Source organism: Colius striatus, chromosome 1 (genome assembly GCF_028858725.1).
Source record: "Colius striatus isolate bColStr4 chromosome 1, bColStr4.1.hap1, whole genome shotgun sequence".
In the NCBI taxonomy this organism is placed as follows: domain Eukaryota; kingdom Metazoa; phylum Chordata; class Aves; order Coliiformes; family Coliidae; genus Colius; species Colius striatus.
Window position 1 is genome coordinate 143,009,956 of NC_084759.1, and position 143,040 is coordinate 143,152,995.

At 45.1% G+C, this 143,040-nt stretch overlaps 3 protein-coding genes across 7 annotated transcripts; 1 reads left to right on the forward strand and 2 right to left on the reverse strand.

Moving 5' to 3' along the window:
• The first annotated feature begins 48,034 nt into the window (after positions 1 to 48,034).
• On the forward strand, positions 48,035 to 93,939 carry WASHC1 (WASH complex subunit 1). Of its 3 annotated transcripts, XM_062010299.1 has the most exons (12): positions 48,035 to 48,134; positions 50,015 to 50,116; positions 60,333 to 60,486; positions 82,761 to 82,872; positions 83,576 to 83,722; positions 88,539 to 88,675; positions 89,579 to 89,714; positions 90,852 to 91,056; positions 91,529 to 91,693; positions 91,921 to 92,079; positions 92,671 to 92,739; positions 93,237 to 93,939. In XM_062010299.1, the coding sequence occupies exons 3-12, from the start codon at positions 60,338 to 60,340 to the stop codon at positions 93,386 to 93,388; spliced, it is 1,431 nt and encodes a 476-aa protein (XP_061866283.1). In that variant the 5' UTR covers positions 48,035 to 48,134; positions 50,015 to 50,116; positions 60,333 to 60,337; the 3' UTR covers positions 93,389 to 93,939. The 3 variants fall into 3 exon arrangements, with proteins under 3 accessions (XP_061866283.1, XP_061866278.1, XP_061866291.1); XM_062010294.1 differs by lacking the exon at positions 50,015 to 50,116; XM_062010307.1 differs by lacking the exons at positions 48,035 to 48,134; positions 50,015 to 50,116 and adding an exon at positions 56,172 to 56,246.
• Positions 93,940 to 94,789: 850 nt separating this feature from the next.
• On the reverse strand, positions 94,790 to 115,020 carry DDX11 (DEAD/H-box helicase 11). Of its 3 annotated transcripts, none has more exons than XM_062010274.1 (26): positions 114,873 to 115,020; positions 113,679 to 113,903; positions 113,240 to 113,326; positions 111,431 to 111,588; positions 110,290 to 110,335; positions 109,665 to 109,772; positions 109,063 to 109,150; positions 108,391 to 108,593; positions 107,037 to 107,189; positions 106,874 to 106,920; positions 106,042 to 106,121; positions 105,085 to 105,129; positions 104,891 to 104,958; positions 103,971 to 104,009; positions 103,369 to 103,492; positions 102,703 to 102,837; positions 102,147 to 102,259; positions 100,867 to 100,939; positions 100,419 to 100,522; positions 98,929 to 99,078; positions 96,954 to 97,022; positions 96,673 to 96,773; positions 96,199 to 96,283; positions 95,545 to 95,620; positions 95,215 to 95,369; positions 94,790 to 95,093 (listed from the first exon to the last, which is right to left on the reverse strand). In XM_062010274.1, exons 1-26 carry the CDS (start codon positions 115,008 to 115,010, stop codon positions 95,064 to 95,066), a joined length of 2,700 nt encoding a protein of 899 aa, XP_061866258.1. In that variant the 5' UTR covers positions 115,011 to 115,020; the 3' UTR covers positions 94,790 to 95,063. The 3 variants fall into 3 exon arrangements, with proteins under 3 accessions (XP_061866258.1, XP_061866249.1, XP_061866267.1); XM_062010265.1 differs by having other exon boundaries at positions 102,703 to 102,840; XM_062010283.1 differs by lacking the exon at positions 98,929 to 99,078 and having other exon boundaries at positions 102,703 to 102,840.
• A 1,374-nt stretch (positions 115,021 to 116,394) lies between these two features.
• LOC104559532 (zinc finger protein 502) lies at positions 116,395 to 117,589 on the reverse strand. The gene has a single exon (XM_010204559.2). The coding sequence runs from the start codon at positions 117,517 to 117,519 to the stop codon at positions 116,395 to 116,397; it is 1,125 nt and encodes a 374-aa protein (XP_010202861.2). The 5' UTR covers positions 117,520 to 117,589.
• Between the last annotated feature and the right edge of the window lie 25,451 nt (positions 117,590 to 143,040).

Sequence of the window (143,040 nt, forward strand, 5' to 3'; positions counted from 1 at the left end):
TGAATCATGGTGCTCTTCTACATAGCCTAAACTGTGGTCCCAGAAGAATACGTCTGTCTCGGAAGTGCTTCAGTGTGCATATCTGAATTATTATCCTCGGTCTTACAGCGATGTAGACACTATATAAGTTGGCAATGGAATAGTAAATGAGATCATGCAACTAAAACCAGGACTTGAACCTAAGCGGTATAAACCTAGCCCTTCTAGGCTGAGTAAACCAATTCATTCATTACAAGTAGCAAAGTCAACACACCATGACCAGGAATAAAATAGTTCATGTGCTTCTGAAACCACAGGAATAGGAATGAAGCTGACATGTACTGCTCAGTTGCTACTAATAGGCTTTACAGGTATTTTAATCAGTCTCTTCCTCTCCAGAAAAGAACATATAGACTCAATAATGCATTGAGAACCTCGAGTTATTTGTCAGCACACCAAATAAGCAACACCTTTCTAATGAAATAACTATTTAAGCTCATAAAAGTCTTGCAGTAGCGCAAATACGGGCACAGCAGCACCTGGTTGAACATCTGCTTGTATGTTGAGAGTAGAGAAATGAAGCCCTTAATGTCTTCTTATGGAGAAAGAACCCTCTCTTGCTTGAGCTAAAAGAGGATCTCTGTGAGAATGCGGAGGTGTCATTCGGATTATTTCCTCCAGTCTTCAGGCTTACTTAAACCAAACATTCTCCATCTCTCCTACTACACTGCAAAACGCAGATGGCACATATGCACAAATAAAATTAGAGAGAAAGGATTTGTCTAGAACTTGGATCTACTTCATGGAATCGTTAAAAATGTTAACTTTCCCTGAGGCACACATTAAAGATCTACTCAAGCCCTCACACCTTGCCTGTTTCCACTTATGCAGAAGGTATATCAGGAGGTGAGAAGTGCAGCATAAGCAATACACTTAATTTGGGATGATATAATAAAATAATCAGACTGAAAACTTGGAACATGCCTTAACAGGCAACAATAAATCTTCTTTACTAACAGATTGCCACTAATGATAAGGAAAAAATAAGATGGAGAGCTAGCAAAATGGAAGCCTCAGCCAGTCAACGGGAACAAATACCAACAAGATTTCCTATAAGCATTTGAGACATTCTCTCCTTATCAAACAACACAAAATGCAGCCCCCACATAATGTGGTTTATCCCCTTATGTGATTGATCCCAACGCATGTTCCTTTATGTGGATTTCATGTGGATTTTCCAGTATGAGGAAAGAACATGAAAACAACAGGCCACGTGACGCACAGAGGATGGAAAGCAGCCTTTCCCCCAATTCCACGTAGCATTGCACCTTTTCTTTGGTTTTGAAGTTTGAGAAGACTGTTTGCTTTTGCAGATTCCCACAGGTGTGAGTTCTGCCGAGCCCGACAGTAGGAAGGCCATCTTGCTACAGCTGTGCTTACCTGCATGGAATAGCTAGGCATTTTCATCACTCTGCAACTTACGTCGTCAGTCCTGAACACCAAACCACTGCTGTGCAGGCTCTATCCTCCTGCAGACTAATCTTGCTGTTTGGCGTCAATGGCAGAGTTGAGGAGTACTGGCACACTTGAAATTTCAGCTAATCCTTTTTCAAAAGGCATTGTTGCTATTCTTGGAATAATGAGTAGGAAGTTTCCTTGCTCTGTTAATGGGTACAATTAGAGGCAAAATTGTTGAGTCGTTTTCTCACAGCTTGCTCCAAAGATGCCGTGACCTATACCAGCTCTGGTTGAAGCAAAAAAAGTCAAAGAACTAACATTTTTGCGTGAATGACAATTCATTAAACAACTGATGAAAACTGCTCAAGTCCAAACATTCTTCTGACAGGAAGTCCTTTTTTGGCCCAGAAGGAACGTTTAAAGATTTTTCAATGTTGGTTATCTTTTTTTAATGATCTTCCAATGGAAAATCTAGCAACAAAAACCAGTTTGCTGATTCTTAAGCGTCACATTTTATTGAAAGATACAGGTTCTCATGAGACCTTGTCATACACTGAAAATATGTGGGTGGTTTCTTAGCTAGTTATAGTTATATAAATATTCTTGGTGCCAGAGAGAGATTACAAGAACCCTCTATGCTTGTGCTCAATGGAAAGGGCTTCTGAATTCTAATCTAATCTGTGTTACTTCTTTACACAGATGCTGTTATTCTGGTAGCACAGTTCCATCATCATGGACTAAGTGCAGTGTCTTCTCCTTCATTTGGTAGCATGATCCATCTTGGGTTTAGGGTGGCTCAAGTTCAGTGTTAGTACAGGTCAAAACTACCTGTGAAGAGACACTCTCTCCTCCACCCACCCTATCTACTGGGATTATGATGTCTGTTTTCACACTGTAGCTGTGAGAAAGACATTGCAATGCTATTCATTAATAGAATCACAGAATGGTAGGGGTTGGAAGGGACCTCTAGAGATCATCTAGTCCAACCATGCTGCTCAAGCAGGTCCACCTAGATCAGGTCACACAGGAAGATGTTCAGGCAGGTTTTGAAAACCTCCAGAGAAGAAGACTCCACAAACTCCCTGAGCAGCCCTGTGCCAGTGCTCTGTCACCCTCACAGTTTCATGCAGCAGTGGTGACCATGGATACATATATGACTGCATACATATCAGTGATGGGAAAATGTTAGAAACCTGATTGCTGGACAAGATGTGAAAGAGATAAAAATTAATGTCTAGATGCTAAACTTCAGTGTCTTGAGTCTCTAACCTGTCTGAGGGGCATAGCTGGGCAGAAAAGACAGTGAAGTTACCTTATCCTCTGTCGCACTACTAATGTATTTTGTAAAATTAAGGTAAAGCAGCTATTTGCAGTAAGAACAATAAGCAACTTTTAAAATACTTCCATTAATCCCCTCAGTGCTTTATAAGGGAGATAGGGGGAAATGAGAAACAGAGAGAGTGCCATTGATGTCTAGCCATCTCTTAGGTGGGATTTGGCAGTCAGCATGCTGCAGAACTATGTAAGAAGGAGCTTGGAGTCACAGGTATCTAAACAAACCCTTTCTCTTTCAAAATGTACTAGAAGAACATTTAAGGATTCAAGTCTGCCTAGGAGGATCTAACTGCTCCTTCTCCACAAGTGTTAAGGAAAACCAAGCACCTGAAATCTCTTGGTCACTTTGAAAGACAGTCTTTTTCTGTCATTCCGACCAGATGGGAACACTGCAGTTCAGATTTCAAATCTGATATTTGCTGCTGTGCCATGAGCTCCTGAGAAGCCAATTTCTTTGCCTTTGATCATGAACTCCTTTTGGGAACAAATGCTTAGATCACTAAGCCATTTTGGATAGCAACTACGAGCTGTCCCGCTTGACTATAAATTGTAGGCAAGCCGAAGATCTCACATATGACTGCAGCATGTCCTCAGAAACCAACATTCCTTGAAAGATGTCTGGTTTCTCAAAGCTTATTCTGCTACCCTAGAGCAAGTGTACAGGCTGGATTATGTGGGTTCTAACAATAGGCACAGAATCACAGAATCTTAAGGGTTGGAAGGGACCTCGAAAGATCATCTAGTCCAACTTCTCTGCCAGAGCAGGCCACCATTCTACTGCTTTTAGACCATCCATAACCTTCTATGGGATTCTTTATCACTTTGCATTAGTCTTTCTGCACTCCTGACTAATTTGTTACAGGTGACTGATTACAAAAAAGAAATTACAATTTTCGTTGTGTTTGATAGCTTAGCTTCCTCTCACCAGTAGAAACTGCAGCACAAGGAGCCTTTATATAAGAAAAAAATGTGAAATACTAAGAACAGGCACAAAGGTGGGCTCATCTAGTTCAAGACTGGCAGTTGCTAATCTTTTAGGAATAAAACTGGGCATTGCTTGTGTTCTGTTATTGCCATATTTAAGGGTATGTTCCTCTCCTTCAGAAAGAATTGGTGTGAGATCCTTGCATTCAGGATGACTAAATTCATCGTAAAGTCAGATTCAGGGTGACTCCAAAGCAGACATGGTGCTTAAAGGTTCAGTGTCCCCATCAAGATGTAATGCTGAAGTCACTTGAACTCCCAGTAAGGCTAAATGGATTTTTCTTTTGGTGGTTCTTCAATGTTTGCATGTCTAAACTTGGAAGTCTTCTGCCAAACTCTGTTTGGTTAACAGACATCACTGGGGCTATGGTCATATGCACCAGCTAATAGGCTGGTCTCAGGTGGTTAGCCTAGCACCTGCACAACAGATTTTGTGGAAGAAACACAGATTTTGTGGAAGAAAGGGCAATTCTGATCACAGGACTGCTGCCTTCTGTCTCAGAGGCAGCTGTGTCTCAGCAGCAGGTAATGGTCAGTTTGAGTGCTCAGAAAGAAGTGTTCTGTAAATGGAAATTAATGTCCTTCTGGCTTGGAAACAAAGTACAATGTCCCTCAGGGCAAGAAGGGAATTCCATTCTACAGTCATCATTTGATGTAACTGTTTCCAATTACATATCCTCTGAACTTCTTAATTGGCAGGGTCTTTTTTTGATAAGGGGAATAATGCTTCTGAAAAGCCTCGTTAAGGCTGTGAATGGAGGAAGAGAGTTTCTTAACTGCTTCAGCTAGTGCTCCAGTGCAGGGTATGAATGCCAAGAAACCCTCTGATAAAGTTCATGCAATTGTTGGAAAGCAATGGAAATTTAACTGCACTGCTGTATAAGAGCCCCTGTGAAGTGCACACCAACTACTGCCTCTAGCAGACCATAGAATTGGGATTGTAGAGCAGGAGAAATGGAAACCATTGCAATGGCCGTGGGTACTTTGAGAGCAAGCTTAGAATAGAGGGTACAGCATGGCTGTTTCAAAGAGATGTTCTGCAGATGACCTGTGGAGCTGGGCACTGCTGAGGGCCATGCGAGAAGGGATGTGGGAAGTGCACGCCAGAATTTCCTTATGAAAATTCTGAGACTAAGAGATGAGTTGAACTTTCACACATACGTACAGTTCCACATTACACTGATTCTGGAAATCTGACTGGAAATCTAATGGTGGCTAGCTGGAATGGAGATTAGCAGGATATTCCTCAATATTCTTCACTGAAGTTCAGTGTCACGGCCTTATTTCCTTCATGATCCTTAAAATGGAAAGACAATTATTTGGGTTCTTGCCTATCATACTCTTCTCCTCTGAAAATACGTCTATAACTAGACTGACTCCTCAACTTTTAGAAGCTCAAGACACAGTTGAGACTAGGAGGTGCCAATAAGATGCTAGCAAGCAGAGAAGAAGTGATAGTGTTTTGAATCTCTACAGGGCTGGAAGTTTTCTCATTATAATACCCAAAGTTTCATAGTCTCTGTGTAGACACGAAAGATGCAGACCTTCTTAGACCAACACAACAGGTTGGTCTTTTCATGTGTCAAGTGCTCTGAATAAAATTCTATGAGAGCTTAGATTTAAGCCTTCCTTAATTGGGGGCTGCTGAGGTGTTATGACTGGGGAGGGATGAGTTTGATTATGTGTATGTACATCTGTGCTATCCTTCCATTTTTTTTCTGGAAGATTCTAAACCCAAAGCATTTGTTGTATTCTTTCATGTTTCTCAGCCTATGCTTATATTCTGATTGTCCCTCTCTAGCAGGCAGCATGGTTTGCTGTCTAGAGTTGTTGAGTTTGACTTACTTTACTTCTACAGCAATTAAGACGTAATATTCTTTTTTTTGTTCTCTTCCTGTGACATTTTTCAGTCCTGGTTTTTGTTCTTTTGCTAGATGCTGTAAGTTTGTTAGAAAGTGTCCTGTTGCCTGCAGTACACATAGAATAAAAGTGCTGTGGATTTCTGTTACTAGATATCCACTGCATGGCTGCTTTTATCTGCAAGGAGCCAGAATCAGTGACTGTAACAGCTGATACTGAGAGCTCCAAGTGTCAGGATGAAATTAGGAGGTGCCTGCACTTCATTCCCTTCCTCAGTCTTTCTCTTTTTTGTAATGTCTCAGAAAGACTGGCAGCCTCAGCATCTTCAGAAGATCAAGGGGATGGCACTAACACTTATTGTTTGACCTCAGACAAAATAAAAATCCTCTACCTTTCTGGCTATGTGATGTTTTTCTTCAATGGGAGATTCATAGGAAGAAAAGTCTACGAGGCACAAGACAAATAAAGGAAAGAAACAGACCATGATGGAAGGACAAGAGGTGGATGTGGTGCGTTATCACGGGGTTTGGGCATCCTAATTCTGCCTTGGCAACTAATTCAGTTATGGCTTTTACATCAATCCAAGGAGTGCTCCAATGAAAGGTAGGATCAAGAATTAATTATGGCAGGGGATGGGAGATAGGGTCAGGAATAAAAAAAAAAAAAAAAAGGAATTGTATAGCCTTGTAGAACTGAAACTTAATCTGCAGGCTCCTCCACTGATGGGCTCTGTACGGAATACAATAAGCTGTGAGGTAATTATGAACCTCAGGGATCAAGCAATACTAGCACATTTGAGAATGGGAAATGTGCCACATCACCCTTAGCTCTGCACAAAGCAGCAATTCTGGCATCTGAGGATAGACTGCTCAACATGCAACAGCAATAAGGCCATCTGGCCCAGGAACAGAAACTTTTGATGACCGAACACGCTGAGGCTATGTGACTCCTGAATGGCATGTGTGTCAGAAACATGGCAGGTCTTATCAGCTGACAGTATTAGCTACTACCTCATCATCCTCTTCCATCTGTTTGTTGCTTTGCTTTGGTTTGCTGTAATTAACCCAGCCTTCTGATGGAGAGAGCTATGCAGCAGTCACTCTTGTGTTAAACTTCCTTCATAAAAACAACTGCTGTCAGGCAGTGTTGAGGTTGGAGTGATTACAAGATCCTTTACATAAATCACTCTCCTGAAACTCATTTGTCTTAACAAGTTCTTGTATCAATGTTCTCTTTATTATCTCTCCTTGGAAGGCTTTGCAGTCTGTCTCGAGACCCTCAGTCTGTTAAAGGAGACAGCAAAATGAAGGCAACTGAGTAAGTACATTAAAAACCACACACGTATTACAACAGACTGACTGTTGCACTCATGTGCCCTTGAAAATGCTTTCCGGGGAAATGCAAGGCAAAATAAAGTGTTTTGCTTTTTGCTTCTTTAGTGTTCATAAAGGCTGCCTTCATATGACATTGTATTTTTAATTTCATATCTTCTTTCCTCTCACAGTTTTCATTCAACCTTACCTCTTTTTTCCTTTGTCATGTGCATACTGAAAGGAACCTGAGACTTTTGGTCTTGACAGTGCACGTCAGAGAAGAAATAGGGGATGAGGAATAAAGGTAGGGTAATTTTTATTCCATTTTTGAGGGTTTTGATGATGATGATGACTTTATTTGATTTTTTTTTTGCACTTAAATACTGGAGTGAGGACAGAAAGAGGTACTGTCAGTGTTGGCTTCATGTGACATTCCTACTTGTGATTCTCCAATATCCTTGACTGAATTCAACAAATAAGAGGAAATAGGGGAACAAAGCCTTCATACTTTGAGTGTTTGGAGAACAAAAATCTGTTTGGGCTAAAAAAATGCAAATTAGAAGCAAAAACTGTTTCTCTCTGCATCTTTGTCTCACTCGTGATAGAACCAAGCTGGGGGCAAACCGAGATATGAAGCAGTGCACAGAACTGCTGCTGTGGCATCAGGACCCACGCCACCTCCATTACTACAGCCAATTGTTCTCTTACAGACAACAGCCACTGTTGACTACAGGGCTAACCTTCTTGTTTGCTTATTCAAGACATTTTTTTAGTTAGCAATGCAGCCTGTATTTCTACCAATGCTGAAACAGCCTTCCTTTTAACTGTTCAGATGAGCTAGTAAAAGTTTAATTAAATCTGCATCTGTTGCCCTGTGGGCCCATTAGAACTCCAAGGGCCTCTGCCCTCTTCTCACTTAAGCCTATTTGCTGCTGTGGGCTTCCACTGCATTGGTTTCATTGCCTTTGATGGTTACTCTCCATTTGTGCCAAGGTAAACTAAACAGGAATTGTACACTAAGCATCTAGAAGACACTGGGAAGAGGCAAAAATATGTGAGCAATTTTCTTGTTTAGATCTTTAGTTCATTCTGTAGAAACTCTGTTTTGGACACTGGCTTGAATGCTGTTTGGGAGACAGCTTGATCTATCTTTTCTTGAAAACCTATTCTTATGTAATTAATAATTAAAACAACAGCATCAAAAGCCTGATTCGGAAAATTGGTTTGGATTCTTCATAATCAAATCCCCAAACAGCAAATGAACACATACCCAGAAATCCTGTGCCATGGAAATTCAGCAAGCCTTTCTGCCCAGGAGATTTTCAGCTATCTACGGAATTGATATGTCCTCTCTACCATCGTAATTATGGTTTGGTGAGTGACATGGGGCATCACAAGTTCCCAGGGGTGCACAGACTATGTGCAACATGCAGCAACACAAATGGGTGCAAGCATTCCCACTCACATGTCAGCACTGTCATTAAAACAGCATTCCAGTCTTGCAAAGCAGGCCAGAAAAATCTTCAGTAGATGGATTTGCTATTATTAACTGCAATACCTATTAGCAAATGAGGTGACTTCTGGCTTGGTGCTCATGGAAATCACAAGACCGTAAGGGCAAAGAACAGTCTGAACACTGAAGAGGAGTTCCTTGAGAAAAAGAACTTTACAGAGGATGAGGGAAAGGAAGGGGGGAGTAGCAAATAACAAACCCATGCTTGCACTTATCATCATGATGGGTACTCATCAGCATGATTGAGATGTCACTTTTCCAGATTCATGTCAAGTTCTCTTTTATCTAAGTTCATAAATATAAAGCTAAAGAGCCTTTCCTGCTGCATTTGAGTAATGTTTTTTCTTCATAATTTATATGAATATCGGTGCTTGGGGAAGTGAAAGATTAATAGCAACTGCTTGTGCCAAGCAGAGCACAGGCAGGCTTCCTCCGTGCAGCTCTGAAGTTTCTTCTCACCTGCAGCACCTCCATTAGTCCTGAGCACCCGTGCACCTGACAGTATACCCAAACCCCGCTAGTCCAGAACTATTCATCCATATAGCTCTGCTGCTGATGCAGAAAGCTGCCTAAGTTAATCACTTGTTATTTCAACGTGGTTTGTCCATCCAGCTCTGCTGATGCATTAGAATCCTGTCTCATTGTTTCCCTTGCTATTCCAGTCTTGCTCCTCCACCTGTCTCACCGCATGCAGCACCTGACAGTCCTTTGCCCGACACACAGTTTGCATCTGAGCCCTGCAGCATTGCTTCCTCCAGTTCTCCAGCTCACTTGGGCTTATCTGAAAGCATACACATGGTAGTCTACTGGAATGACTGATAGCCACTATATGGACTGCTTGCCACCAGAGATCTCCCCACCTAGCAGAGGGCAGTGGTAGTGGACAAAATGTATTGCTTCAGTTTGTGTCAGAAACAAAATTGTTGTTGCTGCTGACCTTAAATCACCTGCCACACTGTCTGCTACAATGGCTTAGGAATAGAGGGGCAAGAAAGGTTGATACATCTCTTAGCTCCATGGACTGTGGTCTGATACTTGAGGAAGGCTATGCTTGGTTTTAGTAATATATGTAATTATGGCTCTTTTTTTTCAGTGTAGAGCAGAAACTGAGAAAAAGGTAGACAGTCACCATTTTGCTTGCCTCCTCTGGGTTGCTGGTGCACTGTTAGAAGTTTCCCAAGCTCAACTTCCTCTTGCTTAGAAATCTCTACTTAGTTCTCCCCCTTTTGTAGTATGACTTCTTTTTTTACTTACTCAGAGGTTCTTCTAAGCTATCTCTGGAGCCACTTTAGTCAGTTCAGCACGTGGTCACTTATTCTTTGAAGCACAAAACACAGGTCAAAAGAGCTAGGGGTTTGGGTTTTTTTTTCTATAGACATCACCACACCTCTAAACAAAACAATTAAATGCTCAAATATTTTTTAAAAAACATTGGGCAAATCTTCCCTTCTTTCTCAACTTATTGATGATTTTGTTAATTCAGAGGGTTACTGAAACCCATACAAGTCACCAGTTATAGAAAGGTGGACATAAAGCACATCTCACTTGGACTGTTCGCCCAGACAGTCATGAGTGAATATATATGCTTACATTTTGAACTTGTCATTCCTTCAGACTTCATTCCTTTGCACAGAGATGTATGTCTAGCGGGAAAGGAAGACAAACTCTCATACAGATACAGGAGTATCATTACATGTTCCACTTCACTCTACCCATTCACTGCTCAGTACATGCAGACATGCTGTGCTCCTCATCCTCCCAACAGCTATCTGTGAATCCAGCAGCAGAAATGGTTGTCACAGCCTTGGCTTCAGCAGCGCTGTATTTATATGCTGCCATTTTGGTGTAGGTGCTACCCACACTACTCTTGCAGCAGAGCTGAGGGAAAAGAGAGGGTATAACTGCAAGTGCAAAAGAGGAACAAGGGCGAGCTAAGTAAGGATAAAGAAAAGGTGCTGTCTGGAAGGACACACTGAAGTTTGGGGAGGGAGTCCAAGCTCTTTTCCTGAAGGCCAGTTTCATTTTGCTGATACCTTTGCAAATGCGCTATCAGGAGCCACTCAGGTCTTAGCTTTTCTTCGTGACTTCAATAAATTAGTAGTACATGAGAACATCATGAAATCAGTCATATTGTATCTATTTTTTTATGACATATCTCCCACTAGTGTCATACTGGATCCCAAGTGAACAGTTACTAATTATTCCTCTGGTTACTGTTCACCTCAGAGAATTCAAAACAAGAAGAAATAAAACCACAATGGAGAAATTAAAAATAGACGTGGAAAATAAAGGAGAGTGATGTCCTGATCTTCTGAGTTGCCAAGGCCTTTCAGATTAAGGAAATCAGTATACTCCTATAGCACAAGCTAAGAGGAAAAAGTAACCAATGTAAATAGCACCTTGCTGGTAAGAGAAAGAATTCCAGAAGCAATCAGGGCACATTTCATAGAATCATAGAATCAAAGAATCTTAGAATCATAGAATGGTAGGGGTTGGAATGGACCTTTAGAGATCATCTAGTCCAACCCCCCTGCAGAAGCTCCCTCACCTGAACAGTGAAATAGTTTTTCCTTGCGTTTAAATGGAACTTTTTGTGTTCCAGCTTCATCCCATTACCTCTTGTCCTGTTGCTAGATAAAATAGAAAAAAAAGTGATGCCCCAAACTCCTGACACCCACCATTTAGATATTTGTAAATGTTAATGCGATCCCCCCTCAGTCTCCTCTTCTCCAGACTAAACAGCCCGAGTTCCTGCAGCCTTTCCTCATAAGGAAGGTGCTCCAGTCCTGATCATCTTGGTGACTTACGTCCTGAAGGCATTCTTTCCCTTGTTCCAGATTTCCCTTGCCATCTCTGTCATTGCCAAATGCATCCTATGTCTACACTGATTGCACCCCTTGACTGTGGGAAACGTATGCAAGTTGTATAAGAATTCCTGGAGTGTGCACAACCCCCACTCCCACACCCTTCCCCTTAACAAGCATGAGAACATGTCAAAGAGCACTCTTTGGGTTTGGAAAACATGGGGGCCTGCTCCAATACTGAAAAAAAAGCCAGGCAGGATAGAGTGACGTCCCCTGGTAACAGCTAACCCGACTGAGTTCATGAAACATGGTCACCATCAAGCCCTATATCACAAACAGGAGGGATGGGGGAATTCAAATGCTCTTCTTATTACTGGAAATTAAAACCTGAGCCCAGAATCCATTAAGTCACACACAGTAGTCATGCAAGAGTTCTCCCTGGGTGAGGCAGGAAAAATCTGAGAGAGCAAGACTTTGAAACTGTCTGCATGTGTCATGATTTTGTGTGGAGCCATTTCTGGTAAGGGGAAGGGGCTGTAAAGATGGGTCCTGTAAGAAGCTGCTCAAAACTCTGCCCATCTCTGAGACAGACCCACTTCTGGGGCTTAGTCAATTTGGCGCCTCCACAGTCACTTTTTAAGAAGTCAGAAGAGGGTTCTTCCTGTTCCTTCTTATTCTGTTCTTCCTTCTTTTCCAGCTGGTGGTGCAAGGAGTTGGGAGAGAGAGAAGCGACCATACAGACTCCAAGGTCAGTGAGGGAAGAGAGGAGATGTGCTGGAGCAGAGACTCCTCTATATCCTGCTGAGAGGACTCATGAGCAGTGATTTGTTTGCACTTCATTAAAGACCCTGCATCAGGGCCAGTGACTCACTTCATTAAAGACCATGTGCAGTGACTATGGCCAGAGGAGGCTGTGTGAGTGATCCTGTACTGGCAGAAGCCGCAGCTGCTGGGAAGAACCCACACCAGAGATGTTTGTTAAAGACTGTGTCCCATGGGAAGGACCCTGTATCAGAGCAGGGGAAGAATGCCAGGAGTCATCCTCATCTGAGAAGAGAGAAGCGGCAGAGCCCATCTGTGAGAGACTGACCACATTCCGCATTCCCTACCCCTCCGAGCTGTTGAGGGGGAAGGAGGTAGAGATATCAGGAGCAGTGAGCTGGGCCCAGGAAGAAAGGAGGGATGAGGGAGGGACATCTTAAAGTGCTGGTTGTAATTTTCTCATCATCCTGCACTTTTTGCTTTTTGTTCTGTTCTGTTTCTTGTAGGTAGTACAATAAACTTTCCTCTCTAAATCAAGCAGGTGAGTCTGTTTTGCCAGGAACTGTAATTGGCAGTGAGCCTTCCCTGCCCTTGTCTCAATCCACAACATCCTTGGTTATCTTTTCCCTCCCATCTCATTGTGGCCTCTGCCGTCCTAACGAGGGTGGGGGTGGATGGGGGGCACCGAGCAAGAGACTGTCGCAGTGTTTCATTGCTGGCTGGGCAAAACCACGACAGCATGACTTGGTGATTCCATGTACTGCTGTGATTGTGCCAGCGAAAGGAGACGATGGAGGCGCAGTGGACCCCCGCATGGCTCTGTACTTCAATAGGGGGTGAAAATACAGCTGTGGGAGGAAAAAAACATCTTTCTAGGCAGTGGTTTTTGGAGAAGGTATGCTGTCAACCTACTCACATGCACAGATGTGATAATTACTTTCCGCTTCCCTAGCTCACATGCAGTGCCTGCCTCTGTGGGAGGCTTTTCCTTTTGCTCCCACGAGAGGAATATTTTTGGTGTCTTCCATGTGCTTGCTGAGCTTTCTCCCATCAAACCAGACTGAAACAGCAGAGACTATAGACTCTTAACCTACCTTCTCTCACTACCATTCATCACTCTGCAAGAAACAAAACATGTTCCAGCATGAGTTTGTGGTTTCTTGTACGTTTTTATTCCAACACATTTATACCACTATTTTAATCTGACAAATTTTCTTGAACTAACTGCTTTTGTGAACCTTGCTGGATTTGCATGCAATACACGTTCACAGACCTGCCATCCTGAAACTATGTGTCTCAATTCTTCCTCAAATTCAATATTCAATTTTATCTCCAGCTTCCACTGCTCATTCTTTCTAGTGTATATAACTGACACCAATCATGAATGGATATTAAGGATTTCTGGCCAAGTTACAAATCTTTAATTGGCCAAAACTCTTCCTGATACCAAGCTGACTGGGGAGTGAATCAGACTTCAGGCTTTAGAGTAATGCTATTTATGCCACAGAAGTGACCTCATAACATTTAACACTTTTTGTCCTGTTTGTCTCCTCCTTTCAAGCCACTGTACCCTGCTTGTCAGAACGGAGCCTTGAGACACAAGTTTTACTCTCAGCTTTGACTAGCTGGGTGAACTCAAGCAGAACATTTTTCATGCCTTCATCAACTTCTGTAAAATGAGGACTACCTTTGCAGGCACTGCACTGTCTACTAACAAAGAGTAATGCAGAAGAGATGGTATTACTATTATTACCTACCTTTGCATGATACTTCTACCACTTATCCTGCAGCAAGACCTTGATATGATTGAAGGTGTACCAGAGTAAAAGGTTACGTACCTGCTACTCACTGCACTTCCAGACATTGGTAGTGACATACACCAGCAGTACACCACCTGTGACTGAGTGCATTACTTCCCAAAGCAATTCAGAAAATCACAGAATCACAGAATCTCAAGGGCTGGAAGGGACCTCAAAAGATCCTCTAGTCCAACCCCCCTGCCAGAGCAGGGTCACCTAGAGTAGGTCACACAGGAACTACTGTGTATATGTGCTCATCTCTGAAACACGAGTGTTTCTGGTCTTGGATCTGAGAGTTGGTCACAGGAGCCTGCAATGAAGCCTTGTAAAAAACTGCAGCAGAAGAATGGCCCTGATTCCTTTTGCTTTATCAATTGTGCTTGAGGTAGTTGGATGTAAATTGCTCAGTGAGGATTTGCTTGTGTCTCAAACCCATGTCACACAAAAGAAAACAACTTCACAAGAGGATGACAATGAAGAATGGGGCCTCTTGTCAATTGAGCAAAACAGTGTGAGAAACCAGCAGCATGTGAACAGGGATAACACCTTTGCTCTCTGTGTGTGTCTATCCTGTAAAGGGACACAGGAAGTCAAGGTCCCCAACATCTAATCTGAAAAATAGAGCTGCTAATGCCAGGCAGGGATATTCTCAAGATGCTGCTATCTGCAGACACGCTCCACAGTCCTCTCCTAGCACTCTGGGCATTTCCCAGACACAGCCTGACCATGTTAAACAGCGTGGCTTCAAGAGATCTGGTAAACCTCCTGTCTGACATTGATGAGAACTAGTCACATATGCTCTATGCATACAGTAGTGAGCTCCTTCCTTAAACTCAGAAGTTGCCTATTGGGTAGGTGGCTTCAACCAGGCAGTGACTGTTAAAGATAACATTCAGTGTATGTTGTTTATTATTAATTACTCCTGAGTAAGAGGATTCATAAAAATAGAACATAAACCCCCGTCACTCCTTCCCTCCTCCCAGCTACGCCAAAGCGTCATTACAGTCACACACATAAACGAACCAGGCATTCAAAAAACTTCATGGCCTCTGCAGCACAAGGTTATGGGGCTCCTGGCCTTCTTGCATTCTATAGTTTCCACTGGGCCCTTTCCCCTTCCCCTTGCGATCCCTCCCCACTGTTGTCCACTCATCCACCAGCTTGTATCTCCCTGCCCAGACAACCTCTGCAGAACTCAGATGTATGGTATACCCTATCTTGTGACTACTGCAGAGGCTTTGGAGAGCAGGCAGATGGGCACACCGCTGGGACGTAGTCCTGAGGCAATGCTCCAAACATGCTTTCAGGCTTGGGATTTGGAGAATAGAATATAGACTTAAAACCAGCCTGAAGGTTGCCCTTAGCAGAGAGCAGAGACACACTGTAGCTGCCTCTCATCCTCTTTCTCCCCTCTTCCCCGTTAGCAGTATTTCCTTTCTTCTGCTTACCTGTAAAATAACTCGCTGAAAGCAAGTTTGGCAGAAGTCTGATCCCTCGCTGAAAAATGAGTAGATTCTTTCTTCCACCTTTGGGAGGCTAAATACCTTTAAATGTGTAAGACTGAAATTCTTTGCCAATGCCTTTTATCCATCAAGGATAAAACCTGGTATTGTCTATCTGCTTCACTGTGTAAGAGCCACGGTAAATGAGATGTTAAAGGTGGCATAATAGTTCCAGTTAGAGCATGTCTAGTGAAGTCAATATTTATGTATTCAGCTTGACAAAGATGAGAAACTCACTCCTTTCTTGGCAGAAACAAGGGACCAGCAGCGGATGTTGTTGCAGCTAACATGGAGATCAGTATTTTCCCAAATGAGTAATAAAAAATTCTTGGGGGAAACATTACAGCAGTTGGATGTGTCATCCCAAATGACTGTCATGGCAAGTATGCACAGAATCTAACAGGCTAGTAGCTAACTCAAACTAACCAGCTCCACTGGTGGGACAAAAGTTAGTTCAAGAAGCTCCCTAACGTCAGAAATTATGTATGAGTGTTCATGTCTCTTCAAATTTGAAGCCACTTGGTTAAATGTGTTCAATCGCTCTGATCTACAGCTAAGTGGTAACAAATTCTGGCTCTGAGACTTACCTAGATTGTAAAATACTGCAAATTATGGACTAGAGCTGTGCAGTCTATCCACGTCAGGAGTTTGGATAGAGATTTATTGGCACAAAGCATTATAGAAGAAAGCTGCTTGAAAAGAGGTCCTTGCCATGAGAACTAGGGAATGCTCAGAGAAAAAGGAGGAGATTCCTCAAATTTTTTGCTGGTTCACATGAAGGTTAGTGGTCCAGTGTGCATGGATAGCAGCATGGGCCCTCAGGACAAATCCAGATACTCAGTTACTATGGTGAAAGGGGCCATGTGAGTACCTAGGCAGACACAGGCAATTTACTGCTGTCCTACTGGGAATGGATTTGCAAATTAAAAATCAGCAAATGAAAGACAAGGACATTTATGAGAATTCTGAACTGACTGCAGAGCTGAAACTTTTCCTGGAACAGCTGAACAGAGGCAGAAACGGTATTCCTTAGAGAGGGGCAAAAGCAAGGATAGACACACCTGAGCTTGGTTCCATAACTGAAGTAAAAAGATAATAATCTCTATCAATCTGGAGAGGTACCCTCTCATTTGGAAAATGCTAATGTATAAAGGCTGTTAAGAACCTCTGAGCCAAAACCACACTGCTCCAAGGGGCAGATGTGAGGAAGTTCAATGGAAGCAGTGTCCATCCAGGCACAGCAACAAGAAGATGCTGGACGCTGAGGCTGAAAGAGGTAGTTTCAGAGCAACTCTCTCACAGGAGCAGGATAATGTGAACCACTTTGGAGGACTGCCTGGAAATCAGCATCACAGAGAAATAGATTGACAGCAAGATCCTGAATTTTAATTGAAAGGTCAGAATTTTAACAAACATCCAAAGTACAGCAAAACCTGAAGAAAGTCCCATGCCTCCTGAAGATCTGTAATAACATCAGTGTCAGTTGAGAATGACACAGATGCTTTAGTGTGTTTCAGCAAATAAATATAAATTAACCTCTCTAGTAGTGACTGTCAGCAACAGCCCATACCCACGCAAATGCTGGCAGGTGAATTAAGATGATCCATCACCTTCATATGCAAAGCCAGGAGGAGCAACAGACATCATTTGCCAATGGAAAACCTCCACCTAGGCACCCCTGAATTCCTTCAGTAATCTCCCAGTTCTTTATATCTCCAATATTTCAAGATTTTTAGGAGGCAATTACACATAGAACACCAGCTCCAAGAATGGGCCACAGATTTGGAGTGGACTGTTCAGACATTTTGATGTATTGGTGAGCTAATGAAAAAAAAATAGCTAGGCTTTGGTCTTTATTGCCTGGGTTCCTAAGCAAAATATGTTTTCTGTGACAATATCATATTTTCCTTTCTTCTTCAATGCATGCGTGTGTCTCTATTTCTCTGTGTGGGTATCTGTGTATATGTTGGTTCCTACTTTGTAACTGCAGATCCCACTATGAGTTTCAGCCAAATTCGAGTGAGTAAAAACATTCCGAGAGATACTCCTCTCAAAAGCTCCAGGAAAATAGCTGGTGGGGTGTAAGTGAGAGAACTTTGTAGGTTCTTCACTGGTTGCAGTGAATTGAAGCCATTACTCCACACAGAAGCCTCCATGTTGGACAGAGACATTTTAAAAGCCTGAACACCAGGAGAAGCTTAGAGCAGAACTCCCATCTTGTTAGGCATCAGAAAATGAAACCGTGACACAAATCTTTTGGAAGCCAAGCTTCATTAGCTCTGTGGCTCACAGACCCTCATGTTTTCAGCTAGAAGAAGGCAGGAACCATAAGGTTTGCCATTTTAGATTTTTTTACTCAAAATCACTTCCATTTCACCAAATTATTTCCTCTTGCATGTGAGTAATCATGGAAAATAGAGATCTCCTTCTGTCCTCCTCAGAAAGTGCAACTTCAAAGCATATGAAAATAATGGCTGATCAATGAACAGAATTTTAATAAAAGTAATACCTGTGTGAGGAGTAGACTTAGGGTGCATGCACAGAAAAAAACCCTAAACATTATCATACAGAACAAATATATCTTTATAACCCTGCAGCAATGAAACTCTTACCACCTTACATTAAAATACCATAAGAAGACATTACAAACCTATTACACAAAGAATCAGAATATTGCCTACTGGTTTTCTCATTGTTCAGTTATTTCTGTGATGAGTTGCTACCCATTGCAACTGCCACATTCATTTATACCAGCAAATGTACATGTACTCGTGTGTGAGGACACAAAATCTGGTACAGATCCTCAGGTGATGTAAACTCTCATGGCTGTATCAACGTCAGTAAAGATACACTGATTTCCCCCAGCAGACAATTTGCTTTTCTGTATGTAAAAAGCACAGAAACTAGGTGCCGTTTCAACTTTGCTGTTAGACACTTATTGTAGACTGATCATGCAAATACATTCTCTTTCCTATGTTCAAATATACATATTGCCTTGCAGTAGACATTCCAAGTAATGACTGCAGCTTTACGCTGCTTCATATGCTGAAATTTATAAAAAGAGTTGTTCCTAATCTATCTGTACACAATTATCTGTAACAATAGATCTCCAACTGCTTTTCTATAGATCTTAAAGTACACAGAAGTGCTTTGAAGGGACTGTCCAGCATCAGAAGTCCATTAAAATTTTAGGAGGAATTAAACTTTGATCTTAAGACTGTTTGTCCAATGCTCTAACTAAAGGATCTTATACAGAGCCATTGGGCAGAACAAATCCAATAGTCAAGACTCTCATTTCTCACCTAGAGCTCAGCTAAATGAAATGATAAATTCCAGAACAGATGAATACATGAACATTACTACTTTGTTTCAAGATACATCATTTTAAGGGGAAAAAAGTATATTTCACTTTTAAAAAATGTATTAAAAAGAAAAAAGAAAATGGTCACAGGCTCTGTCTTCATATATGACTCTTTTCTTTTTTCCTTATTTGCACTTACATATATCTCCATGGAATGTGGACCAAGTAGCAATCACAGGCTTCAGGTAATTTTATACTAAATGAAACATTTTCCATCTGTTAAACAGAGGAATATTTCCAGCTTTCTATAATGTTTTCCTAAGGGAGAAATAACAAAAGGTTTCGTAACCGAGAACAGAAAAAGAGAAATAAACCACTGCTGAACTAAGAAAGAAAGGAGAAAACAAGCAACCTAACAAGGCATTTATAGGGAAAATAACAGGAAAGCAGAAGGTGAACAAATCCGCTGTACTGAAAGATTAAGATACAGTAGCTGTTTTTTACTGTTTCGATTTGGATTCCAAGGCAGAAGGAAAAAAACCCATGAAACTGGGAGATTTCTACAATCTAATACAACTGTTTGTCTACGGGTATTTTTCTTGTACAACTGTACTTCATTCTGTTACGTGAACACTTGTTTTTTAATGAGTAAGTAAAAGTCATAATTAATAGAAGATCGGACTCCTAGCTGAGAGGCTCTGGTCTGCCACCATCTAAGGACTAGAAGAGCATCCCAAGGCTAGATTTCTCTAGCTTAGTGTGACTGAAAGTGCATATAATTTCAGGTACAATGTAGACGGGGACATGTAGTCTATGCCTTATACAAGTAGCCACTTGCTGCATGCATGAATTGTATGTGTAAAATGTATATTCCTGTCTGCACATCATTTTATGAAGGACATGGAAGTATCAGTTGCTTGTTGTAATCTCATAACAAAGGAAGTCCTTCCATACTGCTGCAAAGAACAGGACAACCAGCCCAATAGTCACCTGGCACCGAGTCCCTGGCAGGAATTCTCCCGAGCGTTGCTAACACCTATTCATTTGGGATATTTTTCCATTCATACCTCTTCCAAACAGTCATGTGTGAATCCTTTTGAATGCTAACAGTGCTGCTATGTAAGCCCAATGCTCCTTAAGTCCCCTCACAGAGCCTTACCTTGGATCTGCGTGGGAAGTGACACCAAATGGGCCAATACAAATTGTATGGAAGAAAGGTGCCCTTGCCACCAGAGAAGGGCAGCCTGGCTGCAACAGAATATATAGCTGAGTGACATAAAAAACATTGCCATCTTATCAGAAAAAACAAAATAAGGCATTTAAATCCCACCTCATTCAAGCATTTAAAAAAAAAAAAAAAGCTTTTTTGCTGTTGCTTTCAAACCTTGGCTTCTCCTGTTAAAAGACTGGCATGAGTCTGTTACTCCAGATACTGCTCTAACTGGGCTCAGGATGCAGATAGAGAGGTAGTCTCTGTCCAAAGCACCGCTAGGCAGTATTTCATACAGATTCATTCCTTGTTAATGCTTCTTTATAATACAATAGTATTTTCAGTCTTGATACTATCTTGCTCTGGCCAAGACTTTATATAACATCCTCTTGAAGTGCTATCCCTGTGGATGGAATTCCTCATGCCATCTTTACTCAGCAATTTTATACCTAGAACTTCATCCTGAACCCTTCTCCTTCTCTCACTTCATTTGTTATTTCTTATATATTGCTGTGAATTGTTTATTCCAATAGTCCTCTGCCTGGGATTTTACAGCCCCTGATGTAGACACGACACAGGCCATGTTCATGTCATAAAGCAGGTCTTAGGTTGATTACAATGTGAATGGAATCAGTATGAATATATCTTTAAATGAGACATAGTCACCAAAAAATCTACTTTCTTTTTTTCTCTCAATAGGCTATTTATTTCAAAGTCATCTAGACAGGGCTTTAGCATCTGTGTGGCCATGCCAATTCCAACCTCTGTCATTTAAAACCAGCTTAGAGCATTCGACTCCAAATAACTTTTGATGTTGTAATGGTGCATTGCTAGCAGGGATTTGCAGAACCCAGGGTAGCAGCACCAAAGCAACAATTTCTGATGTGTGAAAGCTCAAGGGAGTTAAACTCTGAAATAGGCTGGGAGAAATATTAAAGAATGAAAGCAGAGGGCAAGCGTAGCATTTGTTTTGTGTCCAAAGTGAAAGGAACAGGTATCTGGGGTACACAAGAGTTATTCTGGTCTTCTGGACTGGGTTGTTTTAGGGGTTTTTTTTAGCAAAAATATAGGAAAATAAGTTAATAAGTTATAATACTTACAGTAGTTGTTAGAACTGTAACATTGAAATCAGTGTGATTTTGTCTAATGCCTTTACCCTGGAGATAATCCATAGAATAGAACATTGATGCATAGTTAAAAAGAAAAATTATGGAAAACAGCACCTCTGCATATGCAATATCTTCATTTTAAAGTTACATAATTGAGCTTTTGAAATTAAACAAAAATATAGCAAACAGCCTCAGACCATAACAGCAATGAACTGACTTAAATATTGTCTTTTGAAACTTGCCTTTTCATTGAGATTAAAATACTATCCTAAACTAATATAAAATAAAATAAAACCGTTTTCAGCCCCACACAAATCCATATGGGATTTCAGACCTCTGGGAAAACATGATTTTGGAAAATTTCTTCCAGGAGTTCTAAGAGTTTGTTTCGCACAAGGAGATACCTTGTTGAGCAAACATAGGCTTATCATTTAAAGGCAGTACTTTGATTCTTTATGTCATGCTACTCAAACACTGTTCCTATGCCTTGTTTTCACTATGTTTAAAAGACTTTAATGCCACTTTGATACACAATGTTTGTGAATTTTACCCATGTCTTTTGATGGAAGGACTGATAATGGATTATAAGCTATTATTCTAACTGTATTTATCAAAGTGAGTTTTCCAGCTGATGTTTGGGCTCAAAACCTGAAGTCCTTCTGTAAGCAGAACTCCGACTGAGAGTTTCACTGATAAAAAACAGCAGGATTTGAGCCTTTTAGACTTAATCTGCTAAATTCAACCCTGTGGCATTTCCCTCATACTCGAGGAAGGGTACTGGAGGTTGGCAAAGAGGTAGTATTCTGATAAAGAAGGGAAGGAAAATTTATACTCGCAGGATTTGACGACTCTTTGGGATGATCCCTTAAGACAAGAGGCTGCCAGTCTAAGGGTGATCTAAGCTATGCTAATTTGGCAACCTGTATTTTTGAAGTAAAACATTCCATGACGAATGACCTTATTTTTTTGTTTTTAAAGCTGTGAGGTGCTTATGCAATAGACTCCTAAGGTAGAAAGAGACAGATGCCGCGGAATAATAATCAGCCTAATTCTTGCTGAGAATCTCTGGGAAAAAAAAATCTTTCTCCTTGCCTCTCATTTCATAGGTAAGCTCACTGATACCTTTCTCACACAACAAGCAGTAACAATTAGTGGGCCTCTGCATAACTCAGGAATTCTTCCCTTTCTAGAGATGAGCTTGGTTTTGTTCCGTTTTGAAATGTAGGGGTTTGGTTTGTTTGTTGGTTGGTTTGTTTTTTAAAGGGGTGAGGAGGCTTTAAAAAAGAAAACTTATCAGTTTTAAAATAAGTTAACAACAAAAAGAAGACTAAACTTTTTTTTAAAAAAAAGAATAGAGATGCTTCAGTTTGGGTTTTTTTCTTCTAAGCCCCTTACAGAAGACTGCCTCAGTTGACAAGAATAGTCATGTGTGTCCAAAAGCTAAGGTCTTTGCTTCTGTCCAGGGCTTGAGGGGAGCTGGGCTGCAAAAAAACCCCTCAATCCTGACTCAAAATGAGCAAAACCCCTGGGCTGTGCCTGAGCTGAGAAGGGCCAGAACAAGTACACTTAAACATGCTGCCAGAATCTGCTGGTTTTTTGAGAGGTGGAGGAAATTCCATTACTGGGCAGTGACAGACAGGCATTGCCTGGGCGCTGCTTTAACCCTTAGTTTCAGCCACTGCATCCTGACGTGCAAAAATATCCTTTCTGTTCTGTTTAGAGTGGCCATTTTCTGTAGTGAACTGTCAGTTCCTATGTAGTTGGCTAAAAGAAAAAGGTAACACTGAATTTCAGCATTTATAATACAGGGGAAAACACGTGCAGCTCTGAGGAAGAAGGGAGAGCAGGTATCTAGTCTGTGTAGGTATTAAAGTGTATGTCCCCTGCTGTCACACAGAAGCAAAAATACAGCTCTCAGGCAGGCGAGCTGGATCTAAGGGGTATTTGGGCATGCTGTCAATCACTGGTGAAAGATTCGCTGCCTGCCATCCAAGTTGCCTTTAAGTTAGATTTTGCAATCTTTTTGATTGCCTACTAACAGTGAGAGATGAGAGGATGAAACCCAGTATATGTAATCAATGGAGGGAAAAAAAGAACCTGCGGGAGTGACAAACGTAGGGTGTTTTGCATCTCTTATGTTTCCTTTTCTATACAAAGATTTTGCTTTGCCTAAGCTATAGAAGGAAACAGAAGCAGTCTATTTTAATCTTCCTGAGTGAAGAACGCTGCAGGGATTGCTCTGTTATCCTCAGCAGCAGCACTGTCTTTTTACAAAAAGGCTCCATCCATCCATCTAGCTATCTGAAATATAAAGATTATTGTATGATACACCAGCCATCAGCTGTGTTCTTAATGCACATCTCTGTGCATTTTGGTATGAACAAAAAAAAATATCTACAATTCTTCCCCCAGTCAAACTCCACTGCAAAAGAAGCAGCTCAAATAAGGAGGCATTTAGACCTATGCATAGAAATTGATTCTTCAGTCTGTGTAATGACGTATGTTAGAAACTCTGGGCAGAAGGAAAGCCCTTTGCCGATATGGTGTTTCTAACAGAGCCTTCACCGCAGGGATTCACTACTGAAAAAAACAATCAGGTTGATTATGCATTTTTATACGAGTTTCTTACTGTTTTGGCTTCAGTGACTTAAACTCTGCTATTCTGGATTTACACCAATCACCGTAAGTTCACGATCTGGCCCTTCGTCTTTTTAAAACTCAGTGTACTGCATGATGAATAAGGGTCAGATCCTGCAAACCCTTACTACCTGTATTGATACTCTGAGTAGCCCATTCACTTCCTTTAAGTTACGATTGTGAAATCGAGTCTCACAGCGCTGCATTTTAGAAGTATGGATCTGTGTTTTGGGACTCAAGCATGCCTTGACCACACATATTCCTTTCATAGTACTTCTTTCAACAGTAATTTCTCCACTGATTTTCATAGAATCACGCGATAGATGCTTAGCTATTATGAAGTGGTGTAACTCTGCTTACACCAGCTGAAAATCCAGCTCCATGTTGTAGCTATGTTTGTGTCTTCAAAACAAACATGGGGGGGGGGGGTTATTTCAAGTGTCAAAAGAGATCAGGAAGCTGCTTTGGGCTATAACTATATGGTAAAACGTACTTCTGTTTTGACATTGCTATAATGAAAACAATAGAGTTTGTTCTAGGAAAGAAATTCCAATCTAGCTTTACTATTTCTATTAGCTTCTTCCTTACATAAAAGAAGCCACGTCAAAAAAACTACGCTCCTTCTCTTCCTAACTTCACTAACTCTGGCTTTCAACCAGAAAATATTCTCCTACTTTCAAAGCGCTTAAGCAAGGAACAATGCAATACTGAGCGCAGCTGTAATTACCATCTGGATACGTAATCCAAGAAAATGTGACTCTTCAATAGTAGCCTCTTCCACCACCTATAGCGCTGGAATACATGTTTACTATACATGCATGCACATAGACCACGATCAGTATTCAGTACTAGTGGTCATGCTTTCTTCACTGAAGAGGAAAGACCAGTAAAAAATACTTTGCCCTTTTGAAGAGCTGGATCGGTGTCGGGTGCCACTCACCAAAAAAAACCCTAATCAAACCCACAAACCCCTGAAAACGCAGTCAGACAACCCACATACAAGTGCGATAGGCATCCTAAATGTGAAACATATGTTCAGCATCTGTACCTCTAGGAAGACACATGTGCAATTTAATGCATACCCCAGACCCCTTATATCAGCGAGGGCAGGAAAACCCCAGCTCATTTCAGGGAGGATGGGGTTTTTTTGACAGGTACCGTCGAATTAAAGGCAAACAGAAACGGACACAACGCTGCTGTCCTTTGCAAAGCTTTTTCCCGTCTGCGCTCAATCAGAGACTTCTTTATGTATGACGGGCAATGAGGGCACGATGCTGTGAGCGAGCACCGCGGGTGAGCGGATTCACACGGGCCAGGGACACTTGTACATCAAGATAAAAGCGGTGAGCTGGAAGGCAGACGCCTCCTGGAAGCAGCATCCTGGCTCCTCTTTGCACGCTGCCTGCTCTCCCCGAGAATGCATCGAGGGAGGGATTCCCCACCCACCCACACGCTGCCTCTCGCCGTGCAAGGCTGCAGGGGGGTATAACCCAGTTCCCTCTTGGATCTGGGCCCGGAAAGCGCCCGTGACGCTCCCCGTTCCCCCACTGCCGCCCCTGCCCGCCCCTTTTCCCTCGTCTCACTTACTCCGGTCTCCTGCTTAGGACGCCTTTGCCGATGGCCTGGGGGGTCTTGTGCTGGAGCAGAGTGGCGCAACAGCCTTTCTCCCTGCCGTCCTTCTCGGCAGGGTGCTGGTGGGGCTGGAGAGTGGGGTGCTGGTGGCCGGGAGCCCGGCCGCTGCCGCCGGGGCCCGCCGGTGCCTGCTTGCCCGGCGGCGGCGGCGGCGGCGGCTGCGGCGGCTGCTGCGCCGGGAGCTGTTGGTGGTGCTGGAGCGGGTCGGGCTGGCCCGGCGGCGCCGGCGGCGGGGGCTGCTCCGGCGGGGGGCCCTGGGGCGACGCGGCGGCGGCCGTCGGCTCGGCGGGGGCCGGCTGCTGCCCGCGGAGGTTGCGGTTCTCGGTGCTCAGCTCGTCCAGCCGCCGCTCCAGCTCGTCGATGCGCTGGCGCTGGGTGTGGATGAGGCTCTGCTGGTTCTGAACGATAGCGGTGAGCTCCTTCAGGTAGAGCACGGCGCGCACCGGGTTCTCCAGCAGGCTCTCCATGCCCCGGCTGCCGGCCCGGGCCCCCTTGCCCGGCCGCCGGCGCTCCGGCGAGAGCGGCGCGGGCTGCGGGGAGGCGCCTCACCGCCCCGCGCGCGCGCGCGCGTGCACGCTCCCGCGCGACCGAAGGCCGCCCGCTCGCTCGCGCGCGCGCGCCCGTGCGAGAGACACACAGAGAGACACAGAGAGAGAGGGAGGCAAGGAGGGAAGGAGTGGGACGAGGCGGCTCGTGCGCCCGCCTCTGCCCCCGCGCGCCACGCACGGCACGGCACGGCACCGCACGGCCGGGGGAAGGGGAGTGGGGCGGGACCCACCGCAGAGACCCCGCCCCGCCGGCCGGGCCGCGCAGGCGTGGTAGGGGGGCTGGGGGCCGCTGCCCGCTGTCGTGGGTCTGATGCCGGTCCTGGTGCTGGGATCGACCCGGCGTTTTTGAGGGGCAAGGTGGCCTTGGCCGTGCTCCGCCGCGGCCCTTCCTCGCCCCCGCTTCAGCCTCAGCGCGGCAGCCCGAGGCACCACGTGGTGCTGCTCCCGGCGCTGACAGGAGCCCTCGGCGGGGGCGGTAGCGCCTGCGGCCCCGGCCGTGCCCCTCTCTACCCCTTTGTCGAGCCCCTCCGTGCCTCTCTACCGAGCCTGCCGCAGCCCCTCCAACATCCATTCTTCTCTCCACCCTGAACGGTGCTCCCAGGTGTTGCCATTCTTTTTCCCACCCCCCACCCCAAGGGTGACTTCATGATATCTTGGAGCTTTTTTCCAAAGTGACTTGAATAATTGTGACTGGTTTGGGCTGACCTGTTGATAACAGTCGTGTTCTTTTGCCTGCTTGCTTGGCATGCAGATGGTACGGATGCCATCTGAACGCAAAGGAGGGAGTTACTGACGAAAGTGGATCTTAGAGGAATCAGCTGCCTCATTGAAAGTTTGTTACTCCTTTTGAGTCGTTTGTGGCCTTTTGGTTCTTAGGAACAAAACTAGGACTTACTGTGGAGTTTTGCTTGGGAGTTGTGGGGTCAGCGAATGTAATCCCAGAGAAGTGACAGGCAGGGCCTTTGCTATTTGACTCCAGGCAGGTTTTCTTCATTTCTCAAGAAATACCTTCCCTTGTCCTTCCACAAACTTAAAACCTTGTGTCTGAGCAACTCTCTATGTGCCTATATTCATCAATGAGTAACCAGACTGCAGGTAATAAACTTACTTTCAGGAGCTCCTGTGTAGATCCATAAACAATTTTGATTATTTCCCTAATGGGTGACAAAGTGGTATCCTTTCTAATCACTGTGGGCAGTGAAGATCCAGGAGGTGTAACAAGCAGTCAAACCTGGTTTTAGGCAAGCCTGTGGGTAGAGTTGACAGAACACACAAAAGGCCGAACAAAAAAGCAACTGTTTTTAAGTAGGTGATTTTGAGTGTAGAACTACTCTTCTTTTGCATTTTCAGATCAGCAAAGATTTCCTGAAGTGAGGAATCCAGCAATGTTAAGGAGGATCTCTGTTTCAGATGTGCTGAAAGGTGTGTTTCCAATTTTCTGTTCACAGATAGCCCTGGGAATGTAAACTGATGCAAATAGGATCACCAGGATTAGGAGCTGATCACAATCTCCTCCCAAAAAAATACTTGCTATTCACAGTTCCCTTGCAAGCGCTCAGAGATGGCTTTGAGGGAAACATTGCCATATGTCCCCAGTGTGCTGGGGGAAGACCCCAGAATGAACTCTAAGGAGTAAGAGCATTCAGATCCCACACGTTTAGGATTTTATGGGAAAGTTTTAGGGGAGACCTTCCTCCATCTCATTGCCTAGTGTGTCATTAATGTTTTGTGAGCAGGAACTGGTATTATTAAGTAAGGAGAGAGGTGGTTATAGGAGAAAATGGAAAAAAGGCATGCACAGAAAGACAGGGAAGATGAAAACACCTAAGCTATATTTGCTCAAGAGGGGAAGTGATCATTTGGGAAATTGTGCTGGTATAGTGTCTTCTTTCAGAGATGCTGCCGAGCAGCATCATTTCAGTCTTGCCTCACAGGAGCAGAGTCTAAGGACACCAATGGAAATAACATGGTTTTGACATTATTACATTCTGGGAAACAGCCAGGGATGACTGTGGGTACACATGTCCACACACACACACACACACATCCACACACAGAACTACCTTGACCTTGTTAGGAGAGACTTCAGGCAGAGATTATCTGTCTTCCAGAGTAGAGGAGGCTGTTTTAACTCTTAAAGCAAGCCCTGTGCAGAGTCCCATCTTTGCAACGGACATCATGTTCCTTTGCAGCTCATCTGGATAAAAATGAAGAAGAAATAAGGGTCATAGACATTGCACTGGCCTATCCAGATATAGTCAGCCAGGTCCTGGCATGTATTCTTAAGGGAATACTAACTAAGACCAAAAAAACAATCCTAGTTTGGGTGATGGAGGATGGGGCAAAACAGCTCAGAAGTCTCGTGTCACGGTGTTTGAATGCGTATCAGGAGATGGGACTTCTGCTGTGCAGAGTGGATCTGAGGTGTTCGTTCACTGTTTCTGCACCTGTAATTTGCTTGGCCAGCCTCATTAGCCTTGTTCTACTAATAAACTGTTGTCATAAATTAAGGAGAGACTCATGGCCATGAGTCGGTAAACTGAAAACAAGCTGGCTAGGAGAATCAGAATGAAGCCTGTTATCTGTGCAGGAATGGTGACTGGTGGACAAAAAATGGTAAGACCAGCCCTGACCTTCCAGATTTTTACAGAGAGCATATGCCAAAGGAAAAGGCAGCAGAATGTTTTTGTGCTTAACATGAAAGACTATGCAGGGATCTCCTTAAAAAACTTGAAGAGGTAATACAATTGCATAATCCTCCATAATGAAAAAATCCAGTGCAGACAGGGTATTAATTCAGGAGGAATCTGCAAGGGTATCAGAAGAAACTGAATGTCGTCTTTCTCTCGGTGAGCAAGAATCCTGAATAGCTCAGAAATGCCTCCTCTTCTATCCATCTATCTTCGTGTCCCCTTGATTACGCTGCTGCAAGACCTGTATCATTTGCAAAGCTCCACACCTTCATCAGTAAGCTTTACTGTTCCTAGGAGGTGAATCTTAGGATTGTAGCCATCAGAAATGGGGAAATAGGGACACAGAATGATTCAATGACTTGTCCAAGGCCACACAGGAAGCCAGGGTGAGACAGATCTCTGATTTCAAACATCTTTGGCATTTAGCCCAATCTTCAGGTCATTAAACGCTGCTGCTTCACTCTTTAGGAAAAATTATATCTACAGGGAAACAATAGGGAAGATAAAGAAGGTATGAATTCTGTTAAAATTATTTTTGCCATAGATAATTTGTTGGTATTGTATTTTTCAAAGTCCTGATTCTTTTCAGTCCATTCCAGAAAAAGCAATAACGAATAATAACAGATTAATTATGTTATTATGGAATATAATGCTTCCCTTATCCACTTAGCAAGGTGCTTGGGCATTGCACAGACAATTACAAATAAAGTACAGCAGCGGTAATTAAAATAAGCATGTATTATAAAAAGAAAAAGCAAATGAGTCAAGCCCTGGGATTTTATGGAAAGGTCTAATAATACATGATTTAGTTTTATATTTATTTAGCTATTTAATTCAGTCAGAGTAGGGTGAATCCATAAATAAGAGTATACTAATAAACATACATGATAAAGAAGGTAGTAACATCTTCAGGTGTTTCATCTGCAGAAAAAAAATCATGGCAGTGTTCTTGTAACACTTTCTGAGAGGTCCTAATCCCACTTTAATTTGCAACAGCTTGCTGAAACTTGATGCAAACAAATAACTCTGGCCTTGTGACAAATAGAGACTTCCCGTGTTTTTCCATTTGAAATTCTATTGGAGGCACTTCCCTCCTCTCAGTCACACTCCGTTTCCTTCTCCTGGACAGGTAGCTCCTCATAGCAAATCCAGACAGTCTTCTCCCCATTTCTTGTGCTTGACTCTATTCCCTTCCACGCTCAGATTTTTTTTTCCTGGTGATTCAGTATCCAAAGTGCTACTAGTTTGAGATGCATTGCATATTGCTTAGATTCCCAGCTATGGTCTTACAAGCTTAGGGGCTTACGGTGAGGTAAGGGTTTGGGGTGGATTTTTTTACTTCTATAAGACATGTATTTCTATTATCTTTCTTTTAGGAGGAGAATTGTGTGCAAGCGCACCTGAATACAACAAAGACTATTGCTGTTCAAGTCCTTAGTACTCAAGGAAGAGCAATTTATTGTTGGCCAACTCACCTTAACTAACCTAACGTTTTCTCCCCTTTCTTCCTGTCTCTCTCAAAATTGGGGTAGAATCTCGAGAGATATGACACTGTGATTCTGTGAGAGAAATCCCCACAGCCAGTGTTTACCACTAGATCCGTTCTCATTTGGTTCTTAAGAGGTATGCACAAGGAAGCATAACACAAATCATATATATATATATATATATATAAAAATATATAAAGAATTAAAGATGTGAGGGAAGAGATGCAAGAGTCACGGTCTTGTGTTGCCACCTTCCAGTCTGATTTCTGGGGGACGATGGGGTGTTTTCAGCCCCACCTGGAAGTCAGCAGCTGCTTGACTAGAGATTCTCAGCACTGCTTGCAAACAGCCTATAGACCAAAAAAAAAATCTGTAGGAATTAGATGAATAAATTCCAAGTAGAGGATAGAATCAAGACAATCACAATGTACTCATGCATAATTCATGGATGGGGGGGGGAAATCTGCATCTCCTGAATGCTTCTTTCACTCAGGCTTCTTTCACTTGAGGCCTCATCTGAAACTATTCAGATCAATGAGAGATGTTTCACCATCTTGAGTCTAAGCCAAGTCACTCTCTGCTTACACCTGTTAAACAGATGGATAAAATGAAGCTAAGATCAAATAAAGTGTGCTGCCCACAGTCACAGAGGATGCAACTGAGGGTCTGTAATTAGAAAGCATTGGAGTCAACAGCAGTATTCCCTCTGCTTCAGATGCACATTGAGTAAAGGCAGAGGAGTCTTCTGGCATCTTTATCCTCAGCCCTGCATCTAAAATCCAGGTGGCACGGTCTGCAGTCCTACTTACATTCTTGAAACTGAAATCTGCAACAAGGTGAAATCTCTTTCTCGTGTTGGGGCTGTCAAGTTGTTAATTCATACCAATATCACAAAATCAGAGGCAAAGGGAAAATACATTGTTCTATAAATCAAACATAAAGAGCTGAGATGTGGTAAGGACAAGATGCTTTCAGTGTTGCTCTTCTTTTATTTTTTTCAGTGGAGGACAGCTAAGCTGACATATAAATATTTTTAAACAGCTGCTCATCAGCAAAAAGGTACAAATTTGGTATTGAAGCCTTAGCTGAGACATGTAGGTTTGACACAGTTTAAAACCTTGACTGTATTTGGACTGTGCTATTGCAGCCTTGAATTATTTACTGCAAATTAAAAGGAATCAAAGTCCCTATTCAGAATGTACTTTACTTTTCAATGTTGCTAAATGTTACATTATCTTGTGACTTTTTCATTAAATTAAGCTTTGACCACTTAATTGATTAATTCTAGAGAGCAAAAGCTACACAGAGACATTTTCTTCAGTCAGTCATGTTTTTGTTTGAACTGACAGTTGTTCAGTCTTTTGTAAGTACTGCAGTAAAATGAAAAAATGGAATATGAGCTTGATTCTCCAAATCTTATCTGGCTAGTCCCACTGAATTACAGGGGGATTTTCAGATGAGGCAAGTTTGTGTGATCTGACCTTGTATAAGATATACAGAAAAAAAAAGAGGGGAGAAAAAACAGAAAGAAAGAAGAAATGGAATAATGTTAAGTCTAAACTCAGACTCCAACAACAAGCTTTTTCTGCAGTGGTAGAGATCAAATACTGTCAAGAAAACAAAAGCCATGCATGAAGAGTATATGCTTCAGCTAAGGCTACAATATCCCATTTTCCTGATAAATAGCTGTTTAAAATATTTATATGTCAGCTTAGCTGTGTTCCACCAAAGAGAAAAAACCCAGGCACTGAAAGCATCTGAGGTATTTGTCCTTACCACATCTCAGCTCTTCATGTTTGATTTATAGAACAAGGTATTTTACCTTTGCATCTGATTTTGTGGTATCGGTATGAATTAACAACTTGACAGCCCCAACATAAGAGAGAGATTTCATCTTGTTGCAGATTTCAGTTTCAAGAAGGCAAGACTGCAATGCACGCCACCTGGCCTTTGGGTGCGGGACAAGGATGAAGATGCCAGAGGACTCCTCGTGCCTTTATTCTCTCCTCGCCTGAAGCAGAGAGAGCGCTTTCTGGCTACTGCCTGTCCGTGGCAAGGTCCTGTTTCACCTTGAAAGCGTGGTTTGTTTGGCCTGCACTCCCCTTACATAAGAGGGCTAAGCAGATGCTGACTTCTCAGGGAAATTAAGGCCAGGACAAATCAATAATGTGTCTGGCCTGACCTACTACATACCATAAAATCTCATGCAGCTACTGAACCTGGAACATGAGTTTAAGAAAAACATGTCTCCAGAAATGCCTGTGGTACCACTGTGAGTGTAAATTAAAGGTGGAGCATTTGTCTCATTCCTTGATATTTTGCCACTATAGTTAATTTCTGTCATTGTTGACGAGTGTGAACATTTTTCTCCTTTGAAATGATCTTTTTTACTTTCCAGCCATGAGTATTTATGCTGTTCTTCGCTAGGGTGAAGAACTCTAAAGCTAGGGTGAAGTCCTAAAGCTTTTTCTCTCCTTGACTGATCGGACCACCTGATGATATTATTTTTAGCAAGCTAAATGGACTGAACTCTTTAAATGATGCAGATATTTTTTTTAAACATGAGTTTTTTGGTTTGGCTTTTGAGGTAATCCCTCAGACTTGCCAATGCACACTGTGGTCCAACTAGAAGCAGGCCAAATATTTGCTGAAGAGGTCACTGCTCAGATGTGTTCCTGTCTCTTGTTGCTCATTATTTATGGGGTCAGGCGTCTGCTCAGGCTGACCTTTGCCTTCAGATCTGCTCACAGACAGGATCCCTTGTGCTCAGACATGCTGACTTGTGATAAATATTTCCATATTCTATTTTGGTATCGGAAAGCATTTCAAGTAGCAAATGAAGAGACAAAAAGGATCCTGTGACTCAAAACCAACAGAACTTGCTCCAGACTTTTGTTAGAGGAACACAGCAGAATTGCTTCAGACAGCTACCACCATCCACATGGTAGAACCTCTGTCTACACAGCCTCTTCCAAAGGATGCAAAAGATCACTCTGTTTTGGCAGGCCTAGATGTCAAGAGCAGGAGATAGGTCAAATGGTGGCAGATCACAGGTTTAGTTTTTGTGCTGCATGCGCTAGCTTAACATATGGTTAAACTCTAGGTGCGAGCCATTCTGTCTTGTGAATTTCTTCACAACTGATGGGATTTTGGCAATGGTTGAAGCCAATCTAGTGACAAGGCAAGCAACTGAAACCTTACAATATTTAATTTGGCAGAGAAAATCCCCACTGTTTTGCTGGCTACCTTATTTGGTCGTCTCCCAAGTAAAAGCAGCCTAACAGACCTTTTCAGATGGTGAGCACAATTATCTTCTCAAACAACACCACACTCATTTTTAAAAGAGGAAAAAAAGAAATAAAATCCCAAAAGCTCACCGCAGCACTGCTTCTTTCCATCCTTAGCACAGATGACTGTTCAGATACTCCGTCCCTCTGCAGCACTTTCTGCAGCATGCACCTTGGGAAGGCAGAGACAGAAGGATAAAGGGTTTTGTTCCTGGAGGGAGGGAGCTTAGGAGCCAGACACAGGAACAGTGGCTGGGTGATGGAGAGAGAAAACTGATGTGAATTGAGAAGCACAGAAGATCAATGAGAACTGACCACGGGCAGGGGACTGAGGGTGCAGGGGCTGTTAGTTGCTGAGGTGGGCAGAACTGAGGTAGGGGCTCAGGCAAGAGTGATGTGGAAGTTGCGGAAGAGAAGTGAATTCACAGGAGGCAGAAAGGTGTGACAGAAGGGAATATTTTAAGTGTTTCTCAGTAAACTGAAAAGAATGACTGAATATTTGTTATATAGATATGCTGAGTGTGGTCAAAAGGAAGACTCCAAACTTGAAAGGTAGGTTGAAGTCCACTACGTAAGTCTTTAAGACCATATAAATAACAAAAATCAGATGCCTAGGAAAGAGAGTTACAGTGGGAGCAGCACAAAGTGATACTTTTCCAAACTATGCTTCCAACCAGACTTCCTGAGCTGGAGGTGATATCCTTGCATTAAAAAAAAAATCAAACAAACCTCTCAGTAGTTTTGTCTTCTATCAGTTTGTCTGGTCTCACCTTGAACCTGTCTGAATTTTTAGTGTTCACATCATCCTGTAGCACTGTTGTGGTTTAAACCCAGCTGGGAACAAAGTACCACACAGCTGCTTGCTCACTCCTCCCACTGAGCAGTGGGATGGGTAAGAGAAAAGATAACAAAAGGGATCATGGGTTGAGACAAGGACAGGAAGGGATCACTCTCTGATTATCATCATGGACAAAACAGACTTGACTTGGGAAAAAAACAATTTAACCTGCCACTAATCAAAAACAGTAGGATGATGAGAAATAAAACCAGATCTTAAAAACACCTCCCTGACACTTCTCCACTCTTCCTGGGCTCAGCTTTTCTCCCAATTTCTCTACCTTCTTCACTCCAGCAGCAAAGGAGGGCAGGGATTGAAGGTTGTAGTCAATTTGTCATAGATTTTCTCCATCACTCCTTTCTCAAGGGAAAAGGACAACTCACATTCCTCCCCTGCTCCGGTCTGGGGTCCTTCCCATGAGAGACAGTCCTCCATGAACCTCTCCAACATGAGTCCTTCCTGAGGGCTGCATCTCCTCACAAACTGCTCCAGCGTGGATCCTTTCCACAGGCTGCAGTCTTTCAGCAGTCTGCTACAGTGCAGGCTTCCCACAGAGTCACAGCCCTATTTGGGTTCCACTGCCTGCTCTAATGTGGGGTTCTCCTTGGGCTCCTTACCCTCTATTAGTTGCAGGGGGATAGATGCCATCTCCCCACAGGATGCAGGGTAGTCTCTGGAGCATCAGATCTTTGCTCCAGCTGTACTTACCTAACACTTTTTCCAAGCACTACTGAGGTACAAGGACAGCATGCCATACCTGAATGAGGGAGCAAGGCCACATGAGCAAACAGAATCTTCTTTCCAAAGATATCACCATGTAGGTGCACACAGGTAGAATCATAGAATTGTTTAGGTTGGAAAATACTTTTACAATTATTGAGTCCCGGCTTTAACCTAGCTCCTAGATACATGGGACCTGGTCAAAAGAAACACCACCAGTCTTTCCACGGGCTCTGTCTTAGTTTCAGGTCTGGATCCTAAAAGGGTAAGGCTATTTGCTGATGTCTTAAGTTATGATTTGTTTAAAAGCTTCCCATCTGTTCAGGTTTATACTCTGTTTCATACACATTTAAATTACTGCTGGATGGATGTGGTAGACTGATGATTTTGGAAACATTCTCATTGTTTTTTAATTTCTTATGTGCTGTGTTTTTTACAGAGATCAGCATAAAAAGGCAAAACACAACCAACTGTGACAGAATATATAAAACAGCATGAGCTGCCTACAGATAAATGAAAACAGTCCAAAATAATAGAGACCGATGTGAATCATGACCAATAAGCATATTTGTAATAATAAACATGTCATCTGTGTCAGATAAACAAATCACAAATATTTATTAAGATAACAAACAGATTATTAATAGAAAGGCATCCCTAATTCAGATCATGTCTCTCAGTCCTAGTAGATATGAATTAGCAGCCAAATCTGCCAAAATAAATCTGCACTCTCATGGAGGTCATCTTACCTAACAAATCAAAAGGAAAAAAAAAAAAAAGAGGAGTAAAAAAAAGAGAGAGTACAAAGGAGAGACCAGACAGGCTTTTTTTCCCCTTCTACTAGAATGACATAGTTTAGGGAGATCAAGCTGCATTAGTGCTACTAAAGATGATATAAGCATGATGATGATAAGAAAAAACTGGAGGCAGGGCTGAGGGAGAGGCTCCCCCTGGTAGCTGCAGTTGTGACCCCAATCCTATAAGCTGCTCCAGGCAAGCAGGTGCATGAGGCTTCATTTTGAAATCAGTGGGTTCATGCCAAGCACAAAAATCTGTCCAGCCAGAGCATCAGCCTGTATCAGGCCCTTAAAATACTGACTGTGACTGAAACAATATTGGTTTTGGCATTATTTTTTTCTGTTCCCTTCTTTGAAGGTTATGGTGCATACTCAAGGCCAAGTTCCTGCTGCCCATATTCAAAGACGGATAGGTGAAACTCGTAATACGACATCCTGCCTGTCCTGGCTGGATCTCCAGAGAGAAGCAGGTGCATCACTTCCAGTGTGAGTTCAGATAAACCCAGGGAGTTACTGTGATGGGAGACAAAGTGTAGATGTTTGGGCAACTGCTGGCATTTTTACTACCCAATATGCTAATTAACCCTCTTCATCCTTGCTGGGACTTCCAGTGGGTTGCTGCTGCTTCAGGTGAACTAGCAGGTAGCCCTGACTGGAATTTGTCCTACTGTAGCCAGAAGACTGATTGTTCAGTGGGCTCCTGAAAAATTAAACCCCTCTCTTGTGAGTAGGAGTAAAGCTATGCAGAGCTAAAGGCAAGGCTCCACTACATTCTTTCATTGACTTTAGCAGCATCAAGATTTCACCCTTTGTGACACCTACATTTCTTTTCTATTGGTTCTGGGGTAGTGGTGAATATGAAGTACTTTGCAGTGATAGAGACAAGGCAGAGTATCATGCTATAGTTTGCATGACTATAGGGAATAAAGCCAAAAATAAAATCAGAGGCTTTCAACTGTAAATACCAGTTAGCATAGCGAGAGGTAGGTACTGACCTTATTCCCAAGTGGAGCTAGAGTCATCATTGCCAGGCCAGTCTGAATTTTAAGGAATATTCTTGTAGCCAGTTTATATTTTGATTTGGATTCTGATAAGTCCTACTTACTCATTTTAAAGTACCCCCAAAATGTCTTCATCTTCCTTTATGTTTATATATTTGGATCCTTTCAGATATTCTTTCCCGCCCACAGCAGTTGTTTCGTGAAGGTTCTTAGTCCTCTGACTCTTCCCATTTCACACCAGCTTCTTGTTCCTAATGTTCCTAACGACTTACTTGTCATGGCCATCTCTGTGCTTAGCCTACTTCCCTGCACGCTGGAAAGGTCACCTCTGTAAATCTCCCTCACTGGACATGGACATATCCACAATTGCTTTAAAGGCAGGAGCACCCCAAGGCTTGGCAGGCAGGGGACACCTGTGCTGTCTCACCATTCACAGCAAGATGCAGTTTGTCTTTAGCAATCCCACTCAGCATCTCTGCCTGGCAGTAAAATAGTTAGACAAAAATAGATAGAGGCCTCCTTGAATGAACTTAGGAGATGTCTGGGGTCAACCCTGCTTCTCTGTATGCAGTGAGAAATTCAAGGGCATATTCACAGCCCATATAGATTTGAAAACATGTCTTTTGTTGTTGATTGAAGCTGCGACTGAGATGAGAGTTTAGGAGCTTGCCCATGATCCTGTCTTCCTTCCTGTTGCAAATTCTTGGTTCCTGGCTCATGTCAGTGGATGTGCTCACCTGTGTTGAAATGGATGTAGTGAATTGTCATAAATGGCTTATTTGCCAAAATACACATTCAGTCAATGCAAAATTGTTTGTGAATTTGAGATGCACTCACTGAACACCTTTGACATTTAAAACAATGAGGACAACATTACACAAATGAGGAAATGCTTTTTTATCCATTTTTAAACAAACTGTTTAGCTGTCCTAGACAAAGTTATAAGGTGGTGGGGACACCATCACTCAGCTGCCATCCTTCTGCTCAGCAGCTCCTGGTCAGGATGCTCACATGAACCATAACAGAATGATGTCAAATGTCACAGAGGTGTACAAATGTAACCTGTTTCTCAGAGAAGTGTTTTTCACATTGGAGCATAAAGCGTATTCCCCCCTTCCTACTCACCAGTTTGTTTCAAACTCCCCAGACTTGTGAGTTTGGCAGGTGTTTTTTTTCTAAGCCCTTTCTCTCAAGAACAGATTAAAAAATAAAACCTAGAGCAGTTACTTATTGATGCTTAACTTTACTGTATTTTTAAAGAATGAGCAATGAAGTTTAGCAGCACACAGGAGTACAATTAGAAATATTTATTAAGTAAATGGGCTGCTTTTATTATGAAACAAAGACAAAACAAAGGCGTTGTGTTGCACACAGTATTATTTTTGCCTGTTCACATCTCTCTGAAATGAAAGGGGAGATTAAAGGCTGAAGTGGGAGATATATATCCTAGTGCTTTGTAAATGAAAAGAAAGATTCTATCTATAGGTCTTGGAGATAGAATTAAGTAGGGACCCAGTGGAAAAGAAATTCATGTTCCTAGAGAAAAATCTTGTGAAATTAACATGACACCTTGGTATAAAGTTATTACAAGGCAGTTAATATGGTGTAATTTTAAGGACCACCAGGAATTTTGGCCTGCAGCACAGAGGAATTGTAATTGTCTAATATGGTAAGCTTTGAAATGAAATAACTTCCTATGAATACTTAACAGCGTTATAAAGCATTTGAAAGGTTGAAAATCAAGAGTAATAATGTCACTAGAAATTTTTAACACACATTTCACTGCTCATTCAGAAGAGAATATTTCAGGTAAGAATTTCACGTTTTCACTGCATTTCCAGTTGAGTAGTGTCATGACTTCAGCTAGGAGAGACATAATTCTCTTCCTAGTAGCTGGTACAGGGCTGTGTTTTGGATTTAGTGTGAGAATAATGTTGGTAACGCACTGATGGTTTGGTTGTTGCTAATTAGCACTTATCTTGAGTTAAGGATTTTCCAGTTTCTCAGGCTCTGCCAGCAAGCAGAGGCACTATAAGTTGGAGGGAGTATGACCTGAACTAGCTAAAGGGCTGTTTCATACCACAGAACATCATGCCCAGTGTATAAACTGGGAGGAGTTGGTGGGGAGGGGCAGATTGTTGCTTGGGCATCAGTCAGTGAATGGTGAAACTGCATTGGGCAGCACTTGGGGGTTTCCTTGGGTTTTAATTCTCTCTTTTCTTGTTACATTCCTTTTTGTTACTATTATTATAGGATGTGTTACTATTGTTCTTATTGTAGCTCATTTTCGTTATTAAACTGTTCATATCTAAACTCACTTTTTTTTCCAGTTCTCTCCATCCCAGTGGAAGGCAAGGAGGTGACGAGCAAGTGGCTGAGTGGTGCCTGTTTGCTGGCTGGGTTTAAACCACAGCAAGCAGATAACTGGAAAAACAACTCTCTATGTGATGCCTAGGCTCTTCTATGAATCCAGACTTTTGCTTCTATTACATATATCTGGGAAAAAAAATGGCCAAACAGACAGCAAACAATTTAGCCTAAAATTATGGAGTTTTTATTATTTATCAAATGCACTGAACACGATGTTTTGGGGTTGACTTCAGAAAAAAGCAGAGTTTAATTTTTTGGTTCAACAACTGAATTGAATAATCAATTATTCACACAACTCAGTCATCTGAACACTCACTTAAATCCCAAAATAGGAGTTTGCCATTGACAGCAAAGAGTTTGGATGAACTTCTTCTCACAGTGGTGAGTCTCATTCCCAGGGAATATTGATTTCTGTTATTTTTTTATGTTTGAAAAGATGAAAAATTGTTTCCAGCCTGAAACTAACTCTGCAGGAACAAGGTTTTATTAAAGGAATTTTTTCAGTGCAAATTTTTCTTGACCACGTATTGTTTCATTTTCTGAAACATGTTTCTAGGAGACAATGTCAAAAGTACAATTAAATGGTGCAGGACTGAGACCTAATTGATGATGACAGTAATTAAAATGAATTATTTAATGAAAGCTGCTTTTGTGTGTGTGTGTGTGTGTGTGTGTGTGTGTGCTTTCACCTCTCATTATTGTGTTTGAAAATGGACTGTCCTAAAATGTATTGAGTGTCCTGCTGTCACTATTTAAACAACGATTTGTCAGTAGGTTCTTAATGCACTAATATTTTCAGTAGGCTTTTAATAGAACGTCTTATTCTCTCTCCAGTTATATATAACTCTAATCTTTAACGTTGAGTCTTGCATCTCTTTTCCTGCTTTTCTTTTTATTAACTTTCCAGATATATCCAGAAATCCCCTAATTTGCATCCAGCAATTACTTATGTCTTGAAGCATTAAAATGTGCTTTTAAAAACATTGAGGCTAATGTAGAGAACTGATAAAATACTATTAAATGTTCCTGGTTGCAATATACATGATTTGAAAAATATGAATTTTTAAAAGAGTTGTTTTTTAAAAAGGAAGAAATGTTCTTGAAAATTCCATCTCCTTTTTTTTTGTTCTTTTAGGAATTAAAGCCAGGTAGGGAGTGCAGAGAATTTTCATCCAAACGCTGACATTTATTTGAACCTTTCAGAATGACAAAAAAAAACCCAAAACAAACTTCAAATTTCATCTGGCAAGCCACTTAGACACAACTCTATGAGACTGGATGGGATCCACCCAAGAGTATTGAGGGAGGTGGCAGAAGAGCTCAGCAAGCCACTTGCCATCATTTATCAGCAGTCTTGGTTAACTGGGGAGGTCTCAGTTGACTGGAAGTTAGTAAACATGATGTTCATCTACAACAAGGGCTGGAAGGAGGATCAGGGCAACTACGGACCTGTCAGCCTGAAGGTGTTGGGAAGGTTATGGAGCAGATCATCTTGAGTGCCATCACATAGCATATACAGGACAACCAGGTGATCAGGCCCAGTCAGCATGAGTTTATGAAGTGTAGGTCCTGTTTAACAAACCTGATCTCCTTCTATAGCAGGGTGACCCACTTGTTGGATGAAGGAAAGGCTGTGGATGTCTACCTTGAATTTAGTAAAGCCTTTGACACTGTTTCCCACAGCATCTTCCCAGATAAACTGTCCATGGCTTGGACAGCCATAATCTTCATTGAGTGGAAAACTAGATGGCTGGGCCCAGAGAGTGGTGGTGAATGGAGCTAAATCCAGTTGGCAGCTGTCTGCCAGTGGTGTTTGTTCCCCAGGGCTCAGTGTTGGAGCTTGTTCTGTTTAACATCTTTATCAATGATGACGGGATCAAGTGCACTCTCAGTAAGTTTGCAGAGGACACTAAATTGGGCAGGAATGTTGATCTTCTTGAGAGTACAAAGGCTCAAAGGCCAAGGCCAGTCATATGAGGTTCAACATGGCCAAGCACTGGGTCCTGCACTTGGATCACAACCACCTCATGCAATGCCACAGGCTTGGGTATGTGTGACTGGAAAGCTGTCCAGCAAAAAAAAGGACCTGAGGATGTTGATCAATAGCCACCTGAACATGAGCCAGAAGTGAGCCCATGTGGCTAAGAAGGCCAAATTGAGGTGCTGGAGCGTGTCCAGAGATGGGTAACAAAGCTGATGAAGGTCAGGAGCACAAGTCTTATGAGGAGCAGCTAAGAGAATTGGGAGTGTTTAGTCTGGAGAAGAGGAGGCTGAGGGGGGACCTTATTGCTCTCTACAATTGTCTGAGAGGACGTTGTATGTAGCAAAGTCAGGGGCAATCTCTTCTCTGAAATAATAAGTGATAGGACAAGAGGAAATGGCCTCAGCTTGTGCCAAGGGAGGTTCAGATTGGATATTTGGAAAAACTTTTTCACCAAAGGGGTTGTCAAGCATTGGCACAGGCTGCCCAGGGAAATGGTTGAGTCACCATCCCTGAAGGTACTTAAAAGATGTGTAGATGTGGTGCTTAGGGACATGGTTTAGTGGTAGATATAGCAATGCTGCATCAGCAGTTGAACTTAATGATCTTAAGGGTCTTTTCCAATATAAGCTATTCTACTCTATTCTACTCTATTCTATTCTATTCTATTCTATTCTGTTCTGTTCTGTTCTATTCTATATAGCTGTGTGTCTGAAAATTATGCAGAATCTGTGTGTCTTGTCTGTGTTGACTTTAAAATTAAATAAGAATTTGTGCCTGTTAGGACTATGGTTAAGTGGACACCTTAAAACACTCTTTGCTTCTTTCTTCTCTCTTATGGCTGTTCTTAATATTTCTGTCTTTCCTTTATTTTTTTAAAGGCCTGGTATGGGATGTTTGATCTCTTGCCAGGTAGCCTAGCAGGAATACTCTGTTCAGTTATGCAAGAAGCACAGACTTGATCCCTAACTCCTGTTACCACGTTCTTAGGAATACATGGTTACAAAAATAAAAGCATTAGCCTGCAGCCATACTGCTGTGTGCTGTGCTCTTGTCTGATCTCACGTGTTCAGTGAGGTCAGCCCTGCTCACGACTCGGTTAGTTGAGGGTGCTGTGCGGATGTGGAAAGGAGCCACAGAATAAAAGAATGTGCATGAAATACTGTCCTCATCTCTGCTTTGCTCCAGGGAGTTGTCTATTTTTTGTTACCTTTTTCCTGCCATATGTAACATTATTTCATAAACATGCTTTTTTTTTTTCATTTATCTTTCTTCTTTTTTTTTAAAGTCAACAAAGGGAATTGCTGTGAGTATGCAGAACTGTATGGATGCAATGCCAAGAATGGCCTTTTGGAATTTATAGATAAGAATCTTCCCAGCACCAACCAAGGATGTAGACCTTTGCAATCCAGCCTTCTCTTACAGACCAGTTCAAAGCCTATCAATGTGAGTCCCTGGTTCAGTGCATCTGGACAAAAAGCTACCATTTTAACCAATGACAGTAATACATGGGTCATTTGATACTCCTGTGTGTAACACTGCAGCGCCTTGTGTGCTGGAGAACTTGCAGTGTGACAGGCAGTGCAGGCAGATGTCAGAAGGGCTCAGGCACTTGTAAAGAATAAGTTATGTGATGCTGGGGAGCAATGTTTGAAGCTTTGAGTCCAGGGCTCAGGAGAAGGCTTGACTGATCAGGAAAAAAGTGCACAAGAGTATCAGAGAAGGCAAAGAGGGACAGATATGGCACTTAGGTCGACTTCAGGGTCTAGTTTGTTCCACTCCTCTGCATCTTACCCCAGAGCCCCATTACCAGGGGAAAAGGAAGGCCACACGTTTGGGGGCAAGTGTGTGGGAAAAGTGTCCTCACAAATCTGGGTCAGGAGAAAGCTTGTGCAGAAGGACAGGTGGTTGTATTTAGCTCTTATGCATCTATACTTCCGAGGTGGGGGGGAAATAGTTCTCAGAACATTGTTATGTCTAGTTTCAACATCCTACTGATCCTTAGCACGCTCTCAGAGGTGCTAATTGTCACTAGACACAGAACAAGGGACAGATAGATGTTCAAGGAGTATCCTGCTTGTTCTTCTAGGGCAACACTACAAGCAAAACATTCGAGTCAGACCTGAAGCAAAACCTGAGGTCCAAACACTTCTAAGTATTAGGTGAGCTCAACCCTACATCCAGCTGCAATAGAAAAACATTCCTCAGATCTGAAAAACTGCAAAATGAGAGGGATGTCTGGAGTACAATCTGATCTGTTTTCTGTCTCTCTCCTGACCTTGTACAAAAGCAGCCTAGCCAGCTCTGCCTGAACATTTGACAAACGCTATTCAACAGACTACAAGAAATTTCCAGCATCTTCAAAACACACAACCACAGCAGCACTCTATATTCTCCTCACCTTTGCTTTTTACATTTTCCCTTCAGGTTCCGAGTTTTATGTTATTAAATTTTAGTGTAAAACACTGTAATAAATAATAAGTAGCAATATTTTCCATCCTAAAGATTTCAAAGATGGAAAAAATATTATTGTTTCCATTTTTCTAGTGAGGAAAGTGAGGCAATAATTACTTGCCCAAGGTGACTTTGCTCAGTAAAAGATACTGCAGCAAGAGAAAAAGCAAATTAACTTAACGTTTTGAAGGTTGGGTTTGTTGGTTCGCATTTTTTATATATATATATATATATACTCGAGAAAAAGCACTCTGGTGGGAAAATGCAGTCGCAGAGAAGTGAAAATGAGTTCAAATACAAGTCAATCTAAAAGAGTTGGCTCTTGCACATGAATTTGTGGCTGTGACACAACAAAGTGAGTGATCAGTTTGTGTATAAATGATTACGATGAGCCTAGCCTACAGGAGGGAAAAAAAAAGCCTTTATGCAAAGGTTCTGGGCAGGGTGGAAGCACCTGGATATCGCAGTGATGGAAAAGCTAACAGACACAATAAGCACTCAAGACCATTAGCCAGAGAGTAGTGCGCAAAAGCGCAGAAAATGGGACATGGCCTGAGCTGCTCTGGATCAGCCAGTTGCTCCCAATGAGGATCCTGCTGGCAACCAACAGCAGAGCAGAGCATGCAAAGCCTTCCGTGTGGCTCGCAAGAAGGCTGGAGGAAACATCTGGCTTCATTTATTCAGCAACCCAAGGGCAAAAGCACATTCTGACTGGGGGTAGTGTCCAGGTACTGCCTGTGATAGGGGTTCAGGTCACCACTGGAGAACAAAATGACTGAAAGCATCAGTGCCAGCACACGTAAACAGGATCTCTCTGCAGTTGACCCCAACTAGTGTTTCCGGTTGGTATCAACTTGGGCAACAGCTCTGGGAAAGCTGGAAGGTATTTTCCAAACCAGCAGTTACTGCATTTCTTAACTGCAAAGCCTTTGCCGCACTCTCATGCATGACTTGGCACACCACGAGGTGCTGCTTTTTGCACCCTATGAAAAATCATGTCTTACTGACTGCATGGGAAGAAGGACCTCCACCTAAATCTTTCCATACCTTGGCAAAAGTGAGTAGTAGCAGTCCTTTTGTTAGGGGAGGAAAATACTGGGAATGATTTTGTTCTTGTTGACTGGAACTTGACAATGCAAAGCAGCAGCAGGGTGAGCTTGGCAGCTACAGGTGTCAGTCGGCTGTCCTCAGAACCACTGAAAATGAACCAGTGAGAGGTTGTGAAATGTAGCCAGTAAACGTTCTGGAGAGAGAAGAAATTGTGTCCATTATTCCCCTGGCTAAGAATGGTGCCACTCAGTCTCCACCAGCCTGTTGTATGGGTTGAGACATGCAGCTGGACAGAGCCTAATGCCTCTATGGTTCAATTAAACACTGTGTTAAGCAGCTGCTCTCCTGACTTGTCTCCAGACTCTCTCTGTGTGTTTATTAGCACCTTCTCGTGCCCAGTTAGATAGCTCCTGTCTGCACAGGAAAGACATTTGGTATTTGATAAGGTTACACAGCAGTTCACTACAATTTCCAGTGTCTCATCTGCTACGAGGCTCTTCCTGGTGCTTTGTCCAGTCTGTTGCTGCCCTGCTATCACCTCTCATGTGGGGCTTGCTGTATCCCTGCTGGTCCACCACCTTTCTGCTCACCCAGCCTAATATTCACTGTCTTCCCTTTCTCTCTCTGTGTTAACTCTCTTTTTGCCTTTTGCTGATGGATTTTGGAAACCTGCTGGTCTTCTTCCTCAGGGTGGCTGGAAGAAGGACATGGGAAGTGGCTGCATCTGTCTGCCACCACCTCTTCCTTTCTCTGGAATTTTATAAATGCATTGAAGTGGATTTTTATCTGAGCAGCAGAAAGCATTTGGAGGGCTTTCCGTCAGCAGTATATAAATAAAAATGGATCAGAATAGATTGGATTGTTGCTTCTTACATCCGCTTCCCTATTTTGTTTTTGACAGGTCCTGACACCCACACACACGCTCCTTGCTCACACTCGGCTAGATCTGCTTTTTTGTCTGCTTTAATTTTTTGGCAGGGTTTTCCACTCCTCACAACCTTCTTCCCTTACAAAGACTTTCAGTAGCTCTTACTCTGATCCTCAGCTCCTAGACCTTGTGCCCTCACACTCTCCACACTGAGTCTTAACCAGGCCTATCATTAACACATCCCAGGGGCAAGCACTGCACCCTCCTGCAGGCTTTGAAACAGGGAAGCCACCACTGCTGGCTCTTGATCTCCTTTGCAGCTCCATTGAGTCTAATATTGCTCCCTTGCTACCTACAGCCTGTGTTTCCCACTGCAAAGGAGTGGAACCAAGCAAAGCATCTGCAACAGGTAATTTATGTAATGGATTTACCCTTTTTCCCCTGAGCTGAATATGCATGAGCAGGTCCTGATGTCTTCAAGTGCATTCACTGTTTGAAGAGGCTTGCTTATTTTTACCCCTTATGCACTGTTTTTAATGCTGCGTATCCATCACAAATGTTCCCTCTGAGCATTCAAAAACTAGTATTTGCTATTCAAATAATGTTGTTACTGTTTATGTAGGTCTCGAGAAATTGTTTCTGATCTTAAAATGGATGAGCATGCAAATACCTCTGTCGTGTGTAGCACATACCCCTTTAAAATGTGGTTTTCATATTTACAGATGCACTGTTGAAATTCACTTTTCTTGAACATTTGTGCTGGAAGAACTTGGATGCCTGAATGTTTGCATAAGGGAGAGTATAAAAGCAACACAAGAACAAACTAGCAGAACGTACTTAAAATAAATTCACTATTTTATAATGTCAATTTTTAAATTGCCCAACTCTAAACACGAGCACTGGAGAGAAAACAAGCAAGTGTGTGAGTCAGAGATTCCCCCTTTTGCTTGCCATGCTCTGTACTAGATACATGGAAGCAGAAAAGCAGCCAGGCACAGAAGCAGGGCTGATTATGGCAACAAAAAAACCCATCTGTGAGATTTTCCTGTTACTGGGATAGAGAAAATATATAGTTTATCTTGGTTTGCTTAGATATTGGCTGTATTATGTTATAGGGATGGAAAAATTTGCATTCTTTTTTAGCAGATAAAGAAGTAGAAATAACTTCAATGTTAACGGCAGAAACAACCTTCAGGACAAACAATGCAACCAAATCCAGGAACATTGAGATATAGTGGGCATCAAAAGAAAGTGAAAACAAAAACGCTTTGTTGAAACAAGAGGTTACGATGACCACAGTGGAATCTTTGCTTCAGTGACTGTGAAATGAATATTAAAGCTGACACCTCTAATAATGAGCCAAAAGGACATGCTAATCATATACGCCTATGTTCCTAAAATCTCCACCCAAATCATGCTATATGTCACCCTGTATTGCATATGCATTAGATAGCTGGCCAATAGGCAGCTAGTTTATTTTCTGAAATGTATATATCATGTGTTCCTTTGTCTCTTGGTGTGCATGTGGTAGGAGGAGCGATCCCCCATGCACCTGGAGCTGAATAAAGGAATGCCTGCTTTCTAAGACTAAATTGACTGTTAAAGAGTCTCTGCCAAACCAGTTTTCGGTAACAGTTTCTCAAACCATGACTCTGCAACACGTGGGCAGGGATCTGGCTGAGAGCTGTGTCAACAGTCCCCTTCACATTGCCGTGGTGTACTGCTCACAGAGCCATCATGCTGAGATGGGGCAGTCGTCTGTTAAAGCATGCTGATGGCCCACTGCCCCCCTCACGAGACACCCAGCAATGCTCTGAGGCGTCTCAGTGAGCTCCCTGGGCTGCCTGTTTAACCAGATAAAAGACCATAGGAGGAAGATTAAAAGTAGTATGTACTCAGTCAAGATGCATCGCTGCTTTGTAGCTGGAACTAATATTAAGATGGTACTGGTCAAAATAAACACATATGGACTCAGGACAGATGTGCTATTATGCTCATAATGGATGTCCTGGTATGTTTCTCTGCCTAAAATGGAGAGACTATTATCACCAGGTGGATGGAGCAGGCCAAATCACTTCATATGCAGGACTTGGTAATGGCTATAATGTAGTGACAGCTTGACAGGGAAGTCCTTGTTCTTTACATGTATGGCTTGTTAACAACTTATTCTTCAAGGATCAGGGACCGTTAAGGGCAGACCCTCCTGTCCTGCCAAGTGCCAGAAGACGGATGCTAGAGTAATATATATACCAACATGATTCATACATGCCAGGCAGAACACTCCCTAAATAGAATGACAATACATATAAGCCTGTATGCAAATACAGTGCAGGATGTATTGTTAGGCATGCTGGCTTTGTGGAGCAATGCCCCAAGCACCCATTTCTGTGCAGATATGAAATAAAACTGTATCTTGACTGTGTGAGGAATGGCTACAATGGCACACCAGGCACAAATCTGCTTTTCGGACAACATCTGTGCCCTGGCATCAGCAGAACAGCGCACCACCTCCAGCTGCCTCGGGCTGGACTGTGGCATGGGCACAAGAAAGGGCTTCAGTGTCGGGAGCTGTGCAAAGGGCAGGCGGCGAAATACCCACAACATGGCCGCCCCGCCCTACCGCCGGCAGCGCCTCACGCCCCGCCACGCGCCCTGTACCGCGCGCACGCGCAGCCGGCGCCCCGCCCCGCCCGCGCCTCGCCCCGCCCCGCCCCGCCCGCGTCTCACTGGGGACCGGGCGGAAGCGACACTTAGTAGGGGCGGAAGGGACGCTTAGTATGGGCGGAAGCGCTACAGGCTGCCGCTTCCCTCTCGGCGCCGGGGCGGGGCTGGCTTGCGGCAGGTGAGGGGCGCGCGGAGCGGCAGGGAGCGCGCGCTCACCGGGCCCGGGCCCAGGCCCGGTCCTGGACCCTCTTTATCCTTATCCCCCCCAGGGCGGGCTCGGGGCGGCCTGGCCGGGCCCGCGGGGAAGCCGCGGGTTGGCAGTGCTGGCGGAGGGCGCTGAGAAGGGCCGCGCAGAAGGGTTGTCCCGGTGAGGGGCTGCCGCGGAGGCTGCGGCCTGTCGCCTCACCGGCTCTGTCTGTCTTGGGAACAAGAGCTGCGTCACATGAAATTAAAATTATACAGTATCTTTTGGGGTGAGATAACAGCATTAGAAAGTGTACGTTCCTATGCGACCTGAAAGTGTACGTTCCTAGGTGGACCTGCTTCTGCAGGGGGGTTGGAACAGATGATCTCTGAAGATCCCTTCCAACCCCTGCCATTCTGTGATTTTTCTGACGTGATGTTTCAGTGCTGAGCCATACATTAGGTTGGAAAACTGACAGGCAGGCATGAAGGGTGGAAATGTTGAGTTGTTGGTGATATATGAGACACAACATGGCTCATTGGGGATTGGGAAAAGCAATGCTGTCTCTCCATGTAGGTCAGGTAACCTGTAGGGATAGACAGCTAGATGCTGCAGCCTGAGAGGAATCATGGAGAGAAAGCTGCCTCAGATAGAGGGTCAGAGGAGTCGTGTATGTTGTAATTTTTCCTCAGAAAGTCAGCTAATGGTTTGGAATATGAGTCGTGGGGCGGTTTGTGCTATTTCAAGAATTGGTTGGTTACTGTTAACTTCTAATTTAAAGAACACCACAGATTATAAAAAAAGCATAACTTGTAGTCCATCAGGGCATCAGCACAGTTTGCTACATGGAGTTTAAAATGGGTTTAATACAGTTTGTCTTTAAGTTACACAAGAGTACGTTCCTCCCTACTGAACTGGTAGCTGTGTTGTTCTAATGATCTGTCAAATAAAAACACTTTGGCAGTGTTTGCAAGTGAACTCAAATGTTGTAATAAATGCATTTATGATATTTTAACATATTAAAAATAAAGTCACACAACAGTGAAAAGACCACAGGGCTATAGGACCTAGTTATGTACATGAAGAAAGGCTCCTGATGGATGTAGTGGTTGTTGTGAATCCACGTCCAGTGGTGATGATTACTGTTAGTGTTTATTTTAGCCCTGTGTGTTAAAGGAGGCTTTTCATCCCAAGGGTAATTCTCAACTCTCTCTGCTCCTACAGTGCAGCTTCCAACAAGGAGTGTGGGATAGTGCCAGCTGTAGCATTTCATGGGATTCAGGCAAATATCAGTTAGGAGCATGCTGGAGATGGCCTGTTTATTTCATTTAGGTTTCACGGTGGGTGTTGCTGACAGTGATTTGCAGACTGGATTGACCTATCCTACAGAAAGCGAGTTGAAGCTAAAACTGTCCCTATTTCTTGACAGTTCTCTGAAAGCCTGCCTTGAACAATGAGAGAAGGTTGAGCAGTGCTGCTCTTGCTAGAGGCAAGGGCTGCAAGCAAAGTGTCTTTGGCATGTCCTTGTGGAGGCTTTCTGTATTTCCACTGTCCAGGAAGTCAGACATGATCCAGTCAACAGTCCCTTGCTTAGACTTTCCTTTAGGAAGGTTAGCTAGGGGCTAGTAAGTTCTCCTGGTATTTGACAACATCTGTCTTGTGTGACTGGTAAAGCTGGGATGTAAAGGTTGCCTTGATATATCTCTGTATTCCTGGAATGCTTTGGTTGGAGAAGGAAGCAGCCACACCTCCAAAGAGCCCTCAGGCAGAAAAAAAATGCTTGAGGTACTCACAGAGCAGCACAAGGCTGCTAGTCTGTCCTTCTTCTATCACTCTGGATATTTAAACTGAGTTTTTAATCTTCATTCCCTCAGATAAAAATTGCTGTTCTCTCAACTCAGGAGTTCATTGGCAAGAAAACTGAAAGCATATAATCCCTGGGAACTACTCTACAGCCAGGTTTCTGGTAATACCAGGTAACTAGTCCCTGCACACTCAGCCCGAGCAGTAAAAGAGAAGTATAGAAATTGAAGACTGGGGAAGAGTAGTACTGAGATAAGCCTAAAAGCAAGGCAGATTTTATAAAGAATCTTTTTTTAGATTAAAGGTAGTGTGCAGAGGAAGGAGAGGATTATGTCTGAAATTGTGATATTACCCATGGCTGTGGTGTATGACCTTGAAGGGAATCATTTTTATCACTCTGAAAGCAATTTATAGCAAATCAGCTCTGCTTAGACCACTTCACAAGATAACCTTTGCCGTGAAACAGCCCATCCAACAGTTTCTTTAGTGGGTTATTGATTCTCCAGGTGTCATTCTTTTGACCCAGCTTTTTGTCAGCTCCTGTCATCCAGTCCAGTCTGTGGATGTATTCCTTATAGTAAATGTGAACAGGCTTGAAGACACTTCTTTATAGGGTGTGAATTCCTCTCCTGTCACCTCGCAGAAACACATGGATTCCCTTTTCTTTTGAATGTGTGAAACGAGCAGAAACTGCTTTGGTTGCCAGTTTGATTTGGTTGTTGCCTCAATTAAATATCTCAGAAATGGTTGTAACATGGTGCACGTGTAATCTGGGTGCTGTAAAACTCCAGAATTTTGAAGCAGAGGGTACTGAGTTTGGGGGTGAAAAATAAAACATGACTGGTTAGAGTTTATGACATCGGCCATAAGAAATATTGCAATGGCTAAATCTCCAGTTAAGGCCACTCTGACAGGAGACAGAAGCCGATTTTGCATCAGAAAATGAGAGAGAAAAAAATAATGATATATTTATTTATCTGTTTTAGAAAAATGCTATCATTTTGGAAATAAGTATTCCTTGCTATGATCTGATAGTAAGATTGAGCAGCTCCTCATTTTTCTGAACCAAATTTTCTACAGGAAGCTCTACAACAATGTTTCAGCCTGCTTTTGAAACTCCAATGTTTAAGAGATCTTAACTGCAAGGAAATGGCCCTCCAAGGGACTTTTGGCATAGCAGGTCGCTTCTGTATACTTTAGGGATACAAACCCTTTTAGGAAATCAAATGAAGAGCTGTGTCTGGATGTTTGGGCTGGGATTTTCTGTTACTTTTGACGTCTGTGTGGTAGGTGTAGCTAAGCTATTTGCTTAGGCTTCTTTTATAATAAATGGTGAGAGGAAGGCAAGGCAGGAATAGCACAGTGCTTTTGGTCAGTTGTAGATGGCTGCCTTAGAATCAGATCAATTGTTCATTAGAGCATCTGATTGTCTGCATTAGTGATGAGAGCCAAAGGTGACTGTTGCAGAGAAGGTTATCTGATTAACTTTAGATATCAACATCTGTCCATCAAAATGAGCTTTGTGAATCCAGATGAAGGAAATCAGTTTCAGCCTGCGCTTAGAGGACAAGGCCTCCTTGTCAAGGTGATGCAGCCTGCGGCTCTGGGAGTGAGGGCTGCTGCCTGTGCTTCTCAAAGCAGAGGTCTGCCCTGAAAGGAAAGATTGTCTTGAAGGCAGTAGTGGCTTAGGGGACGTCTTAGCTTATGGAACAGAGAGGATTGAAGTGCACTTTTAAATTCTTTTAAGTCTCTACCTTTCAGATTCTTTAAAAAAAATAATAGCATGCTGTCTTCTGAAGAGTTGATATCATTGGATTTTATGTTGATCTGTCTTTTAAATGTCAGGTGGTTTGCAATTTGCCAGGGAGTTGCCATATGCTGGTGGAAACCTGTTCTCTGAAATCTCAAATTTTTATTCCTCCTCTTTAGTCTAAATGGAATTTCATACTATGGGACAAACCAGCAAATCTAGGGGTGTTTGAGTAGTTTCTAGGGAAGTGGGTGATGTCTATTTGAGAGTGATCACCAAATCTGTTAATGTATTGGTTCAGGCCCACGCCTATTTGATCCAAGTGACAATGCTGTTGGTGGGAAACCAGATGATATCGTTCATGTGCATTTAGTTTCCTGTCAATAATGTCTCTGCCTTAATGTCATATTGCGTATAGATGTCATCTGTCTTTAGCAGCTGCAATAGCTGCTGTTTGTTTCAAAGCAACGTGTCTGAGGCAAAAGTGTTAAAAGGCTTCTTGGGAAGGCCCTGCCTTAAAATACTGGGCTCATACTTTCAGAAGCAGATTTTTGACAGGCCAGTGCTCTTCCCTTGGTAGCTCAGGAAGGATCACACATGGAAGGCTTTTTATTCCAGAGGCAGTAGGATAGGATAAACATGTAAATAACAATGTGTGTTTTTTGGTCTCTGCCACAGCCCATGTTTCTATCAGGCATCCGGTTTACAGAAACTGTGTCAGTAAGCCGCAATTTTGTTGCAAAGCAGCCTATTTATTGTGTTCCCTCTGCAACTTAGGGAATTAACTGGGGAGAGAAAAAAAAGTTTAGGGTGCAAGCTTCATACCAGGATCTCTTTTCCTATTTCCAGACACAAATGTCTTGATAGTGCTACCCTAATACCTTTTTCCTAGTACAATGTTAGTAGTCACTAAGTTGAATGAAACATATATTTCAAACTGAATGCATCTGTAATGCATTTCATGCAGATCCTGAGGTCTGTTGGGTTGAGCTGAATGGCTCTGAGTAGAACACAGATTAAACTGATAAAAAGGCAACCAGCACTATAGCCGACATTGTGGTACAACATGATGTTCTTAAGGGGTACCACGCATATGCCAGTACCATATGTGGTAACTGCCAATAATTCCACACTATTTGAATATGGAGAACTGAGTGATGTCATAACATTGGGTATTTGATGGCTGCATACCAGTGCAGCAGAAAAAGCTCTTATTTTCCTGCAGCTGCTACTAGGACAGATGAGGTGAGACTGCTTCAGTGATGGATTCACCCCTGCCATTTCCAAGCAGAATGTTGGCCCACATGGCCAGGATGCACAGTGTGTGAAATGTAGTGCAAGCACCTGAGTCAGACTCCTCAGTGCTCTGCTGTTTCAGCAGGGCCTTGGTTTGATGTGAGAGATCTTTTGAAGAGATCTTGGCTGTTCAGGCAGTCTCATATCAATGAGTGACTTTTGGAAGTATCTACATGTAGCAGGAGATGCCTTGTAGGATTCAATTGCTACACAGTTTTTTTACTCCTCTGAAGTAATGCTGTACTGTAAGGACAGGTTGAAAGTATGAGTTTGATGAGTAAGTATCTCTCTAAAGCTGCAGCAGAGAAGGAGAAGTGGCTTTTACAGATGTGTCTAGGTTAACATGTGGATAAGATGTACTCCGCCTGCTCTGAGAGGGAAGGAGAGTGATAGCTTGTCAAGCTTCTTGCCTTCCTGCACCTCTTGCTAGTCACTTTGCCTGAGGAGCTCCAGCCGCCCAGTTTAACTCACTCATTGGGAGTAGACAGGGTAGGCAGCTGGAATGGAGCACTCTCTTGCTTCAGAAGTGGTACTGGGAGGTAAAATCCTAACCAATGCCAGGCCCTCCAAAGATGGAGAAACCCCACACTTCATAGCTTTGTCTAAAATAGCTACTAGATTTCTTGAAAGCCAAAGCAGTAACGCCTACAATAGGGTTTGAGGGTACTACTATAAGAGATGTCTAGTAACATGAGCACTCTGTTGGAGTACAGCCTGCTACAGAGCTTAATTATGATCTTATTAATGCTTTCTTTCATCACTGCCTTCCAGCCTTCAGATGGTGATTATACCTATTTATAGGGGCAGAGGTCCTTAATATTCAGCACAGTGCACCTCTTGCCAATCAAATCAGTACCATCTGCATCTTTGATTGCTGCTTAATAACACTGTAGAACATGGTTAATTAAAAAATATAAATAGACTTTTCATCCTCTTAACTTACCAAAGTGCTTCTCTCCTCCTCCTTTCCCTCCCTGCCCCCCTCAAAAAAGGTAAAGTTGTCTCAGCACAAGGACTGTGGTGAACCTCTCATCTCACTGCTGGAAATATATCTTGCACTCCTACCTAGGATAGTTACCTCTTATATGCTCTGCTGGAGGACTAAATTTCAACCCCTACAGTGAATGTCAACCCAGGGCAGAATGATCACGTGCAGCACAATAAAGTAGGATTTGGATCTAGGCTCTTGTTCTGCATTTACCACCAGAGCATAAGTAACTTTTAACTTTCATTTCAGTTGAGTGTCTAACTCTGTGAGTGCATGTGCATACACTGCCTGGTCCTGTCTCTAAACAGGAGGAACATATGCTATGACATGTTTTGCTTTTCTTGCATTTTAAGGCTTTTTCTTTTTTTTTAAAGAACAGTTCCCTGGTAAACTTAGAGGAATGTGTTTTATCTGCAGAGGGCAAGGTGATAAATTGTCTTTTTTAAAAGTTGTTTTTTCCTTGAAGGAGTTCATTCTGATACTTTTTTGGAATGGCCTACAGGCACGCTTCTGGTACCACCAAGGTATGACTTGGATATGCTGACAGATTTCATAGAATCATAGAATGGTAGAAGTTGGAAGGGACCTTTAGAGATCATCTAGTCCAAACCCCTTGCAAAAGCAGGTTCACCTAGACCAGGTCGCACAGGAACATGTCCAGGTGGGTCTTGAAGACCTCCAAGGAAGGAGCCTCCACAACCCCTCTGGGCAACCTGTGCCAGGACTCCCTCACCCTCACAGTGAAATAGTTTTTTTCTTATGTTTAAGTGGAACTTTTTGTGTTCCAGCTTCATCCCATTACCCCTTGCACTCACAGAAGGATATCAGGTTAGTCAAACAGGATTTCCCCTTGGTGAAGCCATGTTCACTCCCTTCATATGTTCAGTGATAACATTCAGGATGAGTTGTTCCATCACTTTTCCAGGGATGGAGGTGAGGCTGACCAGCCTGTAGTTTCCTGGGTCATTCTTTTTGCCCTTTTTGAAGACTGATGTGACATTGACCTTTCTCCAGTCCTCAGGCACTTCGCCTGTCCTCCATGACTTGGTCATGATTTGAATTTTTTTGGGAAGCCTGTGCAGAAAGTAGAGAATGAGGCTGATGTAGCATATTAAGTACAGTACAAGGGAGTACTGAAATTAGGTGTCCAATAGTAAAGTTTCTGATGAGACACACACCAGACGTTGTAGCAGCTGGGATTGTTGTGAGCTCTAAAAGCCACATTTATGTGTTGTGAGCAATGTGCTGATGTAGTATACTAGACAGAGGAGAGTGAGAATAACAGAGATCTGTTATTGTCAGCCAGTATGGGACATTTGTCCATGTAAACATGGTAGTAAGTATTACATGTAAGAAATTACTGTCAGTGAAGAATTTGGGATGACTTCTCACTGAGAAGTTATGTGTTGGCTTTCCTCTATCAGAGGAAACACCACCTAGTGATGTGCTTATACCCAAAAGCCTGTCTCTACTCCATTTTCCAAGTGTGCTTAATCTTAACCTGTAGTTCATTTGTGTCTTAGTGTGTTCCCACTGTAGAACCGTCCTGGTGGTAGTGCTATGTGGTGAAGAATATGCAGACTTGTGTTTTGTTGCACATTGCTGTTCTCTGCATCATTGCAGGTAGCTACAAGGCATTGATCTTTTATTAGGGTCCTACAAAGAAGAGACAGGGCTAGAGATAGCCTGTCATTTTTTTCTTGGAGATACTACTGCAAGTGAGAATTGAAGGCCTTCAGTTTATGCTGCCTTTCCAGTGCAGTGACAGAAGAAGCAGCAGAGTAATTGCTGAAGCAGCCCTTGTATCTGTGAATAATTCACACAGATCTTTTTTTTTCCAAAGTATTTAAGCCCTCTTCTTCCCTGAACCCTGTTTTTTTTTAATACCTTGAAATATGGTAAGGAAGAAAATAATTTTGGTGGCTTGCTTTATTCTCCCTTTATTTTCACAGCAAAGCTTGTATATAGTTTTACAGTCTCTGCCTATTTTGAGAGCAACCAAATTATTTCCTTAGTATTGCCTTTGTTTATGTTCTCTTGAAAAATTAAGATATTTTAAGATTGTGAGAGGTTTGGATTGAGGTGGTGGGGTTTTTTTCTACATAATCATCTCACTGATCAGTCCTCCATGGAGCAATATTTTCTAAATAACTTAAAATTAGTGTTGCTTCTTTTCCAGACTATGTTTGCTTTATAAACAAGGTTCACTGTGGCTTAGCCTTGACATTAGGAGCTTTATCCTTGGGTCCAAGGGCACGTAACCCAAGAGGTAAGCAAAGTAGATGAAGTATTTCTCTACCTATCTAGATGAGTTAACTGTATACTTCCTTCTCTGGGTTCAGAGCTGCAAATCTCTGGGTAGCCATCAGAGTATTAGACTTGCCTGTAATGACTGGACGCCAGTTCCTGGTTTCAGATACCTAAAAGCCCTGGAGTGTTCAGCCTGGGTCTATCTTGCTGTGAGTTATATGGAAAGATGAGGCAGTCTGGTGGAGGCTGATGTAGCGTTTCCCACTGCTATTGTTTTGCTCAGCTTTTCTAATGTGAGTGTTGGAACTGAGAGTGAGAGAGCAGCTTTGGGCACGGAGGGATAGCCACTAGCCCTGACAAGCTTTGTACCAGGTTGCTTAAGTTTAAAGACATAGACAACTTAAGGCAAAAGTGCAAATCTGAGAACTCGGTAGCTCTAATCAGAACTTCCACATTAGGATATAGCACTTGTAAGCAGGTGGGTGTGGTGACAACGTTTTTTCTTTGTTTGCAGTTTTAATGTGGCAAGTGAAGTTATTATATAACACCAGAGTACATTTGTCTTGATCACGAAAGTTGACATAGAAAAAATAATTGAATAAAGAGTAGCTGGAGTCCCTAGACACTGCAGCTTTTTTTTCCAGAGCTTCTTTGATCACGAAAAGAGTGCTATGTTGATGTTTTTTCAGCCTTGTGTGACCCACAGGTGGTCATGCCACTAATGATTAAATCTCTTGAGTGATCTGGCATCTGGTCTACTGAATAATACGTGCTTTGGGGTTTTATGTGCCCATTTCTCACTGTGGCATCTGAGTATTTCATGTCAGCTGTCATAATTCCAGGATGCTGTGCTATCTGCTGAAACACATCAGCTCCTTTAAGATGCTGGAACAATAGAGGAACCAGTGTTGCTTTGTGGAAGTCACTTCCATGTGTAAGATATTTGCACCTTTAACGTGTATGTTACTTATAAGCTTGGCATCCATTGGGCAAGGTAGGGGACCTGACATATTTTTAATCTGTAGCACTTGGGTTTTATATAGTGACTAATTCTGATAATGGAGCATGGCAAGCATGCTTCCTCTCAGTTCGTTGGAGGTTAAGGTAAAGGAAGATTCAGTCTTGCTGAGTGATATTCAGTCTTTGCTTTCCTTCCTGACTTTTGTTGGGAATATTTTGAGTTTTCCCTATTAAAATCTTCCTTGTTCCTCTAGTCTCTGTCTGTTATGGGAAACAATTCTGTTTTTATTCTAAGCATGTGGTCAGACTTTTACTCAAAGTGTTTGCAAAACTGATTTGTCTTTCCAGTTTGGTCACAAGATGTGATAAATTGCAACTGCATGGGATTTTGCCCAGATCATTTAGAACACTGTTGCTGTTTTTCCTCTGTCTTGATACAAATCTCTTTAATTTTCTACCTTGCACAGAAAAAATTGTCTCTTGTAACTGTCTGTGATAGCAGTTCCCATAGAGTCTACTGTGTTTTTCTAATGTGTTTTTTATGGAAAGGTGAGAACCTGTAGCTCATATGAGAGGCTGCATTGAGAACCTGGGAAACTGAAGTTTATTGACAACTGAACTGAGACAGTGCAAGCAGGAGCACCTGGGGCTTTTCGTGCTTTGTCCCACTACTGTGTGCTTCTGTCTTTGGCAGGGAGCAGTGGGTCCTGAACAACAGTTTATAGCTTCTGAGTGCAAGGAAAGAAATAGTTTGGCAGTACCTAGGAGAGTGATCCTTCTGAATGTGAGTATCTGCCAGTCAGCAGTTGAACTGAGCTTGGCTTTATAAAGGTGAATTAGGATTGCTGAGAGTCTGGGAAGTACACTGGGGTTGTATAATCTCATCTGGCCTCAAGAGGTGAAAAACTTGGCCTTCTCATCCTGTGGGGCAGGACTACTGTTTCACAGCAATGATTTTGATAGTGAAGCAAGTTTAAGTAGTCCCCTTCTTGCCCCTGCTTCTTGCTCTGTTTCATGACTGGGCAATTAGAGCTATTTATCTGGCTGTGGTAAATTGGGTCATTGAACTGATCTGAGTTAAAAATAGGCATCCCAAACATCAGCAGCATTGATGCAACAGAAGACTTGTGACCAGTGGCAGGGAGGATCCTAAACTTGTTTTGATGCCAGAGCCAAAGTATCTCATAACTGCACACTCACTGTGGTGTCTGGTCACCTTGTTCTGCCTTGTCAGTCAAATAGCAGATTTGAAAGCCGAAAGGTTTGACCTTGGTTGTAGACAGCAGATCGAAAAATACCATTTCAAAATGAGCTGTACTCCTCTCAGATTAGCTTGTATGCTTTACAACTCTAAATAATAATTTCCTGCCTGCTGAATAGGCCCAGTCAAGAAGCCTAATCAGTGTGCAAACATTGCAGCTAAAGACTGTGGATACGGAGTCTGGCTGCCAGTGATGCATGAAGTGAGGCAGAATAAGTCTAGGCTTTCTGCTGCAGAGTCAGGTCTTCTGATGACTGGGCTTCATTTTGCAAATTTGTTCTCTGCAGAAAGGCTTCTAGGTTTCCTCCTGTTACCTCTCATATGATTTATTGTTAAACACTCTCACCCCCTCCAACCCCTCCACCCCACCTCCCCCCAAAAAAACAACTCCCCTCCAAAACCCACAAAACTCCAAAACAAACTGCAAAACAACAGCCACATCAATTTACAGAAAGTCTTTCCTAACCTCATGTGGTAGGATCAGAAAGGACAAATTAAGAGCAGGGCAATGGTGTTTCTTCTATGTACAGAAATGGCTGCAGGCAAGTCTAATCTGATATCTTTATATTGGGAATTTAAAGAATGTGTGAAGATCCCTCTAATTTTCACTTACTGAGCAGTAGTTTTGTACTGTAACTATCTCTTCAGGCTCTTGTTATGTGAATGTTTCCAATATAGGCTGTGTTTTTATGTTATTCTCAGCCTGTTCTCTTGCAAAAGCTAGTGCACAGCATTGATCTCTGGACTAGCTCCTGAAGACTTCCCAGGTACTCTGGAGGGAATGTGTGGTGTCCTGACATACCTGTTTCTGATATCTTGCTTCTGTTTTGCTTCTCTTCAATTTAAAGGATATTTTCTTCTAAGGATGTATGGCAATGAGCAGCTGTACACTGGTTTTTTTTAGTCTGAATGAGCAGACTGCTGTAGGCTCAGTGGCAGAGATGGGGTTAAAAAACTGTGTGGACACTCTACTCTGTTCATTAATCAGACTGCCCCTATCAGTAAGGTATTTGGGTTTACAATTTCTAATGTGCTCAGATAAGTGAATATTCCAGGAACTTTTTTGTTGGTTTTTTGAGCAGAAACATAGGAGTTGGGCTCTTAGGAAATTGCTGAGGGAGAGATGAGCAAGGCTGTCAGGATGGAAACATGGGTGATGCATAGCCTTCTCTTGGCTGAACTATGGAGCAGTAGTTTTGATCCAGCTGCATCCAGGAGCATGCATACAGCTCTGGTGCTTATGTTGAACATGACTGAAAGATTTCAGTGGCCTTTTAGGTTTTTTATATGTGAAAAGGTCCTAAAAATAAGGAGGCTTCTTTCAAGATGGTTATTAAGGAAAAATCCAGTCACCAGAAGCAATGAGCAGCTCCTGGGAGTCTCAGAATGGAAGAACTCTCATTAACCTACTTGGAGCAAGGGCATGTGTGCACATGCATGCCCTATAATTTCATGACTGCTGTTCTTGGAATGGAGCAGTGGTTTGTTTGTTAGAGCAGAAGTGTAAGATGAAATGCTGCATTTTGTTAACAGGGTTGAATTACTTGAAATACATTCATCTGGAATATGAGAATGGGAGGAGGGGACTGGGTGATTTCTGACGAGTCATATTGCCACCCTGAACTCACTTTCCTCCAAAGTGTGGTCTTTGTTTTTAGCACAGTACTGAGCAGAAATTTGTTAAGGATCATGCTAAAAATAAAATTATGGTTCCCAAGAGTATTCAGAGGCTCTTACCTCACTGTAGCTACCTTGGATTTATTAAAAATCCAATATGTCAACCTTACTGCCTGTGCCTTTCTCCTCAGCTCGCTGGTTCTGAATAAAAGCTGTTATGAAATGGAAGTGTGTTTACTGTCATAACTTATTTGCTCTTTCCTTTAGGCAAAATGGCTACGGTAGCCCAGAAGCACTTTTTGGAAGGGCAGACGTACTCAGTCCCCCTGATCCAACCGGATTTACGCAGGGAGGAGGCTGTTCAGCAGGTGGCAGATGCTCTTCAGTATCTGCAGAAGGTGTCCGGCGATATCTTCAACAGGTACCGTGCTGTCACAGGGGGGGTTGGGAGTTTAGCATTCAGCAATAAGAAGCAGAGTACTGTGATAAGGTTGCAGCAGTGAAAGGACATTGCATTGGCAAGTAATGAAATTCAGAGCAGGGATAAAGAAGGACCAGATGCACTTCCATAAAAGTTTATTGGATTCGGGTCTGTCAAAGTTAAGTGTAATGAAATGGCTGCAGTTAGCTAGAGGTTGTTTGTTATTAATTTTTTATTCAGTGGCAGACTCACACAAATTACATTACTGCTTCTGCTGCAGTTATCCTTTATTCTTTCTTGCTCACTTCTTAAATGGGAGTTTCTTATTTGGAGTATCTTGAAGATACGTCTGTTTGAGTTATTGTACTTGGAGCAGTGGGGTAGAAAACGTCTCGTTCTGATCTCTGGAACTTACAAACCGTGTCTCTGGGTTTCTGGTGTTTTGCACTTATCTTTTTGTATGTTGGGAAGGCTGAGCACATGACAGCGTCTATTCTTCTTGCAACAGTCTCATAATCCATCTAAACTGACCTCTTCGGGGATTCAGCCCAATCTTGCTACTTTTTGCATATGGTCATCTTTAAGACTGAATCTTTAAGACTACCTGTATAGAAGATCAGAGAGATTCTTGTGTTTGCCTGCAAATGACGGTGGCTAACTTGATGCCTTTTTTCAACCGATGCCATCTTTGATATCTCAGTATCCTGAGATGGTGTGTCTTATCATTGATATAGAAACAGATCAGCATTTATCTTCTCTCATCCCAATTATCAAAAGCTCTTGCTTTGGTTTCAGTGGGGATCATGACTACCTAGTTTGATTTGTTATGGTATGAGCAGGATCATGACAGTCTTTCTTCTTTGGATTTTTTTGGGGTTATTTTTAAGGGCAGATTGAAGTTCTTCAGTTTTGATAGTAGTAATTTGAAGGGCAGCCTCTAGGGAAAGGGTGGTCGCTGAGGCTGAACTCGGGTCATTGAGGGAAATAAAGACTTTCTCCTTGGAATCTTTAGGCAAGGGCTCCTGGGCAAGAGCTGTATGTAGGCTGCATTAGGTTGAGCACTAGGTGTCATTCTTTTGTGCACTTCTCAGTATGGGAACTCTTCACGATAGATTGCTGGGAGGCTTTCTAGAGCTGCCAGAAACATGTGGAAGGCACCTTTCAAACTTGGCACCAGTTGACAGTGCTGTCCCTGTCTGTGGGGCAACTAGAGCTACTGATAAAACAGAAGTGGTTTTTCTCCATATCTCTTTTTTTTTTTTCCCCCTCCTACTCAACTGCTTTGTAATACAGTACCCTGTAATTTCCCCAGGGAGACAAGTCTGCTATTTTGTATGCAAGTCACTCCTGAGTCCTGAACAGTGACTGTGATGCTGTTCTCTCACTCTTTGGTGCACTCATGACTTTTAATTACCAATTTTTTCCAACAACAGAGGAGATTTCATTGGGCTATTTGTTTGCTTTGCCTTTCCTCTGAGGTCTCAGGTCTCTGATATAATTAGTAATGATTTAGTAATTATGCAGGCATCTGATTAAAAGTTCCATGACCTTGGTTGTTCCATGCCAATCAAAGGGCAAAGCTTTCAAGGTGAGGACTTTGCCACTTATTGAAGTGTGACCTTTTATCTTCCCTTCCCTGAGATAAGGCAGCTTTGCCTTCCATTTCCAGGAAGGAGCTGCCTTATCTGGGGAAGCTGACTGTTCTGATCTGCAAAACGACAGCTTGCAGCGTTGATGGAGAGGAGAGGAAGCTTGTTCCCTGTGGCACTCATCTGAGTGTGTCAAACTCATTACTTTAGCGCAACAAAGGTGCAGACGTTATGGGGTTGTTTTGTGGAAACAGTTGAATTGGTACAGAGTGGCAAGAGTGGCAAGTTGATTTGTAATTTGTTGAAGGTGAAGTGAAAGAGTCTGTCTCACTCTTTTCAAGAAGAGGAATCTTTCCACAACCAAGTCTCTTTTTCTACATTAACTAATCCAAGCTTCTGCTTTGAGTTGTTGCTGACATGACAATTGAGTATTCTTAAAATGAACATGTCACCCAGTGGGCAAGGAATCTGGCTGAAGGCAGCTGTGCTGCTGTTGTGGTTGTAGAATAAATACTCCCTGGACCAGTTAGTGGCTATGCAGAAGCGGCTGTGGTGAACAGTGTGTGTGGATTCAGTCTCCTCAAGAAGACAGAAGAAAGACACCTTTGCTTTTGGAGAATAGGGAGAAAGAAGATAAGCAGATTTCTTCCCCTTCCCTCTAGTTAGAGGAATCTAGGAAATAATCCATGAAATATGTCTCTGCCAAGCTATCTTCTTTCCAAATGCTCTCAAACAATCTGTTTGGCTGTGGCAAGGTACATGGTGATTGGGCACTTTGCAGAATTCACTAATTTGTAGAAAATCAAGGGATGTGCAGGTACAAAAAACCCAGGTAAACTGTAGCAGAGGCCTGGAGCACACCCACTGGCAACACCTGTAGAGAGTAGATCTAGCAGCCCATACCTGCCAAACCTCACCTATACCAGGCTAACAGTGCATCTGGACTGCCATCTGGTATCACTAAGAAAGAAGAAGGGATAGCTCAGCATCCCTCTCTGTCACATTCCTAACCTTTAGGAGCAGGGACCCATCCAGAATCTTCCATGTGTGGCAAACAGCAAAGTACCACGTTGTACAGAGGGAGAGCACTGACCTGGGCTGGCTCTTGGTGCTGGACAGTACAGGTTGATGTCTTTGGTCACTAATGTCAACAGTCTCATCCTCATAGGCAGTCCTGTCCTCTTGATCCTGTACTCAGTACTGCGAGAACAACAAGAGGCTGCACATACTTTCCAGGGTTATGTTTTGGAGTAATGGAAGTTTTAACCTTGTATATGTTAACTGAATTCATGTAATTAATCTGCTCTGGAAGCTGAAATAAAGATCAAATTCATTGCCTGTAGCTACTGAGATTTTAATACATATCATTACTGCTTAAAACATAAATATTTTAACATGGCCAATCTGACTTAACTTCTATATGAGTTTAACTCCTGGGCTTTTAAAGGAGGGCTGTTGATACAGGTCACAGGAGACGGGATGACCAATTTAAACACTCAATTAACCAGTAGTGTTTCATCTATTTGTTTCATCCCTACCAGCATTTTCTGGGTGAGAGCTTGTGTTGGAATCGTGTTCCGTGGAATTTTTTACAGGAATGTCATTGTGATGAGTACTTGAGGTAGGTGATGGGTTTAGCTTTCCTGAGATGTCCCCTGGTTAACTAGGCTTACCCTTTGGGATACAAAGTACAGATTTGTGGAAAAGTGCCTATGCAAGTTATCTCATGTTCTGTTACAGCAGTAGAAAGAAAACAAATACTTGGGATTGAAATGTTATCAAGGTCTTGTTTTCTTCTCTCTGTGATCGAACCACAAGTTGTCCAGTACACAAAATTTCTCATCCTGTGCCTCTTTTTTTTCAGTTTGCAGAAAAATTTCTGGGTTGATTTTTCTTAAAGATCTTATTCAGTGCCTTTTGCTTGTCTGGAACAGTATTTTGCTAAACAGACATATCCTTCTTGTTCTTCTCCAATTGGATTCAAATTAATTTCATATTAAATATTTGAAAAGGGATTTAATATTAAACGGAGGTTAACCTGAGAGCCACGCTTCTGAAAGCAGTAGCTGGGAAACAAAAGCACTGTGGAAATGCTGTTAAGTGTGGGGAGGAAGTCTGGTAAGAGTGTGATTTAAGGAAGGTAAGGAGTATCTGACTGGGAAGCAGAGCCTTAAGGAACATTTAGGACAGGAGCAGGGTTGAGACGCAAGCAGTCTTGAAATTGAAAATACAGGCAAAACCTTAAACATGAGTTGCTTTTGAGTCCTCCCCGTTGTTTTAAACTTACTACTGTGATTAGTCTTGGTAATCAATAATGGAAATGGATGACTGAATGTACATGAATATCATAAGAATGTCCTTGATTTAGGAGGTCTGGGGAATGTCTTATTAAATGTTCATGGAAACTTGCAAAAGGTCTTGCTGCAAGCTATATGGTGGTATTTGTTGTGCACTGTGGCTCTGGAATGCATCTTGGAGCTTGGATGTTGAGTTGTAGTTGTTCCTCTGGTAGCTGTACCGGTTTGATCTTACTAAGCGGAGAGCTGTCAAGAGGACTCCATTGTGATAGGTCACCACTCAAGTGAGTTTATACCTATCTCTCTGAAGCACACAGGGAATCTGTTAATTTGAGTGGCACAACTCTTGTTAAGCAACAAGTGACCTCATGGTACTTCAAAGTTGTCCCAGAAATCATCTGAGAGAGGGCTCCAGGTCTAGTTTTGTTTCAGATACTTCTCTTGAGGGGCTACAGCCCCTCAGTCATTTGCTACCCAGAAGATTAAGCAGAAACAAGGAATGAGTGGATCGTCCTGCAGACATGAGGAGCATGGAGAAGACAGGGAGGAATTTTGCCTGCAGATATTGGTTATTCTTGTAGAAGCATGTCCAAGTAATGTGAATTTTTGAAAAATATATATATATATTTTAAATGTAGCACACACTTTTTAAGAAACCACTCGTTTGTTTTAGCTCTCACGGTCCTTTGGAGGCTAAATTTGAAAGTGCGTGAAGATGTAGCCTGAGAGAGGTTCCCAAACTGTTGTGAAGGTTTTAGGGAGGTGATAGATGAAGATCAGGTCAGTGTGCCTGGAAGGTTGGTGGCAGCTGGCAGTAGCAAGCATCCTATGCCTTCAAAAAGAGGTGAAGGGATAGTGACTGTTCTGCAGGAGTCCAGATTACAACTCTTTTGGCATGCTGCTAAAACACCGAGCTTAAAATCTTGTGGGATACGATGGTTCAGTTCAGATGCCTTGACAGGCCATGGAGTGGGGCAGCAGGTGAGAAGGGACACACAGATAGAACTGTCACAGCTTGAAATGAAATGGGAATATTAGGAAAGAGGAGACTGAATGGTATGAAGTCATTAAAGGCTTATTCCTTCAAAATGAAACAAACATGGTAGAGAATTAGCTAGACAGGATTCTTGCTCATCTCAGGAAATGCTGAAAATCTGTGTCCTTTGGACTTGCTGAGATTAGATGTGTCTCTTGAAGGAGAGGAACAGAATGCTAAATTCGATTCTGCCAGCAAGATGCTTTTTATGGCATTGTCATTGAAATATAGTGATGGTTACTTAAACCCTTGCTCCAAGTCTGCTAACAGCAGCTCTTCCACATCAGTTTCTTTCACTAGCATTCTGTTTATCTTTGAATCCCGTTCCCCCCAGAGGAGGGTGATCAATCTGTTCAGCCTTCAGTGATTGAAAGGCAGGCTTGAACTTGATAAGAGAGCTGTAGCTTTCTGTATGCTAACAAGGCCTTCAACATTGTTTAAAATGAGAAATTTTAAGAAATGATTGAAGTGCTTCACCTTCAATATTGTCCTCCAAGCAGACTTAAACTTTTTGCACCTAATACAGGTCTGCAAATAGTGGTACGTTTTAATGAATAACTAAAAGGTTCAGCGCTGACATTAATGCAAAATGTTTCTCAAAGCATGAGATGAGTTTGTGTTAACTGTAGAAAACATTCTGCAGGGAGGAAGGGCTTTTCATGCTTGATTCTACATCTGAAAAGAGAATGATGGGATATTATGTTCAGGATGCAGAAATGGCCATCCAGGAGCATGAAGGAAATGCGAGTCTTACCTATATCCTCAGTCACTAAAAAGAAAATGAGTTTTTTAGATGCAATCATGCTACACTGCTGATAAATCAGTCTGCTCTAAGTGGTGAAAAAGTGAAGGAAAATGCGAAGGCTACAGGAGAGGTGATCTCCCACTTCTGGAATTGGTCTCAAAGCTGCTTAGCCAAAGGAGGCAGGCAACAATCTAGGAGTTAATGTAACTCTTGAGAGGATTCTCTCTATTCTTGCAAGGTCTTTCATGGTAGTGGAATATCTATTGGAGATGTGAGACAGTTTGATCAAAACAAAAGGCATGTGCAATAGGAAAGGCAAACAGTAGGGAGAAACTTGGGTACATATAGTTTATTGGTTTAGTTTGTGGGTTTTTTGAACTCTGATAGGGTTGTCTCTGTTTTGTACTGTGTGCCCTGTTGGAGAAAATTCAATATTGAGTATCAGTTTTCAAGTTCTTCTGAGCTAATTCTCTCCCTGATTGTTAAAGACAGGGCAAGACAGACTCCCTGAGAAAGCACGTAAGAGATCCCAAAGTAGGAAGAAGCATAAGATGCACCTACCTACATGAGTGCAATTCAGTAGCTGTAAAAATACTCAGTAGGATATACATTAAGGCTTGACTATCCTGAGGCTTGACTGTGTTTCTTTTTCTCAGGACAACTACCATTCTGATTTTCCAACTCTAGGGAGATTAGATCTATCCTCAGGAGGATTTCTTCCTCTCAAAGGGTGGAGTGGTACCAAAAGAGAACAAAGGGAGGCAAGATTGCTGTTTCAGTAGAGGAGGACTTTGCTTTGAAAGTATTTGGTTTATTTTCTTTGTTGGTCACAAGTAAGGAGAAATTTCACCTTAGTTTCTAGGGGATTGATTATGGCAATGCCAATCATTTGCAACAGGGATGTTGCTGTCTACAACTGAGAGCTGGATTTCTTGAAAAAGAGTTGTCCCAGGAGAGTCTGTGATACATCTTAACATGCTTAATAAAAATAAGTTCTTGGTAGCATAGGAACTTATTGCTGTGCATACTCTGTTCATGCAGCAGAACTTTGCATCTTGAAGAAAATCGTTTCTCAGAAAATAAAACAAAAAACATTTTGTCAAATCACATGGAGTCCACAGTGGCTTTCTGACTTAATTTTTCTTTGCTTTTTGTTCATATTTTTATGTGTCTGTAGCCTAAAATCAATTTACTGCCATCTATAGAATCCCCATGGCTCAGGAAAACTTTTCATAGAATCCTAGAATGAGTTGGAAAGAGCTATGATGTTAACATGAGAGATGCCACATGTAGTAGCTACCATTGTTCATTATTCAAAGGTTCCAAAACAAATAAAAAACCATTTCAAAACCATCTATGGAAATAAAGCCTGTAGCAGCAAGAAGCAAAAGAAACAAATGTTAGACCAGTTTGTGGAGGTGACAAGTAATTATCTTGATAAACATTGCCTTCTTTCACTGATGATTCTTTTAAAACACGGTGAGAGGACAGAGCTGTGACTAAGTTGAAGGATGGATCACTTTGTATGCCCCCAACTGTTATAAATTGATTTAAACTTTTATGAGCTATCTTGTAACAGAAAGTACAGAAGTATAATTAGCTTTTCCTACTGCTTAAAGAAGTGAAAGCCCAAGAGGACATCTCTGCTATTGACAAGATGTAACTTTTTGCTTACTGAACTGTTTCTGGATTGAAAAGGCAATGTGTGAATAGCCTGGAGCCCAAGTACTAGGCAGCTGCAATGAAATAACCTTCTTTGAAGCTGAATGCAGCAGGGTCTGAATCAGCTGATACTTGTGGAGGCTTATGGATTTCAGAAATACTGTGACATATCAGTGCAGTGAGGTTTTAAATGGCTGGAAGTTGGAATATTCTACAGCATGAGAGGAACATACCCAGAAATAATAACAGTTATGTTGTTACTAGATAATGGTCTAAAGGCTTGTGAGAAGAGTTCTACACTGAACCCTAAAGCAGACTTTTCTGCTTAGTAAGAGCCCTTTGAGAAAGAAGTATAAAAGCTTAGCAGGGAATGGAAGTGGTGGTGATCTGTCCTCCTTACCATGTACCAAAAAGACTTGCTCCCATGAGCAATGCAAGTCTTTACAGTGAGACCAAGCATCCGTCTTTGCATGTTTATTTTCAGTTAATTCTGAAAGCCAGAGCTGTGTGGTCACGTTGACACCTTTTCTAGGTGCATCTCTTGAATGTAGTTTCAGAGTCTCTACTTAGTTGAGACAGATGGTAACATGGGAATTGCCTGCATGTGGTGGTCAGAAATGTTCAGGAGTGCCTTAAAGGTAGCATTGGCTTGGAGGCAGACAGCAGTTCAGTGTGAGTGTGGGGGGAAGCTGTGGTAGGGAAATGAGTTTTAGAGGTAGGGGATGGACGAGTTGGGCAACAGCATGTCTCTGTGTTTTGCTGACACCCATGGTTCCACTCCTTCAGCAGGTTAGTGGGATGTCACTGTCAATTTGGGGACCAGGTGGTGACCTGAGTTTTGAGGGCTGCCTGGAGAGCAGAGGTGGAATTGACCAATTAGTCACACCAATGAATGACTAATAACCAATGAATGACTAATGCAAAGAGATCTCATGGCTGCAGTCCTTCAGCATGGGACTGTTAATTATGCCTCCCTAATGTCTTCCCACAGTTGCAGAGCCCTGAGAAGGTTCTCCAGGTAAACTCTGAAACTCTGCTTGTTGTGCAGAAGAGTGGACTTCCTTTCCTTGGAGTACTCTGGATGGCTGTGAGTTGACAGGATCCATATCTACTTGATGGAAGATGCAGTGGCTGAGATTTTGTCCAACATTAAGTCATATCTATAAACTTCTAGGGTAGGAAGTGACTGTTAACAAAGATTTTGAAGAGATCTTAAGAACTCTCTCATGCAGAGAGACATGCCCTTTCCTCCCAGACCCCTACCCCAAGTAGCTGTAGCTGTTACTCTCTGAAAATATCCCAGGAGAGACAGATCATAACAAGTCAGCGTGTGCTTCAGAGAAAGGAATGTTTCCTTTTTTCTAGTTTCTTATCCTACAGGTCTGGCAATATTATGAGATTCTCCTGTTTCTGTTCAGTCTTCTTGACACAATTTCCATGTCATTCTTTTCTTATAGAAAGTGGGAGCTCTACCTTCTCAACTGACTTCAGATGCCAGACTCGCACATTTGTTGGAGTAATTTTCTGTTCCTATGTGGATGAGTTTTGTCTACTCAGCCCTGGAGGAAGAGATGCAAATAAATCACTTTGTTTTACAGGCATGACTTCCATCAGGGATCTAGAGCGGAGAAAAATGTCTGGAAAATAACACTGAGTCACTTGAAATGTGTATTACAGGCTCTCTCCTATCTTAAGTGGGAGTGTGCACACTGAGGGGAGAGTTGCAGGAGGAAACACAAGTGCCAAAGGTCTGTTCTTCACGCTTGACTGGTGGATTAAATTGTCGTTGCATGGCCCTGCCTTCTGTCTTGCTGTGGTGCTGTCACTAGGCTTTTCTAAACGGGGTAGATTAGCGTTTGGGTGTACATACAACTGACAGTTACAGCAGAGCAGCACTTTTGGAGACAGCAGATCCAATTGCAGGTGGTAATGAAGGAGTTCTTGTTTTCCTTCCATCTAAATCTTCCCAGACATTCATTTTATTGAGAGAATCCACCATGCTGTGCCATTAGGGAGAGGAGGGCATAAAAATTACTTTTGAAGCCAGGGATGAAGAATTTGGGTGGTGAAGTGTGTTAAAGAGAAACCCCAGGTGTATGATTTAGTATCTTCTAAGTTGCATTCCATTTATAATTTATCTGAGAATATGATCCTTATTCTGCATTAATATTCATTTAAAAATGCAAGTACTTGGTTTTATTTTACTTCTAGGAGTTTTCTTTTTAGATCTACCTTCCAAGCTGAATAAGAGCACATGCTTCCTGGGCTTAAGAGGTATAACAGCATCTTCCATTTAGAAGAGGAGGTAACGCTATTGCACTTCTGCTCTGTGGTAGTGCAGCAGGAATAGTCTTTCTGATTATCTATGAAATACATATCACTTGCCAGTCATTCCAGTAGCTCAGCACCAACAAACTAGAAAGTTCATGGTTTGCACAGTTCAGTTCCCTCTATCACTTTGACCTGCTGTCTGGATTGCTTTGGTTTTGCTTCAACAACAATACTTTAGAAAGTGACGTCTTGGATTTGGTTGATTCCAGAACAAATCCAGACTTTATGTGACTCTTTTGAGGGAAGATGGGTGAGAAGTTCCCAACTTTTGGTGGGTTACTGAGCTCCAGGTGGGGTTTTCTTTGTTTTTTCTAGCACATGGGCGATTTAGGGTGAGAAAAACTCCCAAACAACCTCACAGCCAAAATCTTTCCTGTCATTACATTTTGTGCTTACTTTTCACTGGGATGAGAGGTCTAGCTGCTGCTAAAGGCATTGGTCCGTGAGAACATCTAATGTGTGAGCCTGTCACAGGGTGAGTGGTTAGGCTGTTATAACTGATGAATTTACAGTCCTGGCAGTTTTAGGGTAGGGAAGAAGGTTTGAAAACTATGACCTACTCTAGGAGGTCCTGCTCTGGCATGGGAGTTGGACTGGATGATCTTTTGAGGTCCTTTCCAACCCTTAAGATTCTCTGTGTGATTATTGTGAAGCTAGTGTTTCCATTCTTAATGACTATTTGTGAGTTACTACGTGGGAAAGATGAGTTTTTAAAGGACATCAAGGAAAATAAAATCATGTGTTTACAACTGCTCTAAAGGTGATGTCTGACCGCTGATGTGCCACAGAGTGTTGCACTGACATGACAGAGCAGCTGCCAGTCTGAGTAGAGATGCATCTGCTCTTTGATGCTGTTAGAAAAATCTCTGCCTAAGACCCAAAGTTTTTTTTTGTAAAGTAACTAGAAATCCCTCAAGAAAGTAAGAAAGTGCTGTAATCACTCAAGAAGGTTGTTAGATGGATAACATGTCATAAAGAGTTACTCTCATTTATTGAAGAAGCACTTATGCTCAAATTAGCTTGTTGATGGGCATATCATAGAAGCTGCCTTCTGAGATTTGAGTGCGGCTGCAATTCATTGTAGGAATATGAAGGAGTAACAATAAACAGCCTCTGTTTCTGAAGAGCAAATGCTGTGAATTAAAAAGCTTCATTTGCAAAAAATACAGAAATAAATCTTTCCTTGGAGAGAAGGAGATCTGCTTTGAAAAACAAGTAGTTCAAATTGGGAGCATGGGTAAGAAAGGGAAAATATGCGGTTAGCAATGAGGTTTTGTACCTAGCCAAGGAATGATAACTGTTTCTGACAAAGTGTATCTTGTGTGGTTGGGCTTGTTTTCACCATAGCAAAATTTTGGGGACGTCTTGGGAATTGTCACTAATCCTCACGGGATGCAGGGGAGGATCGTTGCTGAACAGAAGCAGTGAGCGGCAACGCTAGCATGGGCATAAGTATCAAATTGAAGGAAGAGTGGAGCGGAATAGAAGTTTAATTGAGTTGTAAGCTGTTGAAAGTACAGTGATCACTGCAGCAAATACAATAAGCAGAAGCACAGTATTGAGAGCAAAACAGAATGACCTGGTTACTCCAAGGTCATTTACCAAGTATCTGATGATAACCTCAATAGGTCAGGACAAAGTGAGGGAAGACCACAGAGGTGGGCCCTTATCACCTAGTGGAAGCTGGAAAGGAACCAAGAATTACAAGAAGGAGAGTTAAAGTGCAGTTGTCTTTGAGGGCTTCACAGTTGATGAACTTGCAAGTCTTTTTTCTTGGTTAGGCTTTCCTTCTCCTGAATATGCAAGTCCAATTGTGAAGGACAGTGTTTTTTACAGAGACTGATTTTAGTGAGTGACTTGTGTGAGTACCAGCTTCTAAGTGGTAGCTGTTAAGTGTCTGTTACTGAAAAGGCAATCGGAGAGTTCAACTTGTGGCGTGCAAGTCAAATACAGTGTGATTGCCATCAGCTGCTGGGAAGTGAGGAAAATTTAAGGTCAGTGCAGAAACCTTTACCTTAAAATTTGTGGTTTAAATGTAGGGAGGGGGTATGTTTTAGATATGTTTTGGATCTAGAGGAAGAAGTGGTGTTGGAGAGAATGGTCAGTGTTTTGCATCAGTGCTTGCTGGCTGTAGTTTATTCCAGAGAGCAGCAGTGGGACAGCTGTGGCAATGGGGAGGTACTGAAGATTCTAAGTGGTCTTCAACTCAGTAAAACTGAAAATGAAATGACTACTGAAATATTTGTGTTTAAATCCTGTGAATTAAAGTAAAAATGGTTCAAATTAGTGAAGGAAAATCTGGTCTCCTGGGACTGTGCTGTGAATTTCCCCAGATTTCCTTTGTCACGGGGGACAAACGATTCCACTCTTGGTTTCACAAGCAACCGAGACTTAATTAGCACTTGGAAATTGCTTTGAGATCTTTGAGTGAAAAGCTATGAAGTTCTAATGATATTTGATTAAATGTGAAGAAAAGCAATGCTTTTCTCAGAGAATGATTGGAGTTTGAACTTCTATCACAAGGAATCATTTTCCGCTCTGGAGGCAGGCGTGTTTTGATCAGCATTCTTATTCTTGATGACAATGGCTTGTTTTCATAGCAGAGATAAACAGACTAGGAGCAGCACTTGTGCTGTTTGCCACGTTGATATATAAAGCCTTTATCCCAATGAATGAGCAGGAGCTCAGCATACCTGGTATTTTCAGCATTATATTAGGATTAGCCCCATGGTAGAATCTTTAGGGATGTTCACTAAATCAATTCTTAACACAACTGTGCGACTGACTGCTACTTACCATGGTCAAGGAGACCTGATAGAACCTCATGAGGTTCAACAGGGACAAGTGCAGAGGCCTGCACCTGGGAAGGAACAACCCCATGTACCAGTACAGGCTGGGGATTGACCTGCTGGAGAGCAGCTCTGTAGAGAGAGAGACCTGGGAGTCCTGGTTGATAATAAACTAACCATGAGCCAGCAATGTGCCCTCATGGCCAAGAAGGCCAATAACATCCTGGGATGCATCAACAAGAGTGTGGCCAGCAGGTCAAGGGAGATTTTCCTCCTCCTCTACTATGCCTTGGTGAGGCCTCATCTGGAGTCTCGTGTCCAGTTCTGGGCTCCCCAGCCCAAGAGGGACAGGGAAGTGCTGGAGAGAGTCCAGTGCAGGGCCACCAAGATGATCAAGGGACTGGAACATCTTAATTATGAGGAAAGGCTGCAGGAACTGGGGCTGTTTAGTCTACAGGAGACTGAGGGGGGATATCATTAATATTTACAAATATCTAAATGGTGGATGACAGGAGTTTGGGGCATCACTTTTTTTTCTGTTGTATCTAGTGGCAGGACAAGGGGTAATAGAAAGAAGCCGGAACACAAAAAGTTCAATTTAAACATAGAAAAAACTATTTTACTGTTCAGGTGAGGGAGCCCTGGCACAGGCTGCCCAGGGAGGGTGTGGAGTCTCCTTCTCTGGAGGTCTTAAAAACCTGCCTGGATGTATTCCTGTGTGACCTGATTGAGGTGAACCTGCTTTAGCAGGGAGCTGGACTGGGTGATGTCTAGAAGTCCCTTCCAACCCCCAGACACAATTTCCCACAGGGTCACACACACAGAATCACAGAATCTCAAGGGCTGGAAGGGATGTCGAAAGATGATCTAGTCCAACTCCCCTGCCAGAGCAGGACCACCTAAAGTAGGTCACACAGGAACTCCTCCAGGTGGATTTTGAATGTCCCCAGAGAAGGAGACTCCACAACCCATCTGGGCAGCCTGTGCCAGTGCTCCATTACCCTCACAGTAAAGAAAGTCTTCCTTGTATTTCTTTGAAACCTCTTATTTTCCAGCTTGTACCTGTTGCCCCTTTTCCTATCATTTGCCACCATTGAGAACAGCCTGGCTCCATCCTCCTGACACCTGCCCTTTAGGTACTTGTAAACATTAATGAGATCACCCCTCATTGTCCTCTTCTCCAAGCCAAAGAGCCCGAGCTTCCTCAGCCTTTCATCATAAGGGAAATGCTCCCCTCCCTTAATCATCTTACTGACCCTGTGCTGAACTCTCTAGCGGCTCCCTGTCCTCCTTGAACTGAGGGGCCCAGAACTGGACACAGTGTTCCAGATACAGTTGCACGAGGGCAGAGTAGGTTTACCTGTGCATCAGAAAGGAACTTTGATGGGAGAAAGAGAAACCTAATGTTTTTGTATAGTTGATTAATTTGAGGTGTGCCAAAACACTTAAAAACAAACCCTTAAAAAGACAAGGTGCCAAAACACTTTATCCAGCTATCTGCCAGATGAGATAAATAACTTTAAGCAACATGGAACCAAAATTTTCTTTTGACAGTCTTGTAAAATTCTGCCCAAACAAGATTAGCCTTCCTTTCTAAACTGATTAAAAAAACCCAAACAACATTTAGGGCTATGACTAAAAAAAGATAGAGCTTTGGTGAGTAAATAATTGTGAGAATTTTGCAAGGACAGGTGAAGACTATATAGGTAACAAACCAGTTACTACTACTTTACTAGTAAGTTTTAATAGTTACGGTATTAGTACCAGTTACTGCAACACCTCTCTAATGAGAGTTGGCATTGTTCAGCCTGGAGAAGGCTCCAGGGAGACCTTAGAGCAGCCTTTCAATACCTAAAGGGGGCTTATAAGAAAGATGGGGACAAACTTTTTAGCAGGACCTGTTACAATAGTACAAAGGGTAATGGTTTTAAACTAAAAGAAGGTAGATTCAGATGAGATATAAGGAAGATTTTTTTTTTTGGCCATGAGGGTGGCGAGGCACTGGAACAGGTTGCTCAGAGAGGCTGTGGGTGCCCCATCCTAAGAGCAGGTTGGACGAGGCTCTGAGCAACCTGATTTAGTTGAAGCTATGCCTGCTTGTTGCAAGAGAGTTGGACTAGATGACCTTCAAAAGTCCCTTCTAACCCAAACTATTCTTTGATTCTGTGCTTCCATACTTACAGTATCTGCTGTCTAATATCTCAAGGCTATTCCTGTGGCTGCTGCTCTGGGAAGCAGTTCCACAGTGGTGTTCAGTATCTGCCCTCACGCTGCAGGGGTGGAACCAAAAAGGTCACCTATGAAACTTCAGAAGTACTTGTAGAAAAAACATTTGTTTTCACTATTACTTCTTTTAGAGCATCATCACAATGGTGGAACCTTGTGGGTTTTTTATATCTTAATGCTGTCAATGAGTTTGACCACAAATAGCTTATATAGTTTAAATAGTAGATCAAATTGTGTCATTTATCTGCAAACACAGACTTTCTACTTAATACATATTTTTTTCTAAAAAAAAACCCCAAAAACATGTCTGCTTTCAGATCAGTCAGTGGTGGGAGGCAACTTAAAAGATTGGAAAGTTAATGGACTTGTTTGTAATCTTTTCTTAAAAAGGAAAAACTACTTTTCTGGGGAGGAGAACAAACTGCAGTTGGAAGAGGGAGGAGAGTGCTGTCATGATAGCTTTAAGGTTCTTCAAGTTTCCAGTTTTACATACACTTAATTCACAGTAGCAGGAATACTTTGTGAAATGAAAGATTGAAAACCAAAATGAAATTATTTTGGGGTGAGAACATGACCTGTGGAGAGTGATGTGTGCTAGAGCCTCCCAAGGAGGCAACCTTGGTCACCCTCTGATCTGCAGAGCCGTTCGGCATCGCAGGAGCGGGGCGATATGTGAATGCTCAAACACCTGCAAATCAGGCTCAAGGAGCAATCAAAGCGTGATAAACATTAATTAGTATAATACCCAAACCCTTAATGGAGGAAGGAACGTTGATTACACTGGCTCACTTGGGATTTCTTTCCGTCAGAGGTGGTGTATGATGGCGGTTTCTGATTACACCTACTCAGACATGAAGTAAGACTTTAAAAACTACTTAAATATGGAGAGAGGAGAGCAGAAAGCGAACAAGTTGATCTTCTTTGAGTGGTTCAATGTATGTGACTTTTTAGAAAAGCATGCATTTTTGCTTTTTGCCTCTCAAACTTTTGAGGCAAATTGGCTTTGTGAACTGGCTTTGAGTGCCTCCCTGGGTGGCTGTAAACTGTAAATGCCTTAGCAGCCTTTCCTTTGCTCTCTCTGTTTTGGTCCTGTGATGTTGCCAGCTGCTGGGGCAGAGGCCCTGTGTGGGGGTGGGGAGAGTGGGCTCAGGCCTCTCAGCCCATTTCTGACTGTGCTGGTCATCTCTGCATGAACTGAGCTGGCCTGCAGCAGCATGTAGGAACATCTGGATGCGGTAAGGCTGTTTGCAAAGCACACTCTAGTGCCTCATAAAACATGATCCTTTGTTAGACAGTCAGAACACACTGGCTTCAAGGCTTGCTTCAGTCCGGTGGATTGTGCATCAAAGCCCTGCGTCCTGGGGATGATGCAGTGATGTTTCCCCATCAGTTCAGCAGCCTGAGGAGCCATAAAAAGGCTGTGGCCTTTTTTCAAGACAAAACTTGGAAAAGTTTTAGATTCCTCAGCAGCATACAAGTAGAGGAGAGCAGTGATGTATCTCTGGGTCCCAGGAGAGAAGTGAGTGAGGAAGGGGCTCAGTAACCCAGGAAGAAGACATGGACTTGTATCTCTCTCCGCATCACCTTTTGCTGCAGCTTTCGTCATGTCTGCACTGCCCTGGGAGGTAGTCTCTCCTCACCTCAACAGTGATTCTCTCACTTCTTGAAACCTACTGAAACTTACCCTAGAGGTTCAAGGATATCTCATTCATCAGTGGTGGTATCATGCTGGTTTTGGCCCCAGTGCTGTGGAAGGATGAACAGCAGCCAGCACTGTTATCATCCCTTGGTACCCTGCTCCAGCACCAGCAGCTTCAAGGGTCTGGGGATGTAATAAAATACAAGAACCATAAACTCCATCCCTTCTAATTCATGCCTCCTGCACTGAGGGAGGAATTTAATAAAAGCAAGCTTTGTTGGAAAAAAACTCAGCTTGACTCTTAGGCAAAAAGCCAAGATTTTAGAGAACAAATTTACAGTATGTGCCCTGAAGTTTAGAACAGCAATGCTGAGCATCCCCCTGCAATCTCTCAGGGCTGGAGCTTGGGCTCTGAGAAGACCAGAAGCCTTCTTTGCTGTGATGTGTACAGTCGTCATTTAAGGAAAAAATCATTTAATACTTCAGCTGCTTTCTCCTGTGCAACTTCATTTCTCATTCTGCTCTGTAATGTTCTTTCTCCTTGGTTGATCACTTACTTTTGTACTTTAGACATGAAATTGAAGTTCTTTGATATTCTAGAGAGATTTTCTCTCAGCCTCTGCTGCCTCACCTTTCATGTTCACCTTGATGTGGACCTTGCCTCTTTTCTCTCCCACTTCCCAAGTTTTGTCATCCCTGTCACTTTTCGGTGATGTGTACACTCAATATAGACAGCAAAGGGTCTCCTGCTGCTGTGATGCTTCCTTCCAGCTGAATTCTGTCTTGCTCAGCCACCTTTCTGGGAATCTGTCAGCCTGTCTTTAAACGTGCTCTGATTGTAAACTTTTTTTTTTTCCTGATGCTGTCTGATTCCCAGCAAACACAGATTATAAAAATCCTGATTCTTTTTTTTTTTTTTTGTCATTGGGGGATGCTTGGAGGCTCTCATAGAAATACAGTAGTATTACCAGTGCTGACAACTGACAGGCAAGGCCCAGTGTCCTAGATGCCAGTAATGCCTCCATATTTTTTCCTACGGGAGTAAGAGAACAGTAATTTTTCTTCCATGAGCAAACATGCAGCAGAGGAGGGCTTTCAGTAGCTGCCTGAATGTGAGATTTGTTAGAGGAGTTGTAAGGAAATAATGGGAAGCGATCTGCCCCATGGCTGCAGATGGGACAGAGGATACAGGGCCAGTGAGAGAGAGGCACTGGGGTGGGAGGAAGGATTCCTGGGACCTGGTGTGGGTATTGGAGAGAGTTGCCTGTAAAATGACGAGAAGCTCAAGGCAGCAGGATGAAGAAGTCAGGAGAAAGGAGAAAGAAGAAGTACATTGGGCATGAGGCACAGGGACCTCGACTACAAAAATGATTTCAGAGTGACAGGAGAATGTGGAAGATTGAATCAAAGCAGCTGAAAGATTGGCTTTAATATCTACTTGGATAAAAAATAAAGGTCTTGTATGGATTAAGAGATAATCCACTAGATAGATTTAATCTGTCACATGTATTACTTCCCCAAAGAAAAGTATTGGGAGGGCAAGGTTGATGTCACTCAGTGTGGGGGGTTTGAAGGCAGGTGGTACATTCTCCTTTCTTCAGCAGGGCCCCTTTTCACCGGTCCCAAAGCAGGCATCCTGCCCACAGGGAGTGGCTGTCACTGTATATACCTCCTGCTTCTTTGCAAGTCCAAAGTCACTTTGAATCTAACTAAAAGGGCACCAAGAGCAAAGTAACACAGCGATAACTAATAGGATAGGCACAGGGTAGATTCAGATGTTGATGGTGGTTTTGGCTGTCTTGAGTTCAGGGTTCTGAGGGGCAGTAATGGGCCATTTTATCAATGCTTATTCCTCCTGTCCTGACTGCAATTGCCTTTCAAACAAACACCACTCAACCCACGCTCCTTCGTAAATGAAAGCTGAGGTCTGAATGCCACCTTGCTTCAAACACTTTGCCCCCGAAAACCTTGATAACAGCCCTCTCCATCCCTTCCTGTTTCCTTTCCATACAAATAGCAGGTTGACTCCTTGGAGTACGTTCCATTTCCACAGCAGCAGAAATACTAAAGTTGCTGGAGGACTCTTGAGGGGGTCTTTTTTTGCATGTATTTTTTCAGTGCCAGTATGGTATGTTGTCTCTTTTAACTAACATGCACAACTGTATCGCGGGCTGTACGAGTCATACATTTACAGGAGCCTGGACATGTGATGGGATTGGGATTAGTTGAGGGGGTTTATTTTATTTTTTTCATAGTTTTCTTGTTCAGCAACAAATACATGAATTCTCTAGACTGGTGTGTATTTCTGCTGCACTGTGTGCCTGTCTCTGTACCGCCTCAGGTGAAGTTTTTTGGCAGATCTCCTAAGGTCAGTGGGATTTGACCTGTCAAATCCGAGAGTAAGAGATCCCAGGAGAAGGTCCAGGTTGCCTCAGAGGGGAGCCATCATGGTTTTGAAACACCTGAGCTGGCACTAGACAGCTTCCACAGCTTGTGCTGGGAGCGGACCGAGTGCCTGATACTGCCCTTTTATGGGTGAACCTAATCACTCTTGGTTAGATTTGGTGGACAGCAGCCATGGATAAAGCCAGAGCTGCTTTCTCTCTTTCCCTTCGGGATGCACCACTACTGTTGCACGTAAGGCACAGTAAGTGCCAGTCATGCTCTGATTTTAAGGGTGCTTCCTTTTTTAAGAGAGATTCCAACAAACCTTAACTAGGAAGGATGTATGCAGCACTGTGGGCTGCCTTTCTGTTCTTCCCCTGATGCAGCCACTGCACTACGGCAGGTGTTACTGTCCTCACACCAAGCACTTTGTAACAGCTACGTTTGTTGGGGGGGGCATGAAGGCAGTTGTGGCACCATTCCTCTTCTAAACCAGGTGTCTTAGAGGATGAGCGTTAAGTGTGGATGTGGTTTAGAGAGAAAGGTAAAGATAGCCTGGGAAGTTCTGGTGGGCAGCAAATTAAATGTGAGCCAGCAACATGCCTTTATGGCCAAGAAGGCCAATGGCGTTCTGGGATGCATTAAGAAAAGTGTGGCCAGCAGGTCAAGGGAGGTTCTCCTCCCCCTCTACTCTGCCTTGATGAGGCCTCATCTGGAGTCCTGTGTCCAGTTCTGGGCTCCCTAGCTCAAAAGGGACAGAGAACTCCTGGAGAGAGTCCAGTGCAGGGCCACCAAGATGATCAGGGGACTGGAACATCTTCCTTATGAGAGCCTGGGGTTGTTCAGCCTAGAGGAGACTGAGGGGAGATCTCATTAACACTTAAAAGTGTACTTAAAATGTGTATGTCAAGAGGATGGGGTGGCACTTTTTTTTTTAATGTCCAGTAACAGGACAAGGGGTAATGGGATGAAGCTGGAAAACAAAAAGTTCTACTTAAAATAAGGAGAAACTATTTTACTGTTCAGGTGAGGGAGCCCTGGCACAGGCTGCCCAGGGAGAGCGTGGAGTCTCATTCTCTGGAGTTCTTCCAAACCCGCCTGGACACATTCCTGTGTGACCTGATTGAGGTGAACCTGCTTCAGCGGGGGGGTGGTGTAGATGATCTGTAGAGGTCCCTTCCAACCCCTACCATTCTGTGATTCTGTAACTTGGATTCCTCAAAAAGTCCTTTGCTTCTTCACAGCTCACAGAAGAGTGAATGTGGGAAGGGAGAGGAAGAGTTGGTACCTGGTGACGCGATGGGGACTACATGGGACTATGTGAGAGAGGACAGTTACTGGTTCCTAGGCCTGAGCTTGTGTATCTCCTTTGCTTAACATTTCCTTTTGGGAGAGAAACACATGCCTCAGCCCCTGAGAACTATGTCTGGGAGTCGACAGAGTACTGGCTAAAAGGCAGTTGATACTTTGCTTTTATGTGGAGCTTCAGGAAGGCTTTGTTGATTTCTTCTAGGAGAAGGGGTCTCCTCACAGGTGAGAGGGAAAATTGCATCATTGATTTGAGGGAGAGAGGCAAAGCAGAACTAAATAACCAATTTTTTCAGCTTTGAAGGAAGTAAAAATAGTCGGATGTCTCCAGGAGCAGTGCTGGAAATAGTGTCAATCAATACCGTTGTGAAACATCGAGAAAAGAGGTGAACTGTGAGGTGAGAAAATTTGCTGGAGCGAGCAGTTAGGGAGGAGTTGGGTTCTTCAGAGGCATCTCACATGTTAACAAAACAAGGCAATAGGACAGCCCTGTCACACAAGAATTTTGCTGCAGACAGGTGCTAGGAAATGCACACTGAAAGGAACAACAGGAACCGCTCTGAGAAACTATCAAGTATGTAAGTGATGCAGACTTACTCCACAGAGACAGAGAGAGGGTGTGGGAAGGAAATCACGAACAGATTTGTATGTAGTGTTGGTACAAAATACAAGCTGTTAGGTTGTATTTAAAATAAAAGGATGGGGAAACGGAGAATAGTTCCGAGAGGGAGACGATCATGAGGTTCGGTTTTTCTCGTCTCCCACTCCAGAAAGAATAGAGTAGAAACAGGCTGTGTGGTCTCCTGCCATATGCATAAGGAAGGATTTTCATGCCTCCAGAAAGAGGGGAGCATGGCTGGAAACAAACAGAAACACTTAGAGAAAGAAGTGGGTAACTTTTAGAATGATACAAGGTGAAGACACTGCTTGTACTTGCTGTTTTTTTCTCTAACTGCAATGGAGGGGCTTGAGTGGAATCTGTTGCTGTGCCATAGTAGGGAATGTGCTGCACAGAGTGAAAATACTTGAAAAGACGGGTTTGGTACGGTTTGAAAATGGGAATCATGGATCACTGCTGATGTCAAATTTGTTGCTAAAAGAAATTACACAGACAGAGTGGGAAAAGGGCATGGGAGCTCTCCACTCAGGAGCAAAGAGGGACTTCTGGTGAAATTTACTTGAGACTGATGGAATTCATTGCCACAAAATATTGCTTAAGTGGACTGTTGTCTCTCCTAATGGGTTGTACAGCCATAAAAATGTTCTTGGCCGGTCTCATTATGGACTTAATCTTAAAGGTCTTTCCAAACCAAAGCAATCCTATGATTCCCTGATTAGAGGGGTGAAGATTCAGAACAATTTTCAGCTTTTGACCCTGAAGCTAGGGAGATCCTGCTAGTTATGGTGGGAAAGGAAGGTCTCTTCTGAGAAGGTGATGCCATAGTTACCTGTAGGTGATGCCTGGTTCCCATGTCCCTTCTGGCCTCTGGCTGAACCTGTGTCTAACAGTTCCTGCAGCAGGGTAAGGACTGTGCAGGACATGCAGGCAGTTTCAGTTGTGGCCCTAGCTGCGAGGCATCTGCTGTCAGCTTTGTGGCAAAAGACTGTCCACGAGCTGAACGCAGAGGTACTTCACCAGTGACTGCTGTCCTCTGCTGCTGCTGTTCACCTCAGTCCCAAAGCACTTTGATGCTAATCTAGTTATGCAAAAACTGTGCAAGTTAACGTGCTTTATTGCTCTGAATGAGGACCTGATGTTGTTTAACTGATGTGGGAACCAAAGCACAAAGCTACAAAGCAACATGGAAGAAGTCATGCAACATACCTCTGGTACCGGAGAGGACGTGATAGGTCTTGTGAATCCTCAACTCTGTTCATTACAATGTCCTGCCTTTCAGTTTTAGGAAGTCATTTGTGTTAATATGTTGGCAGTTAACAGCTGGCTGTGGCTTTCTTGTTAGCAGTACCTGCAGAGAAGTGTAGGGTTTGTGGCACTCAGGTGTCACCAAAAAAACGCTTGCAGTTCTCCATGTTCCCATGCAGTGCCTCAAATAGCTGTGGGAATATGGAGTCACAGAGGGGACCTGCCCTCATGGCAGAGGACACAAAGCTCCCGAGCGCGCCCAGACAAGCCTGTCTCAGCCAGCACTGTCAGCCAGTCCAGTCCACAGAGATTCATGTTATTCCCTGAGGGCCTGGGCACTGTCTGTTGCCAAAGTATCTCTGGCTCTGATTTGTTCACCTTAAGAAAGATGCTTGCCTCCTAGGATCTCCCAGCGGGTGGAGGCCAGCCGGGCACAGCTCCAGGCAATCGGGGAGAGAGTCACACTCGCCCAAGCCAAGATTGAGAAGATAAAGGGTAGCAAGAAGGCTATTAAGGTAATGACTTCAGCGAAGGCTGCATGGCCTCCCCTCTTCCTTCCACCTTCCCTCTTTAATCCTGATGTAAGCTCTGGAGAATGAGTGCTGGGCAGCCGCCGCTGCCTCCCACTCACCTCTCTGTGCCTTGCTGCTGAGCAGGGTTATGATAAGAATCCCCTTCCTGACTCAGCCAGTTGATGATTTTCAAACCAGTGAGCAACATAGCTCCTGGCCTTGCAAACTCATTATTAAGTTGCTGCCACAGCTTCTCCTCGAGAAGGAGGAGAAAAGGCATGTGCTTTGCTAAGCCCAGCACTCTCTCACTTCAGGCTCATGGACACTTTGGGTACTTGAATGAAAGCTGCTTAGAAGGGCTTCCTTAGTGCATCTTAATCTTGTTGAGCCATGTAAAACTGGTGAAAACTCATTTATCCCTGTTCTTCCTCCATATAATACAGTGTTTAAAATTCCCTCCCTGACAGTGGAAACCTGTGATCTCATAGTACTTATGTGTAGAGAGAAGTTCTGGCACTTTAACTCTCTGAAGAGACAGCTCATGTGCAACTGGGTCTGTGCAGGTGGCCCTTAGGAGCCTGTTGACTACAAGGCTGTCCATTCCCATCAGCAGCACAGATTGTGTGCTAACTCCACGCCGTGTGTTTCTGTAGCACAAAATTGCTTAGCTGTTGGGATTTTTCAGTCTCTCCTTGTCTCTCCACAGGTATTTTCCAGTGCCAAGTACCCAGCCCCTGAACGACTGCAGGAGTACAGTTCAATTTTTGCTGGTGCAGAAGATCCAGCTAAACAGAAAGGGCCAAAACACAAGATTCAGAGCAAACACCGAGTGCTGGATGAGAAAGCTCTGCAGGTAAGGAGCAGGAGGACAGACCTTGAGATGAACAAGCAAAAAGAAGCTGGGAGGCTTTTAGTCCCTTTGGTGAAGCAAGCCAGGGCTTTAAGACATAGGCAGGGAGCAGAACATCTTTTCAGCTCGGCCTCTTGCTGGGGGTGTGTGAGATCAGGCTGAGGAGCTGGCAGAGCTGCTGGTTGGAGAAGGCCATGTCCATGCAAGAGCTTGGTGTATGATGGAATGCTTTGTGTGGCTGTTGGCTGCCAACTCTCCAGAGCACTTCCATTTCCCAAAATGACACAAATTTCAGCGCTGCTAGTGTGTGTTGCTGACTGGCCTCAAAGCTTTGGCTGGGCATGGCAAGGCAGCTGGGGTCAGGGTCATAACTGTTTGCAAGATAGTTTCTTTCTGGAGGCTCTAATATAAGTGATGGTGAGAAGGGGAAGATAAAAGATCTTGTGAGTGTGTTGGGAGAAAAAAGAAATCATTAAAGCATTTTTCTGTCCCAGGAAAGCATCACACTTGAATATTGTCCCTCCTGGGTTACTAGCTAAGTTTTACATCTTGGAGGGGAAGATCATTTTGCTTTTTTACATCTTTTGTTTGTTCCTTGCTTCTCCTTTGCCTTGTGTTCAGCTTTGTGTTTGCAGGGTTCAAGCCCTTCAGATAGGGGTTGGATCTCCCAGTACCCATCACAACTGGGGCTCCCAGGTGTGCCCTTAGCACAGATGTCTGCAGCTGGTGGTACTGAAGGAGGGCCTGAAGTATCAAGTTCCTTTTTAACCTGTGGATGGAATGATATAGAGAGGCGTCTTAGGGAGATCTGAGAAGTGGTGGATTTAGCAAGAAGTGCTAATAAAGCAGTCTCCAACAATCTGGGTCGACATCCCTGGGCTGGAAGGAGAGGAGGCAGAGCTGCTGTGTTTAAAGTTGAAAAGTTTCCATGTGTGTGCTGTGTCAGGAGATGTGCTCTTCCTGGCAGGTTGGGGATCAACCTGACAGCTTCACTGCTCTCCACCCCTGAAGAGTCTTCCTTCCTCATCCTTGTGTGCCTTGGCCCAAAAATAAAGCTGCCACTGAATAATTTATCATACTAAACTTTACTGAGTTTTAATGGAGCCGAGACCTCACACGGTGAGGTAGTTGTGTTTCAGCAGAGTTGCTGGCCAAATGGCCAGCTGGCAAACTGAATCAGGGTTGGTGCTTCCTTGGTGCCCTGACATGAGCACGGGACAGAGCTGTGTAGGACTGCTGCTGGCCCGGGAAGGCTAATCACAGTCATGGTGTCTGTCTGGTGGTCCCATCCTGTCAGAGCATTTTGGAGGAGCAGAGAGAGGCATTGAGTGTGGGAGATTCACTCCCACTCTGAAGGGCTTCTGACAGTGCACAGTCCCTTGAGGGCGCAGGGAGGGGGTGAGAAGAGCAGCAGCTGGTAAAGAGTAGTGTCTTGCAAAGAGCAAGATGGTGTGCCCATCCGACTGCACTAGTAAGTTCTGCATGCCCCTCATGCTGCCCCTGCCATCTACCTGCCATGCCACCTCTTCCCTGTCCCAGGAGGGCTCAATACCATTGCCATCTTCTGCCCTTTGGGACCAAGGCTGCCATCACCACAGGGACTTTGTTGCAGGCCTCGGGGATGTCTGTTTCTGTTCCTCCCCTCCTGTGACCCATCTTTTGGTCCTTCCTTGGGGTTGATGTTCTTTCTCTGGCTTTGGTGACCCTCCCTCATGTGCCAGGCTTGTAACTCTTGCCAAGCTCCTGCAGCTCTTCTGTGGGGCAGGGGGACGCTGCTGTGCTGGCGGGTGAGCGCTGGAGAGGCCTGTGCCAAGAGCAGCTGCTGTGCTGAGCGGGGCTCGGCACGACCCAGCTCTGACTACCTTCCAGCGGGACAGACCCTCCTCGGCCAGAGCCAAGCACCGAGCCTGACGTACCTTGCAGTAATGAAATGTGACAGAGGGAAATCTAATGTTTGCATTTATGCCCTCCTCAATTATTCAGGGCTTTCAGCAGAGGCTCGCTGCCTGTTTTCACTTCTAATGAGAGCCTCTTTGCTGGGAGCACTGGCATTTGCTAACTTCACTGGTGCACGCACACGCGCCCCACCAGGAAAGCGAGCTCTGCTCATGTCAGTTTGAGGGTAAGTAAGTGGTGGCAGCCTGTGCACGGCTCTTGGGTTTGTGCTCTGGGGGGAATGCAGCTGAGCTGGAAATGTGTGGGGTTCTGCAGTTTTATTTAGCGCTTCCCTCCTGGGAAATTCTCCTTTCCCCCTCCACACTCCACGCAAGTGAAAACTCAGCAGTTGAGAGGGCACAGTTTCGGTTGGTAAGGTAAGCACTGGTTGGTGAAGATGCCAGAAGCAGGGTCCTCGTTGCAAGCCTGGCAAGCTACTTGCTCTGACCACTGCTGTGGTAGCAGCCGGGCAGGGTTGAGCAGGGAGGTGGCCGCAACCCTGTGGGGCTTCTCAGGCTGCAGTGAGACCTGTGTCTGAGTGCTGCCAATGCCCCTTGTGGGGCTGGAAAGCGAGGTGGGAGACAAGGTCTGCCTGGACTTGGGAAGAGATCCAGTCTACAGTTACAGGAGTAACCTCTTGAGGCTTCAAAAATGTCAGTAACTTGGTGTGACCCTGGAGATTCTGCCTGTGCTGTGGGTGTAAGTCAATCATCTTCAAGTGCTTTTCCAGCTACCTCCAGCACGCCGTTGGCATGGAGGGAATAGGGGTTTCTGGTGTATCAGCCCAATTCTCTTTGCAAGAGCACATGCTTAATCAAATTTAAGAACCAGGGTGACTATATTTTTCTAACTGTAGGCTGCTAAGGAGGAAAATGGCTGGAAATGCAGCATGCTTAGGGGTGTGATTCTGCCAGGTACCAAACCCCAAGCTGGGGTGTTTGAGCATTCAAGCAGCCCCCATGACTTCAGGATGTCAATGCTGCAGAACCTTCGGCTTGAGGCTTTAATATCCCTTTAAGAAAACTCCCTTTGAAACATCATTTTAACTTGCAAAATTCACAGCTGTTAATTTAAATTAAAAGGATTATGTAGAGCTTCACATTTCAGAGTAATACTCACGCTTAGTGCTTTTGTAACTGCCTTAGATGAGACTTAAAAGTAAACGTAGGTAATGGTTGGTTTCACACTCCGCCCCTAAAGTGACGCACGGTCTTCCAGTGCTAATTGAAATCTACAAAGAGAGAAGGGAAAAAACCCCACATATATATAACTTGAGGGCTAAGTGTGTGTATGAACAGTTCCAGCAGAAACGTCAGTACTCCCTCATGCTTAAAAAATTAAACATTGGGAAATGAATATTAATGATCAAAAGAACCTTTACTTCTGAGTCTTTGCCTCTGTGGTCTCTACATTACAATGGATATATTTTTGGCTACTCAATGCTGTAAAAATGCGAGGTGTTTCTTTCAGTATATCTTTCACAAGTTGGAGTGTGTTATTTGGGGGTTGAAAAAACCCCCACATTTACATCAAAACTTCCCAGGTCTTTTCTTACAGCATTTTATAGGCTCAGAGCACCATACAACCTCTTAATGGATTAACTGAGCTGTAACTAAGCCATTTCCCAGGATTTCTGGCTACCAAATTCAAGCCTGAAATTTCAATCATCAGAAAGTGTTTATGTCACCAAGATGGAGTCTTAAAACTGAACAAAGGGTGGCCTCTGTGTCCCCCATACAAGTCCACGGAGGGAAGGAGGGCTCGGAATGGACTGGAGCAGGGAAGCTGACAGCACTGAGGCAGCAGGAAGCTGCAGGCAGCGTTGAAGCAGTCATCTTCTGGCAGCAGAAGAAAACCCCAGGAGTGTGGCCAGTTATTTAACCTGACAGACTGTCCTGGGTAGTGCTCTGGTTTCTTCTGGTGTGAACACCGACCACCTCGCGGCTGCTGCTTGTCCGAGTGCATGAGGAAGGAATAGGAGTTGTGAAGGGGCTGAGTAAGGGTGTAGGGAGGGGCCTGGGATGGAGGTTTGCCCATCCCAGGCTGTCCCTGGCTCAGGAGTTAATGCCTTTTCCCCTTGTACAGCAGTGTGCCGTGAGCCTCGTCCCCCCCGAGCAGCTGGCAGCGGGCGCTGTCACGCCGGCTGAAACGCTGCTCTGATCTGGAATGGCAATTCCTGTTCTATATAAAAGTCAGGCAGTTCAGATGTAATAAGTCCTTTTCTAAAGGGAGCTCTATATATTATGCATGAAGTTTTAGAACCGAGAGAGAGGAGATTTCAGTTCATTAGAGTTGAAAACTCTTGCAAATCCCTCAGGCTTTGCAAAACCATCTGGCACGCGTTCCGCCCTGCGCTCCCTTCTGCCTGAGCTCTTGCCTCGTGCAGCCACTCTCTTCTCCTAATCTCTTTTGCCTTTGCCTGCCTCACATACCCCACTGGTGGGATCACCTCTCTTAAAACATCAACTGAAGGCAGCAGACAGGAGGTAACAGAGATGTTTGGGGGCCTCTGCCTGCATCAAAATGCCTAGTAGTTGGAGACATCGTAAGAAGTGCCTTTTAGACTGCGGTGCTTTGATCCCTGCCACTGGCCATAGAGCCAGAGTGGTGGTTTTGTTTTGGTGCATCACACCAACACCTGTTCGGTGTGGCTCACCCAAGGCAGCAAAAGCGCATGCCATGAGTCTGAACCACTGAGATTTGTTGTGAGTGTGGGGTTGCCATGTTGTCCATGTGCTCCCTTGTTCAAGGGGATGTGAAGAGGGAGCAGTAGGATTCCTGGACTGTGCAGTGGATCCAGCACTGTGGGTTGTGGTGGCTGGGGAGAGATGTCTCTGCGGCTGTGGTTTTGGTGTCTGACCACCTGTTATCTGTCTTCTTGCAGGAGAAGCTCAAGTACTTCCCTGTGTGCCTGAGCACCAAAATTCACCAGGAGGATGATGCAGAAGAAGGCCTTGGCAGCCTCCCCAGGAACATCAGCTCCGTCAGCTCCCTGCTGCTGTTTAACACCACTGAGAACCTGTGAGAGCTGGAGCAATGCTGTGCTGCTCTCCCAGCCCTGCTTGTCCTGGGCACAGCATTCCCTTCCCGGGGGCTGTGGTAGCTGCTTGCTTTCCTGAGGGTCTTACAGATCAGGCTCCTGAGAGGATGGGGCTTAGTACCTCTATTCTGGCTTCCAGCTAGCAACCATTTCTGCCTCTCACTTTCCCTTGGGTGCAAGGAGTTGTCATATCTGCCCATTCACCTGCTTTCAACCCAATGTTGCACTTCCCTGGCTTAATTTTTCCTCAGTCCCCTGTAATTTCTCTCCAGCCTTGAGAGCTGCTGTCACTCCTGCCTTCCTCTGCCCCATGTGCCAACCGAGATACTTCTCCTTCTCCTGGTGATTCCTCACAGCAACATGATCATGCTGCTTTAATGTCTCCACTGCCTCCCTCACTGCAGTCCTTTTAGTCCTTTTCCCATGAGGCTTTGCCTCGTTGTTCCTTCTGCTCATATTGAAGAGCTTATTTAACCCCTTCTTGAGCTTTCAGCTGCTGGACCTCCCTTCTCTTCTTCTGAGCCTTAGATTATTTCCCCTCTTTATCTTTCCTCCAAGACCTTGAGTGACAAGTCACTGGGAGAGATTGGTGTCCGGCTGTAGGATGTTTTCAGGCCAGATGGTGGAGAGAGCTTGGTAATGATGAGAGTGCAGTGGGGCTTTGCTTGAGGGTGACTGTGCGAGCAGAGTGAGGAGCTGATTGCCTCTGGTTTTGGAGGAGTGAGGCAGGTAGAGAGGGCTAAAAGGAGGAAACTAAAGGGCCCAATATGTTCCACCTTGGTGAGTCAGGAGGCCTCCACCTCCAAGGCCATCTTGGGTATGCCGTTTCTGCTGGCCTTGCCTCTGAAAGCAGCGTCACTGAAATACTTATCCTCTGCCTGCAGGTACAAGAAGTATGTTTTCCTGGATCCTCTGGCTGGAGCAGTGACTAAGACTCATGTGGCTCTGGAAACAGAGACAGAAGAGAAGCTGTTTGATGCTCCTCTCTCCATCACCGAAAGGGGACAGCTGGACCGACAGGTGAGATGCAACTGCTTCCACTTGAGAGGATCGTGCTCAGCTCCCTGAGAGGAGAGGGCTTCTGTAGGTAGGAGAATAGCTCCTCCTGGGGCTGTAGAGTATCTCACTTGTCAGAAGGACCTTGCCTCATTTTGTGCTTGAAATCCTGGTGTGAGGTTGGTGGGTGAGACAAAACTGCTCAAAATTGGCAGGTATTTGCTTAAGCCTTTGCTGAGTGATGTGAGAAGAGTGATACCAATTCGCCTTGCTGCTAGACCTCAGGGCTGTAGAGGAGTTTGGAGGCTCCATCTCTTGATCACATCCCTTGAGCTAACTCCTGAGCACCATTAGGAGCCTGAGGGTGAGGTGCCACTGCTGGAAGGTGCCTGGCAAGAGTTCTGACCTCCATCATTCCTAATGACCAGGCTGCCTGCTGCTGCAAACAGAAGGGCTAGCCAGCCTGAGCAAAGGGTTTGTGCTTGGTGTGGACAGAGCACGGGCAATGCAGCAGCCCAACTGCCCCAGCATGTGCCTCATCTTGTACCCAGCACCTTGTAGTGGCCATACATGGAGCTTTGCTGGTGCACAGTTGAATGTGTGGGTTGAGGCTGGGGAAAGGAACCTGGGAGCTGTTTGCTCATCATATTGGTCTGGAGGATACAGCAGTGTGTATAGTAAACAAAAGCTTTTATTCACGGTGGGCCTTCAGAAACTGGTTTTCCTATGTGTTAAGCACAAGACCAAACCTTTTTAACTACTTGGTTGTGCTTGTCCTGCACTGTAAACTTGGGAATGGTTCAGGCATCATCCTCTGGAGGAGGAGAGACTGGCTTATGTAGGCTGCAAAATTGCTGCATGAAACCTTCAGAAGAGAAAAGAGTCTTCCTGCAAGTAACTAGAAAGAGTCCTGGACTTTTTCTTCTTCCTGCAGCATGCCTTTTCCAAGCCTGGTCTGCAGGAGGTGGCCTCTGAGCCATGGGGAGCTGCCACAGGGGTAGAGCACAGAATTGCAGGGCTGGCTGATGAGCAGCCGCTGTACCAAGGCACACAAGCCCAGCGCTGACTGCTGCCCAGGCTCTTCCCTGCAGTGCCCTTGCGTGCTGCACGGGAAAGGAAGCACACAGTCACTGCCTGAGCTTTTTCTTTTGGGTTTTTTAGGTGGCTGAAAACTACTTCTATGTGCCAGACCTGGGCCAGGTGCCCGAGATCGATGTGCCATCCTACCTGCCCGACCTGCCCGGCATTGCTGCCGACCTGATGTACAGCGCTGACCTGGGCCCCGGCATCGCCCCGTCCGCCCCCGGCGGGGCCATCCCAGACCTGCCCACCTTCAACATCGAGGCGGCGGAGCCTCTGCAGCCAGGTATTCCCCGATCCCAGCACCCTGTGAAGGGCGAAGGCAGGGATTGCTGGAGGAAGGAGCAAGGCAGAAGGTCCCTTGGTGGGGATCTCCAGATGGATGTTGGAGATGCCTATGGCTTGTCCTTAGGCCCGAGTTGAGGCTGCAGGCTGCTGTAATGCTGGGCAGAGGCTGGGCCTCTTACTACCTTCACCCCCAGCATGGCTGGGCCAGGGGAGGCAGTGGGCAGGCACTGGCCTGGGGGCAGCCTGGCACCATGCCCTTGTGCCAGCAGGTGCAACTGGGGAGGGTAGAGGAGGGGAATCCCAAGCTCTGTCCTGGCCCAACAGACTGTGGGAGATGCTGCCCAGGGCGGGCTGTGCAGTGCATGCCTGGAACTCTGCATGCCTCTGGCTGAGGCAGGCCGAGGTCTGAGCTGAAGCTCTCCTGGTGCTGTCCTCTGGGACTCTTCAGGTCAACTTCTTTCATCTTTCAGACCTTCAAGACACTGAGCTCTTGCCGCCTCCTCCCCCACCACCTCCTCCACCGCCTCCTGTTATGCCAACTACAGTGCCTCCCCCGCCTCCCCTGCCCCAGCCCACAGCCCCTGCAGAGCCAGCCCGGACGGCGAGCGAGGAGAGCGGCCGTGCAGTGCCTGCAGGTAAGGGCCAGGCACCTCACACCTTCACCAGCACAAGCTAACTCAACCCTTGGCTTCAACCCATGGCCCTGGTTGATTCCCCACGGCTTCCCAGGCCCCCTGGCAGAGGAGGGCGGCCACTTGGTGCCCAGAAGCTGGCGGGGTATGGGAGCAGCCCCTTCCTGAGGTATTTGGCTGTAGCTGGTGCCTTGACCTGTGGCTGCTGCCTGTCCCTCCTGTCCTTGCAGCTTCAGTCCAGGGAGCCCCGAAGGAGGTGGTGAACCCCTCCACCGGGCGTGCCAGTCTGCTGGAGTCCATCCGCCAGGCCGGGGGCATCGGCAAGGCCAACCTCCGCAGCGTCAAGGAGAGGAAGCTGGAGAAGAAGAAGCAGAAGGAACAAGAACAAGGTGCTGAGGCCCTTCAGCAGGACTGATCTCCCTGGGTGTCTGCCCCGGGCTGGGCACGTGTGGGTCTCTGGGGTGAGGGGCAAGCCAGGAGCACAGGGAACATACAGAGCAGACGGTGGTCTCTCCTCCCAGGCTGGTGCAGGTCTCGGGTGTTTACCACACAGCCAAAGCTCTGTGAAGTCGCTAAACCCCATCTGCCAGAAGGCTGTTGCTGTCCTTGACAGAGACCTGCTGTCTCAAGGCGTAGGTGGAAGCCCCATGTGTGCTGCACAGGGGCAGATGTGCCAAGGGAGCCCTGGGGCCAAGAAGGGCAGGGCAGGTGATGTGGGTGGCTGGGGAGGGTGCCATGGAGCTGCTACAGCAGCAAGGGCCCAGCCCATCTCACCCACCAACCACTCCTGTATTGCCCCAGAAGATGCCATTACCCTGTGGTGCCCAGTGTTCTGACCTAAAACTGGACTATGGGGAGCGATTAGGGGTGTGACAAGATTACATGTTCGTTTGGGGATTTTCCTTTAATCTGAAGGCATTATTGCAGAATGCTTTTGCCATAGTGATGGTTCTTGTCTGACATGTTTTGCTCTGTTCCAGTGAGAGCTACGGGACAAGGAGGAGATTTGATGTCAGACCTCTTCAACAAACTGGTGCTGAGGCGCAAAGGTACCGTCCTGCAGGGTGGGCCACTCCTTCCCTGCCAGGAAAGAGCTGGAGGTTCTTCCTGGCACCTCAGCTGTGTCAGCCACAGCATTAGAAACCAAGAGAGATGCTTTCCCCAGCGAGTGTGCCACGGAGGGGCTGGGAGAGGCTTCAGAGAGTGAGCAGAGGAATCCCCGCCTCACCTCCAGCTGGAGGACGTTGTGTGTCCAAGAGGCAGAGGATGGACTCTCAAAGCCACCTGTGAGGAAGGGACCTGTGCCTTCAGTGCTCCCCTGTGGCGGCACTGGAGCTGCCCCAAGGCATCAGGGCTGGTGTCACTCCTCAGAGCCTGGCACAGGCAGGGGAGGGCAGGGACTCGTTCAGGTGGAGCTTTAGTTAAAGGAGCCCTGGGAACAAGGCTGTGGCATTTCAGCAAGAAATGGTGTGTTTTTTCCCCCCTCCCTTTTGCAGAGCCTCAGTGCCCCCAGTGTCACTCACTGGTGCTTTTCCTTCCCTTGCAGGTATTTCAGGGAAAGGGCCAGGAGGCTCCAGCAATGCCGATGCTCCTGGAAGTCCCGCTGGTGCCTTTGCTCGGATGTCAGACTCAATACCTCCCCTCCCACCCCCGCAGCAGCCTGTGGGGGAGGAGGATGAGGATGACTGGGAGTCATAGCTGGACCCAGTTGAGTGGCAGTGCGAACCCCCGGACTCTTGCACAAAGCACGTTGCAGAGGGTGGGTGCTGGCAGGCCAGGGGGACTCTGTCATTCCTCTCTGAGGAGCAACAGCAAGAGGAGCTAACCACTGCTAAGGTTACAGTTACCAGGGAGGGTTTTTCCTCTGCTGCCTGCTATTCTGCACTCCCAGTACTACATTCCATCTCCAATGCAGCTCTGGCTGGCACAATAAATCCCGCCTTAGCTGGCGAGTGGGGCAGCCTGTGCTCAGAGGATCCGAGCTAGCATTGCTCCTGATTGGAAGGACTCTGCTAATGGGGTGGGGGTGACTGCACAAGGCTCTCTTGCAGGCAAACAGCCCTTGCCTTGTGTGTGTCCTTGATGCTTGCTTGCTCAAGCTCCCATTTGCTCTGCTGTCGTCAGAACAAGCGTGCCTGTCCCAAACTCCTGGTGCTCTGGCACCTGTGGTTTCTCTTTTCTTCCTGGCTAATGGTGATCCTTTGCCTGCTGCCATCTAGAAGATTTCAATAAAGTTGAAGGAAGCAGCATTGCAGCCTCAGCTTTGGCAAAAGGGAAAGCATGCTCCATGAAGAACTGCCCCTGCTCAGCTCTGGCCTTCCCCAGCCCTGGGGTTGGAGGCACCACCATCACAGGCCCGTGCCCCTGCTCCCGCCTTTGGTGTGCCTGGCAGGGGCTGCAGCAGCTCAGGGGGCGGGAGACGCACACGGGAAGATTCTCAGAAGCAGATGGTTTGTTCCCCGTGGGGCTAATTAACATATAGGGAGTGGGTACCAGCTCTGTGTCTAATTAGAAGTTCTTCCTTGCTAGTGAAGAGCCTTGTGAGAGGCAGCATCCAGCTGCTGAAACTGGCAAGGAGGCAAAAGAAGCTCCTGGGAAGAGACTTGCTCAGGCTGAAAGAGATGGGGATGGGTGTGGGATGCCACAGCCATCCCCCTTGTTAGCGCTGCCTCCAGCACTGACCCAGGACCTGGGAAACAACCCCAGAAAAGCTACACTAAAACAAAAAAGGTTTCAGTCTTTTCCACAGGAAATCACTTTGAATTCAAAAACCTAGGCAGTGAAAAGAGCAGAGCAATCCTGTGCCTAAATGCAATCAAAGGACGAGTGCTGGGCTGCATTATGGTCATGTCTTTATTCCCCTTGAAAGAATGAACGGCTCCTTGAATCTGCTGACTGCTAATAAGAGAGAAACGCTACCCACCAGCTGCCCTGAGTCTTACCAGTCTGGCTGTGTCATTCCAACACGACACAAACAGAGGGCCTGGGGAAAGCTCATTGTTTTCCTTTGTCATCAAGCCCCCTGCACTTGGTGGTTAATGGGAAAAGGCAGTTGTGTTCAGTCAAAGTAATGATACGTCTCCATACTTTAACGTTTGCACTGAAAATATTTAATCCATTTAAATAAAACCTTAACAGCTGTGAACAAATAGGAGGCTGCATACCTCAGGCGTGGCTACACCTAGTTTCCCTCCTGGTGCTGAAGGCTGCCCCACCATCCCAGTGCTCAGGTACAGAACAGCAAACGACCACTCTGGGGGCAGAAGGCACAGACTCACAAACTCTTTGGAACTGAAAAGCAGGAACTTGTGTTGCTTCAAGTGTTCTTCAGAGGTGTATCTCAGTTGACCTACAGCTTGTTCTCTGCTCCACATCACAAAGCCTCTGACTTCCCTCGGTGGAACTGGGAACACACAAAACCAGACAGTTTGTCCCTGGCCTTACTATAAAGTGAAGGTTTGAGAAAAGATAAGTACAGTGGAAAAGAGTTTTGGTAGCAGCACGTAAGATACACAAGTTCTGACCTTTCTTAGCTCTGCAAAGGCTGATCCAAAGGCAGATTTCACCTGGGTTCTCTCCCTGATCCACAGGGGCAGCTTGTTGAAGATGGCAGGGCGCGTGTACCTGTGGTCCAGGAGCAGGATGCTCGCAAAGTCCTTCTGGTGGCGAATGGCTCTGCCTGTGCAGGGCGAGCAGCCACATTAAAAGGGTGCTTGTTCTCAGGCAAGGGTGCATTTTCTCAAGCTTGTGTTCCCCCCAGCTATACTTAGACTGACTGTTCCTTTCCCCACCCTCCCACCTCAGCACGGTCTCATCCCCTATCCCCCCAGCCTGTCTGAGGAAGGATGGATTACCTATCGACTGGTTTACTGCCTTCATACACAGGTTTTCAATCAGCACTCTGCTAGGAGCCTGGCCAGCAGCCCTGGGCTAGAGAGGAGAAAGAGGGAAGACCGAACATGAGGCAGTTGTAAATCAAACTAGGGAGTCTTAATGATAAAGTGAGTTTTACCCCTGCAGAGTGAGGAGGTGGCCAAACAGACCCCAGGCCAAGAGTAAGGAGGGACAGAAGAAAGGCTGCAGCCAGAAAACTGTATTTGTGCATTCATAAAGAGCCAGCCCAGCACCCTTTGAAGGCAGAAAACTCATCCCCAGCTGCCCAGCATCTCCAGTGGGCAGTGGGAAAGAACAGACGAGCCAAGAAGAGAAACGATCCTGGCAAGCAGCTGCTACCACCACACCACTTCCTCTGGGACAAAAGGACCTTGCTCCCCTTGGAACACATTGTTCCCAGCAAGCTTTGGTGTCATTTCCCTCCACTGAGTTCCTTCCCTGGGTTTAGGGCCCCTTGTACACATGCAGCGTGGAGAAGGCTGTGCTCTCGGTACCACACAGTCCTGGAAACGAGAGCAAGCTCAAAGGAAAAAGTGTCTCTGAAGGCAGCCCTGGGGAAAGTTAATGCAAAAGAGCAGAAGTGAAAGAGGCAGAGGGGTAAGTGTCTCCATTACCATTGTTTTGTCAAGCCAAGTCATTTTTTCCTGGAGCTCTGGAGATTTAATGTTGGGGTAAGGCATTCCCACCATAATCACGCACCTGCAAGGGGCAAGGGAGGACTGAATTATTCTTAATGCCTCATCCGAGAGCACTTTGCCAACAGACTGGTAAATGAGAGGTCACTGCACACCTGAAAGGCAGCCAGCCCTGAAAACCAGAGGCAGCAATAAAGCACAGTGCTCTGACAGGCACCTTCTGAGGGGAAAGCTGCAGAGGGATTCAGGGTGCCAGAACAAGGGAAGACTGCAACACAGTGAGCCCAGCTGCCTGACTCACAGGAAAAGGAGTCTGGACAAGTGGGTTCTACATCATCCAGCAGCCTCAGTCCCAGGGGTGTAGGCATCAGCCCCAGCCAGGTGCTCCCCAGCATTTTCTATCTCTGCAAGTACTAATCAGCACCCCTACCTTCCCAAGCAGCCCCCCCTTACCTTCCCAGGTCATCAGAGAAGTTGATCCCTTCGCTCATTTTGCCTCCAACTACCGAAAGCAGCAGGGCCCCCGTCATCTGTCCTCCTGCCTGGCCACAGCGCTGCAGGAGAAGCACCAGCACCTTCAGCCAGTGTAGGGAAGATCTCTGCGCCCCAGAAGCACTCCCACCCCCTTGGGCCAGAGCCCCCTTCCCAGGTGAAAAGCCACAATGCCCCCTGAGCACCACTCCCATGGGCAACCAGGAGTGCTGTGTGCCCCCTCACCTGCCAGCTCAGCTCACCTGGATGCACTTGGCATATTCCACCAGCACCTGATCCACCTGGTTGGCCTTCTTGGGCTCCTGAAAGATCTGTCACAGACACAGCATCATCAGTTGCAGCAACAGGAAGCAAACCATTTAAAGCAAGCAAATCCCTTAACTCCCCTGCCCTTGAACAGCACCTGGAATGAAGGTGAGGGAAGGGCAAATTGCCTTAAAGAACCACCTCAAGCAGCACCTTTCCCCTCCCCACTGCACATCCCTGACAGCACTTCTCAGCTGTTCAACTGAGGGCAGCAGCACCTGCTCCTGCCCCGCCAACGTCCCCTTTCAGCTCTGGCAGATTGCTCTCCTGCTGCAAGAAGTTGCAGGTCATCTGTGAGTCGGAAGGCAGGAGGGCAATGGGCACCTCTTCCACCTCTGAATGAAGATCCAGCGGGGTGAGGAGACTCTCCACCTGCAAGATCTTGGAGGATGGTGACAGGGCCAATCAATTTGAATCACCAATTTATCCCCTGCCCAGGGAATAAATCAGTTTTCTATGCAAAGCATACATAAAGTAATATTTCTTTATGTTATTCTAGCATGCCCAATTAGCTTCAGAAGGCCCCTGCATTTAATTAAGCTGTGTTTTGACAGATGCTGCACTCTGGCCTAAATCACAAGTTGTTTTCCTAGTAAGCAAGAGGTGCAAAATCTCTCTTTTCTGTGACAGTAAAGAACTTACAGGACATGTTTTCTCTTGGTTAGCAAGAAATTCTATCAAATTTTGCCAGACAAAATACATCTTTCTATAGAAAAACAACTGGCCATTACAAACATAAACCAAAAGTATTTAATTTACTAAACAGCAGCTATTTAATCCTCTTTTAAATTGATTTCCCCTGTGTAACTTAAGACATCATCCCAGTGTGATCTCACCACTGCCACCTCAGGAAAGGCTTCAACCTTCCTCTGCTACGGCAGGATCTTGTGTGTGGGCAGCTGCAAGTCACGCTTGCTGCACTTGTATGAAATTGCTTTGCCTGTCAAATTTGCTGGAGACTGCAAAGGCCAAACAACAACAAATGAAGATGTGGAGGGCAGAGCACACGGCAGGACTGTGGCACAAAGCCCCAGAGGCACCGGGCGGCTGACGGGACCCCAGGACACACCGGGAAGGAACAAGGGGCCAGAGCTGTGCAAAACACGTAGAGAAGCTGCAGCGTGACGCTTCTACCACAGACACATACACGCAGCTCTAGGGGTCAGAACAGCTGCACCGAGGCTGCAAAATACCTAGGACTCTGCTCTGCTAATCCACACACTCGGTGATTTAGCTTTTGGTAGTGACAGAGGTGTCACAGAAGTGACAGCCGGGGTATATGTCATTCTCTCTTTCCTTCCTGGCGCATGATCCAATATTCCTGCTCACGCCCTGAGACAGCTGGACCGCCTGACCTGCAGTACCCACCCTTCAAATACTTGTGAGAGTCACTGCAAAGGTTTTGTATTTACAGTCATCTTCCTGTCTAATATTTCTCACCATTCTTCAACAGGAGTCACCCCCGCTAGTCTGGCAATTCTCAGCTCTGCACTTCTACCAGAACCTCCCCACAAAAACCCTTTGTCCTGTGAGCTGCAGGCTGGTCCCACTCTGCCTAGCCCCTAGTCATGCTGGTCTGCATCCCCGGGACACATCGCTGAGCCTGGGAAAAACAAGTTCCCTCAAGAGCTATGGAATGCAAGGACTGTCGCACCCCCCACGGCCACCACCCAGGCTGCGCACTTACAGAATCTATAGCTGCATTTAATCTAATTTAGATCCCAGCTCAGTGATCAGCCGCCCGGGAAGTATCATTTATTCATTACTGGAGGGATTGGTTAGATAAACATCTGCCCTGCTCTGCTGTGCAGCGTGTGAGCACAGCTCAGCGAGACAGCCCTGTAATGCACGGATAATTTGATTTTTGAAACCTCCATTTAAAGCACCAACTGCCCCTGGCTGCACAATTACCTTCTTCTTAGTTGCCAGGCGGGTGAGCAGCCCTGTCCTCTCCCAGTGTGCGTACACCTGCTTCTCGTACTCGTAGGAGGGGAAGAAGCACACCACACCCCCTGGGATCACGTTGCACAGGTTGCAAAGGATTCGACCCGTCTCATCCATCTACAAGAGACATGGGAGCATATTGCAGCTGACAGGAGCTCTGACTAACACTGCTCCAGTTCCGTGCTCGGTCCCAGGATCACACGTCCCCTGCAACGTGCCTTAGAGGAGGGAAAACGTAGGAAATATGCCAGGCCTGAGAGAGCTCTCTAGGAGAGCTGGGCATCACCAAAAAGCTCTTCACTGCTTGGCCTCTCCTCCTAGTCAAGAGCTCCTATTACTGCTGCAGAGCACTGGTCATTCAGGAAAGGATGGTTTATGTCCAGTGGATGGGACCTGTCACACAGAATAGATGTGGAGAGCTAGCTAGCACATCTGGTAGAGATTCAGCAGGGGTAGAGATCCAGTGTCTGGCCTTGGGTACTTACTGGCTCACCAAAGGAAGAAGGAAAAAGTGCACAAACATCTGTTGCCACCCCTATAGTTCGGCCTGCACTCCGCGGGGCTGCCAGGCCGGGCTGGCACAGAGCCCTGGTCCTGCTCTTGGCGGGGATAGCATCAATTCTCTTCCTAGTAGCTGGTACAAGGCTATTTTGGATTTAGGTCGAGAATAATGTTGGTGACACACTGATGGTTTGGTTGTTGATAATTAGCACTTAAGGATTTTCCAGTTTCCCAGGCTCTGCCAGCAAGCAGGGGCACAAGAAGCTGGAGGGAGCATGGCCCAAACTAGCCAAAGGGCTATTGCATACCACAGAACATCATGTCCAGTGTATAAACTGGGGGGAGTTGGTGAGGAGGGGCAGATCACTGCTCGGGCATTGGTCAGCAGCTGGTGAGCAACTGCATTGGGCAGCACTTGAGGCTGTTTTGCTCCCTTGGGTTTTAGTTCTTTCTCTTTTTGTAATATTCCTTTTCATTACAGCTATTATTATTATTATATATTATTGTTGTTGGATTTTCTCCCATTTTAGTTATTAAACTGTTCTTATCCCAACCCACAAGTTTTACTTTATTGTTCTGATTCTCCTCCCGATCCCACTGGGAGTGAGTGAGCTGCACAGTGCTTAGCTGCTGGCTGGGCTTAACCCATGACAGCTCTTCAAATGGTGAAGCACAGTCAGAAACCTCCTCCTGATGCCCAGAACACAAAGGCAGGATCTCAGTACAGCCAAACAATGGCTGCTAGTATTTCTTCATCTCCAGTAGCCGCCTCTGAGCGGGCAGCTCCAAACTCCTTTTGCTGCTGTTCTGTCCCAATTACTTGGCAACACGCCTGCCCCAAATCCTATGGATTTCCCTTACCGTGGCTTTGGATCAGCTCACCTTTCAAACTGTCCTATGAAAAGCACATGAAACAAGAAAGAGATACCAAGGAAGGGAACAAAGGAAAGACTGACCATCTGGGGCAGGTCTCTCATCTGGTAGGTGAACTCCAGCTGCTGGTTGGAAGGACCACTGCAGAGGATTATAGGTAAAATGTTTTCTGGAGGAATCACATGTCCTGGAAACAAAAAAACACCCCACCCCACGTGTAAGTCAACGTCACTGCTGTTAGCACAAACCCCACAGCTGAAGAGCTTTACCTATGTGCAGTGGCAGATGCACATGTTACGCCCGAGTCACTCAGCTGCTGTGACTTACGTTCCCTGAGGCGCTGGGGAGAAGGCACAGCACGCTGAGTGCCGACACCAGCCAAAGCCACGGAGGAAGCACTGGCTGGAAGGGGACTTGGCTGCCACGATTTTTAGGAAAGGTGCCATGTTGCTCAGGGTGCTGACAAACCAGCACCAACAGCAAACTGCAGCACTCGGGTCTCACAACCCCACACCCCGTGGGCACACTCACCGCAGGAGAACTCCACCACACGCGCGGGGCCCACACCAGCGCGGGACAGCAGCTGCTCGCGGAAGTCGGACACCTGTGAACCACACGCCACATGGTGAAGTACCCGCGGCCCAAAACACACTCCACCGGCAACCCTGGCTCGGCCGCTCCTGCAGCGGCACTGAGGGAGGGCGGGCTGCCCCGCAGGGAAGGTGGGCTCCCTCCCTGACAGAAAGCCGAGGCCACGGGAAGGCGGAGTGCACAAGCCAGGGCTGGGAGGCACGCCGGATGGGCCTCCGGGATCTACACAGAAATGCCACCGCAGTCCCAGCCCGGCCCGCGGCCGCTGCCCACAGCACAGCCCGGCCCAGCGGCCCCGGCCCCGGCCCCGGGCCGGCGCCTCAGCCCCGCAGCGCGCCCCGGGCCCCGCCGCGCGAGGAGCGGCAGCGCCCCCTGCGGGCCGGCCGAGGCGCTGCTCCGGCGGGCAGCGCGGTGCTGGTGCCGCTGCGGTGGTCCCTGGTGCCCTGCCTGCGCTCAGCCAGCCTCTCAGCCCAACACACTCCGATTGCAGATCTCCCTCTGGCCCCAGAAACCGGGTACCAGGGCTCCCAAGCACTACCCGGGCCACAGCTTGGACTGCACCTACGTCCTGTCTCCGAGTTGTGGGCTGAAGGGTTGAAAGTTGGAATGGTGGCCTTCCAAAAATGAGGTCCTGTACTTCACACTCCCCTTCCCTCCTTCCACACCACAAAGAGGAAACTTTGGGACATTCACATCCCAGAATAGTATAAATGCAACTGAGATACCTGACACTCTCCCCACTGCCCTCAACTGTACAAGGCAAACACACCATCCCTTAGTGCTAAAAAGCGACAAGAGGTGGATGATAAGCTGCCTGCCACCATACCAGTACTGAAGTCCTGATTTTTCTGAAAGATCCCCTATGGGACAGCCCCTGTAGGATCCCTGTCCCTTCAGAAGGTCAGATGGCTTTGCAAGGTCCTCCAGCTGCTATCCGTGCTAGTTGCTATCGTGAGCTCAGCCTCAGACTGTATCGTCTTGAGGATGAGAAAGGCTGACAAAGGCAATCCCGCCCTTGTATAACGGCAGCATGATGCCTCATGCAGGGAAAGTGATTTGGGAATGATAGGAAAGTAGGTAGAAGAGGTCTTTTCCCACCCATGCCACGGGAAGTGAGAAGAGCACATTCCAGTGCAGCCCAGCTGCTGTCTTCCCATGCCTGCTTGCAAATACCAGCAGAGACCTCCCGAGAGCTCAGTGTAGCTTCCTTGTTCCCTCACCGGCTGCATGGTGCCCCCAGCAATGATCACAGCACGGCATTCTTCCACCACTTTGGCAAAGTGGACAGCTGGGTTCAGCAAGAGGAATTTGAGGCTGCTCTGGCCAACCGTGCCTGGGAAAAGGACAGAGACAACATCAGTAGCCAGCTGTGACACACAGAGACATGAGAAATTCTCCCTCCTGCTCTGGGCACTCTCAAAACAAGGACTTGCTATTTGACACTGCCAGAGGCAGTAGCAGGAAATGTCAGCCTGGGAGTTACCTGCTGCTTCCTAATCTTCCCAGAGCTGCCAAAGAGGCACAGTAAACTGCATGATGAAAACTGACATCCAAAGTGAGAGCAGCGCTCTGCAAACCCTGCCCCCAGTGCCCTTGGCTGAGAATTCTCAGGAGCATTCAGGAGCGTTCTCTGAGAGAGCCTGCCAGTCTCTATCACAGAAGGCACAGGTACATTGCTGCAGTCTCCCTCCAGGCCTGGGATCTCCTCCCTAACTGCTAGTGAAGCACCTCGCTCGTGACTTAAGCCCTTTCTCCCCAGCCTGCCCTTTCCACTACCTTGCTTGTTGAGAATGACTCTGCCATCTTGGTTTGCATTTGTAAGGGCTGAGAGAAATCCTTCAATCTGCATCAGTGGAGAGGCAGCTCGGAGCTCATCGTTCTCAGCCCCCACCGGAGGGCTCTGGGGAGTACCTGCTGGCCCAGGGAGAAAAGGAGAGGCAGACAACTTAGGCCACTCTTCTAAAGAAAGAGACTAAGCACAGAAAATACAGATGTGTCCTTTCTCTGGGAACATGATACCTGGTCTACACATGCAGGCAGAGAACAAAGACCAAATAAAGGCAAGAATCCAAATTCTGTCTCATTGCTGGGGGAGGGCAAGGAAATATATAAATAGAAAGATCTGGTTTGTGTAGCTGGAACTACTAAATGGAGCTATCTGTGGTAGCTCCGGTCCCAGGGCAGGACAGATCTTGAGTATGTTCAGTGTAAATGTAGAATTGCATCATCATTCAGCTTGGAAAAGACCTGAGGAGATCTTCTAATCACATGTGTAGTTGCCTAGGTCATCTAGTCACATACATTGAAAAACCCCAGTGCAAGACACTTTCTGAAGCTTCTTGTTCTTCAAATCTGCCTCCCCCTTTTCCTCGTGCAGACAGACACAGGTTCCACATCCTCACTTTGTCTGCAGGTGCACACTTGGAGGATGTCTGAGCTCACCTTCTTTATCAGATCCCTGCTGGAGGCTCAGAAGAAAGTTCTGCAAACCACCCAACTTCTGGTTCTCCTTGTTGGTCTTGACAGCCATGGCAGGGCCTCCATATCGCTCCACAAACCCAAAAAGCTGCGAAGCAAAAGCCAGAAAGACTAAGGCTGCCAACAGCAGAAATCAGACAAGATAAAAACAGGTTTGCTGGCCTGCCACAGATAAAGTTCCTTGATAGGTGTTTGCAAACAAGCCCAATCAGAATCTATCAGCACAGCCCCGAGCTCCCATTCCTTTCCTCCACCCACTGAATCAAAATCAAACCAAGTCTCTGATGTTTGCACCTCCAGCGCAGTACAGCTGGGTGCTGCAGGCTCGTGGGCTTAAGGCCAAGCAGCACACAATTAGCACCCACTGCAGCCCTGGGGTACACCACATTGTGTGCTTCTTTGCTGTACAAAAGAAGTCCACAGAGTGCTTTTTGCAGGAACCATTTTGTTTGCAGAGCAGGGTGGAGAACACAGGTTCCCATCCCAGCTGCTGCATCTTCCACTTCAAACTCAGTGTGGAAAACAGCGTTTGAAAGCTGTTGACCATAAAGCCTCGGGGGCAGTACCTTCCTACTGATGAGGCTCTTCTCGCAGTAACGCTGAACCTGTTGGAGGAAGACAGAAAAATGACCTGGTACTCAACATAGAGTCATAGAATCACAGAATGGTAGGGGTTGGAAGGGACCTTTAGAGATCATCCAGTCCAATCTCCCTGCTAAAGCAGGTTCACCTAGATCAGGTCACATAGGAATGTGTCCAGGTGGGTCTTGAAAACCTCCAGAGAAGGAGACTCCACACCCTTCCTCGGCAGCCTGTGCCAGGGCTCCCTCACCTGAACAGTGAAATAGTTTTTCCTTATGTTTAAATGGAACTTTTTGTGTTCCAGCTTTCCATCATCCCTTGTCCTGTCACTAGATAAAATAGAAAGAAGGGATGCCCCAACCTCCTGTCATCCACCATTTAGATATTTGTAAATATTAATGGGATCCCTCCTCAGTCTCCTCCCTTTCTCCCATCCCACTGCCCTTGATCCCTGTCCAGCAGGGATATCCATTGCTGCTCTTGCACAGCTTTTCCTGAGTGTTACCTCCCAGACAACAGTTTATGACAAAGGTGTTTCCAGGGTGGAAACACACGCTGTTAAGGTGCTGTTTTGTAGGTTCAAGGCAGGGGTTAGGTTATGGGAGTATAGTTTCTTCATCCTCAACCCTTACAGTTCAGCTTTGCCTACAGCCAGCCTCTGCACACATAAATGTTTAATGGCTTGCTTCCCTCCTTGCCAAGGCCACCTATCCATCTTTAATGTGCCATTATCCAGATGGCAGTGCAAGAAATCTCTGCATTGGGGAGCTGGGGGGGAATCTGCTGGACAGCAGGTCCTGCCCTGTGGGTCTTGGCTCTACTCCCAACTTTCACACACACCCCCTGATAACCTTGAACAAGTCACTACCACCTGTGCACCAGCAGATGACAACCTTTGCATTACCTTGAAGAGGTTGATGTTGTCAATCTGACTCTGAAAGAGAAAGTCATTGATGGATTTTAGCACCGTCCCTGAAAGGAAAGCGGGGGAAGGGAGAAAAAAACCCCATATTATTTGCTGGGCCTGCAGCTCCTTGCTACCCACACTCATGCCCCTGACTGATGGCAGCATAGCCCAGATGTTCACTCCAGTCTTACCTGTTTGGGAAACTGCCTGGCAGCTAGGATTTTGGTTCACATTACCTGTAAAGCAGGAAAACGATTCAAGAAGGCTCACAATGAGTCTGTCTTAAAATAAAGCAAGAGACTAACAACTGAACCGAAAGGGACATTGTGTCAGGACAAAACCCAAGAAATAACTAGACATCTTTAAAATGTAGCTATGCAGAGAAAACACCAGCTCGTGCTCAGTTTTTGTTTCCCCTGTAGGGTAGCCCTATGTTGTAGGACAAGTGTGCTGCTGCATCCTAAGAAACAGCACCTACATTCCTGCTGTAGCAGGAGGCAGAAGGTGAGGTGGGTGCATACAAATGCTCACACACTGTCTAGTCATCGTGCTGCAAAGATGGAGGGACAGAGACTGCAACACATCCTTCACCCCTCACCAATGCAGCAGCAGGGAGCTGGAAGACACAGAGGGTGGCAGGTGATTGGGAAGGGGGGAAGACCTGAGGAGAGCTCCATGCTCAGACCCCAACAGCCAGAACAGGAGTAATTGTGCTGCCACTGACTGCATTTTATGTCCTAGTGTCACTACCCACCTCACACCTTACTTCTGCAGCCGCAACCGTGAAGCTGAACACAGGCTGCATTTTCTAATGGAAGCACTTAACTGAGTGTGGGGAAGGAGAGAAGAGCATCAGGAACAGAATGGGAAGAGAAGTATCCTTTTGAGAGAAAGGCAGAGAGCACCACCATGCCTCTGCCTCAGAGAGCTGCATTTCCCCAAGGCAAGGAGCAAGTTCTTCATGAACTTATGACAGGCTCTCCTCAAGACACGCTGAGGCTAGGCAAACAGATCGTTAGAGGAAAGGAGCTCAGCAAATTCCAGAGGATTTAAAATCATAGCAAAATAATGTTTTCTCACAGCCTCTGCAGAGAAGGAACAAGCTCAGGGTCTAGCAGCATCCCTGGAGACAGAAGAAGTTTGCTTACCTCCCAGCATGGCCACGAAGCGCTCCAGCAAATACAGGATCTGCTTAATGTACATCAAGTTCTTTGCCTTCAAACGTTTCCTATGAAAAATAAGACAGGTATCAGGCTTCAAAATATCTTCAGGGACCATCTCAGGCAGCTGAGCCGCAGAAACAAACACCTGAACTCCCCTTTATTTTGAGGAGACAGGAACTAAGGATGATTTCTTGCATGCTTGCTCTCATTTGCGACAGGGCATAGACCTCTGCATATCCTGCCTGAGGTCACCCCACAGCACTCACCATGCACTCCACACTGTTCCTCCCATCTTACAGTTTGTTTATTACAACAGCAGTGACACCTCAAGTCCCTCTTGCAATAATGTTCCACAAAATTCAAAGCTATTAAAACTGAGGACAATAATCAACCACTGCAGGGACAAAAAGACGCAGAGCCAAACCCACATATAGTTGCCTCCTCCCCAGAGCTTACTGCCTCTGCCATAACACATGAAAGACCAAGGTCCAGGAAAGACATGAAAGACTGAATCTTTTGAAACTGCATCAGAAAGCAGGAGCTATTAGAGGAAGACATTGAGAAAGGAACTGAGAATATAAGGCAAAGACAGAATCCTCAGGGTATCCCCTTTCTCACTGCTTAATGCCAGCCCCAGGAGTCTGACTTGGATTCTAGACAGAGATAATGAAGCAAGCGGCTTTTCATCCGCAGAAGCACTAATGCAAACAACTTCCCACCAGTGAAAAGCAACAGAGACCCTGCATGTAGATATGAAAGAAGCCATGGCATCCAGGCTGCCTGCCACTGTTGTGCTGTTTTCCTCTGAGATCCTCACCTGTATCGCTCCATGTACTGTAACAGCTGGGAGTGGGCACAGCACAGCTACAGCAATGAGGAAAAGATACAAAAAAGGGAGCTGTTATTACAAAGGAGTCAAGAAAAGGCACAGTGCTGCAGGCAGAGCTCGCTCACGATGAACAAACTGGGCTATGACTCACCTGAGAGCCACTGACCTCCGCACTGTGGATACAGGTGATGGTGTCTATGAGGTTGTGTGCCTCGTCAATAATTACAACCTGGTCCTTCAGCTTGATCCCAGCAGCATTCCGGGTAGGCTCGTGCAAGAGCATCTGATAGGGCAGCACCACCAGCTACAGGAGAAGCACACACTGCCCTGACTCTAGCTCTCATCCCTACACGCCTCGGGCGCTCCCCAAGCACTCATTAAAGGCCTCTAACAGCTGGCCCCGCACAATTCAGTCAAGTTTTTTACCCTTGTTGTGGGAAAAGCAGGAAGACAGACAGGAGCACATGCTTGAGAGGGGCACTGGGATGTAAGCTGAAGAGAAATTATTATGCTACAATTGTCTATCAGCTCAGGTTACCTTTTGAATCTCCTCTAAAGCACTGAAAGCACGTCTTATGATACAGACCAGAGCAAGGAAGAAGTGCAGTGGCAAAAGCTAAGGTTACACTCGTGTTTAAGAACTGCCTCAGTTATTGAGCTCTTCAAGCATTTCAGAATGTTCACACATACTCACAGCGTCCCTATTAACTTCAAACGGCTATTCTCATTTTCCTTTGCTTCCTCAGCAAAAACACAGCTGACAGAAACCCAGCCTGTTTAGAAACTCCCACCATGCTGAGTAACGGTACTGGAAGGAGCAGGCAATCAGGTTTCACAGAATCACAGAATCTTAAGGGTTGGAAAGGACCTTGAAAGATCATCTAGTCCAATCCCCCTGCCAGAGCAGGGCCACCTTAAAGTAGGTCACACAGGAACTCCTCCAGGTGGGTTTTGAATGTCTCCAGAGGAGACTCCACAACCCATCTGGGCAGCCTGTGCCAGTGCCCCATCACCCTCACAGTGAAGAAATTCTTCCTTGTATTTCTTTGGAACCTCTTATGTTCCAGGTTGTACCCATTGCCCCTTGTCCTATCATTGGACATCACTGAGAAGAGCCTGGCTCCATCCTCCTGACACCCACACTTTATGTATTTGTAAACATTAAAGAGGTCGCCCCTCAGTCTCCTCTTCTCCAAGCTGAAGAGTCCCAGCTCCCTCAGCCTTTCATCAGAAGGGCTCCCTTCTGATCCACTCTCTTCATCATTTTTGTGGCCCTGCGCTAAACTCTCTCCAGCAGCTCCCTGTCCTTCTTGAACTGAGGGGCCCAGAACTGGACACAATATTCCAGATGCAGTCTCATGAGGGGAGAGCATAGGGGGAGGAAAATCTCTCTCGACCTACTAACCACAGCCCTTCTAATACACTCCAGGATGCCATTGGCCTTCTTGGCCACAAGGGTTTATTCTTAGAGGCATTAACTCTGTGAAGATTGCTGCACACCTTACCTGAGCAGCAGGAATGGCGTACCGGCTCCCATAATATGGGCATGCTTTGGCCTCCCTTCCCAAAGCCACCAACTGCTCGATATCCTTCACTTCCACTAGAACTTCATCACGGAGAAACTGCATTTGCTCATAGGAATAAAAGGGGCACACGGCGCGACTCACACGTCTCTTCTTCCCTTCGTTCTTCTCATCGTTCTTCTTTTCTGACAACAGGAATCAAAAGAAAGCCATGAGCAACACACAGAATAGCCTAAACCAACCCCTCTGCTGCAGAACCTCCTGGACTTCAAAGCAGGCTTTGGTTTGTGTATTTTTGACCTACTTAAAAATTATTCAGCAGCAATGTTTTGATCTCCACAGAGGACACTACTCTTGCCACCTACATTTAACCTTGTGGCACTTTCCAACATTTCTAGTACTGTTACAAAGAAGCGTATCTTTCTGTTCCAGAAGTTCCTGATCACCTTAAGACACCCAGAAAATAAATACAGCATCCCAGCCTGAAGGTCAAGAAAAGTAAAAGTGCCGAGGATCAATAGCTCTGCTCCTCCAACCTGCCATTTTCAAGCTCCTCCCCATCTCCTGCTAGAACTGACTGGCAGCATGCACTGTCTCCAGACTCTCACACCAGCCTCATCAGCGATTGCTTCCCCAGGCTGGAAGTGTTCCTACCGTGTTTGTTCTTTTGCATCTCCATGCAGCGGTTATTGATGAGCTGCAGAGCCCCCAGGCATCGCACCTCTTCATTCACACACAGGTTCTTGGGACATGCAAAGAGAGGAAGAGGTAGGGGTGGGTCACAATTGAGTGCCCTGTATGCACCCGTCAGTGAAAAAAATAGATTTCTTTAAAGCAATTTCAGTCCAGATTCTGAAATGGAAAAGTCTATCAGTCAGACATTGTGCATACTAACTGCTGCAGATACATTCAAAACAGGTAAACACTTAAAAAGGAAGGGGGGAAAAAAAAAGGGAAAAGGTGAATTGAGATGGCTCACTGCTACACAATAGCTTCTAAAAAAATGCTGTGCTAAGAGGAGTGTCTTCCCAGTCACACAGACATCCATAATACTCCACAGCAGAAAAGGTAAACCAGATTTCTGCATTTACATCAAAGGTTACGTGGCCAAAACACAGCTCACAGAAGGATGTACATCACACATATCTGTTTCAATCAGTCCCTGAGATGCCTTTTGTGGTGTCACACATCTCCTCGAAAAGCCTCTTGCTTGAAGTTGACATGACTCTGGGTCCCTTGTGAACAATCCCACATACCTGCCTGGATCCCAAGGACACCAGACGTGTGTCTTTGCCAAAAGGACTTTTTTGCACCTCATGCACAAACTGAGACAGCTGGGAGTGAGTGCGGCTGCAGTAGTAAATCTACAAGGAGAAGACAAGAAGAACATGGAAGTCAATGCCCTACCTACAACCAATCCTGCAAGAAGGCAGCCAAGCACTTCAACAAGGTTCATCTTGCTCAAGCCTTCAAAACCACAAGGGAAGACACATGTTTGAGCGTCACCTCACAACTGTTAAGGCCATCAGCCTTATCTTGGTTTTCTCCTATGCATTTGCCTTTGCTTCCATCTAATTTTCCAAGGTCTCTTGTAAAAACAGGGACTGCCATTGGAGAGTAATAAAAAGCTGTTTCTCATAGTGTGCTTTTACAGCAAGCAACAGCAAAAATTCAGCAGTGCTAGCAAAGCAAGCTGCTTAGGCAGCCAGTGTAGTCCAGGAGGAGATGAGCACAGCACAACTGCTTGCTATTATCTACAAACTTGGCAGTTCTTGGATGTTAGTTCCTAAATCCTTCTGTACCACATGACTTTGGGAAAGGTATGAGGAAACCATAGTTCTGCTCAGTCCTGCACTTTTCCATTTACTTTCCTCATCTCACCTTAGTTACATGCTCCTCTTCCAAATCATCATCATCTTCTTCCAGCCTAAGAAAAGAGAGAGCTTAGTTTCCTTTCAGCAGACCAGTGACAGTGAGAATCAAATGATACTCTACTACAAGAGAGAGGTCATGAGAGACATGGTTACATCATCTCAAGAAAAGCACCAGATCTTAACTCAGGAGTTAAAAGGAAAATCAGCTTTTTAAGAACAGTGTAGGTGTGCACAATCAAGCCTTGCTCTTGAAAAGTCTGTAGGGCTGTGTCTTTAGCAACCTCAAGATTATTATTTTTTCTTTTAAATCTGAAGCTTCTAAGCCCTGGGCACAAGCTAATCAGTGCTATACTATTCTTTGGTGAGCTTATTTACTCATTTTCCTAAAGCTTTCCCTTTAGAGAGAGTTTACCACCCTCAAGCTATTGCATAAAGAAAACCTTCAGATACTTGGCTGCCACAGAGTTCCTCAAAGGCAACGTCAGCTTAATGTTTGATAACTACACATAAACAAAACAGTTAAGTGTTTTGAAATTTTCAAGGCAGGAGGATGTGTCTAGCTACTAATGAGTCCACTTGTATTTTAAATGTATTTAACTTTCCATGCTCAAGCATGGCTTCTGGCTTTCTGCATAAAGCAAATGTATGAGAGAGAAAAGCATGCACGTGGTTTTCACACTGAAGCATGGTCTTCAGAAAAGTAAACTTCTCTCAGAGTATCCAAAGATGCCAGTGCTAATCTGTAGGGCTGAGAGCTTCCTCTGATGCCCTGTGTTGTTCCTTGCATTAGAAAAGCAAAATGTTTTTTTTATCTCACTCAGCATCCAGAGGCATTTTTTTGGGAGGCATGGATACAGGCAGGACTTTGCCACACATGTTAAGAAAAATGTGCTTTTGCAGAGATGACTTCAGGTCACTCTGATCCGTCTAACAAAAGCTTAAAAAACAAAACAAGTTCTAAAAAAAAAAACCAGCATCAAACCAATCAATTAAACAAATAAACCCCCAGAACAACCACTGCCTGGCACAGCTTGAGTGGGGGAAAAACTCTAGATCTGCACAATCAGAGGTGACATCTCTTTGATTAAGGCAAGTCAAAAATCATTAAAGAAAATGTTTTCTTGGCATGGAACACCCTCAGTCCTTACCCAGATACCACTTTCTTTTCCTCATCACTCTCATATTCTGCAAGAATCAGCTCCTCCTCATTCTGATCCAATTGCTCTAGAACATCCCCTTCAACTTCTTTTGAAAGAATCTCCTTGCTGACCTGAAGAAGGTGCTTTGTCTCATCCTCCTCAGATCTCTGAAAGGAACGCACAATGACATTATTGCCCTTACAGGAAGGGAGGTAGCACACGCATCGCTTGTCAGAAGACAGCACGTTCCCTCACACACAACACAGGGAACAGCTTGCTGGGTAAAACCCCACAAAGTTAAGCAAATGCAGTGAGGATGTCCAAAGCTGTTTAGCCCCAAAGAACATGCCTGTTACCAACAACCAAAGACTTGCCCACATAGACATGAAGGGGAAACATGAAGTCTTCTATGCAAAACACCCACTGAACTAACAGATCCTGAAATTACAGTATCAATGTAATTCAGTATTACTTGCTTATAGCAAGTAACTATAAAAGATGTCTGCCTGAGAAAAAAAACAGTGTGTAAATACACCTAACCAACTAAACATATAAGGACACCATCAAACACTCTGTACATGTTTACCTCAAAGCTAGGACAAACTCAAGACCTGTTTTGGAATGCAGAGTACAAGACTTCTCTTGCTGTTTTTTCCCTCCAGTTATGTGGTTCTTACTCTAATACAGGTCTATCACTCTAACAAAAATGCCATTCAACTGTTGAAGAATAGTTTTCTGATTCACTTTGTGTTTTGATAAAGAACAATTTGGGTTTTTTCCATCTGAGAACAGCATCTTCAGATGTTTGAGAAAACAGACCTGGGGATGTTGGTCAACAGCCATCTGAATATGAGCCAACACTGTGCCCAGGTGGCCAAGAAGGCCAATGGCATCCTGGCTTGTACCCTGTAGCCAGCAGGACCCAGGCAGCGAGGAGATAAATCAGTTGCTTTTCCAAATCTCTAGCTTTCTATCTTGCTTCTCATTCCACATGCTCTTCCTCTTTTTTATGTGACAGAAGTTTTTTGTTCCACTTTCTATTTTCTATTCCTCTCTGAACCTTTGCTGTTTTTGCCACATCCTTTTGACAGGAGTTGACCAAAACACAACGCAGCGCTTGAGATGGGGCACACTAGAAACTGATAGCCTGAAGCCTAATAAATCTGCTTGTCTGGGGACCTGTAATGGGTATTTCTGGGAAGTTTGACTCATACCATCACAAAGCTCTTAGTAAGGGAATATTGAGACCAGTTCACCCATCTCAATGGCAGAGGAATATATCTGTGAATTCTATATATGTAGAAAAGGGTCATTTCTGAACAACACAATCACATTTTCTATGAAAGTATAAAAATACAATTGTTCCTTAGCGGTGAGCAAAGTACAACCAAAGCTTAATCCAGCTTTTTTTTTTGGGGGAGAAGAGGAAAGGAGTGAGTCTTTTGTCCCCATGACTTTAAATTTAATGACAGTTCTACAGGTTTTATTCCAGAAGTACAGAGTGTTCACACAGGCTCAAAAAACAGTCAAGTATTAAAGCTTTTAAAACAAAAGCAGAGGGCCAGAAGGCCATCAGAATACACACCTTTTTCTATCCACATGTAAACACTGTCACAGGAAATCGTCTATGCACAAATTGTTTTTCATACCTGTACTTTAAAGAGAAAATTTAGCCAAGAATTTTGGATGGCTAATTTCAGTAATCTAATACAAAGAGCTCCCCAGGCAGACAGGTTAGAAAATTCAGCGTGAAACTACAGATATAAGCAAGTATAAGATAACCAAACAGAACATTCTCATCTCTGGGGGATAACTCACCTTCCTCTTCGCTGCATATTTCAACTGCACATTATGGCGAATTTTCTCAAGACGATCTTCTCGCTTTTTCCTCCTAATCTGCTCTTCCTAAAATAAAGGGAGAGTAAAGGAAAGGTGAAATGTATTTAGTCCTAAACTCTGAGTATAATTTCTTTCCTATCCCTTGGGTATGTAAAAAAAATTAACTCAGAATAAAAATGGTCAGTACACAGTCCCCTTCTCTTGGAGTGCATGCCTATTACACCTATTACGCACTATACAGTTTCCTATCTTAATGCAATCTGCATGGCAATGTCTCATCCCTCACAACTGAAGCAAAGTCCCACAAAAGGCAAAGACCACCACCGAAGTTTGCCTCAGTCATCACCCAGGGTATCAGCCTATCTGATCCTCACACACTGTCACTTTACCCATCCTCTACATAAAAGCCTGTCAGAACCTTCAGCTTATCCACCATGTCCCGCTCTTCCTTCTTCTGCACAAATGCCGTGACCCAGTCTGGTTCCCCCGCGGTGTCTTTGCTCTTGGGGTGGTCTGGCTCCACTGATGCCAGATTCTTCTTCTCCTCCTCGAGTGCCAGAAGTCGTGCCTCCTCCTGCTGCTTTTTCTCCTCAAAATCTCGGAGCCAGGAGAGGGCTCCGCAGATGAGGCTCAGTGATTTTCCCTGCCAAAGAAGCACAGAATGGCAGTGGTTGGAAGGGACCTCTAGAGATCATCCAGTCCAACTCCCCGTTAAAGCAGTTTCCCTTTGATCAAGTCACATAGCAACACATCCAGGTGAGTTTTTAAACCTCCAGAGAGGGAGACTCCACACCCTGGGTAGCCTGTGCCAGGGTTCTAACATCCTTGGAGTTTTTCCTTGTGTTTAAACAGAACTTTTTGTGTTCCAGCTTATGTCCATTGCCCCTAGTCCTGTCACTGGAAACAACATAAACACTGGCACATAAACATGATGAAACACATCAGTGCCCCTCCACAGTGAAAACCCCTGTGGTGACAGTGCCATAGACAAATAGAAAAACACAGAAGACAAAAGGATACAGCCATGGCTAGATGAAGAAACAAAAAGGATAGAAGATGGAAGGAAAACAGGTGTCTCTAGCCCTTCTCTGGCCTAGGTCTGATAAGTTAAAAACCAATTTGAATATTAGGAACCAATACCTTATATGTAGAGCCTAAAAGAAGAGTTCAGACAAAGGACATTCTTATACTATCACCAGAGACTGCTATGAACCACCAAGGACTCCCAAAGAAGCCCCCTTGGACACTTAAACCGCATGTCTAACTACCACGTAAATATGACAATTAGTTGGAGGAGAAGTAGTGAATATGTACAACTATTCCGGGAAGTTTGGTACGTGTGTATGTAACAGAATAATATAAGCTTTACCACAGGCAGCCTGCGCTGGCTGTGCATGTTAGGAGGCACGATCCCTCACACACCCGGGCCTGAATACAGCAATGCCTGCTGTTCGACTCTTACGTATCGCGTCAAGAAGCTTCTTCCTCACTTCGGTGACAACACTCCCCTCCGAGCAGGACCAGACCCGGTTCCCTTCCCTGGGTACCGCCGTCCTTCCCCACCCTGAGGGGCCTCCGTCCTCCGTCCTCCTCCTCCCGGCTAAGGGCTCACCGTGCCCGTGGGGCTCTCGAAGATCCCGACCTGGCCGGCCTCCAGCGCGCTGTACAGCGCGGCCATGAACTGCTCCTGGATGGAGTAGGGGGTGTAAGGAAAGGGGAATCGGCCTCCCCCGGGGCCCGCCGCCGCCATCCCGCTCTCGATCCGTCAGCCCCGCTTCGAACCGGGCGCCGCCGGCGCTCCGCCTCCTTCCCGTGACGCTGTGGGCCGGGCCGGCGCCCAGCGGAAGGCCGCGCTGCAGCCCGCCCGGCCGCTCGCTTCTGCTCGGCGCCAAGACGTCCCGCTCGGCCCCGGCCTCCCGCGGGACAAGCGTGTGCCCTTCCCTGCTCGCCAGCCCCGCCGCCGCTGCTTCCCCTCCCTCGCTTCCTGCTCGGGTCGGGGCGGCCTTCGAGAGCTCCTCACCGAACTGGCCCCTCTTCACCGTGTTGCTCCCATCATATACACGGGTAGAAAACGGGGTGATACTGAGCCCAAAAAAAAGGGTTTATTTAGGCTGGAACACATAGACAGTAATGAAACACTGCGATATAGAGCAAGATTATGTAATACGCAGTCACTAGCATAGTGATAAATGCAAATATAGTAATTCCTAAGTCTTTAATGCTGAACTTTATATGTTAATATTTTACAAACAATAGCGAGCTAAAGGACAGTACTGTAAAAAGGACTAAAAATCTGCCAACGGTCTCTGGACTACCAGTAGGAACTCATCATGTACCTCTTCAGATGAGGGCATCTGGGGGGAAAGAGGGGTTTTTTTGGTTAAATCAAGGCCACACGTGCCTATACTTTGTTGATGTCCCGATTTGGAAGGTGTTTCAAACTAGCAAGGACAAATCTGAGGGAAGCTGCCAGACACTAGTAATGGGCAGCATTCCATCTAGAAATGCTTGTGTATTGTGTTTTCTGGGGACAGCCACAAGAGTTTTGTGTTACTCAGCTGACATGTCACTCAGGCTTTGTGTGTGGAGGTAGGAATTTGTTGTCTTACCTAAGATTTTAAGAAGAGGAAGAGAAACAGACTGAAGTTGTGCTGCAAAATCTTAAAGACTCAAAAGATTTGGAAGCACTTTGTCAAACACTGGGTAGACTTACTACATTCATGAAAAACAAGGGAAGGTAATAAAAAGAGAGTTCCTAAGACTACTACAGTGTCAAACAAGTTTTGAGTCAGAAGCAACCCAGAATTTTTAAATTTCATCTTCACTTTAGTTGTCATTTTCCAAGCCTGATTCTCCCCATTGTGATTCTCCCACATAGTCACAGTTCTCAATTTACCCAGAAGCCGATGCCCATTCCCCAGGCTCTCAGCACTCTTCCTAAACTACCAGCGCTCAGCCCTCAGGCCTAACTCCCTGCTTCCAGACCTCCGGATAGTTTTTGCATGCAGCTGAGGCTCAGCACCTAGCCTGGACCCCAAAGTTACCGTGTCTCCACTCAGTCTCTTCCTGACGTCGTTCTCACTGCCCAATTTTTCAGGTACCCCCGAACACCGCTTTTGTTTCCCGCTCCAGCCCTATGGCAGAAGTGAACGGGAAGTGAGCATTCTCCTACCTATTGTACATTTGTAAGGTTTCTTGGCCACATGGATTTTCAAATGCACTTTAAGCGTTGAGCTTTTCCGGAAGCTTTTCCCACACTCGCCACACTCATAGGGCTTGGCTCCCGCATGGATCCTCAGATGGGCACCAAGGGCAGAGCTGTGCCTGAACATTTTTCCGCACTCCTCGCACTTGTAGGGTCTCTCTCCGCGATGGATCCTCAGGTGTACGTTGAGAGCCGAGCTCCGCCGGAAGCTGTCCCCGCACTCCACGCAGATGTGGGGCCGTTCCTCGGCGTGCGTGCTCTGGTGCTTGGCCAGAGTGGAGTGGTCACTGCACCTCCGCCCGCACTCGGCACACTGGTAGGGGCTGGGCAGGAGACTGCTGTGGTACACGGGCAAGGCCTTCCCTCCGTGGATCCGGCGGTGAGTGGTAAGCGCTGAGCTCTGGCTAAAGCCCTTCCCACACACAGGGCACTTGTAGGGCTTCTCGCCCGTGTGCGTTCGCATGTGGGTGACCAGCGAGGAGCTCTGCCGGAAGGCTTTCCCGCACTCGGTGCACTCATACGGCTTCTCTCCCGTGTGGATCCTCTGATGCCGAATGATGGCCGAGCTGTCCCGGAAACGCTTCCCGCACTCCTGGCACTTGTGGGGCTTCTCTCCAGTGTGGACTCGCCGGTGTATGATCAAGGAGGAACGGTCACTGAAGCTCTTCTCACACCGGGGGCAGCTGAAGGGTTTCTCACCCTTATGGCTTCGCTGGTGGACGATGAGATGTGAGTTCTGGCTGAAGCTCTTCCCGCACTCATTGCACTGGTAGTGTCTCTCCCCGGTGTGAGTCCTCTGGTGCCTGATCACGTTGGACCTCTGGCTGAAGGTCTTCTCGCACTCGTTGCACTGGTAGGGCTTCTCCCCGGTGTGAATCCGCTGGTGTTTGATCAGGTCCGAGTTCCGAGTGAAACTCTTCCCACATTCTGAGCAGCTGAAGGGTTTCTCTGCCAGGTGGATCCTCTGGTGCTGGCTGAGGTACGAGCTCCGGCTGAAGCTCTTCCCACACTCGGGACACTCGTAGGTTTTCTCTCCCACTTGCTGAATCCACATAGCACCGTTTCCACATATAGGTGAGTCTGGCTTGTCCCCAGCAAGAACAACCTTGCTGATGGGAGCCCTACTGCTCTCCTTGCACTCCCAGACTTCCATCCCACAGGGAGTTACCATTCCCTGTTTATTTGCAAAAGATGTCTCCACCTCACTTGCTGTCTCCACCTCCTGTTTGCAGTCCTGTCTGTGGTTGGCATCCGGGAAGGTATCTCCTGTGAGCTTTCTGGAGGGGAACAGATGTAGTTCAGTTCTCAATGGACTTTCCTGAAGAAGTTTGCCCTTCAGCGTGTCACCCATCGTCCTGTCACCTGCTGGAGTGAAGAGAGGAACTGACAATAAATAACCACTTCTCTGAGGGAGAAGTCCAAACAGGGCAGCCACAGAGACCTGCTGCGCATCAGCCACCATTAGCTAACAATGCAGAAGCTCAGTATCTTCTCTGGGCAGAGTGAGGGCATGGAGACCAAGGAGCACGGAAGGGAGTGTGACCTGAGAATAAGTGGACCAGATTGCAAAGAGGGTCCTCTGTCATCAAGTTCTAGCCCTAAAGGACAAAACTTATCACGTGCTGGACCTCAAAATTCCCATGTCTAGCAAGGTTAGAGGAACACCATCATTGCTGTCCTCAACAACCCTCACTGCAGCTGCTTCTTGTTGCCTGCTCTTCTTCCAGCATTGCCATGCTTAATCAAGAAAGGAAGCCAGCACCTCATCAACATCCGAGTTCTACTCTGCCAAGTAGACTATTTTCTTTCTTCTTTCCAGTCATGGCCCTTTTCCTTAAAAACAAACCCCTACATATTCTGCAGCAAATCATATTCTAGATTTTGTCTACAGAACAGATAGGCAAGGGAGTGGAAAGATAACTGGTTTATTAAACAAGCATGGAAATGAACATTTAGACTGAAACAGAGCATTTAGAGGTATGGAGAACATACCTTAGAAATGGATGCTGGAGCGCAAGGTGAAGCCGAGTAGCTGGATGGCACTGCTTACAGAGTTAACATCATCCTTTTATGTGTGGGAGGTCAGAGTATGAAGTGAATGCAGAAGGATAAAACCCTCAGGTTTTGTTTCAGGTGATGTGTGGATTTTGGAAGATACCAACTCCCAAAGTTTTGTTTACAACACTCAAGGCTGAAAAACATTTGTAGTGCAAATAAAGGTACAGCACTGGCCCGAGGCAAGCACCTCGAGGCAGCAAATTGAAATATTGTCAGTATGAAAGGAAGAAAAAGACCCACTTCAGTTAGTTATGACTTCTAACATTCTGAGTATAGTCTTTACTGAAAAATACACAGGATTTGATTTCATTTTAGATAGGGTCTTTTTGAAAGGGTGTTAGATAACCCAGGAGTGTGTTTCATCTTTATCGTACTCTGCCTACAAATCTTTCTGAAAGCAGAATCAATATAGTACGGGAGCAGAAGAGGCAGGATGAGTTCAGAATGTGCAGCACAGTACACAGCAAAGTTTCAGCATTCAGCTTTTCACTTCCCAGACATGCTCTATTCAGTTTCTCACCTTGTGAGCAATCTCTTAACGGTCTCAGTGTTTAGCTGCTTCTGGCTACAAAGCTGTTTCTCTTCACTCCATCCAGGAGGTTAAAACCAAGTCAGGGATTGCAGATCCTGATCAGAGGAAAGAAAACAGATGTAATAAATACCCATCACAGTAGTGGTGCTGTAGAGTGACATTACAGGAGAATAAGTATTTAGGAGACATAAAGCAACCTAGACCAGAGGAAAATGATACTGAGAAACATAAGTCAGGGTGACTGTCTGCTCTGCTACACAGACCGTGACACTGCTGTTTGGGTCCAATAACCAGGGCCAGCTCTTGTGGCAAAGATGGGGTCAACTACACATGATGCAGAGAGCTGCCTTCTCAGAAGTGTCTGGCTGTTCCTCCTCCTGCATTTCCAGACCAAAAACGCCTCCTATTGAGTTTTATACAAGAAAAATACCAATTCCTCAAACCATTTTCTCCCCACCACCCTTCTTCCTAGTGAACTAAATGAGAACATGATGTAGTTAATGCAGTTCTGTTCTGTAGGCGAACGGAAAATGCCACCTTCCCAACTGGACTGCTTTCTGCAACTGTCTGGGGTCCTGTTTATTGCATTTACCAATAAGAGTACTTTGCTTAGTTGCTCTCAGTGCCTCAGCTAGGCATACTCAGGTCTGGGTGATGGAAGAGATCTTAATCTGCTCACACATAATTGACAGGAGCAGTCCAAAGGCAGAATTTCCTGTCCTCTTCTCCAGAAAAATGGCAATTGGGCTGCCTCATTCCAGACGGAGTTTAGAGCAGAAAAAAAGTCAATCACATATACCTGTTTATGGATGATTTATTCAGCCTACATGCAACCCCACTTCTCAAGGATCTCTTTTCAGAGCAGAAGTACACTGTGCAGGAGCGGGGTTTGTGGGATAGGAAATTAGGTCACTCATTTAGCTTTCACACTACATTTGTGCAGTGGTATTTGTACAGAGGCATCTTAAGATGCTGAGGGCTCAGTGATGTCCTAGAAATGTATAGGTTACAGAAACAACACTTAGAAACTGCACATGTGAATGCCAGCTCTGCAATAGCATTGCACCCTTTTGGTCATGTGGATTCCCACCATGCCACTAGCAACAAATGTAAAATTACTCATGACTGCATGTTCATAAGAAAAAGAAATGTAAACCAGCATCTTTTCCTTTCAAAATGAGAAACAAACCAAACCAGCTGCTCAGTGATGTATTAGGGAAGGGTATTGTTACAGGTGCCGGTTGCCAAGCCCTCCCGAGGACAGAGGGAAGATTTCTCCACCTTGCATAACACCATTGTAATAAAAGAAGGCCCCTGATAAAATGGAGAGCTGACTTTTTGTTGGCCTCAGCCTGGAGTCATGTCCTTCCTGCTCCCCGCCACCTCCTCCACAGTAGATTTGGTGAGTATCACCCCTTGGGGAGATGGTGTTTCGCTCTTTCCAGCAGCAGCTGCAGGCTCTGAGCCTACATGGGAGGCAAGGAAGTTGAGTTCTCCCTCCTCATTCAATCCCCATCCATCTATAAGGCAGTGCTCCTCTGTGGGTAAGCCTGACCCTGCTGAACTATCCTTCTGATTTTAGGAGGGAAACGTCCTTCTAGTTCAGTCCCTTACTGCTGCTGTTCAAGAGCTGCTGCATGCACATAGTCAACAGGCACCCTAAAGTTGTGGGCAAGCACCTACAGAAGGCAGAAGGTGGACGCAGGAAGACAGATGATGCTGTGCAGAGGCAGGAAAGTTGTGGGATACATCAGAAAAGCACACTGTGTGATGGGTAGTAAAGATCTGTCCCCAAACAAGATGGGAAACCTGAAACAGAGCACCAGACAGGGACAAGACACTGGTCTCCAGAACAGCCATGTTTAAACAATGCTGAGTCCCCAGGAAGTGTCCTGGCTGATGAGGTAACTCAGTCCCTACAAGGCCAAATGAGGAAGGAGAGAGGTAACTAGTAGCATAGGGAGACTATGAGCCACGCTGTGCTCCTTTGAGGACAGACAGCAGCTCCAAAGGGGCTGTCCCATGAAGGATGTGGCAAGCCAGGGGAGAGCAAGCCACTACAGAGACCATGAGTCTCTGGGAGACAGGAGAGGCAGGGAGAACAGACAGCCGCCATGGATGTAAACCCAGGGAAACTAAACATCTTCCATGGGGGCTTTCTCTGGGTTTGGACACAGTGGCACAGCAAGGAGGGCTGATCCATTGCTGCAGAAGGTGGGCCACATCCAAACTCAGCTTCAAGCAGGTAGCCATTGCTGCCTTCCCCAACACAAACCCAGCACTGGGGAAACACGTGAGCCTAGCAATGGGACAGGAGAGGAAGCAATGCGTGGGCCTAGCAACAGGACAAGAGAGGAAGTGACGCGTGAGCTTAGCAACAGGGCAGGAGGGTGGGCCTAGCAAAGGGACAAGAGAGGCGGCAACTAGCAATGGGGCAGGAGGGGAGGAAGAGGGGGCAGCACAAGGAGGATCAGCGGAAAGAGAGGCGTCTGTTGCAACACTAGCCCCACCGATTCCCCCAGTTCTCTTAGGCAAACCCCACAGGGGCAGGAGGAGGACTCAAGCAGGCAGGTAAAGCAGCGGAGGTGACACTTTCAGCAGCACAGGAGGTCCAGGCTGTTACAGGCACCACTCATAGTGTGATGTCAACTATGTGGGCTACTCTAGTTTTGTCTGGTGAGTAGGAAATGTCTCTCCTTCAAGCCAGGGTGTGAGAAGGAGTGTCCCACCTTATTGCGCCTCGGTTTTAGCAGCTTGGAGATGAGAGGAAGAGACCCGAGTACCCTCCAACACCTCAAAGTGCAATTAAAATTTTGCTTACAGTTTTATTCATTAAGGAGGTTCTATTTTATTCATTAAGGAGGGCCAGAGAGTGAACTAGGAGCAGGGGAGGAGGACTCAGTGCTGGACGCAGCAGGCAGAGGCTGGAGCTGAGGTGGAGACTGGAAACGTGATGATAGGGACAGCTGGGCACATAAACCAGATATGAGTGCAAAGGCAGGAATCTGGACTCGGCCCGCAAAGGAGAGAAAGAGAAGAGAAAGAGGTCTGAAAGAGAACCTTGGTTGAAGACAAACAGAAAGGGATATAGCCAGCAGAAATGCGTAGAAAGGTGAGGCTGTTGTGGCCACATCCTAGCAGGAGACTGGAGGGTCCCATATGCCCCAGTCTCCTTGTTCCCCTGCTTTCTGCAAACCCCAACACAGTCACCTGGCAAAGTGCCTCACGAAGTGCTTGATAACCCTCACTGTCCTCTTAGGGAAAACGTCACGTGTTTTTGTTTTATCCCGTTGCATCTACCAATACATAGGTGTTAATAGGATGGCACAAATATTAATGAGATATAGGCCATGAGGAAGTTTTAAAGCTTAAGAGGCTGTTACAGAGGTTGCAAAGTTAAACTTGGAATATGCTCGAATGATAGTAATTTTGCAACCTTTGATTTGTTCTGTGCAAGGATGCAGTAACTCAGCTCTCTCATTACCTGGTCTCACTGGTTTCACATTGTGTTTGGCTTCTTTAGTCCCTGGATGAACACTGCCTTTCTAATGAGCAGCTATTTAGAACATCATGTCACTCTTATTGTTCAGTGTTTGACTCTATTTACTGATCCTATTGACAGTCTGCTATTGACAGAATGACTCATTTCCTCATGATCTTTTTACATGCTCTATGTTTTAAGGCTTCACAGTTATTAATTGGTTTACAGTGATTTTGCAAATGGCCAAATGAGGGCAGACAGGAAGTAAAGTCAAAAACATTCACTACAAAAACATCCAAATCTCAGCCTTGGCTTCTTGGAGTACATATGCTAACGTAGCACTTACTTGCCATTCAAAATACACCACATGCAGACTCCAAAACTGCAAGAGAGCTCAGCCTTCCTATAAATGGTAACCCACAAGGCAAGGAAAATGCTATTTATAACAGATTAAGAAACCTGGTACTTACCTAGCATCACACTGGAGCCTCTGTGGTGTAGCCAGGAGTAAAACCTACTTCTTGGAAGAGTATCCACAAAACTACCTTTGTCCTTCCAGCATCTTCCTGGCTCAGTCTTCCATACACCTTCCAAGCTGTGGGAAATGAGGCAGATGTGCTGAATATATAAGTGCCCAACCTGTGAAACTGAATCCCTGCCAGAACAGGTCCAGTCTCTACACTGAAAGAGCTGCCAAGTCTTTAGGAGAGTAGGTTGTTATGTACTTAAAGAATGTATAAAAAGCAAGAGAAGATGAAATTCAGATTGCACATGAAGTTTTTATTTGGGCACATCTAACCTCCAAAGGTTTGATTTTGTAAGCTTTCGTAATGTTCTTTTACAGGGAAGAACTGGCTTCATGTTTTGCGTAAGGGTTCAGTGAATGCTTGGACCATTTTAACAGGGCATATTCACTGGGGCATGCTCCAGTAACTCAAGGGGTCTGTTTGGAACCACGTACCCAGAAGAAGAGAATTCACAGAGGCTAAAATCTTGAAAGAAAACAGTCTCCTCACTCTAGCCCCGACAGCAAAGCTACACTCCCAACTTTAGCCATGACTTCCAAGACATTTCTCCCAGTTCAGGATTTGATTTTCAGGAGCTTTGGTGAAGGTCCCTCAGCCATGTACTGTCCCCAAAATAATACACTCCTTTCAACACGAGCTGAGCAGGTTTTCCCCAGGTCTAGACCTCCCCATCTTGAGCCTGTTACTGCACCAGAGATCTGGGCTGAGCCCTCCAGCTCTTCTGAGTGTGCCACAGTTAGCATTTCCTTCTCTTCTTGACTCCCTACAGTGCTCTGGGGTTGGAGCTGCAGAGCCAGCACTCAAGGCAGGAAGGCAGAGCAGCTAGGAATGCCACTCTCCAACCAGGAGTACCGCCAGTTCTTCTGGTCCCTCCGGAGCGCCCACCGCACCAGCACTGCCTGTCTCCTCCGTGTGCTGTATGGCTGCCAGAACCCTCTGGTCCACAGACTGGATGAGTACGAAAACCACGGACTCATTCCTGATGGTAAAGCCAACCCTGACATGCAAGGGCAGGCTGATGGATATGGGTCCAGCATGGCCAGCACTGGAGCTGCTCTCTGGGAGGGGACAGAGACTCATGAGCTGGTGGGGCAGAGGGGTGGGTAGCCATCCTGCAGTGAGAAGGCATCTGCTCATGAGCATCCTCTCTCACACTTGATTGCATCCAAATATGTCCCTGGGACCAGCCTCCTATCTCACCTTGGGTCATGGAGACAGCCAAGAAGTGATGGAGCTTCTCACAGAGGTTCAGGAAAGCACTCAGATCCACAGGGGTTGCCATGGAGGGATGTCAGTGAGGTTATTGCTGAGGGCTGGTGAGACCCCAGTACTCGATTTTATCACTGAGTCTGTGTCTTTATTTGCTTCTTTCTAGGGCCCGTATGTGCTGAACTGCCAGGAACTCCTTCCTTCCCCAATTTCTGCACCTTTTCTTTTTATCGCTGTACTATGAGAAGGTATTTCATTAAGGTGAGTTATTTAGCTGTTTCCTCCAGACCACGGTGTGCTCTGGGCAAGTCACAGGCAGAAGGGAAAGCCCCGAAAATGAGGAAGGAGGAAAAAATGAGGCTAAAAGACAGGGAAGATAGGAGAGCACCATGGGCAACCCCCCTTCCAGGGCCACTCATAACAAGCCGACTAGCCTACACGAATGGCACCTGCAGCCACTTGCCGAAAGGTATTCTTCAGGAATGGTGGTCTTTGAGGATGACCTCAGCCCTTATCTCCAGCTCTTATTCCAAATCAAACTGAGACAATCTGAGTTAGTGAAGAAGAAAGAGTGATTTATGCAAGCTAGAAGTGAAGAGAAAGACAACGGGGAGTCACAAGAAGAGACTTGACAAGGAAAGGAGAAGGCTTCTTTCCTTTCTTGGGCTCATCTTTGCAGGGAGTGGGAAAGATGAGATTGTGCAGTGAGTGCTAACCCCACAGAACAGGGAAGTGGCTAGGTGCCTGCTCCTGAAACTCACCAACTCTACAGAAGTGTGTTTTATCCTCTACAGAGGACTGCTTGTCCAGGAGATAGCAAAGCTGAGCTGAACAACACACAAGCCTTCAACATGCCCACAAGCAGTAATGCCACGTTGTCTGGCACCTTCAATCCCCAGCCCCTTTTCCCCACATCTCCCACAACCACCCAGCCAGGCTTCTCCAGCCCTGACACAGGTGGAGCTGTGACCTCCACCTCCTTACCTGAGGGCACGCCACGGTTGAGGAGCGTGCAACTACATCCTTCTGATCCACGAGCCACAGAGATGGCAGCCAGCGGCAAGCAGCAAGGACAGCTGCCCACCAGTGACATCCAGGATCTCCTCCTGAGGCTACAAGATACCCAAGTGCAGAGCTCACTGCAGACACTTAGGCAGCTGTTGAGCCTGGGGAAAGCAGTGTCGGAGTATGAGCTGCAGGCTGCCTCCCAAAAGCTGCTGGCAGCCCTGAACCATGCAAGTGTATCCTCAAACAATGCAACCAGCAAAAGATAGAGGGCACAGAAGAGGGAAGTAAGCAGCAAAGGAAGATTAGCCACTGTGGCTCTTCTACAAGGTGTAAAGTCAGATCCGATACACTGTCTCAGAGGGGAAGTATATGAAGACAGAAAAGAGTCCTCCTTCCAAGGCCTGAGGCATTGTCAAGTTCAACAGTGTGTCCGCAGGCCAACAGTGTGGGAAATAAGTAGAAAAGCCACCTTTTCCAAGTGTGTGGGGAGACCCAGGCATGTGAAATGGTATTGCTCAGGATTCAAAGAGCAAGATGTTCTCTTATTGGAAATAACTGTATTAAAGATGTATTGTCCTCTCCCACAGAAACTGTTCACTTGCTGTTGTTCAACTTGAGAGGTGGCAATTCTTGAACATGGCAAGATGGGAAAATAATTCCTTTTTGATGCTTGTGGTTGTGTTACCACAACTAGTGTTCTGTCCTCGGCAGAGAGATAGGGGTTGTTGTGTCATTCAGTGAATGTCATGGGAGAACATTGGCCTTTCATCATCAAATCTAGGTATTTCTGCTCAGAAGCATTAAGGAAGGAATTTTCTTTGGAAGCATATGTGTGAATATGCATATACACTCTCTAAATGCAGGAAGGCCATACCCTGCAAGGGAACTGCTGGACTACCTTTCTCCTTGTATTAGTGTTTGCACAGGGCTGTCATCTACTTCTAAAATGATACCATGAAACACACGAGATAAACATTCATAATAAGAACCTCTTCTTGTCCCTCATAAAATCAGAGTCTGATTTACGGGAACTTTGGCTGAAGTGCTGTTCCTTTTACAAACACTGGACATACCTGTAAGTAAAGCCATGTGAAGCCATCTGGAGACAGCACTTACTGCTAAAAGCAGAGTGGGAACTCCGAGGAACCAGCTTTAGTTTTCTGAATCTCAGCTCAGAATTAATTTAGAGCTACTCTAAACTCCAGGAGTTGGTTTCGGCTTTCAGATGACCACCGATTCTCAAAGAGAGAATTCTCTAGTCACCTTTCCTCCCACAGGTCTTCTTGTAGTCTATTCCACTCAGGGCTATGAGAAGAAAGGAGCTACACGTAGCTCTCCTAAAGGATGCATCACACCAAGCACATCCCTGTGGAGGGTCAGGGATATCTCTTTACACTGCCTAAGTGCCACAAACGCAGCTGAGTGAAATACAGGATTTCCCTCTATCCATTGAGGAAAATCCTTAGGAGAAGAGCTCCTCAGCAGAACATCTCAACATTACAGGTCCTCCCTTTGTCCTAGGAAGCGTACTCTTGGCCATGGCCCAAGGCAGGTCACACAAGGGGAACAGTGCAAGCCCTTGAACAAGACTACTTTCTTGCTTCCACGGACGACTGCCCAGTGCACATTCCTTACCGGGTGGGGTCCCTAACAACACACAGGATGCCCTGGCTTCACCCCAGCACACCAGCTCCATCTCTTCTCCCCAGAAGGAGCCCAAAGCTGCCATAATCCCTGCCTGAGGCACCAGGGATTCCTGTCCCCTCCAGCTGCTGGGCAATGACATCTCCTCCAGCCCCAGCAGCAGGGCACCGCCGGGGCATTTCTAGCAGCAGCATTACTTGCCATGACCACCCGCCGTTCTAGCTGGCAGCTGGGATTTGGTCTCAGAGAGCCAAACACTATTGATTTCCTAATCGGACAGCTGCGTCCAGGCCCTTCACGTCGCATCGACCCGTGCTGCGGGTCCTGGGCTACCGTCCGGCAGCCCTCCCGGCGGGACGGTGCGGGCAGCGGGGCCTGGAGGCCGCAGACTGTCGCTCTCCCCCGCAGTGCCCGCTCGCTCCGTACCCAGCTATGCCGCGCCGCACGCTGCTTGGGCGATGCCCTCCGCCACCTGGCCGCCTCCCGACCGAGCGCCGCGGCCCCGCGCTGTCCCCGCTACCCCGGCCGCCTCCACATTGTCTCTGTTTCCCCCACGGTCCCGGCCCGTTACTTGGCGGGGCTCCACATGTCCGGCCCGCCCCGCTTTCGTTGCGGCGGGTGCGGAGGCGCCGCGCTTCACGCCGGTGGACTTACCGGGGCCGGCGCCATGTGCGCGGCGGCGGGCCGGGGCCGGGGCCGAGGCGGCGGCGGGGGGCTGCGGCGGGGCCGGGCGGCGGCGCTGCGGGGCCGCCGTGCGAGGGGCGGCTCCGCTCGGCTCCGCTCAGCTTCGCTCAGCTCCGCTCGTTGGTGTTAACCCTTGTGTCGGCGCCGGGCCCCGGAGCGGCGGAGGGCTGCGAGGCGACTCCGTGCTCCGCGCTGGGCCATCCCCAGGGTCGGGGGAAAGGCTGCCTCTCGAGGGCCGGCGGGGGGCGGAGACCCGCCTCCGGGGGGCTGCGGGCCCGGCCGGGTCGGGAGGATCACTTTCGTCCCCGGTGCTTGGGGTATCTGCAGGGAGAACCTGGCAGAGGCCGTCCAAGGGAGGTGTCTGGGCACGGGGCACAGAGGGACCACGCATGAGTTCCTGTCCCGTTAGTCACAAGGCACTCCGCAGAGGTTTGAGCGTGGTCAGCTCCCGTGTCACTTCTCATGCCTGTCCAGAAGCCAACAGCTAGGCACAAGTGCCGGGGCATCATGCCCTCTGATTTTCAGCGGACCGTATCTCCCAGCACTGTGTGTGCTCTGCCGTGGCTGCAGGCCCTGGCAGGTACGGGAGCACCAACGCTAAAGCCTAGAGCTGCTTTCTGTCCCAAACTCTCAGTGGCAGAATGGACGACTTCAGGTGAATGGAGGCTTCACTCTGCTACTGTGCCTGAAGGTTTGCAGAGGTGCTGGTCACCACAGCATCTTCTGCTGTTTGGGGACAGCAACATGGACTCCAGGGCATACACACATGCAGGGTATGCCCCAAGAAAAGATCCTTCCGGCCTAGGCAAAAATGACTTGTTACTGTGCATCCTGCAAGTGCTGCCGCTGTGCAGGTGTTTACCCAGGTGGGTTTTTTTCCCCAGAGGAAGGCAGGAACAGCTCTTCCCTTTGAATGTGATACAGCAGAAAGTAAGGGGCCATATGTGTTTTTAGCAATGACAGAAAGTTTTCCGTCATTTCTGGTCTCGTTTGAGAAGAATGGTGGGCAAGTGTTTACCAAGCCCTCCACACAGGTAGCTGAATAAAGAGTGTATCATTTTTTCTGAGGGCAACTGATTTGTCGGTGACCTATGGCTAACTCCTGCAGAAGTCTCTTTATCACGGGAGAGAGAAAAACACTAATCACACAAGCAGAGAAGAACAACTACGTGCCCCATAGGTGATTTCAAGAAAAATAACTTCATGATTCAGGAACTCAGTAAATACTGAGCCATTTCCTCATTTCCAATTGCCCTCAGCAACACTGAAGAGGATTCTTATCTCCACCTGAGCAAGAGCCCAACTGTCTTCCCTTCCTCCTCATGTATTGCAGCAGGGTTATTCCTAAATACAAAGTCTGATCTGAGCAATGCAGTTGCTGACTCAAAAGGTATTAAGACAGACACAGAACTTGAGCAAGCCTAGAATTTGCAGCCTTCTCTTTGCAGAGGAAAGGACTTTGCACAGGTCACATATTGTTTCTCATGAGCCCTGCCACAGCTTCCTCCACCTTTCTTTTGAGGGAGACAGTCTCCTCTGTAAGATAGGCAAATAATACTTGCAAATAAAATCAATAGTAAGTAAATAGTAAGTAAAATGTTGCTGATAGCAAACACCAAACTGGTTGTGCAAAAAGACCAGCTGCAAGAACATAGGTCCAAGTAGTGAGAGGTAAAGGAGGGAAGAGGAGGCATTTTCTAATGGGCAGGCAGAGCAAGATCTCCTCTGCCTTTTATTGTGGAGAGCACTGTGAGAGGCCACATGCAGCACAGCTCTGATAACAAACTCAAAAGGACATGGGAAAAAATATGTTTCAACAACAGTTTGTACCAAAAGCAAATTATGAAAGAGCTAAATTGTCACTTATTACTTTGTGCTAATCAGTATTCCACAGTAGGAGCCTTAGCATTATCAGAATTTACCACATGATTTATGAGCCTGAGCCAAATTATTACCTATGGCCTCTGCTGCAATCTTCCACCCTGCCTACGTTTTTGCCTTTCACTGGCATGTGGTTTTCTGCCTCCTGAGACCGTACATCAGCAAGTATCCTGTACCTTACTGGCCTGTGTCTTAAGTAGAACTGTCAGATGAATTTTTCAAAGTAGCACCAGGGCATTAGCTAAACATCCCCTACTAGTTTAAACTCCACTCAGAAAGCCTCTGTTTTTGAACTCAAAGCAGCAAGGATCTAATGGTCGTAACTCTTACTGTTCACCTGTTGCCCCACTGTGACCTGTAAACTAAGTTTCATACTAAATCAGTTGCACTGTTTTGCTGGCAGCTGTGTCTTCAGCAGCCCAGTGTAGTGCATCCCTTCTACAGACATTATCCTTACTACAGGAATGACACTGCAGGCATACAAAAAAGCAGAAATAGTGAAAATACAAGTCATCCCACTCACCAGCCCCATGAAACCCCACCTGTTTCCCTGCTGCCTACAAGTAAATGTGAAGACCCACCAATCTCACTCCATAACAAAGGAATCTCACCATCCGTTTGGGCAGAGGATGCCTCAACATCTTTTCAACACAATTTTTGACAGCATTCCCACTGGGGGCACATAACCACAGGTCCCACTGAAGTGCAGCCCAACAAAACAGGTTTCATGACATCTTTATCGATCTTTTTCACTGTTCAAGTGAGAGAGCCCTGGCACAGGCTGCCCAGGGAGGATGTGGAGTCTTCTTCCTTGGAGGTCTTCAAAACCCACCTGGACACGTTCCTGTGTGACCTGATCTAGGTGGACCTGATTCTGCATGGGGGGTTGGACTGGATGATCTCTAAAGGTCCCTTCCAACCCCTACCATTCTATGATTCTGTGATTGTGCTGTTCGAGCTGCTGCACAGGTAACAGATGGTTTCACCAGGCAGAGATTTTCTTCACTGAGGATTCATGCTTTCTCCAAGTGCTATTTATAGAACATTAAGCTTTTGTAGGGGGTTAATTATCTCTGCTTTCTCAAACTCTTACCTCTGCACTGTGAGACATCTGTGTCCAAAAACAGTGCAGTTTGCCATCAGACAACAGAAAATGGCTTTTCTGAGCCACATTACCTCTTACTCCCACTACCTTTATCACAAATCAAGTCTTACAATATTTTCTCTGAACTGAGGGCAAGGGCCATTAATTCCAGATAAAAGCCGTACCACACATCAGCCTTCACTGATTTTCCTGTCTGCCTGAAGGTTACTAGCAACAGCAGCTGTATTACATTGTATAGCAATGGGGAAAAAAAAAAAGAAGGAAAGATTACACATTCCAATTTGAACGTAGAGGAAACTAAAATCAATGAAAAAGGTTAACAAGCCTTACTTTGCTGCTTTGCGACTGTACAGAAATGTCCAGACCAGTCTCCTCAGATTATATTTCACAGTCTCACCATACAAGTCCTTCCCCCTCATTTTCTTTTTGTCTGTTTAATAGGGTCACTATTTCCTAGTTTCCTTGGTGGTTATGATCTTTGATAGTTTCACACATCTTAAGAGCATATTCCTCAGTTAAGTTTCAGTCACTTTAAGCACTCAAGTCCTTAAAAAATATCTCTTTTTTTTTAAATGAAGAGGTGAAAAAGCCCAGCCCACTATATACTAGAAAGGAATCCCTCAACTGTGAAAACTCAGACATAAAACCAGAATCAATAATTCCCAGCTCAGTGAGTACAATTTAATTTTGTTTTTTGGCAATATTCTGAAACAACTAAGTTTTTCAAAGGAGACTACAGTTGGGTCAATTATTTCAGCTCCCTCTGAAATAAGCAGTTTTCTGGCTAAAGTTGGCTACACTTGGCTGGAAATCTTAATTGCTTTTTTGCCCATTAGGCACAGCCTTTCAGAGCAAACAAGATCTGACTTTGTAATTACAGGTATGTTACTGGAAAGATTTACAGAAAACGTGGATTTCAGATGCATGGAAGAAGTAACAAGAAAATTGTTTCTTTTCAGATAACTTTCAAAGGAAACAAAGCATTAAAACATTCTGAAATGTACAGGAAAACATGTCCCAAAGACCTTACTCTGCTTCCAGAGCAATGCTTAGAAGGCTGGGAGAAAGTCGGGTTTATTTTTTAAATAATCCTAAAATAAACAAGCTTTTTTGCTCAAACTTCCATTTGTGCAGCTAAGCAGTCTTATTGCATTTGCAAGTAAGTCTCTAACTTGTCTGGGAGGCATTCATATTCTGCTACTCAGTGACCATGGATTCCTGATTGTGCAGATGTCAGCAGCCACCTAGGCAGCAGTTCCTCCCAGTGAATACCTACATGCATGGCTCTGAAGTCATAGAAGGAAGAAAAAATGTTCCTGAAAGGCAACCTGTCAATACAAAAGTAGAAAACCTAAACATCTGTGATTTATGTTCTCCTATAACTAACCTGCAAAATTATTTTTGCCCTTAATTTTAAGATAAGGATGAAAACTTCTGACACTCAGTCTCAAATACAAAGGTCGACCTAGTCAAGCACATTGTCTCTAGCAAGCAGTCAGTAAGCTGTCTGTAGGAGCAAAATGACATGCAGACAGCTTGTCTGCAAGACTTACAGCATGTCTTCTCAAAGTGTTTCTGAAGAACATGAAGATGGCAGCAGTGAAGAGAGGGGGGAAAAAGTCTTTCTTTTGGAGTATTCTCATCTGTGAGTTACAGCTGTCCTCAAAATAGCTTGAAAACTATTGACAAGCAGGCAGGGCAGAGATCCCGAGGCCCTTCATCGAGCTGTGACAGGTACCCTCAGCATTGCAATATGACCAAATTTGCTTCTCTCCAAAGCTAAGGAGAGAAGCCATAAGACAGAAGGAGAAGATGAACGCTCTCTGTAAGTTTCACATCTAACACGCTGAAAACCCAATTTATTCTCATATTGCTCTGGTACAAAACAAAGTCCACAAAGTTCATCTCTCAGTGTTATTGAACAAAGGCTCCCCTTGAGTGCATTTCCCCAAAATACAGTCTGTTACAAGCAGACATCGTTTCTTTTCTACATAGAGGTTCTCCAAAGTGAAATAAGATCAAAGATGCTGCTGAAGTCTCACCAGGTTCAATACAGATTTGGCATCCAATTTTCTGACAGTGAGAATTTCCATCAAATTCCTTTTGCCTCCCTACACGGAAAGACTCACCCTTTCTCTCTTGAACATCACCTTCAAGTGTGTGGCTTTACTGATATAAGAAAACAGGTACTATAAACAAAACCTCCATTCAGTCACAGCCAAAGATGAGACAGTAAAATCAGACTAGATTTAAATGTATTCCCAGCATTATGGTAAGCAGGCTATCTACTAAGACTTTTTGTACCCTAACGCCTTGCCACAGAATCAAAGACATTAGTCCTTTTATCATGACAAACACACATTGTGCTGTAAACAATCCAACACAATTCCTAACTGCTTCTTCCAGAGCTTGCCTACTCACTGTGTCTGCTTGCCTTAGCACCTCCAGTATTGTCTTGTCTTTGTGGGCGAGCTGTGTTGAGCTGCGTGGGCAGAGACATGGGAGTCCTAGAACTGGGAAGGGGTGAGGAAGGAAAGAGGAGTCAGAGGAGGTGAAACAAGTGATGGCAATGGAGGTGGGGTGTGGTTGGGGTTAAAGGTGCAGAAGGGTTTACTAGGCAACCATTGGCCTTTTCTGGGCAGAGCATATCAGTGTGGCATGGGCTTTCCCTACAACAGGCAGTGGAGGCAGCAGAGTTTCCAGCGATCCTAAACCAGTGGCTCCCAACGATCTGGGGCATATGCTCGGGAGTGTGTGAACTCACAGGCACGGTGAAACTCCATCTGGAGAAATGGGGCTTATAGTCAGTCACATATCCACTGGGACAGATGCTTGGGAACTGTTGAACTCCACCTGGTAGGGCAGGAGCTCTGGTGAGACAGTGCTTGTGCCAGTTGAAGAGCACACCGCTGTGGCTAGAGATGCTTTAATGACATTAACATGAGTGGAGAGACACAGGCTTGCATTGTTACATTTGCAAAGTTACTTTTAGCTGGTCTTTAAACACTTGAATACAGCTGAGAAAAAGAACTCCAAACCAAAAAGACCCCTAAAAAACAAAAGCCGGGCCAAGAGCACTCAGCCATATAAGTTAAAAATGCCATTTCAGTAGTTTTTATGTTCCTTGGAAGGCAGACCTTAAGTAGGGTTTACAGTAGGGAAAGATAAGACAAAAGCATAATACAGTAGGCAAGTATAGGTACCAGAATGGACTTCTCTGCCCCAGTTTCCCTCAAGTCTGATTCTCTCGAGTCAGTTCTCACTGATTCTCTTCATAACAGCACATATTACACCTCCCTCTTCCTTTCTTTCCCCCCTCCGCTATGGTTCTTATAAAAGAGGAAAAATAAAATGGCATTAGCTGCTCTAACAGCATGCAAAATGTCTTTCAGGAGCTCCTACTTATCTCTGCTTGATTTCAGTAGTCTTTTCAAATGCTACTTTGCCAGGTTTCGTCTTCATATTCTTCTTGTCTCCCCAAAGCCTGTCCTTCAGGCATTTCTACTCTGAAAGAGAAAGATGCGATCTCCTTAGCAGACAGAACTCTGAGTCCACAAATCCTGTTTTGTATGCAGCCTGCATCTCCTTGCACTTTAGTATCCTTCTTCCCCATGAAATAATATGACTCTTGCATATCTTTAACCACATTTATAAGCACCCAGATCAGACCTGTACTAGTAAGCTTGGTTGTCAACCACTTCCTAAAATAAAGAGAGGGCGACTGTGTTCTAAAGGCAGTCTCTCAAGCTCAGCAGCAGGAGCATCTTGTTTAGATCCAGTAGCTCTTTAAAGAAATCTCAAGAACCTTAATACCATTTTCAGTAGACCCTTCAGTACAGGATATCTAAGACTAGATGTTACACAGTGGAATCTCCCCCATAAGCCCCTGAAAATGGCTAAAAATCCCATTCTTTGAACCACGGCTTATTACTCAGCCCCCTTCTTTGCTTCTCTGCCTGGAAAATGCAGATATGATGGGTGTTGCAAGATGCTCTAATGCTGGATTCCCTATAGCACAACCACAAGGAAATGCAAATAATGATCCGACACTGCAATGTATTCTCTGCCAGAAAAGCAAAGGACAAATATGCTTACATTTACTTCAAATCATGTCTGTAATATGTCCTGCTCTATCAGCATGAGTTCTTTTCTTTTGTAGGTTGATATTTTGAAGAAATATCTCATGTTTACTCTTTTTTTAATCTCTGAGTTTTTATGAAGCTGCTCATGTACATAGCTTATGCTTACCATTTGTATTTTTTGGTACCCATATAAACCTGCTGAAATCTCCAAAGAATATCGGGTTACAATGCACTTTGCACTGCTATTCTGTTGCCTCTGAAGACCAGGCCATTCTTTATGGCAAACTCCAGTTGGAATTGGTAATGTGAGCTTGCTGTGTAATTCCCTGACTCCTTTACAGTGACAGCCCTAATGCTTTTTTATAATCTCTCATCTTTTACTGTGCCTCTGCAAATTTATTCCACATTTCTGAGAGCAAAGTAATTCCCTTTTCTCATATTTATGTTCATTGTATTTCTGGGTTCCTATGTCTTATATAAGTCATGTTTTCAAACCTAATATTGGTTCTCTGTTTCCAGCAGCTATAATAAACTAAATGTACAACAAAGAGTGTAAGACCAGGGCAAGCATATATATATCTGTGTCTAACTTGCTTAGATCTGTTTTTACTGTTCCTCTGAAAGACACAATGCCATCTTCTTTATAACCCTTTTAGTTTCTTTGTCCCTGGCAGGAAATAAGAGCCCTTCAAAACTCCCTCCTCAGCACCTCTGTATGCATATATGTTGGACAGAAACATAACTTTCCCTTTTCTGAAGGCTAAGATTCTTGTGTAAAATTGCAGGATTTTAGGCACAGACAATCTAAGGTCTCACAAGAAAATAGAATTCCACAAGACAGAAGCACTGCTTTTGCATCCCATACCACTAGCTGCTTGTAATGCCATCCTTCCATCAGTCAGTTCTCTTGGCAGCATATTGCTGTACATAGAGAAAAGCTACTCCCCTCAGAGACTTACTGTACCTCTATGACTGAAGACCACCAACAAGGGAACGTGCAGGACAGAGAAGGTGCAGAGGCTGGATCCAGCTGTGAGCCAGATTACTGGTTTTTGAGGTAAACCACAGCTATGAATGTAGGTTTATAACTGCACATTCAGATACTCACTGATTAAGTGTTACAATGCAGTAAGACATGACAGGCACATTTCTATAAAACAATGGCATGAGTGCTATGGTTGTCACCAGCGTCTGAGAGAAGTTCAATCTGTGACTTCTGCTGATGGAGGATGCACCTTTCTTAAGACTGAAGTCACAAGTTTATGTATCTTACATACTTTCTTATGGTCCACTTACAACACCTAAGGCACCACACCACCATGTTACAGGAAGGTCTGTTTAAGAAGTCAGTGCAAATCCTTTACTTTTAGATTCTTTGTTGTTCCTGCCTCTTAGGTCACCATCTAACCAGCCAGGGTACAAACTAACATGAAGCTGTGTGCACTCCCTGGGGTAGTGAGGCAGCATCTCAGCCACTGGTTTTCTTAAATCTGTATCTCAAAGAAACAGTCATTCTACATGGCATTGCAGGTCTGATATAGAATTTATCTATGCAACAGCTGACATCAATGTAATTATGTGAAATGCAGATATTACCATAGCTGGGTGCAAGATTAAACTTACTGCTTGTTAGAAGGACTGTTCTAAAAGCCCTTCCCATCAAGAATTCTGTGAATGATGTTTAAGTGTGCACATGATATTCTAAATCTGATCTTGGCAATACCAAGTTGAATGGTTGAACTAGTAGTTCTCTTACTCTTAAAATATTTGCCTCATATATAACTTGGTGAGACATTAATAATTTCACTGGCTTAGAACTAATCCATGAGTCTAAGGAGTTCACAGGTATATTTGGTAATACCACTTCTATAAAATCCCAAGGACAAAGTGGAATGAATCATTTTATTTTCCCATTAGCATATTAGCCATGCCTTATAAGCAAGGTTAGATCAAGGCTGAACAGAGAACTAGAAGTAGAAATGCCCAGACCACATAACTAACTGTGCAAAGTCCATTGTATAGTTGTAAAAATGTAGTAAACATTTGTACAGTTACTTCATGTCTGTGATACAGCCATTCATTGGGAATCTCTCTACCATCTCCAAACTGATATATTCAGTAGGTCCCATCTATGTAATTTAAAACCATTGTCGCAGTTTCACGTTCCAGATATTGCAAGGATACAGCTAGATTTTCCTTTTCTATGCCAGCATCAAATATAAAACCCATTTTTTCCCCTTTAGTTTGGTATCTATGATATAATTTGACTCACAAATCCTGCTTGCACTCTGCTCCCAGAATGTGTCCCCACTGCTGGATTTCTAGGGTGAGCTTTGATATAAATCCCTCTGATAGTTACCAACCTTGATCCAGAGTTTTTTCCAAGTTATGAGGCACATCTCTAGTCTTTCACAGCAGTTCCTAATCTTAAACCACAAAAATAACATGTGGACCGAAGCAAAAATTACCATTGCAGGAGTGCAATGTTCTGATTCTTATTTGTATATACCAGAGCATTCTCATTTTCTTTTCATGGTTATTCAATGGCCTCTCTTCAGAGGTTTACTGCCTGCTGGGTAATAGCTCCTTTTTAATCAATTTTAGATTATTTCCCCCCATATTTACTCCTATCTTCCTTTACAGCCCTTTTAAACCAAAATCAATTTCACTTTTGCCTCAAATAGCCCTCTCGGCTACGCAAGGATAGGTTCTTGATCTTCGTTCCTGGAATCCAAATTAGAGTCCACAAAGTATTAATGCTGGTCTTAAACTGAGAAACACACACACACATTCAGCTCTCCTGAGATCCAGTCAAGGCACATTGTAACCATCCTCAATTTAGTTCACTACTGTTATGTCTGCCCTGGGATCCCAACCAACTCCGGAGTGCAGCTTTATCTTTCAAGCATCCTAAGTCTGCATTCACGCCCGCCATAAGCCCACCCCCAGATGCTCTTCTAGTGCTAACAGCAACTCTGTACCCAGATAGTATCTGCAGTGCCATGCAAAGCACTGCTCAAAACACACTTATACCTACCCTGCACAACATGACAGCTACATACAGCTTTTTCTGGTGTCTGGCACTTACTACAGAGGAAGAAAGAGGTGAAAGACTAATGTCCTTTTACTGTTGCACATCCTTAATTAAACACCTGATTTGCAGTCATCTTCCATCAGCTTACTGACTGCCTTCTGCGCTCTGCTACAACAGTGTGGCAGACTGGATCTCTCTATGTATGCAGGTGCCTTCACCCTGCATATAGTTCACCTGGAATACAGCAAAAAAAAAATAGGTCCTTGGACTGAGGAGAGATGTCCTGGTTTAAGCCTAGCTGGCAACAGAGAATCAGGCAGTTGCTGGCTCACTCCTTCCTGCCTAGGTGGGATGGGGAAGAGAAACGGAAGGAAAAGGTAAAACCTGGTGGATTGAGATAAGAACAATTTAATAGAGTATCACAAGGAGAGAGCAAATATCCGTCAAAATGATAAAGGAACACACAAAGTGAGCGATGCTCTGTGTCACTGCTCACTGACCAGAGCCCAGCTCTCAGTACCAACAGAACAGCCACGGATCCCGCACAGTGCTGCGCCCTGGCAGCTCCCGCTATACGTTGAGCATGACACCAGCATGGTATGGAATAGCCTGGCCATGTTCCTCATGGCATCTGATGACAATTAACCCTATCCCCACCAAACCCAGGACAACATCCACCCCTGACATCATATCATCTATGTCATGCTCATTTCATACACTTTCCAATTATTTACCAACATTTTTCCTGTTATCTATTTATTTATATGTATCATAGAATCATACAATCATAGAATGGTAGGGGTTGGAAGGGACCTTTAGAGATCATCTAGTCCAACCCCCCTGCAGAGTCACCTAGATCAGGTTGCACAGGAACATGTCTAGGCGGGTCTTGAAGACCTCCAAGGAAGGAGCCTCCACAACCCCTCTGGACAGCCTGTGCCACTGCTCCATCACTCTCACAGTGAAATAGTTTTTTCTTATATTTAAGTGGAACTTTTTGTGTTCCAGCTTCATCCCATTACCCCTTGTCCTGTTACTATCTACTATAGAAAAAAGGGATGTCCCAACCTCCTGACACCCATCCTTTAGATATTTTAAATGTTAATAAGATCACCCCTCAATCTCCTCTTCTCCAGATTAAACAGCCCCAGTTCCCAGTATATATATATATATATATATATATATATATATACACACACACACACACACACACAAACACACAGAGATATCATTCCCTTAGTCCATGAGTCATGCCTCTGGTGTGTCCATTTGGTTCATTTTGGTCCCCGACTTCAGGGCTCCATCTGTCATAGCAGCCTTTCAGGCTTCCTGTTAGATGATGTCAACGCCCCGCTTCATACACCTGCATCACCTTTTCCATTCCCAGTGCTGGATGCATCTCCTGAATCAGGTCACCTCTTTCTGAAGAGCACACTCAGAGCAAAAGACTACATGAAAACACTTGAAGCAGAACAGCAGATTCACAGTAACATGAAGGTAAAAAACATTTGTCAAATCAGACCTGCAAATCCACAAGCTGTTGCTTGAAGGTCTTGTGCTAAAACTGGCTCTGGCACTCCAGTGCACAAATACAGTCTTTGGAATGGAATAAAGCCCCGAGTCTTTGGGACAAAGCAGTGTTTTTGGAGTGGATGAACCTTCAGTATCAATGGTGGGGTTATTTAGCAATTAACATAATACAGTTTAATTTGCTGGCTATTCTCATCCAAAATCAAATCTTGAGGTACACATCGAACTTCCTTATCCTTCTGCATCACCCACCAAGTACACCCAGATCCTTGAGTGAAATCAATCCCATAAACGGGTTTACCTGAGACAGGACTAACCCAAACTGTCGTCTCTAAGATATTCTTTATTCCCTTCTATAGTACATAAAAGTTCTGATTGAGCAAGGCCTGCACTATTGACAGACCTCATAGTGTTGACTAACATGGTGGCTTTTGCTAGATGCATATCTCAGTGTTTGAATATTCCACCCCTCACTGCTCTCAGTCTAGTCTTTAATAGTCCATTATGTTGTTTGAATTTTCTGTAGGTTGATGTGTGGTAGATGTGACAGACACACTCAATACCGTGCACATGTGTAATGTGGGAGGCCTCAGGGAGTCACTGCTCACAGAAACCAAAAAAGGGAGGGGATGTAGATAGGTTGGAAACACCTGCAGAAGCAAGGGAGCCTGAGGAACTGGAATTGAGGTCTTCTTGAGCAAAGGCTACCACAACAGCTCGCAGACCACAGTGGTGGGGAAACGCAGGCCAAGAGACAGTAGTAGGGAAATATACTCATCAGAAGAACATAGGTGGTGTCTTCACTGGAGCTCTTCAGTTCAGTGTCATTATCCTTCTCTGCCAAGTCTGTGGGGAGGAGAAAGACCGTAACACACCTACCTACAGCAGCACCTCTTGCAAATGTGACCATTGCTACATTATAGAGGGGGTCTTCTGTCTTTCACTGCCAGGGTCCATTCCTCCTTCTGGAGGCACCAGGGAAGGAGGGGTTGTGGATACCACACACCTCCACAAAGTGTGCATATTTTTGTGTCAACGAGAAAGGTCAAATTTATCCCTAAAAAATAATAGAATCATTACGAAATGTGAATTCACACCCCAACATAATCTGTCTCAACACTTACCTTTTGTATTTATGGCTCTCTCAGTACAAGGTAGTACATGTACACTAATGCAGTCTCTCACTTGCCTGTGGACTCTCAGTGGTGGAGCAGAGTGCATGACATTTGAGTGAGTCGCATTTCCATTTAAGAGCAGTACTTTTTTGCAGAGTGCAAGTCTTTAGATGAGGTGTGAGAAAAATCTAAAAACCTGGGGTGTAGATCCTAATGCTTAAGAGCTCCTGGATGTCTCAGTGCTGGAGTTCCTTCCAAATGAAAGCCACTTTCTTCTCTGCAGTAGGGAAGTTAAAAGAAATAACCAGCGGGTGAGGGGAAAAAACAGTGCTGTAACAAAAGATGAGAGTCCAGACACCAAAGCCAATGCAGAGAGAAACAAGACAGATTTCATATAAAGTATAGGGAAGGAAGAGAGAGGGAAGAAAGCTATATCTTCAGAGGTCTGAAGAAGTTGGTGGCAGAAAGATTCTTTATGTGTATGCAGGTAAATCCTGGGGTTTTTTTCTCTATTAGCAACTTGATGCAATAAATTAGGGGAAAGGACTGATAATGTTTAAAAGTGCAGACACTTGATATCCTCAGTTCCTTTTCCTGGCTAGGCAGAAAGCTATCTATATCTTGAGATGTTGAAGAGGTGAACTAGTTTAAAGGTGAGAAAAAATTTCACGCTGACATTCTACCTAAGTGCCTCACCCACCACCAGCCCAGGCTGACAACCCATAAAGCCCAAGTGTTCCCTTGGAACTGTGATTTCTCCCATTTGGGTGAGAGAGCAGAAGCAGCTCAAAAGTGTCCTTAGGCAGTGCAGTGCATTAGTATGGGTGGGAGATGGTGCTACAAGAATACCATGGCTGCATGTGGATCCCTGAGACATACCCTGAGAGCAGTCAGTCTTAAGATAAACCCTGTCATCCATTCAAAACAGGGGCAATGCGAGTCCCCAGCTTTCCAAGCCAATATCTTCCCAAATCTTTTAAATGATAAACCTCCTTTCACCTTTTTTTTTTTTTTAAACTTCATCTGTCTTTATGTGATCTCCTTAAGTGTTGACACCATGGCTAGACTTTGAAGATCTGATTCCACATAGTTTGAACACGTCCCTTAAGGTTACTAAATCAGGATAATTTAATTTTATTACTTAAGTGGCATGTCATGGGGATTTTTTTTTGTTGTTGTTTTTGTAATGAAAGTTTAAAAAATAATCTGTGGGAAGAGTGTTTTGCAGAAGATAAAAGCACAAGAAAAACTTTTCTTAGATGTATGATGAAGTAATAAATTTGTGTGTATAAAACTGGAGACATCATCTCTCTAAGGGATCGTTCTGTGCTTTTTTAGAGAATATCTTCTGAAGCAGCCAGCGGATTTTCATTAAAAAAGAAGTATGATGTGGGTAGATAAGCCCAAGTTAGTGGTGCTCAGGTGGGTGCCTATTTGTTTAAGCACCTCTTCATGTTATGGCTCTTTGGAGAGGAAGAGGGGTCATATTTAAGAGTAAGAACAACAATTTGAGTGTAGTGTCCAGTGTGAGGAAAAATCCTGGACAAAATCTGTAAATCTGACTTCTCTGTAGGAGTTCTTTTTGAATGGCTGAAGAAAGGACAAAGAAAACAGAAAAGAAGAAAAAAATAAAGAGAAAGGGAGAAATTAGAGAGGTAAATTGTGTAGATGCAGGAGGGAAAAAACAAGAAAAAAAGTATTTAAAATAGGAAAACAACAAAAAATGGAAGCAGAAGATGGGTAAAAGAGGAGAAAAGGTAGACCAGCTTCTCAGGATAAGGAGAGAGTTGGCCAGTATCTTTGAGGCCCCTCCATCATTGTCAAAAGTCTTGGAGATCACAGAGGTTCCTGGGGACTGAAATACTAGCATTGGGTCACCCAGTGACCCAGACATCAAAACTTGCCTCCATTTCACATCCCCTTCACCACCCTCCCTGGGTCAAATATGGTTAAATTGGTAAACAACATGACTAATTGTGAGGGAATAGCTGGGAAAGTGACAGCACATAGAGAAGGACAAAAGTGCCATGCTTGGACAAGCTTTGTTTCATTTGGAAACCAGAATTAAACCCACGCTGCATTGCATGCTCTTCTTTCTCTCTGAGAAATTCTCATTTAGGTAGGGTCTGGTGGATCAGGCAGGATTCCCAGCTCCATGTTTTATTCAAGACATCACACTTTTTCCTCAGCAAAGCCATGCAGCCCTCCAGATGTGTGCACAGCACCTAGTGCACAACCAAACCATCCCATCCTGTTTGCAGGTCACACCTGCCCCCCTTAACATCCTCCCTTACCAGAGTCAGATTATACAGACTCCATCCAGTACCTGGCACTCTTCTTTTGTGCCTTAAAGGTAACACTCTTCAGAAAATCTCAACCCTTGCTTTCTTAGGAGAACCTAAGTTTCTGTTCCCATGCCTGGCAGATTTTTGGCCTCTGAGTTGCTGAAAGCCAAGTTTTGATGCTCATTCCCCTGAGTGTGTGGTATGCAGCTGAGTGATGTTCTTGCTCAGATGAGAAGAGTTCTGGATAACTAGAAAGTAAAATACTGTTGTAAAATATTGGGCTTCCACACATGGTTAATAAACCATGTTTTATAGGGTGATTTTTACTATATATTTGAAAAGCACCATATATTTGTAGTAGCAACAGTTCTGAGAAAGGTTAACTGTGTCACTGATAAAG

Coding starts and splice junctions, on each gene's coding strand:
- LOC104559532 (XM_010204559.2), bottom strand. CDS start 117,519: ATGTGGATTCAGCAAGTGGGAGAGAAAACCTACGAGTGTCCCGAGTGT.
- DDX11 (XM_062010265.1), bottom strand. CDS start 115,010: ATGGCGGCGGCGGGCCCCGGGGGAGGCCGATTCCCCTTTCCTTACACC. Junction 111,589..113,239: donor AATATGCAGCGAAGAGGAAG/GTGAGTTATCCC, acceptor CGTTCCTTTCAG/AGATCTGAGGAGGATGAGAC. Junction 107,190..108,390: donor ACGCCATTCCTGCTGCTCAG/GTAAGGTGTGCA, acceptor CTTCTCCTGTAG/CTGGTGGTGCTGCCCTATCA.
- WASHC1 (XM_062010299.1), top strand. CDS start 60,338: ATGGCTACGGTAGCCCAGAAGCACTTTTTGGAAGGGCAGACGTACTCA. Junction 91,057..91,528: donor GGCGGAGCCTCTGCAGCCAG/GTATTCCCCGAT, acceptor TTCATCTTTCAG/ACCTTCAAGACACTGAGCTC. Junction 92,080..92,670: donor GCAGAAGGAACAAGAACAAG/GTGCTGAGGCCC, acceptor GCTCTGTTCCAG/TGAGAGCTACGGGACAAGGA.